The sequence below is a fragment of the Malus sylvestris genome, chromosome 3 (genome assembly GCF_916048215.2).
Source record: "Malus sylvestris chromosome 3, drMalSylv7.2, whole genome shotgun sequence".
Taxonomy (NCBI): Eukaryota; Viridiplantae; Streptophyta; class Magnoliopsida; order Rosales; family Rosaceae; genus Malus; species Malus sylvestris.
The window spans coordinates 35937706-36047203 of NC_062262.1; the positions used below are offsets into that span (position 1 = coordinate 35937706).

The 109498-nt window shown below is 39.5% G+C and overlaps 4 protein-coding genes, 4 long non-coding RNA genes and 4 pseudogenes across 19 annotated transcripts; 7 read left to right on the forward strand and 5 right to left on the reverse strand.

Annotated features, from left to right (window-relative positions):
- Nucleotides 1-8457: 8457 nt before the first annotated feature.
- LOC126617231 (uncharacterized) lies at nt 8458-12036 on the forward strand (annotated as a pseudogene).
- Nucleotides 12037-16442: 4406 nt separating this feature from the next.
- On the forward strand, nt 16443-18359 carry LOC126614811 (uncharacterized). 2 transcript variants are annotated; one of them, XR_007620534.1, is made up of 3 exons: nt 16461-17259; nt 17343-17802; nt 17978-18359. It is a non-coding gene; the product is annotated as an uncharacterized LOC126614811 (long non-coding RNA). The 2 variants fall into 2 exon arrangements; XR_007620533.1 differs by having other exon boundaries at nt 16443-17802.
- A 14093-nt stretch (nt 18360-32452) lies between these two features.
- LOC126614808 (uncharacterized) lies at nt 32453-46160 on the forward strand. 5 transcript variants are annotated; one of them, XR_007620528.1, is made up of 9 exons: nt 32453-32991; nt 33194-33330; nt 33564-33633; nt 33916-33966; nt 34489-34568; nt 34687-34780; nt 35733-35952; nt 36080-37431; nt 45974-46160. It is a non-coding gene; the product is annotated as an uncharacterized LOC126614808 (long non-coding RNA). The 5 variants fall into 5 exon arrangements; XR_007620527.1 differs by lacking the exon at nt 45974-46160 and having other exon boundaries at nt 32491-32786; nt 32893-32991; nt 36080-36484; XR_007620530.1 differs by lacking the exon at nt 45974-46160 and having other exon boundaries at nt 32486-32991; nt 34489-34581; nt 36080-36484.
- A 2402-nt stretch (nt 46161-48562) lies between these two features.
- LOC126617232 (uncharacterized) lies at nt 48563-49575 on the reverse strand (annotated as a pseudogene).
- Nucleotides 49576-58139: 8564 nt separating this feature from the next.
- Nucleotides 58140-61808, forward strand: LOC126614810 (uncharacterized). Its single transcript, XR_007620532.1, has 9 exons — nt 58140-58346; nt 58514-58576; nt 58742-58805; nt 58907-59067; nt 59376-59492; nt 59641-59744; nt 60493-60576; nt 60755-60872; nt 61701-61808. It is a non-coding gene; the product is annotated as an uncharacterized LOC126614810 (long non-coding RNA).
- A 2849-nt stretch (nt 61809-64657) lies between these two features.
- LOC126614798 (U1 small nuclear ribonucleoprotein A-like) lies at nt 64658-91490 on the reverse strand. Of its 2 annotated transcripts, XM_050282476.1 has the most exons (5): nt 91118-91490; nt 90478-90571; nt 90249-90337; nt 89300-89594; nt 64658-64790 (listed from the first exon to the last, which is right to left on the reverse strand). In XM_050282476.1, exons 1-4 carry the CDS (start codon nt 91400-91402, stop codon nt 89307-89309), a joined length of 756 nt encoding a protein of 251 aa, XP_050138433.1. In that variant the 5' UTR covers nt 91403-91490; the 3' UTR covers nt 64658-64790; nt 89300-89306. The 2 variants fall into 2 exon arrangements, with proteins under 2 accessions (XP_050138433.1, XP_050138432.1); XM_050282475.1 differs by lacking the exon at nt 64658-64790 and having other exon boundaries at nt 89168-89594.
- Nucleotides 64798-67496, reverse strand: LOC126617233 (U1 small nuclear ribonucleoprotein A-like; annotated as a pseudogene).
- On the reverse strand, nt 68079-87749 carry LOC126614789 (poly [ADP-ribose] polymerase 2-like). 6 transcript variants are annotated; one of them, XM_050282465.1, is made up of 18 exons: nt 87571-87749; nt 87181-87478; nt 86910-87028; nt 86727-86808; nt 86152-86384; nt 85872-85998; nt 85628-85683; nt 85138-85211; nt 84859-84905; nt 84728-84777; nt 84515-84577; nt 84331-84411; nt 70247-70357; nt 70036-70111; nt 69757-69899; nt 69403-69476; nt 69009-69114; nt 68079-68896 (listed from the first exon to the last, which is right to left on the reverse strand). In XM_050282465.1, exons 1-18 carry the CDS (start codon nt 87652-87654, stop codon nt 68801-68803), a joined length of 1920 nt encoding a protein of 639 aa, XP_050138422.1. In that variant the 5' UTR covers nt 87655-87749; the 3' UTR covers nt 68079-68800. The 6 variants fall into 6 exon arrangements, with proteins under 6 accessions (XP_050138422.1, XP_050138421.1, XP_050138419.1 ...); XM_050282464.1 differs by lacking the exons at nt 69757-69899; nt 70036-70111; nt 70247-70357 and adding exons at nt 83612-83754; nt 83893-83968; nt 84115-84225; XM_050282462.1 differs by lacking the exon at nt 70247-70357 and adding an exon at nt 84115-84225 and having other exon boundaries at nt 87571-87748.
- LOC126614814 (uncharacterized) lies at nt 78820-79773 on the forward strand. The gene is made up of 2 exons (XR_007620537.1): nt 78820-79160; nt 79273-79773. It is a non-coding gene; the product is annotated as an uncharacterized LOC126614814 (long non-coding RNA).
- Nucleotides 91491-91801: 311 nt separating the features above from the next.
- Nucleotides 91802-92595, forward strand: LOC126614805 (uncharacterized; annotated as a pseudogene).
- A 9927-nt stretch (nt 92596-102522) lies between these two features.
- On the forward strand, nt 102523-103631 carry LOC126614807 (protein SENESCENCE-ASSOCIATED GENE 21, mitochondrial-like). Its single transcript, XM_050282485.1, has 2 exons — nt 102523-102773; nt 103161-103631. Exons 1-2 carry the CDS (start codon nt 102700-102702, stop codon nt 103393-103395), a joined length of 309 nt encoding a protein of 102 aa, XP_050138442.1. The 5' UTR covers nt 102523-102699; the 3' UTR covers nt 103396-103631.
- A 4367-nt stretch (nt 103632-107998) lies between these two features.
- Nucleotides 107999-108770, reverse strand: LOC126614804 (uncharacterized protein At5g01610-like). Its single transcript, XM_050282483.1, has one exon. The coding sequence runs from the start codon at nt 108702-108704 to the stop codon at nt 108195-108197; it is 510 nt and encodes a 169-aa protein (XP_050138440.1). The 5' UTR covers nt 108705-108770; the 3' UTR covers nt 107999-108194.
- Nucleotides 108771-109498: the final 728 nt, after the last annotated feature.

A 109498-nucleotide genomic window follows, 5' to 3' on the forward strand; every position in this document is an offset into this window, starting at 1 on the left:
CTCACTTAATTCTTTGGGACTTATTCAACCTGAGATACCAATTTATTTTAGCTAAAAATAAAAAGCTTCTCTTCTTTTCTTTCATTTATGCAGCGGCTTTGCCATGGATGAGTTGATACGCTCAAAGTAGCTTCCCTTTCACCTTATTACAGAATAAATAAATCTTCTTTAAGAAGTATATATGTCATTGCAAATGACACAATGCTCTGATATTAATCTAGCCATGACTCTATTCAAACTACTTATAGTCACTCTATTGATCTTACTTTTTTATTTTTGTCTTTTTTGAATAGGTGGTGGTGTTCTGTTTTGTACATTTTCTCTTTGCCGCTACGCAAAGGTCAGTTTTCTTTTTTGCTATTGAAGTGAAATCTGTTGGTTCCTTATTTCTACAGTTATAGATATTGTTAGGGTGCATTTGTTGTGTTTGGTTGGGATATAGGTTTAGTTCAAATAGTATGATTTTTATTAGTGTTTTTTTTTTAAATTCTTATTTTATTTTAAATTTAATGACCTTTTGTTGTCTCATTATAGACAACATTAACTATGATGAAGATGGAAGATGCTAAGCCTGAAGTTTCAGCTTCCAACAATTCAAATTCCGAGAGCAGTGATTCTGGTCTTCTCCAAGATTGATTTACTGATTTGTGCAAGGTTCAACTTCCAACACTTTTTGCCCCCTTTGGACTGTGATCTGATAGGAGCATATTTATGCGACTTAATTGGCTTGTTCTTGTGCGTTTACGTTGTGTTTCTTTAGTTATTTTAGTGTTTAAAGCCATTTTCATTTGTTTGTAGGTCTTAATAACAACCTTGGCAAGAAAAGTGCATTTTGGTGCATGTTGGATCAATATTGGGCTCAAATGGATTGCATGCATGAGGATGGACGTTTTGGGCATATGTGTGTGCAAGTGTGTGTGTGTAATTGCAAGGATAAACAATGACAACTCATACACATGCAAAGAAGCCCACATGCAAAGTGAAAGACTCTAAGTACAAAGTATGCAAGAAGATGCATTTTGGAGGCCTTTGGAGCATGTTTCGGGCTTGGAATGGATAGCAAATGCATGGGCCAAAGTGGATGGACGAATTTGAGAACTAAAGAGGCTAAGAATGTGAAGAATTAATGTCCAAAAGATAAAGAATTCAGCCCAAAAATTTGTCACTCCAAGTTGCACACTCCTTGCCATGCAAAACACATAGAATTCCCTTTGGATTCCCATGCCATGCTTGATCACTCTTGTCCCCTACATAATTTCTGATTTCATGCTTTAATTCATTTAATTATTTCACTCAATTGCTTGATACCTCTTGTTCCCTTCACCCATTAGATTTTAGACAACCTTTACATCCATTACATGCACCAATTGATGCTCCATCATTCACATTTGGAATCCAAGGGCATGTGTCACACATGTTGTTGCACCTTTGACCCATTTGTTGACACATTTCACCTCCTTTTCCATCTCTATGCAATGTACACAATCATTCATGCTCCCTAGCTGCAACACCACTCCATTTTACCCTTCACACTTTGCATCATCACTTCATTTTCACCCTTGGACCATTGCACACCACACACACCAACTTGCCATGCATTTCATCCATAGCCTAACCTGATTTTCTAAGGTTTTTAGGGCCTATAAATACATGTTTACTCCCCTTGGCCAAAGAATAATCTCCCATATTCATCATTTTATCACAGAAATTCATCCATACACACCCTAGGAAGCAAAACACCCCAAAAACACCATTCTAGTGCCTCGAAAACATAACAGCCACTCCACCTTCTTCCACCCTCTTTGCCTAGTTCTCCACCACTTTCCAACCATCAAACACTCTTCCACACTCACCCTAAACCCCTCCATATCATTCCCCATCCATTATACACCATAAATCCACCAAAAAATCTGTCCACAAGCTTCATGCCGCAACAAGGAGGAAGGGAGATCCATTGATGCACTTGCTTTCCAAGTTGGAGCATTTTAGGTGTTTTCTTTCCTTTGATTTTAATGTCTAATTTTATGTATCTTTGTATTGCAAGAATGAGGAACTAAACCCCCTTAGTTGGGGGGTGATTCGAAACCATGTACATGCTTGCAATATGATTTGATTACATTCAGTTGTTATTTCATAAGTTGCGGATTCAATTCGTTCATCTACTTGATTGATAACTTATTTGTGTATGTTGATTGAGAGTGCACGCTTAGTTTTCATGCATGAATATGATGCTAGATTATGAGGGAGTTTCACCTAATAGTTACAATCTTATAATCACAAGTAGTGAATGTTGGTTGAAAACGATCGCGTTGAATGAATTCTTGGCACTAGTTTCATGCTCATCATAGTAACGAATGCCTCGTCAACACTTATAGTTCTCATTGTGCTTCATGATTCTTGATTGTATCTTTATTGTGCTCATCACGTAAGGAACCTTTGAGGAATGCTTTGAATTGTTGTATGCGCTTTTCCATCCAATTCATTAACTTAAGGAGAACTTGAAGGTTAATTTAAGCGTATCTAATTAACTTGGGGTGTTGAGTTTCATAATTTATTGAAAGAACAACTGAAAATCATTTTGTTTGCAAGTGTGTCATGTGTGGAGAAGAACCTCCTAACTAGCCTTTTATCCATCCTTTTCATCCAAAAACGTTTTACAATCTGTTTTGTTTTAAAGTTTCTGTTTTGTTTTCAATTTTCGTCCAAAACAAATCCCCCTTTATTTTGAAGTCTTAGATTAGTTAGAAAGTGTTTTGATTCAAGTTTTCATCCAACTTCGTCCAAGTTCTTGTTAGGTTCTCAAAACTGTCCAGAAAGTGGTTTTTAGGCAATTTTGAGTCATTAGGTTGCTGTTTTGAGTTTTATGTTTGTTTAAGTATTTTAAAGTATAGTTTTGCATTCTTTGAGTCTAGTTTAGTGTTTTAAATTTTGTTTTTATGTTTTTAAGTCAGTTTTCAAGTGTTTAGCAATCCCTCCTAATCCCCGGCCTAGAACGATCCCTACTTACATACTTTACTACATTTGATAAAAAGAGGGTTTAATTTTGTGTGTTAACTTATTTTTCACATCATGATCGAATTTTTCATTTTGTTCTTTCTTATTGTAATGTCATTTTGTTTGTTTTTTTCCCATTGATTTGATTTTGGTTATTGGTGTCTGCATCATGGCTTTTTATTAGTGGAAAGCCATATAAATGTGTAGGCCAAGTGATGGTTCAGAGTCTTAGGGAGGGATTTTAAACAAATTTGATTTGAGTTTCTGTTTGTGGTATTTTGTTGGGTTCAATGTGAGTGGCTCTCTTAGGGTTTAGTAACTTTAGTTTCTTAGGGTTTAGTAACTTTAGTTTGTTAATTCCCTGTGTTAGAAATTATACTCAGAAAGCTTGAATAAATGGAACTGTGCTAGGGCTCCTTTGATGTGGTTCTTGACTGGAGCTTGAATACAAAGACTTTTGGCCTCCTTTGATATCTAAAGTTTGATGCTTCACTGGTTTATTGAATTATGCTAGGGCTGTGAGAAATTGGATTTTAAGTTTAGCTTTCTTGATGTCTAATTTTAATTTTCTAGGACATTGATCTAAATTAAAGGCGATTTGGTTTAATTTGCTTTGCTTTTGATATGGTATCGTGTTAATTTGTGATTTAGGCATCAAAAATGGGTTTTTGTTTCCTAAAGAGAAAAGATGGAGGTGATGATTGTTTCCCAGATCAGAGCTGAAATAAATCAGCCAATTATATCTGTGTTAACAGGGACACCAAGCCACATCGATAGAAATACGTACAAATTATCAAGAATTAGTACTTATTCTAATTACAGTGAAAATATATGCAAATTATCTAGAATTAGTATAGGTTTAGACATTGATAGAAATACAACAAAAATGAAAGTAAAGAAAATTTTGAATGTAATGAATGATAGCTTAGTGTGTCTGTATGCATGATGCACATATTGTAAGGTAATGGCTTTTGTTGTTATTTGGTTGCATTTGTCTATGGTTGCTTTTACAGCTCCTTGCCGATTAATTTATATAGTTTTAGGTGACGATCACCTTTTATATTCATATTTAGTATTTCATGGTTTATAGATGTGGTTTGATTTTGATTGCTGGACGAGGAAATCAAGCTTGTTTGTGACTTAGTTTTGGTTGTTTTAAAATATATGATGGCATGCCTGTTTATGTGGTTATATGTTCGTTTCTTTTTAACAAAGTTATTTTCTTTGTCCATATTTGTTTCTCCTCACTCTGTCGCTGCATCTGTGTACTTTGTTTACGTGGCTTGCACTGTTTGTTTACCGATGGTTTTGGTTTGGTCACTGGCAAAAAAACCTCTACAGTCATCTATGTCTTGGCATTTGTTTAAAATGCATGGTTGGATTCATATGTGTGTATGAATGTGTGATTTTTTTTTCTTATCAAAGCGGTAGAAAAGGGAGGTCATTTTTTTTTGTGCCCTCGAAAAATTTGTTTTGAAGGACAACAAATTTATCCTCTTCTCTGTGTGTTCGTTCAGGAAGTCTAATTGTTTTAGAAGAGGACAAATTTACCCTCTTCTCTGTGTGTTTGTACAAGAAGATGATTTGTTTTAAAAGAAGACAAATTTTTCCTCTTCTCTGTGTTTGTGCAGAGGCTTAAATGACATGCGTTATTTCTTTGTGCATGATCAATGACCGGCTACGAAATATAATATCAGTGGCTCCCAAACTTACTTGAAAGAGATTGGCATTTTAATTAGCTTGGATCTAATTTGAAAATTACGTTTTATACACTAATATTCCAAATATTTTGCAATTTATTTCATTTCTGTTATTTATTTATTTTTGTTAGGCAAGCGAACACCGATGTACAGAGGTGATTACTCAAGTGCCAGAATATACCAGGCATTTTCTTAGGCAACTTGAAACTGTGCAGGTAAATGCAGAGTTCAATGCCTTTATAAAGCATATTCTTAGCTTTTAATGCATTTTCAATCTGGTCTTTAATTTGTTTCAATTAGGCTCATGAAGTTTGATTACACTCTTCATTTTCAATTGTACCATTTAGGCTCATAAAGTGGTTCAAAGACCTCCAAGAGCCTGATTCACCCATTTGATACTTTTCATGTAAAACTTCTTTAAAAAAGCTAAAACATCTTTCATTGTAAATAAATTTAACGGTTATGGTTAGCTTCCATACAGTATGTTGTATGTTTCGGGATATCTCTGCATCTTAATTTATGCTCTCAGGTTGCTGAAAGTTTGTAATTTTACTTGCTACTTGATTATAAAAATGTAAAACAAAATCTGTACGTGATTTACAAATTTGTATTTGATTTTAGACGTTTTTCCAGTGTAAGGCATATGTTGCACATGCATGTAAATGGTATAAATTGTTTTCGTTTTGGACAATAAGCTTTTGAGTTTTACAACCCTTGCAAGGGGATTGTGACTCCAACAAATTTAGTGTTGCGGTATACAGTTTGATTCTCCTTAATATATAATATAACAAAGGAAAAATGTGTGAACTGCATGTTGCTTCTGTTTCATATGGAAACAGGGCTTCTGCATATTTTTGGCTTTGAACATTTGTGCTTGGAAAATTATCTACTTGAACAAGTAGTGTTCAATGTTTTTTATCAATTGCTGAAATAGGTGCCTGCCCTGCAGGACACATATTTTGCCATCAGTTTCTTCTGTTTCTTATGGAAACATAACTTTTTTGGCAACCATGTCTTTGTGATCAAGAACGTCAGGTTTCTTCCTATTAATTGTGCAATGTCTTTACATGTTAGCTCAGTTGAATGTATATAAAAGTCAAGCTGCTTATGTTATTGACCTCATTCACTCATGTGTCCCTCTGTTCATTTATGATTGTGTTGAATTTATTCAGGTTAAATGTGTCTTATTCATGCCGTTACGCCTGAAACAGTGGTTCCCACCGCAACGCGCGGGCTTATTTTTTAGTATATACTAAAACTGGGTTTTGGATGGCACTGTTCATTAATAGTGTTGGGACGGAAATGCCCCTTGCTTGGTTTGTGTTTTGGCGTTGTTCTCCCTCTTTTCTACATTGAAATGTCGGCTTTGCCCTTGATTGGTGGGTGTTTTTTGACTGGCCAAATTGCCCTTCGGGGTTTTAATGGGTTCTTTTTTCGAGGGTTGGTGCAGGGAGAAGGTGGGAATTGCATCTGCCACGTGTTGATCATCGTTCATAGTTGGTTGGTGTTTTTCGATTGCCCGAATTGCCCTTTGGGTTTTTAATGGGTTCTCATTGTTTTCGAGGGATTGGTGCAGGGAGAAGGTGGGGATTGCATCTGCCACGTGTTGATCATCCTGTTATGCTCTTTTTGCTCTATTTTGTTTCGTTTTTGTTTCCCGCTTCTTATTTTCTTTGTTGCGTCGCTGTCTTTCGCTCTCGCCTTCTCTTTTGCTTTCTTCTCGCCTGTTTGCTTTGGTTTCGCGCGCTTTTGTGTTTGCTTCTTCTCGGTCGTCCTCTCCTTTGCTCTGTGCCTCTTTGCTACGTCGGAGAACCCTGTGGTACGTGGTTTTTTTTTAGATTTTTATGTTCGTTTTCATATTTTTATGTTAGTTTGGAAAATGAGTTTTCTTCTGTTGCGTTTAAATATGTCTGGGCTTCGTTCGTTTTTTGGGTTCATTGTTTAATTTTGGTGATGTTGTCCTTTTGAATCATGCGTTCAAATAGATTTTAAGGTTTTAGAATGCTGCAGCAGTCGACGCCTGTGTAGAAAGAGGTCTGGTTATGTGATTTGCTGAAGCAGAGGTTGGGAAAAGAGAGAGGGGTATAAGAAGTGTGGTTAGGCATGAGTGGTGGAGGTAGAGAGTTTGCGTTTTGCTGTTTGGTGGGTTTTCCTTTTGGCCATCTCATTGTTTTGATCCGTTAGTTATTTAAGCAAATTGTTATGGGTGTGTAGTTTTTTAGAGTCTCCCTTTCTTCGTATGAGGGTGATGCCATTGATTGATGATTAGTCACACTATTAATTGCACTGACAATTTAGTCTTAGTTATGGATTTGCAGTGGATAGAGTTCATTTTGCCAAATACAAAATTGCATTCACACTTTAGTCTTGGTGTAAAGCAATAATTGGCGTATTGATTTCAACTCATCGTTCTCAAGTATTCTTAATCTCGCAGGATGAAGGTTGTTTGTACCATACTTGATCAATCTTGAAACTACTGAGCACCGGCAACGTTATATCGTCAAGGATCCAGAAGAGTTTTCCTCCAACCAGGAGGCCAATCACAATGCAACACTTGTCGACATCAGAAACCAATCACAGCGCGACATGTGTCAACATCAGAAGCCAATCACAATACGACATGTGTCAATGTCAGAACAAAGCTAGAAACTCTTCTATAAAAGGAAATCATTCTCCCACAATATTTCCTAATGTCATTTGTACTAAATCATTCAACTAGTACTCATTAAAGGAGAGCTTGAACCTATGTACTTGTGTAAACCCTTCACAATTAATGAGAACTTCTCTACTCTGTGGACGTAGCCAATCTGGGTGAACCACTTACATCTTATGTTTGCTTCCCTGTCTCTATCTATTTACATACTTATCCATACTAGTGATTGGAGCAATCTAGCGAATGTCACAAACTTAACAGTTTTTATTGTACCAAAATCCTCGCTGATTTTGTGCATCAACACAGGTATAGTAGGAATATTTAGTACATTATAAAATGTAACTCTTTATTCATATAATCTTACTCATTGACTTAGTCAGAATTCAGTTTATCCCTCAGTAAGGTGTATAAAAAATGGTATACTTATTCTACGATTAACGAAAATAGCCGATTGCCATTTCTTAGATGTTCAGGAGGTGTGTGCAACATTAGTGCTGTAACTTTTTCCATGTTTACCATTTTTTCTTCAATCCAAAACACGAAAGCTGAGGATTGCCATTATATAGATTTGTGGTCAAATGAAAGAGGTTGGATTTGTACATGTGATTCATGGTGAAATGAAAGAGGATGGAATGATTTTTCATTTCGTCGGTGGAGAGCGAAAGCAAAAAATTATATTACGAGGTAGTTGGTTTGGAGATGTGGTTGTTTTAGTGTGATACTATATCTTTCATCGTGTGCTTTGTTTCTTTGAAGCCTTTGGGTTCAGCCTTGATTTGCAGAGGATGACATAAATTTGTATCTTTTTTTAGATGGAGGTTTGTTTTGTGTTATGTGACTGGATTCGTGGTGGTTCGTGAATGGGTTAGGCTTGGTGTTTCTGTACTTGAGTTTTTGTGCGGTCTTAGTGTCGGCTATTTTGTTGTTGCCATTTCTTTTTCGTGTGGTCATTAACTTTGTGATTTCTTTGTTGTAGTTGTTGCTATTAGTGATGGTGGCTGAGGTGTTCGTTTCTTGGTGTTAAAACTTGGGTATCCCGTTCTTTTGGTCAATATTATTTGTTCTTTGGAGGTGTCATTCACGGGATTTGCAGTCTGGGTCTCTGTTTTGCGTCCTTAGTTTTATTGGACAACATAAAATTTGTGCAATTGTTATACAGGGACAGGGTGGAAAAGATAGCGAAAGTACAAATGGTTGTTAAACTCTCCATGTCTTCCTTTCAGACCATGGGTGAATGAATTGTGGATCGTTTATAGTTTTTGTCTTTTTTTCTTTTTGTAGTTTTGTGGGAGTTTCTGATGTGTCATTGAAATTCCCTTTTGATAGGATAAATGGAAACTGTGCGCCCAACTCTTGTTAATCAGTTAAAAGCATACATAAAGGCGGACAAAATCAAAATTCGCATATGCAGGATTTGGAAATCGACGATTCCAGGAACTTTCCTGTTCAAAAGTATACAAACCTGCACTGTGTATTGGTCGATGAAACGGTGAGAAATAATTGTCTAATTATTTTACCCAAAGTTGGAGTCAATGAGCATTAACTCACTGGATAATATTTATGTTGCCATGATTTTTTACATGTTAGTTCGATATGTTGTCATCAGCGAAATGTGTGCATCACCTATGTTTTTCCTCTGTTTGTTCCCTCAGTTTTTGGCTTTCTTTCCTTGTATTTGCCATGCGGTATGTTCGGTTGTAAACTTTTTATGTGTTGATGGATTTTTTTTTTACATTTTGTTTGAAATAATTTAATTGCGTTCATTCGTTCTATTTGCTCATGGTAACAATTTGATTCATGTCCTGTTGTTTGTGTTGTCGAGTGTATGATTTGTGTTTTCATTTATTTGTTAATTGATTTTTTGGCTTTTTTTCCTCTTTTTTAATACGATGTGAAGCAACATGCGGTTGAGGCCTCTACATTGGATGTTGATTATGATGTCATGGCTTCAAAAATTGAAGCTGGTGCATGCTATGAAATCACCGAATTTCGAACTATTAGAATTAGGGGATAATACAAGGTGGTGCCGCATGAAACTCAGGTTTTGTTCACCTCGAAAACAGCTTTCCGAAAATTAGCAAGCGTGTTTCTGCCCATCCCTCGCCATCGATTTTTCCTACAAGACTGTAACACACTCTACCCTTGCTTAAACAAAGTTGACATCCTCTCAGGTACTATTAATGTCTATGTGCATGTGCGTGGCTCAAAGTGTTTGTTTACTTCCTAAAATGGATTTTAATAATGTGCCTGTGTTTGTTTTTTCAAATGGTAAGATGTCATTGGTCGTATAAGCGTTGTGCAACGGCTGGAACCTAAACAGATTAATCAAAGGGTTACGTTCAAGTGTGATGTGGTTATCCAAAATATTAGGTTATTTTTCACTTCTTATCCCTATTCTTACTTACTGTTTTCAATATTTGTTGCTTTGGTGGTATAAAAAGGTCAAAAATTTATTTGTTGTTTCTTTATCGACAAAAAAGAGGAACTAACGGTTACGTTGTGGGTAGACGTTGCTGAAGCTTTTTCTTCTTTGTCAGCAGAGGAATTTTCTTTGCCAGTCATTGTTGTTTTCACAAGTCTGAAAGTCAAGATCTACCTCGGTATTCCATTTTGTTAAAAACTTATTTTTAGTCTGTTTATTTTGATGTGTACACATGTTGTTTCTTTTACATTATTTGGATGTTTTGTCGTCCTAAACTTTTGTTATCTTTCTTTCGTCCAATTTCTGATTATATGTTTCCTTCCTTCTTGGCCAGTTAATTTACAAATGTCTCAATCTATAACTGGTTGGTCACTGTTATTAGTCGTTTTCTTACTTTATTTCTGTTTGTTTCGTCTCTTTTGTATTCCCTTTTGTTTTTTTAACTTTGTTAATGTCATTAATATTGTTCATTAATCTTGTTCTCTGTGGTGTGGTTGCAACACACAAAAAAAATTTATTTGAGTAGTACTGGTTTGTTTGTGTTTTTTATTGACCTAGACATCCCCGAAGTGAATACGTATAAGTCAGTGTGAGTAAAATTTTCATTTTTAAAACAAAATAACACTATTTTTTTTAATTGGAAAACAATTGTTATCTTTTTTTTCTTTTTTTTTATAATTGTTAAACTGATAAAATGTTTTGGATCCTGCAGGTTTTGTGATTGTAAAGAAGCTCTGGACATACTTTCTCCCTCTGCAATCCAAGGAAACAAAGCTCAAATTTTGCAGATTGCTAAAAAAGTTACACTTGATGAATTGGCTTTTTTTGGATCCAGATTTGCATAAGGTATAAAACATAACGTTTATGTTTTGTGTTTTCTTAAAATCTTACCATTGCATTTTAACCTTTTTAATGAAACTGAATTATGTTGTTCTTGCTGTTACGACTATGTGACAAAATATATAGCAGGATGATACATTTGTGTGTAGAGCATCTGTCAAGCGTTTTGACACGCGGTTCAACTATTGGTACAGTGTTTGCCCGAACTGCGTGAAACAAATGCACAAGGATCCAACCACTAGGCATCTCATTTGTCAAAAACATCCAAACCAAATTCCAACGCCGTGGTAATGTTAAATCAAATATTTGAAGCAAGGCTAACAAAAGTTTACTCTTTCTTGATACCATGTTGTTTGTTCTCATTAACCAATTGAGAAAAATAAATACAGATAGGGTTATTCACATTGTGTGCAAAATTTACAATTTTGGTATAATAATTTATGTCATCACACTTAATTTTTTTTTTAAAATTCCAGATTATGAAAGCATTTTTATAATAGATATACACAATGGTTGTGAAACATGGTGTCCCTTAAAAAAAAATGTTACCATTGTTCACTCTTTACTTTATGTTTTTGTTCAACTTCAGTTGTATAAACCTAAATGTTATTTTTTTTTCTATTCTGATAAAAATAATTTGTTCTTTGTTTCCTTTTCTTTTTTATGTTTTCTCATATTTGGTCGCACATGATCACCATATGATTATATAATATTACTCCACATTTGTAATTTATTTTGTTTCAGCTTTTTTACCTATTATGTTTGTGAAAACCTCTGATTCTCAAAAATCTCATTGGCTTGAGTTTCTAAATGTAGGTACAAAGTCAATCTCATTCTTGAAGATGAAATGAATGCTTTGATAATCGGTAAATGTGGTGAAAAGCTTTTTGGCATGCCTTGCAAAGACCTGGTATTAAATCAAAGATTGGTGGAGCAACAACAGTTGCCAAACGAATTTCTCAGGCTTATTGGACAGAAGAAAATTTTTCACTTGCGATTTGGCAACAGGAGGAATACTTTTAATTCAAATGATATCCTCATTCATAACGTGACTGAAGACACAATTATGTAGCCAGCAACTCCACAACCTTTGTCAAGAGAAATCATATTGTCTTCCACCACTGCTTCATCTTCGACCTCAATGGTTGAACCCAACGAGCAGTCGTTTAAACAAAAAAGGGAATCAATCAGGCAAGCTCTTTTCACTGGTGGTGAACAAAGGTTTGTCCCATACCTTTGTAACTATAAATTTCAAATTTGTGTGTAGTCATGTTGTTTAATATTGATACCTCATTTAAAACAGTGGAGTTGAGGAAATTTCAAACACGGATCCAAGAGAGTTGGATGAAGTCCCGATCAAATTGCTCAAAAAGAAGCCATCCCCAACTGCTGGAAAATTAGATGCTACCCCTCCAAAAAAAAGCTAGGTCGTTATATTTTACCTGTGCTTTTTTTTTTTATTTTGCTAAATTTTTTTTTACAACACGGATTTAACAGCCGTCTAACTCTCTTAATTTCTTTTTTTTGTCCCCTAGGTTGGTTTCTTGAAAGGGAACAATGCAGCAACAGAAGTTGACATCCACTGCTAAAAAATCATGATGGTTTTTTGTTAACATGTATGAAACAATATTTATGCTATTTCCCTGTCATGTTTCTGATCTAAACTTCATAACATTTTTTGCCTGTACATAAACCAGCATTTCCCAGTTTTTTGTATCCCAATGCTGGTTCTGGTTGAAAAGCAATTCCAGGTACTAAGATCCAACATATGCCTGGAATATTTTTTGTGTATGTAAACAACCAACTGTTAACCTTTTTTTATCTATATTGTACAAATTAAAGATTTCGTTTGTAAGCCTATTGCAACCTGTGTGTTTTCAATGGTGTTTACATTTCGTGATGTTTTTTTTACATCTTCTGGACATGGTGGTCAGTATACTTTGAGACCTACAATGTTTTTCAATTGGCATACAACCAAGTTCTGGTAAACCTTTTTTCTCCATATGGCACATTTCTTTATTTATTCTTTTTTTTATTTGAGTGTTTGATATATAGATAAAGTTTATGTTTAAATTTTCTTTTTATGACTCTGCAGATTTTGTCTCCACAATCAGATGCTAGATGTCATTGTCTCATCTCATTTTTCTTTGCTTTTAGGAACTGCTTAGGGATGGGCAAATACCTATTGATTATGGGTAACCGCGGTTACCCGCCCATTTAAATTAAACGGTTACGGTTATGGGTAACCGTTTAAATAAATAAACGGTTATGGGTATAACCGTTTACCCGCGAAATTTAAATGGGCGGTTATGGGTATTAACCACGGTTATAAATGAGTAACCGTTTACCCATTTATTTTATATATGTAAAACTAACACAAACCATGTTCTCGATCCAATAATACTTAGCACCCAATAAATTATCAAGGAATTCATCGGTTATTCTCTCAATAACACAACTACAGGAATGATGATTCCCATCATCAAGGAATTGGCCAAATTAATTTAAATTCCTTGCGGGTAACCGTGAAATTGACAGAAATGCTTTGACAGAAATGTCTTCTAAACAATTTTTGTAACCCAATAATACTTAGCAAATATTATATTTACCTTTGTTGATGCACAAAATCAGCGAAGACTTTGGTACAACAGAAAGTGTCAGGTTTTGTGACCTTCGCTTGGTTGCTTGGTTGCTTCAGTCACTAGTGAGGATAAGTACGTAAATGAATAGAGACAGAGAAGCAAACACAGGATGTACGTGGTTCACCCAGATTGGCTACGTCCACGGAGTAGAGGAGTTCTTATTAGTAGTGAAGGGCTTACACAAGTACAAAGGATCAAGCTCTCAATTTAGTGAGTTCTTGTGAATGATTTAACACAAAATGGCATTAGGCAATATTGTGGGGGAATGACCCCTATTTATAGAAAAACTTGTAGCTTTGTCACATTGACATGTGTCATGTTATGATTGGTTCTTGATGTCGACACGTGCTGCGCTCTGATTGGCTTTTAATCTTGACACGTGTCGAGTAGTGATTGGCCTCCTGGTCGGAGGGGAACTCTTCTGGGTCCTTGACAGTATAGCGTTGGCCGGTGCTCGGTAGTTTCGGGATTGGTCAAGTATGGTACAAACAGTGCTCCCCTAAGTTCCCGAGTGAGGGAAACTCCTCGGTTGGGGACTTGCAAGATCCAATCCCTTGAGTAATCACGAAACTTCTAAGTACCGAAGTGTGGTCTGATCTTCATCTGCCCTTATCTGGAAGTACCTTTCCTCCATCCGGGAATGGTGTACTTAGCTGATGTTGACGCACAAGGTAATGTATCAATTTCACTTGAAGCTTACTTGTAGTTTCGGGCTTGGTCAAGTGCGATACAAACCCTATAGTAGGAGTCCCCCAAGTCGCCGAGCTAGGAGATCTGCCGAAAGAGGTGACAGACAAGGTAAGCAGTCAAACTTCCAAGTAAGCAACCCAGGATCAGAGGTTTGACTTCGGCTTCCGGTTGATTGTTCTCCTTCTCCTTGTCTCTCATTCAACTGCCAGGATAAGGAGAAGCAAATGGATAAGAGATGATATGAGATACTTTTGCTTTTGAAGAAGTAACTTTCCACAGGCTTATTCTTGAACTGTGCTGGAGGGTTTTCTGGTGCCCTTCAGAGTATAAGGCCGACTCAAAAATTTGAGGGTCAAAACAAGTCCATCAAATCTAGAGTACGTTCGACCTTGATGATATGGGATACTTTTGCTGTTGACGGAATAATGAACGTGGTATGGAAAGGTGTCGTGCTGTAGTGATCTGTTTCAGCCCACCGTTGAACCTTCTGCTTCAATCTTTTGCATGGCAGAAGTGGTGTGCAAACTTTGCATTTAAATGGTCCTTCAGAACATTCCTTCATAGTGACTCATTCACGCTTGGCAGCTTCAGTGTAAAGAGCCAATATCTGATCAACTGTCATGAGGTATTTGCCGGTGGAATTCGTGACCTTGATAGCAGTTGAGGATGAGTACTCGAGAGCAATGCTAAGTAAGCGACCAGGCAAAGGCTCCAGGCAGTCAATTCCAAATTGGAGGTTTGATTTCAGGTTCCGACTGACTGCTCTCTTTCTCCTTGTCCTGCAGGTGTGGACAAGGACAAAGACAAAGACAGGGAGAAAGCATGATATGGGATACTCTTGCTTTCGACCCTGATGATATGAGATACTCTTGTTCTTGGTGTGGCTTATTTGCTGAGGTATTATCGGGGGGAAATAAAGCTGAGTATTTCGAGAGGTTATGTTGAGGGTGCCTTTTCGAATGCGAGAAAGGGTTGAGCATTTTTGCAGGTTTGCCTGTCCGTTGAGGAGGGAGGTCAATGTATATAGGGATTTCCCAATAACAAGTAGTAATGCTATTCCTTTACCCTTCTTGGTCACAGCAATGTAGTGGGAGCTGCCAGCTTCACGTGTTTTAATTTTGTCAGAGCACTTTGAAAAAGTGGTATGTGGTATCTGGAAAGCTGATATTACGTGTGAAGATTACAGACAAGCTTTATCTAAGGAAATCTGGCTCTCGAAGTTCTGAGAGTTGTGCCTCTTCGGTTTTTGAACAAGCAATCCCGTCGAGGATCTGACTCTCGAGATTCGGAAAGCGGTGCTACTCCGGTTTTTGAGAAAGTAATTATGTTGGGAGTCTTTTCTCGAATGTGAGTAAAGGTTGGACGTTCTTGCCAACCTGTCTTGCCGCAAAACACGGAGGTCGACACACATAGGGACTTTCCAGTTGTCAAGCAGTGGTGCTGTTCCTTTACCCTTATGGGTAATAGTAGGGTAGCTGGAACTTCGAAATTCTCGTGCCTAAACTTTGTCAGAGATCTTTGACAAAGTTATATGTGGTACCCGAGGAGTTGATGGTGCATATGGAGAGCGGTGATTGAACAGTAAGATTCACGTGCTTTCTACTTCACCAGAAATCTTCGACAGATTGCCCGTAATTTCCGCAAAGCTGAGTGTGCATGTGACAGGTGCTGACGAGGCTGAAAAAGCAGGTGCTTCTTCGATTTCTGAGATCGACCCTCGTGGTCTCTGAGCAGCCCAGCTTTTGAGAAAGCAAACGCCTCTTCGATTTCTGAAGCTCCGTCGAGTGCAGATTTTTATAGAGGCTGGCATTAAGTTCCACAGCACACTTGAATCTCTACCAGTAGAAGCTCATTTCTTGCACTTCTAAGATCTTGATTTGTCTGACCTCTTCCTTCTTCAACACATTTGAAAATGTCTGGACCCTCCGACTGTCGTTTTGACTTGAACCTTGGAGAAGAGACAGCCACGCCTTCTCCAGACAACATATGGCGCCCATCCTTCATATCCCCTACTGGTCCTCTTACCGTTGGGGATTCTGTGATGAAGAATGATATGACCGCTGCAGTGGTGGCCAGGAACCTTCTCACTCCCAAAGATAACAGACTACTTTCCAAACGGTCTGATGAGTTGGCTATTAAGGACTCTCTGGCTCTTAGTGTTCAGTGTGCAGGTTCTGTGTCTAATATGGCCCAACGCCTATTTGCTAGAACCCGCCAAGTTGAATCATTGGCTGCTGAAGTGATGAGTCTCAAACAGGAGATTAGAGGGCTCAAGCATGAGAATAAGCAGTTGCACCGGCTCGCCCATGACTATGCTACAAACATGAAGAGGAAGCTTGACCAGATGAAGGAATCTGATGGTAAGGTTTTACTTGATCATCAGCGGTTTGTGGGTTTGTTCCAAAGGCATTTATTGCCTTCGTCCTCTGGGGCTGTACCTGGTAATGAAGCTTCAAATGATGAACCTCCAATGCCTCCTCCTTCTGGGGTTTTGTCAAGTACTGAGGCTCCGGATAACCACCCTCCGGTGCTTTCTCTTTCTGGGGCTCTACCGACTGCTGAGACTTCCCCTAAGCAACCTTTGTGAAGGCTCCCTTTTGTTTGTTTATTTTGACTCATGTATATGTACATATTTGTGGCTTATCGAAAATATTAATAAATAAGCTTTGCTTCATTTCAACATATTGTGTTAAATACACCAAAGCCTTCTTCATAAAGTTCTTTGAATTTTTGCTTTTGTTGAAACCTGTATTGTTGAAGCTTTGTGAGTGAAGCATGTAGTTTGAGGTAGTGTTCCCTTAATTTCCCGAGTGAGGAAAACTTCTCGGTTGGAGACTTGAAAAATCCAAGTCACTGAGTAGTCACGAACTTTTGAGTACCAAGGCGTAGTAGCATATGGTGGGAGTCCCCCAAGTCTCTAGTCGAGGGAGTTGACGAATGAGGTGTCTTGCTAATAGCCCCGGACTTTTTCTTCATAGATTTTGTTGATGAAGGTTGCTAGGCCCGAATAAGTGGAATTGCAGAAGGTGTAACCGTTGGTGCATTAACATCATAATGGAAGCATCACAATGATGGAAGCATCACAATGATGAAAGCATCATAATGATGAAAACACCATAATGATGAAACATCATAATGATGTTTCTTTGGTGGAATTGTTTTTCATTTCCCCTAACAACCGGAATTGTTTTTCAACATAACACCATCATCTGTAGGTCGAATCACAAAGTTGTCTTCATGAAAGTTGTTCGTTAATTCCTTAACTACAACATATCCAAATTGGAGAGCCGTCGGAGCAGTACAACTCCAGAAATCCAGGTATGATGAGTGACTGTTTATCATTTGTCTGTCAACCCGTCAGATTTGTTGTGAGCTTTGAAACTCTATTTTCTCTTGCTCAGATCAGCATGCTTTCTTCATTGAAGTTGTTCCTCAGCTTGTGAACTACAACATATCCAAATTTGAGATCCCTCGGAGCTGTATAACTCAAGAAACTCAGGTATGATGAATGACTGGTTATTATTTTTCTGTCAACCCGTCAGATTTGTTGTGAGCTTCGAAACTCCATTTTTTCTTGTTCAGATCGGTATGCTTTCTTCATTGAAGTTGTTCCTCAGCTTGTGAACTACAACATATCCAAATTTGAGATCCCTCGGAGCTGTATAACTCAAGAAACTCAGGTATGATGAATGACTGGTTATTATTTTTCTGTCAACCCGTCAGATTTGTTGTGAGCTTCGAAACTCCATTTTTTCTTGTTCAGATCGGTATGCTTTCTTCATTGAAGTTGTTCCTCAGCTTGTGAACTACAACATATCCAAATTTGAGATCCCTCGGAGCTGTATAACTCAAGAAATTCAGGTATGATGAATGACTGGTTATTATTTGTCTGTCAACCCGTCAGATTTGTTGTGAGCTTCGAAACTCCATTTTCTATTGTTCAGATCAGCATGCTTTCTTCATTGAAGTTGTTCCTCATCGTCTCTTTCATAACATATCAAAAATTCAGAATGAACTAATGGTTAAATATTTCCAGATCTTCGAAACATCACAGCAGCTTCGAAATCTGCAAGAATCCGACTGTCATGCTTGGAGCTTCAACACTTTAATTTCCGTGGCTCAAACAGAAATGGTTCCTTCTTGAAAGTTGTTCATCTGCTCAAGAACTAGAGGGTGTCCAAAATTCAGCTCCATTGGAGAGAAGCAGCAGCTGCAAAAATTTGATAGAGAAAAGGAGGCGAAGCTTTGTTGGATTTCTAGGCTGGGGAAGATTCCAGTTTTTGTAGCAACTTCAGTACTGGTGAATTGCTTGTATTTTTGTCCATAACGAAATTTTGGACTTTGAATTATTATTTGATCTATCATAATATGTTTGGGAACATATATAAGTGAATAAATAAGAAGGAAGATTTTGGGCCCTTGAGGGTGTAAAACAAAAAATGTTTAGGTTTTGTGAACAAAATTTGTTTATTTGGAGCAAGGTTTTGTGTTGAAGCTTTGTAGGTGAAGCTTTGGTGTTGAAGCTTTCTAGGTGAAGCTTTGATGGTGAAGCTTTGTAGATGAAGCTTTGTAGATGAAGCTTTCTAGGTGAAGCTTTGATGGTGAAGCTTTGATGGTGAAAGTATGTAGATGAAGCTTTCTAGGTGAAGCTTTTTTAGGTGAAGCTTTGTAGGTGAAGGTATGTAGATGAAGCTTTCTAGGTGAAGCTTTTTTAGGTGAAGCTTTGTAGGTGAAGCTTTTCGGGTGAAGCTTTTTGGATGAAGCTTTTGGGCCCTTGTGAAGCTTTGGAGGTGAAGCTTTTCGGGTGAAGCTTTTTTGGGTGAAGCTTTTTTTGGGTGAAGCTTTGTGGGTGAAGCTTTTTAGGGTGAAGCTTTTTGGATGAAGCTTTTGGGCCCTTGTGAAGCTTTGGAGGTGAAGCTTTTCGGGTGAAGCTTTTTTGGGTGAAGCTTTTTTTGGGTGAAGCTTTGTGGGTGAAGCTTTTTAGGGGAAGCTTTGTGGGTGAAGCTTTGGAGGTGAAGCTTTTCGGGTGAAGCTTTTTGGATGAAGCTTTTTTTTTTTTTTTTTTTTTTTTTTTTTTTGGCGCTTGACACGGTCTTCATTTGCTTGTTTTGTAGTGACTGTGGAAGACGGATTGCTTTCTGATTGAGAAGGGTTCCGGCATCGCTTTGCACCATCTTCATGTGGGTAATATAGGAACTTCCTTATGTTTTGATCATGCATGTAGTGATAGAATTTGTTTCTTCTTATTGTAGATGTCAGAGCCTGGAAGTTCTAGTGATGAGGGCTCTTCTAGCTTTAGCTCTAAGTCTGAGTCTGCAATGTCGGAGTCTTCAGGGTCTTTGTTAGAGTCCGGTACTAGAGAAACATTGGATGATCTTCCCAACCGTCAAACTTTAGCTATTGCTAGTTCTTCCTCCATGGCGTTGGGTGAGGGGGTTGTTTTTGATGCCATACCCATAGTTCGCTCTGAGTGCACAGCAGACCATCTAAAGAATAACTTGTTAGATAATGAGAAGCAGGTTGAGGCGCTAAGGCAGTCATGTAATATCCCTCGTAGTGTAGGGATACGTTTGGTACATGATGAAGAATGGCCTTCTGAGCCTCCCCAGGGTCATGTTATGTTCTACACCCAGATATTACTGACTTTAGGGGTGAGACTACCTTTACATCCGTGGTTGCAAAAGATGTTATCTTTGATCGGATATGCACCTGGGCAACTCAATCCTGGTTTCTGGGATACTTTGATTGGATTTTATATCATTTGGATGGAGTGTGGGTTGTGTGAGCCTTCCTTCCATCAGTGGCGTTACTGTTACAAGATGCGCCCAGCAAAATCATGCACTGGTTATGCCGAGTGTGCATGTCGGAGTGAGAGAGAGCGTATTGTGTATGGTAAGAAAAAGGCATACTACACATGGAAAAGCCGTTGGTGCTTTCTGTATAATGATTGGGAGTATGATAAGGGTGTCACGCCTGAGCGACGTGTGCTTACTCACTTCCAGACTGTAGGTTGTAACGTATCAACCGTTCGTACTATTTGCTATTTGTTGTGGTCTTTTCTTGCTTCTAACACTTTGCTTCATGTAGTGACGCGGGGCACCATCCAACTGTTTGGGCAGGAGCTATCTGACATAGAGAAGGTGTTGAGGGTGCCCAAAGAGGATAGACACTTAAGCAAGCTACGACCCTTATTTCGTCGGTACGGTTTCCAACCCTTAGTTTCCGAGAGCCAGGGACGATCGAGTAAGTTGTATCCTTCATGTAAACTTAGCTCAATTCCTTACTTTATTTGGAAAGTTGTATTTCTTATTTTGATTTTCCTTATGCAGTGGAGAAGGTAAGCAAGAAAACAGGGACTAGCACCCATAAAAGGAAAGCACCAGTGTTAGTTCCTTCGGAAGACATCCTACCGCATAAGAAAATTCATAAGTTCCGAGGGGAACCATCCGTTAGACCTAAGTCCCAAGATGTGGTCCTTAAGGGGCCTGCCTTTAGGAAGACTGGAGTCAAGGCCGTTGATAATGCTGCTGCCGTAGTTGCAGGAGAAGGGAGCCGACTGTTGCCTCATCCTCTTACTATGGAGCACACTGTCCAGGAAAGTGATCCTGGTTCCCGCCATGAGGGGAAAGGCAAGGAAAGAGCTGGCAGTGTCTCGTGGAAGGACTTGAGGGTTGCCACGCGGCCAAAGGATTTTGGGGATATCAACAATTGCTTGGCAGGGCGTCGATTCGCCTTCGATGAGCTCGGAGAGCCCTTAGCTAAGGATGAATCGGATTGCGACCGGATGTTGAAGCTGTCTTCATATGTGAGTGTTACTTTGTCATTTCCTTACTTTTTCCTCTTTATTATCATTATTTAGGTAGTGATGATCGTCTTGCCATGCAGGTCATGGCCGAGTATCACGACAGACTGCAAGAGGTTGAGCGATACAAGGCAAAACTGAAGGAGAATAAGCAGCTTGTGGACGAGGCCCGGAGGAATAAGGGACTTTTGACTCAGGCCCTCCAACTGAAGGACGAAACCATGGAGAGCTTGAAAAGGCGAAATGGTGAGAACCTAAGGCTTAAGAAATTGTTTGAGGCAACTAAAAAACAGTTGGAGGTGGCTACCTTGGAAGTATCCAAGGTTAGGGGAGAATTGGATGGTGCCTTAGTTGAGATTTCTGAACTGGAGAAGAGCATTCCAACTGAAAGGGAGGCTGCTGTGCAAGAATACTTAAGTTCTTCGACCTTTCATCTTGCTATTAAACCCTACTGTGCTCAAGAAGCTCGCTTTGAAAAAAGGAAATGGATGGCCGTCCTTGATCGTTATGATGATGGGAGCATTCTTCGAAAATACCACGAAGATATAGATGAGCATCATCGAAAGGGCGAGACATTTGTCCTTGCTGTTGATCCTAGCAGCGAAGATGAGTCTGATAATGAAGGTAGTGCTGATGCACAGACTCAGCATGGTGAAGAGGATCTTGGGGATGCAGAGGATGATGGTAGGACGCGGAGTGATACTGCCAGGGGTTCGGCTTCAGATGAGAATGAATAGCAGTGTCTTTACTATCTGCATGTATTCTGGATGTAGTAGTCTGATGTGTGTATAACATGTGCCCATGTTATAAGCTTGAGAGTTTTGGATTTTAGGTGTTTATGAGTATTTGCACTATTATTAATGCATGTTTGGCTATGTATGAATAGATCTATTGTTTGGATATAAGCCATTGTTTGGTTGTTCCTTTCTTTGTATAGTCTTGTCGACACATACTTAGATTTTGCTTCGTGTTGGATATATCTGCTTTGAGGTTTCAACACTTGAGTGTTCCCTTGCTAGGAATGTAAAAGAGTGAGGGCTGAGTTGGCTAAATTACCTCTTTATTGAATTCATTGCCAAATGACCTTCATTACATAGGATGCCGAACGGCTATAGCTCAACACTTGTACATCGTGAGTCTATTTGTAGTAGTACTTCAAGTGATCAGCGTTCCATGGATGGCCAAGGGTCTTGCCATCGGAGCTTCTAAGTGTGTAAGAGCCAGGGCGACTGATGCCAATGACTTCATACGGTCCATCCCAGTTTGGACTAAGTGTGCCTTCACTCGGGACTCTGTCGCAGAGTAATCTTTTCTTTAAGACCCAGTCTCCTATTTTGAAAGAACGAAGCTTGACCCTAGAGTCATAATAGTTGGAGATGCGCTGCTTGTAGGCGACATTCCTCAAGTGAGCTTGGTTTCTGTGTTCCTCGACTAAATCCAAGTTGAGGGTGAGTTGTTTGTCATTTTCACTTTGAATGTAGTTCTGGACTCGGAATGTTGCTTGCTCGAGCTCAACAGGGACAACCGCCTCTGTGCCAAAGGCAAGTGAGAATGGAGTTTCTCCTGTTGAAGTCCGATATGAAGTGCGATATGACCAAAGAACTTGGGGTACAAATTCTGGCCAACAGCCTTTAGCTTTGTCCAAGCTGGTTTTCAAAGTGCGCTTGATTATTTTGTTGATGGCCTCAACTTGTCCATTAGACTGGGGATGAGCTGGAGAGGCAAAGCATAAGCTGATGTTGAACTTAGAGCAGAACAACCTGAACTTCTTGTTGTCAAACTGTCGCCCATTGTCAGTGACTATCGCATTGGGAATGCCGAATCTACAAAGGATGTTCTTCCACACGAAGTCTTCTATCTTTGCCTCAGTAATGGTTGCCAAGGGTTCTACTTCGGCCCACTTTGTGAAGTAGTCCACTGCAACGACTGCGTAACAGACTTTGCCCTTCCCTGCCGGCATTGGGCCGATCAAATCAAGTCCCCACTGGGCGAAGGGCCAAGGGCTGATCATAGGAGTAAGAGGCTCTGGAGGGGAATGAGGAATAGTTGCATATCGTTGACATTTGTCACATGAGCGGGATACTTTGATGGCATCCTGGTGGAGTGTTGGCCAGTAATATCCTTGGCGAAAAGTCTTGTGTGCTAGGGACCGAGATCCAGCATGATCTCCACAGACTCCCTCATGTATTTCCCGAAGGACGATTTCCGCCTCGGCAGGCGTAAGACACCTTAAGTATGGCAGGCTAAAACCTCGCTTATAGAGTTGATCATTGATGATCAGGTAGCGGGTAGACTTGTATCGAATTTGCTTAGCCTGGACTTTATCATTTGGGAGGGTGCCATGAGCAAGGAAATTATAGATCGGGGTGATCCAACTATCCCCCTGTTGTAAGTTGCATACTTCTGCGGCCATGGTGCTTGGTGTTGCCAACAGTTCGACATGAATTTTTCTTCCAATCTTGTCTTCCACAGCTGAGGCGAGGCGAGCCAGGGCGTCTGCATGACTGTTTGCCGCTCGAGGAACTTGGGTGATCTGGTAGTGGAAGTGCTTGAGCAAAAGTTGTGTTTGCGCAAGATATGCTGCCATGGAGCTGTCCTTAGCATCAAAGTTGTTGGTAACCTGGTTAACCACTAATTGGGAGTCACTGAAAATATCAATTTGTTTAACCCCGAGGTGTTTGGCCAAACGTAATCCTGCTAGAAGGGCTTCATACTCGGCCTCATTGTTTGATGCCTTGAATTTGAAACGAAGAGCATACTCCATTGCTACTTTGTCGGGCGTAGTCAAGACTAGTCCCGCTCCACAGCCCTGTTGGTTGGATGAGCCATCAACATACAGACTCCATGCTGAGGTCGTTGATTCTACCTTCTGAGCTTCCGGGGGTAATGAAGCCACTGCTTCAGGTGTAGAAGCAATGTCAACCGGATATGTGAAGTCGGCAATGAAATCTGCTACTGCTTGACCTTTTTCGGCTGGTTTTGGTTGGTAGGAGATGTCAAACTCACCCAATGCTATCGCCCATTTGATCATTCGCCCAGACGTGTCAGGACTCTGGAGTATCTGTCGAAGAGGGTGATTGGTAAGCACGATGATGGCGTGTGCTTGGAAATAAGGGCGAAGTTTCCGAGCAGACATGACCAATGCTAGAGCTAATTTCTCAATGTTGGAGTATCGTGTCTCCGCATCTTGTAGGGCTTTGCTAGCGTAGTAGACAGGTCGCTCAATATTCCCATCCTTTCGAATGAGAACGGAACTTACGGCTGAAGCTGATACCGATAGGTAGATAATGAGAATGTCTCCTACCTCGGGCTTGGAGAGTAGAGGGGCTTTACTCATGTACTCCTTGAGGTTTTTGAATGCCTCGGCACATTCATCAGTCCATGTAATGTACTTCCTACTTCCCTTAAGTGCTTTAAAAAAGGGAGCACATTTGTCTGTGGCCTTAGAAATGAACCTGGTTAAGGCTGCCACCTTGCCAGTAAGGCTCTGGATGTCCTTTGAAGTTATCGGTTCCTTCATGTCGAGGATTGCTTTGATCTTCTCGGGATTAGCTTCAATGCCTCGTTGGCTAATCATGAAACCTAAGAATTTGCCAGAGCCTACGCCGAAGGCACATTTGTTGGGGTTTAACCTCATTCGATACCTCTTCAAAATAGTGAAAGTTTCAGATAGGTTGGTGATGTGTTGGTCAGCATGTTTGCTCTTGACTAACATATCATCAACGTAAACTTCCATGCTCTTCCCAATCTGCTCGGCGAACATTGAGTTGACTAGTCTCTGATAAGTCGCTCCTGCATTCTTTAGGCCGAAAGGCATGACTTTATAGCAGTATAGTCCTCTGTCGGTAGTGAAGGCTGTGTGTTCTTGATCCGAAGGGTTCATGAGGATTTGGTTGTATCCTGAGTAAGCATCCATGAAGCTCAGGAGTTCACACCCGGCCGTAGAGTCTATAAGTCTGTCAATAAGAGGAAGAGGGAAGCTATCTTTCGGACACCCTTTGTTTAGGTCGGTGTAGTCAACACACATTCTCCACAAGACCTTTTGAAGCAAAAGACTTTCTTTGGTCGGATTTTTCTTAACAAGGACCACATTTGCTACCCATGTCGGGTAATTGACTTCGCGGACAAAGCCTATGCCTTTGAGTTTTTCAACTTCTGCTTTCATTGCCTCGTATCGTTCAGCGTCATAAGATCTTCGCTTCTGTCTCACCGGCTTGATCTTGGGGTCAATACTCAAACGATGACAGATGACATCGGGAGAGATGCCTGGCATGTCCTCGTATGACCAGGCGAAGACTTCAGTGTTCTCTTTCAAAAAAGATATCAATGCTAACCGAAGGGGTGGTGACAATGTGGTGCCAATCTTCACCATGCGATCTGGATAATCTCTTGAGATAGGTACCTTCTCCAACTCTTCAGCAGGTTGGGCTTGCTGGGTGAAAGAGTCATCTCGAGGATCATCGGGTTGATTGTTGCTATCAGGAAGATCCAAGTTCGCTTCATCTAAGCTGGTCTTTGTGACTTGGTCATGTACAGACAGGGTTTCCTTGGGTCCGGGCAAGTGTTGTTGCTTAACTGAAGTGTTGTAACATGATCGTGCACTAAGCTGATCTCCTCTGATGTAGCCGTTGCCATGGGGGCGTGGATACCATAGCCTTGAGGTCATTGATGCCTGTGCGCCCAAAGATGACATTGTATGCCGTTGGGCAGTCAACCACTAGGAAGTTAGTGGTAATGGTAGCCGTGTAAGGGCCTGTACCAATAGTAAAGGGTAAATGTATGCTCCCTAAGGGTTGCACGATATCACCGGAGAAGCTTATCAGAGGAGAAATCGAGCGATCGAGCAAGTGTTCAGCTACACTGAGCGCCCTGAAAGCTTCGGCAAACATGATATTGACCGAAGCCCCTGTGTCTACGAGGATTCGTCGAACATCAAAGTTGGCTATGTGAGCCTCCACGATCAATGGGTCGTTATGAGGGTAGATGATGCCTCTTTCTTCCTCAGGGTAGAAACATATCGGATCCCAGTTAGGTTTTTGATACTTCCCTCCCCTGATGTCTTCCACGTGAAACACTTGGTGACCAGGCCTCAGACTTCGTTCACTGTTTTTCATGGCCCTATTGGAAGATTCAGATATGGGTGTGCCGCCGCTTATGGAATATATGACATTCACCTGGCGTTGGTTACGGTTATCCCTTTGAGGGTGAAGAAGGAATTGATCAATTTTTCCTTCTCGTGCCAAAGCTTCAATACGATCACGGAGGATGATACATTTCTCGCTATCATGGCCGTTATGCTCATGGTAGCAACAAAACGTGCCCGCGTTATTCGGGGGCGTGTAATCTGGGTGCCTCGGCTTTGGTTTTGGTATCAGGTGAGCTATGCTGGGGTAAATGGCCGCGCATGTGGCGTTCAAGGGCGTGTATGTCTCATACCTTGGGGTAGGGGGTATCTTGACGCGGGTTTGACCCACTGCATTGACTGCCTGGGGGCGAGCGTTATTGTGGCGATACCCTTGGTTATCGGGATAGTGTCCCTTACTCTTTTTACTGAAAGGAGAGTGGTGAGGATGGAAATCCTTCCTCTTGCCTTGAAATTGATATGTCTGTTGATTCGGTGAAGCATTATGCAAGGCATGGGGAGGTGCCACTGCTGTTTGGGAAGTCGAGGTCTTCTCATTTAGGTGAGTCTGGCTTCCACCTCCCACTTGTTGATAAAGGATGGTTGTAGGGGGTTTCTCCTGATATGTCTTTGCCTCGGCGGAGGCATGGTTATAAGCCTGCGCCATCACCTCAGAGTAAGTCTTCCAAGTATTGGCATTGATCATGTATTTAAAGAAACAATCACGTAGGTCTGCCGTGAAGGCTTTGAGGGCAGTCTTGTCATCTGCTTCGGCACACCGGGAGTATTCATGGCTGAAGCGGCCAGCATACATACGTAATGACTCGTCTGGCTTCTGGCGGATAGTGTACAAGTCATCTGCAGAGTGCAAGCGATCGGTTTGGAAAATGTGTTGGGAAACAAATAGTTTCCTCAATTCCTCAAATGAGTCTACCGTCTCAGGTGTAAGACGACAATACCAATTTAGAGCTCCACCAGAGAGGGTGGAGGGGAAGAGAAGACATCGCTCTTCGTCGGTGTGCATCCGGTATGCCATGGTGGACTCAAAGAGGTTAAGGTGCTCAATCGGGTCCTCTTTTCCAGTATAAAGTTGCAAGCCAAGCTTTTGCTTTGTCTTTGCTTGAAGGGGGGTGTTGAGGATCCTCCTTGTAAGAGGGCCAGGCCTGGGTTGGTTCCAGTCAGGTATTTCAGCCTGACGTTCAGCCTTCAACTTGTTTACTTCCTCAAGAAGTTGTAGGACAAGGGGGTCCTGAGCGGAGTTATGTGTCACTGGAGCTTTCTTTCGTAAATCTCCATCTCCTCTTAGAATTAGGAAGGTTTGATCAAGGGCATGTGATTTTTCCCTGGACTCGCTGTACTGGCTTCCAGGGTATGTCTGTCGGAACACCTCTGAGTCCCCTGTACCCTCATGTCTCTCTGGGACTTGTTGCCCCTTCCCCAAATTGGTGGCCGGCTTGGGCCGTGGCAGGGGACCGAGTCTCTCAGAAATCCTTGGGTCATTAATCTTTGAGCTTATATGGATGGAATTCTCTCGACGTTGCTTCAGGAAATCCCGACAATCGCGAAAGACGGCTTTCGATCCTTCTGCCCCTTCAGTAAAGAGGTGTCTCCCTCCACTTCTCATGGTTCGGGTTGAAGCAACTGGGTTAAGAGAAGCCTCATGTTGATTATCAAGTCGAGGGGTAATCTGTTCCCTATCAGGGATATCTATGTCGAATGCATGTGACCCTCCATGTTGGAGGGCACCCAGTTGATGGTTGACTTCCACGGGGGCAACAAGCTCGCGTGTCTGAGCTTGCCTAGCTTCGTGGAGTGTCTCGAAGAGCTTCTCATATTGCTCCTGGAGGACCTCATTCCTTATTGCTATCTTGTTGTTCTGAGCTTCCAACTCATCGACTTTAGCTTGAAGAAGAACTCGTTTTCCTTCCTTCTTTCGTTGTTTCGCACTATGTGCAAGGGGGGTGTCATTCTGTGTGCTGTGGCTTCCTTCGCTTCCCATGTTGGAGAGGGATGCCTGGTCAAAAGAAAGTGTACGAATGATAGAAACCAGCTTGACACAGCTGAAGAGAGTAGGAATAAGTGTCGTTTCCCACAGACGGCGCCAAATGTTGATGCACAAAATCAGCGAAGACTTTGGTACAACAGAAAGTGTCAGGTTTTGTGACTTTCGCTTGGTTGCTTGGTTGCTTCAGTCACTAGTGAGGATAAGTACGTAAATGAATAGAGACAGAGAAGCAAACACAGGATGTACGTGGTTCACCCAGATTGGCTACGTCCACGGAGTAGAGGAGTTCTTATTAGTAGTGAAGGGCTTACACAAGTACAAAGGATCAAGCTCTCAATTTAGTGAGTTCTTGTGAATGATTTAACACAAAATGGCATTAGGCAATATTGTGGGGGAATGACCCCTATTTATAGAAAAACTTGTAGCTTTGTCACATTGACATGTGTCATGTTGTGATTGGTTCTTGATGTCGACACGTGCTGCGCTCTGATTGGCTTTTAATCTTGACACGTGTCGAGTAGTGATTGGCCTCCTGGTCGGAGGGGAACTCTTCTGGGTCCTTGACAGTATAGCGTTGGCCGGTGCTCGGTAGTTTCGGGATTGGTCAAGTATGGTACAAACAACCTTCATTGGTAATAGTTAAAAATATCGTTCGTAAACTATTATTGCAATTATTGGAATGATATAAGGACTTAAAAAATTAAAATATGGAAATGTATGATGAATGTATCTATAACGGTGTTTAATTGTGAAAAAAAAATAAATTATGACAATTTTTTTTTTAATTTTCAAGTTGTTAAAAAACATGTAGAAGGTTGAAAAAAAGGTATTGGTAAAAAAAAAGAAGATAAACGGGTTAAAAATGATAAATGAGTAAACGGGTATTAAACGGTTACGGTTAAATGGGTATGCGGTTATGGATATGGTTAACTGTTTATAAACGGTTATGAGTATGTGTATAACCGTTTAGGCAATTACCCAACGTGTAAACGGTTATGCGGATATGAGCATAAACGGTTATGGATAAATTAACCGCGGTTACCCGCTCGCATAACCATTGCCCATCCCTAGAACTGCCAATACTTCAATTTCGTCTTTTGTTCAAGGTATATAATCTATTGAAACATTTAGTTTTTAATATATTAACCATTGTGCAATATCCATATTCTGTTAGTTTTCTTACTCCCTGCCTTCTTCTTCCTATTTTTTGGCTTTTCAACCATTTCTATTTGACTTTTATCCAACCCATAATCCTCACTTTCTAATCTTTTATTGCATATATTTGATTACCCAATGTATACTCAACCGGTTTAATCGTTAAATTGTTTACTGTTAACTCCAACATTTTTATTTCCATTCTGCAATCATTTGGTTTTTACTTTTGACTTCCAATCTGCATTCATTCTCATTAACTTTTTTTAACAACTTTGTCTTAGGCCTCGTTTGGCAGCTCGGACTGTACTGACTATTTTTGTCGGATAGGATAAATAGCCACCGGATAGTTGTTTGGACCCGATTTTACACCATCGGCCTAAGCGGTCGATGCCGTTGAGTAAGCAGGGTTCTCAACCGTTGGATAAAAAGTTAAGATATTATTGTTAAGAGATATTATTATTATTTTTAATTATAATAATTATCTCTTAACAAGTTATCTCGGTTTTTATGCAAAATAAATGGGATAAGACGACATGGATAAATGGGAGATGTGATCAAGTTGAATATTTTTTGTGTGATTGCACGGTTTCAGCACGTGGAGGCCATTAAACGTTTGGATCAGGATTTACTTGCGTAAAATATTGAGATAATGGTGGGGATTTTTAATCAGGTTGGGTAATTGCATGCAGTTGGGTTTGATCCACGCCAGAATGCATGAAGGATTCTAAATGGGATATGCTTTTGGACGGCGCCCGACGAATTATGCTTGCATGAAGATGAAGATGTTAAATTGGAGATGGATAGCCACGTGTGGTTGGATTTGGCGGAGCCATGCATGCATATCATTATTTCAAGTCAAGATGCTTACTAGCACTAATTGGTATATGCTAATATACTATTAATTAGCACGAGATGGTGTCGTGTTGGTAAGTGATAACAATCTTTTAGGAGATTGTTATGAATGAGGACTTTGATGTTGGCAGCGGCTTTACAACGCGAGCCGTCGAGATGAGGATGATACCTATAAATACAAGGCTACAAACAATGGAAGAGGCCCCCTGCAAATCAACACAAAAATTGCCCTGCGCAAACTCTCACAACTTGAGATCTTTTTCTTTTCCTTTTTCGCTGACACATCTTCCGTTGGCATCAACAACACTGTGGAAGCAACCGGTGATATCTTAAGTCGGCATAGATAGCTCTGTCACCGTAGAGTCGGTCGGTCTCGCAGTATCTTCCGTTGGCATCAACAGCACTGCGGCGAGAACGGTCGATTGCCTATCCAAGTCTCGGTCGAGAAGGGTTTTCGAATCCTTGTTGGTCGAGGTCATCTCATTAGCCTTCTCGGCGAGGTGAGGTGTTACAGTTATTACATTCGGCACATTGCAAGCCGAATTCGGTTCGTGAACTTTGTAAGAAATAGCAGCCTTGTCTTCAGGCTCGAGAACCTAAGAGGCCGAGACGCGTTCCTTTCTCGGCCGCAATCGCAAGACGCAGAAGTCAGTAGCGCGACCCAACGCAGCATCATCAAATTTACTCCTCGGCCGAGCCTCGGCCGACGAGTTGGCACGCCCCGCAATCACCGAAGGACGTAGTTAGCTTAGAATATATTCGGCCTGCGCGCCACGTAGGCTTTGTAATTTCTAGGGTCAACAATAGTACTGACTAAATTAGTCGGGCGTTTGGTGCAATATCGGACTAATGACCGTATTATTTATACTGTGTTTGGTTTTATACCGGATAGGCTAAATCAAACTTAAAATTAAATTAAACTTATAAAAATAAAAATAAAATCTGAAACCATCCCTTCTTCTTCCCCGTTCTCTCCGCCGCACCCCTCAAACGCCCTCCCTCTCTCTCCCTTCTTCTTCCCCGCCTACCTGCACATCTGGTGAGCAACCATGAGTCATCAGATCCACATCAACCCAAATCAAGATGCAACAAACGAAACAAACTAACGATTTGTTGACAAGGTTACCTCCTGCACTGCAGCATCGCAAGTGGAATGGACTGGCGGCGGTTTGACAGAGAGAAGGAGAGTAGTTTGTTGGCGTTTTGAGAAGAGAGGTTTCCCAGACACCATGCCGGCCAAGAGAGTGCATGCTTCTTTGCAAGACCCAGTTGCAGGGGAGGATGACGACGTCGACGGGGAGGACGACGACGGCGACGGGGAGGACGCCGATGGTGAGAGAAGGTGACGGGGGGGGGGGGAGGACGACGACGCCTAGAGAGAGAGAGAGAGAGAGAGGGCCGAGAGAAGGCGAGAGAGAGAGAGAGGGCCGACTAATAATCCCGGCCTTTTGGTTGGTTTTATTAGTCCGGTGTATACCGTGCTAAATAAGCACACTGATTAATTTAATCCGGCGCTTATTTAGTACGAGTGAACGCCAAACACCCGCGTTCGTATAATTAGTCCTATCCGATCCTCTATCCGATCTGCCAAACAGGGCCTTAAGCACTTTCTTGAAGGGCTCCCTTTGGAGACATTAAATGCTAATTTTTCTCAAGTGAATGCATAAGGAGCAGAGTTAATTACTACTGAAACATATAGAACCTTTAACTATACCATAAGTATCATATTGGACGGTAAATAACCATAAAAGTAGCTTCGTTCTGGTCTATAATCATATCCAACATATCTCCATCATTTTTTTCAACTTTAAAATTCAAATTTGGGATCAAAATTTGCTTTAGTCCTTTATGTTTCAGGCTCAACCAGTAACGGTTTAAATTTTGTATTCATCAATGCTATTAATTTTCTCAACATGTCATCATCAAATCCCCAATATGTCCTCCATCGCTTTCACTGAGTTACTATATGCAAACAAATTTACACCAATTTTTATTCATTGTGAACAGTATTTTCATCTCTCTATATCCAATCTTTCCTTCAAAATGTTTACAGACCGAATCTGTTTTGGTTTCCTACAGTGAAGTTGGGATTGATACGAAAGAGCTACGTGTGATCGCTGTTGTCAAGGTACGGAATTGATCAACCTCGACTTTTAATTGCTTTTCTACTTATTAATTTCCGTTATCCATGTGGATTCAAAGTTCTTTTCCTTTGCAATTCTTTTCTTCATTTTTCTTACACTTAATTTCCTATTCATTTTTCTTACACTTAATTTCCTATTCATCCTTAGCATTCGATATAAACCATGATCTCAAATTGTTTTTCAAACTTCATTTCTTTTTCTTTACCTTATATTAATATATTATACCACTGCCACAACTTTGACCATTCACAATAAAATTAAATTCAACGGTATTCATTCTTACTTAGTGAACATAACATTTTGCAAAAATGAAATACAGCAACACATCACCTCAGCAATGCGCCGGCACACTAACTAGTATATACTAAAAAGAATAAAACAACTGAAACACTGTTTATAAGCACAGTGTATTTCCGAAAATGCCCTCACTTTAATGGTGTAATTTCAATGTTGTCTTGACCGTCCACTTTGAATCTGGGTCGTCCATTTTTTTAGACACTCTGCTCGGTCCGTCTATTAAAGAAGGACTGAAAAAGCCGGGCCTTTTCATTTGCTTCCAGTACGTTCTTCTTTCCCAACCGCTCCCAAGTCCCAACACGTTGCCTCTACGCACCCCTCCTGCTGCTGCTCTCTTCCTTTTGCTTCCAATACGTTCTTCCAACCCAGCCCCGATTCTCTCTCGACAGTTTTCCAGGAAGCACAACGTGAATCCCGTCTCGGTTCTCCCGATTCGAAGAAAAATCTTCAACTAGCTTTGATTTCAGGGTAACTCTTCTCTCTCTAGAATTTTGTTTGGGATAATCCTTTTCTCTCTTTTCCGCTGAATCTCTATGGCCTCTGATTGAATCTTTTTTGTTAATCATCTTCCAAGTTGCCACCGCTACTCCCATGCACGTGTTGACCATCGCAGAAAGGGTGTCCCATCGATCTAAATAAGAGTGGGTTGATGGCAGTTTGCAGAGTGACAGAGGTGTGTCTGGGGTTTCTCTCCCCTTCCTCTTCTTCTTCTTCATCAAAACCCTAATATTTCCATCATCACCGCCTACACCATCGACCCACCGACCCACCGACCCACCGTCCCTCCACCGCCTCTGCACTCAAACCCACGTCCAAATGCACTCTCTTGCTTTGTTTTTGGAATTCGTTTTTAAATTTGATATTTTTTTTTGCAGCTGCTGGACAGAGGTCGCATGAAAAGTTCTCTTCTGGGAGTTTTGGAGGAGTTGGGGAGGAAGAACAAAGTCTTCAGCAGCTGAGATTCAAAGCTGCTTCGCTTTCTCTCTCAAGTGTTTTATCAAGGAAAAAGATGGTCAGCGAGTTCTTGATTTAATCATCAACTATAGTATTGTGGTCTGAATTCTTTCTTATTAAATTCAGCTGGTATTTTATCCATATTAAGATCTGTATGTGCATCATTCGTTTTTGAGGTCTCTAATCCCAGTCTTTTTTGTCAAATCCCTTCAGTAAATTATCATGTCAAATCACGTTTGTTGATCTTTTTTCAAAAGCATATTCACTGAGTACACTACTTGCATAATACAGGCTTATATAATACAAGCTTAGGAAGATATCAGTATTTATGTTTGGGAATGAGCTTCCTGCCAAAACAGAGGTAATTGTCTTATATCTTCTTCTATCTTCTTCTCTCTTTGTGTTTATATTTATTTTTCCTGAGTTGTGTTCGAATATGACAAACAAGAACTACAAAGGCAGCTAAGAATATGCATCACCAATTCACCATTATCTTTTGATTTTGAGTGCCTTTATTGAAGAGAGGGCAACTACACAGTTTTATATCTTCGATATACAAATATCAGCGCTGATTTCTTTTGTTTACCAAATACATGCATAATCTGTCGTTTGTTTTTTGATTTATGTCAAACTTATAATACAGGTACTGGGATGTAGTTTGGAACAAAGTTGGAGGTGACGATGTGGTGGAAAAGTAAGTCCTCTTACCTTCCTCTCTACCTAGCATACTACATAATCTTTCCAACTTTGACTAGAATTATATCCACAACTCATTTACTAGCTACATGGACTGAATATAGAGTAATGGTTTAGTAATGGTTTAATAATGGTTTTACAATGGTAAATGGTTGCAGAAGCAACATGGAATTCAATAGTTGATATTTTGGCTGTAATTACTTTTTGACACTAATGTATTAAAAAAATAGCATCCTATTATATATATGTTACTATGAGTTTAATTTCTTTCAAATTCTTCCATAAAGTGTGAGGCCTTTGAGATAGGTTTTTTTTCTTTTTCTTTTTTATGTAATTTATCCTTCTAGATGATTTAGTTTATTGGGATAATTTATTAGGATACCAGCATATAGATCACTTAGTTTATTGGAATTTGCTTTGTGGTTTTGCTTTAAGCAAATTAAGTACAATGAAGTGCAATTGTGGCTTCTTCTTGCTCCGTGTTTTGTTTATTGGGTACCTATTTGTGGTTTTCCTATAGGTCCCTAATGTGAAATGGAAAGATGTTGGTGGTGTTGATGATGTGAAGAAATCGATTCTGGATACTATTAAGAACTTCAAGTATGTGCTCTTTGTAAGCGGAAGATCCTATTCAATTCCTTATCTCACTGTTGGATTTGCCATTCAATTCCTTATCTTACTGTTGTATTTTCCATGGGGTTTGGGTGCGCAATTACAGGGAGAGAGAATGTGGGTGCAGTCATTTTCTCTTTCTATATCCTTCCTTTCCCAATTTGCGTCTCTGGTTGTTGGCATTCGTCTTCCTCCTCAAGGTAAGGACTTTTCAATCAATTTCTGAAGATTAATTTTGGTTTTATTGTTTTAGTTCGAACATTCACGGATCTATGAGCGATAGTTCCATTTTTGCCCCTGCTTCTTTTTTGTTATTTCAACTTTGCCCCTACTGCTTTGCTGTCAAATGAGTTCCAGTTTTGTGACGCGTGGGATCCTCGACGAGAAGCTACGCTTTTTCCAGTTACTTCCATTCACTGAATAATCATTTGTTAAATATGCTTTTGCGTTTGAAGATTGACATTCATGTTGCAAGAATTAAGTTGTGCTAGATTATTCTGTAGTCTAACTGCGAATGTGTTGATGAAGAGCTCGAACATGTAACTTTGCAGTTTACGATTGGATAATTATTGGTTTCGAAATTCAAATTAACATTCATACATTTGAAAATTAGTTTGGGAATGCATAGTCTAATGTTCTTTTTCATTTTACGTGTTCCAAGCTCCAACTGTGTTTAATTCGAGGCAATTTGGCTCATTTGTCTTGATTTGATTAAATTCTTGAGTAGATTGAATGTAGTTCATTCTGAATTTTCAATTCAACACTAAAACTGGTTTGCAAAGAAATTGTGTGGTGTTCATGTGCATTCTTCATTGTTTGCACTTTCAATTTAAGAGGATGCAATAAATTTTCAACGGTACCATATCCTTTCAGATAATTAAGGGAGGATGTCCATGATGTGTTATTAGAGTAGTTCAAGTGCAACAATTTTGTGACAGATATTAGTTTGAAACATTGATATTTTTGAGTTATTTGACTGCCTTCACATATCTCTTCCATTTTAAATACTTGATTGAGAGCTTAATCTTCTTTTGGTATTTGTTAGATTTTCTTTTGTTGGCTGTGTTTTGTAGCTCATCAGAAACGGTAAGCAAGTGAAAGCTATAACCAAAGGCTTATTTATTTTTTCCAAATGGTTTTCATTTGTTGTAGGTAAACGGGAGCTACTGTGCTGCTTATGCAGTAAGGTTCATCATCATCTCTAGATACGAGCAACATGTCAAAGTTGAAGTATCGTAAATGGCAAGGGTTTTGGCCTCAACTGGAAGTTGTAACGAGTGTAACTATACTGGGACATGTAATGAGAAGAAACGTTTAAGTAGCTGTGGGGAGCTAATAAACATGTTTACTTCTGGCCTATGCTTACTCTAAGGTAATTGACAAACTGGTTAATTACACACGAAGCTAAAAGCTTTTGGCCAACTAACCTTATCTTAATGCTTTAATACACTACTTTGTTTCCAATCCTGCTTAAAATTGACGAATGACTATTCTTGCAGAGTTGTATTGGACAGAACAGCTATCCTCAAGGAAACTGTAGCACCTGAGAATTTTGAAGGTGATCCGATCAAAGGCCATTTGCAGCTAATGATTCTCAGTTTCTCGAGTACACCTGCAAAGATCCTCTATCTTTATTTCTCATTGACATTTTTTTTCTTTGATTACATAGTTCACAAGGCTTTTTACCTGTTATTATGATTATTGTTAATAATTATTCTTAGAGAGAGACGAATACACCAACCAGTGCATTTTCAAGGAGTACTAGAACATCATTTTTGGAATTAGATAACAATACTTGCTATAATTTTGGTAAGGAATCAGTTGACAGTGTGTTCATGGATTTTGGATTAGGCATTCTCTGAAATTAGCCAAGGAGTGGAAATTTTGATTGGTTTGATTGGTAATTTAGTATGTTCTTTAAATTCTATAATTATGAGAGAAACAAAGATCATCGTATTATATATTTTATCAGCATTCAACATTTATGAATGTGAGCTATCTTTGTATCTTTATCAATTTATTTTTTTATGGTTTTCAGTTTCCTAAATGAAGTATGACATGCATGAAATTTGACAATTTATCTTCCTTTGCATTCTTGCATTTGAACTGCAAGTTAGTTTATGCTAAATGCTGTTCAATAATTTAGAGAAAAGGTTTCAATTGATTGTCATACAATGCAACTGTAAATTTGATGATTTAGAATTAGCTTATCCATCTTCCATATGATTTCTAATTCCGTTGCAATGCGTGGGCAGCAATTTCTAGTTGTTTACTAATTCATTGGAATCAGAATTAAAATTAGCTTGATTATTAAATTGTTCTTATATAAATAAATTATTTTTATGCTAATTAATCAAACTGTTGCAGTCCTATTAGATTAGGAATGTGATTGTGTAAATCATAGTATATCTTGAAATATCTCTTATATTCCTATTAGGAGTAGATTACTTATTAAATGTTGTAATCCTAAAGGGTAAGGAATTAACCTTCCCAACCACTACCACTATAAATAAAGGCACAATGAGGTGGAATAGAACACACCCACAATTACACATCTCTCTTTCTCTCTACTATTGCCGCACCTTCCCTCTCTCTCTGGCCTCTATAATTGTTCAGTAAATTATGCATACAACACGTTATCAGCACGTTCTTGACGTTGCACTAAAGAGAGTATTCTTTAATCATTCTTTTTATGATTATTTTATTACTTTATTAAATTGATCTACATGCTATTGATCCAATTTAATTTTTCTTTGTTGAACGTGATACAATGCATTGGATATGCAATTCCGGCTTTTTGAGAATGATCTTTTACAAATTCAAAGGCCTTTGTTGTTTTTTTGCCAATCAGGTACGTTTAAAATAAAGTAAGATATTTGAAACGACCTTAAAGCATGAAAACATTCCTCATGATGCATGAACCCCTTATGTTTATATTTTCCTTATGATATATATTGTATATGTTTATATATTTGTCAATATATATATTTGTTTCATGCATTATGCAATTTTTTTTGCTATGTGGAATTTGTGAGTCAAAACATTGAAATAAATTATAAGCAAATAGGGTTTTCCAAACCCTAGATGTCGAAAAAGAAAAAAGAAAAAAAACTCAGGGTTTTGTTTTTGCGGCTTTGAGCCACGCTGAGCCACGTCACTAAGCCTGAAGCTTGGGTCTGCGACATGGCAGCCTTTTGGGTTGTGCTACAATTGGGTCCATGGGCTTCACGCCCCAGTTTGTTCTAAAAGCATGTATCTCGGCCTGCTTCTTAAATGCCAGCAATAGTTGGGCTTACATTGCGTCAACCAAGAAGCCAGCGCATACTGGGCCTCTTTTCGCGCTAATGCCCAATACCAACCAGCCTTGTACTGCTGGGCTCTGTCACCTTTCCCTGGCCCGCTGACTTGCAACCAATTTAGGCTAATGTGCAACCGTGTAATGCAACCCAAGGCCTACAACTTGCTGCAGGGCCGTGCCTCACGCTACCAGCCCACCCGTGTTGGACTGTGTCCTTTCAAGTTTTTTTTTTTTTCGACCCAATGACATTTTGGTATCCCCCTCTTCTTAACCATACCCAAATATTTTTGGACGTTTTTGGTTAAAGCCACACTAGGTTATATTTTCTTAATTATTTGGCCCAAAGCCATCAAAAGTGAATATGATCCGAAGTCATTATTTTGGTTCTACGATCGACCATGTTTGGTCCCGATTTATTGAATTAATTAAAAGTGACATGCAATCCATTAATCTGATAATGAATCCAAAATTATTGACTTGAAGATCACTTTTGGACATTAACGATTCAATAATTTATTTTTATATTATGAACCGTTAACTTACTTTTGTAGTCCTGAAGCACTCACACTTGAGTTCCCGAAGAATCTCAGATCCACTACACTTAGTTGTATATTGCATTATGTGTTCTTGCAGGAACCTCTATCTTTTATGAACTAAACGTTCATAAACTAAATTGAACCCGTAGTTTCAAATTTAATGCATTTGAAACCCGAAGATTTCATAAAACAATACACCCAGGAAAACCCGATGTTTTTCATGAAAACCATGTTCTAACTTTGATGCTTATGGATGGTTCATTCCCATAGCCTTGATCACACTCTTGTTCCCTCAAATTCTGTGGATTGTCGAACCGTCACAAGTTTAATTTTCCATGATTTGGATGTTTTTAATAAAAACCACTTTATGTGGGGTACAAGACGTGAATCTCCACTTGACTATTAAAGAAGCTGAGAAATCATTGACGCCAACAAATGGCATGGAAAAGCTGAATAAGCCTCCGCCATGATCTTCATTTGAAGACTTATGCCCAAAGCATTACAAATGGAAATACCTCCCGAACGAGGATTCCATGGCTCTTTGGCTCGCTTCTATGGACCGCTTAATCATGAAAAACATTGCCTGAAGCACACTGTGATTATGTCTATGCATGAGTACAATTCTGAAGTTTATAAATCCGATCAAATTTTGATTGGAGAATATTTTTCTCGTCCTTTCTTGTTTCTAACTCGCCCTTGAAGCAGTAGTGTAGATAGCGGAAGTTTACCAAATTCTCTGATCTGATTACTACCACAAACGTGAGAAAACAGTATGGACTCAGTTCGACTGGAGTCTACCAAATAGCTCGACCTAGTTCGGTCAAAGCCTACCGAATGGTGATGCACTGCTTTGGCAGGGATACACCGAATGACATATTCTCTCACAATCCAATTTCGAGTTTGTTTTTACAACATATGGTAGAATCAAGGCCTACCAAGGTGTGTTATCATGCCAGAAGCATGATCCTTGGTACCTAAGACCTAAAACTTCAAGAATAAGGGAAAATATTCCCGAACCTTAACCCTGTAGATCCTATTTCTATCTCGATGGAATAGACCATTGGTTATGCACCTGTTCGTGCCTCTACCAACATTGTTAAGGAGTACCATTCTAGTAGTCAATATGTGAGACTAATTTTGCTTCACCAAACATCGTTGGAAAATCAGAATTTTGTCATGGATGACCTTGTTGGCCAAATCCCCTTAGTAAACCATTTACTTTGTGAACATTTTTCAATGTTCTTGGATTCACATTTGGTGTATGTTTTACTTATGGATAATCTTATTAATATTGTCCTCGAATATGAGTTAATTGAGTCATGTTTCTTAATACATGTGACCTATTCAATTAAACACGTGATTAGGTAGGAATGTGGGAAAGTTAGTTGTCTGGAAGAATGCGTACTACGCACATAACTTTACACCTAAATCACATCTCTAACAATGACTTCAGGTTTATCCAACCTGATTAAGAGCATTGGCACGCTCCTTGTTGGATGAATGGTACTGAATTACCATTTAAGTGACCTTAAATTCTCCCTGACGTTGAGTTTTTAAGGATATTCGAGATGACAATGATCATAAATGAACCATTGAAGAAAATAGAGTGGAATATCTTTGCACCACCTCTAAAAATGAGCCTGAAGCTTTGATTTAAAGCCAATGGGTTGTCTCCTAACTGGTAACACACCACATGTGGCCGGCTTGGAGCTGGGTGATTCAATGTTCTTGGATTCACATTTGGTGTATGTTTTACTTATGGATAATCTTATTAATATTGTCCTCGAATATGAGTTAATTGAGTCATGTTTCTTAATACATGTGACCTATTCAATTAAACACGTGATTAGGTAGGAATGTGGGAAAGTTAGTTGTCTGGATGAATGCGTACTACGCACATAACTTTACACCTAAATCACATCTCTAACAACGACTTCAGGTTTATCCAACCTGATTAAGAGCATTGGCACGCTCCTTGTTGGATGAATGGTACTGAATTACCATTTAAGTGACCTTAAATTCTCCCTGACGTTGAGTTTTTAAGGATATTCGAGATGACAATGATCATAAATGAACCATTGAAGAAAATAGAGTGGAATATCTTTGCACCACCTCTAAAAATGAGCCTGAAGCTTTGATTTGAGGCCAATGGGTTGTCTCCCAACTGGTAACACACCACATGTGGTCGGCCTAGAGCTGGGTGATTGAGCAGTTTACTTGTTTTGGCACGACCTTTTGGGACACTTAGGTCGAACAATAATGCTACGACTCATCTCCTTATACGAAGTAAGGATCTTGTGCCTACAAGCACACTTTGCCAAAACCCACTCATTTTGGAAAATTTGATTTCTAAATCATCCCTAGCAAAGATACAAAACGACTCTCTTTTCACAGTAGATTCAAAGGAATATATGTGGACTAATCCAACTATAATGCGGACCATATAAATACTTATGGTTTTGATTGATGAATTGACAAATTGGTGACATGTTTGTCCACAAACATTACTGCTAAACCTCATGGCCGATTAAGGGTTCACCACCCTACTTATCCCTTAAGGTCCGGGAGACTTGATAATGTCGGAGAGTTTATATCGATGATTTTTGATAAAGTATTGCATGTATTTTGGGTTTATAATTGAACATTAATTCCCATGTTCACCCCAAAGAGCCTCGTTTAGTGATCATAAAGCGCAATTTAAATGATCGCTTGAATTTTAGTAAACGTACCAAGTTTTCAGTTTATGCCCAAGGCTATGCAATCCTTGTACGTAGTTATGTTGGTCCGCCTTGAGACCCATTGCCACCCAACCTATATGACGTTACAGTTGGTTATTGGGTACGAACTTAACGATTGCATTTGGGTGTGCATTCCATGTGCCAAGTTGTGCCGCCGCAACGTACCACCATGGGTTCTCAACGAATGATGTGTCTCTTTTTGTTGATAATGATTCTCCTTCACACTAGCTCTTTTAGAGCCCGTGCACGCAATCTCTTTACCGCTCATTTGCAGGTTGTCACTTTAATGAGACAGTCTTCCCGCCGTTAGGGGGAGATAAGAACGTTAACGTTCCTGGAGAACGGCGCGAATTTGCATGGACGTTGCCTACTATGTCTCTTCTCGATCTCCATACCGCACAAGTGTGATAAGCAAGTGCAATAAATTCTAGATTTCAGAATGTTGCTCCAAACGTATTCCTTTGATCTAGCTAAGGTGACGAGATCATATACCAGTTGCAAACATGTCTGCAAGGATAAATGTACTTAACAGACATCAAGTCAACATCCCTGGAGGGTGTGCTGCCCTTGTTGGACGGTTTGGACACCCCTGTTGGACGGTCTGGTACACTGGCGGATAATCAATCAATATGTCCTGGCCTGGAGCACGACAGGTCATTCGGTTCGTAGGATTCACTTCCCTAAAAGAGGAAGACACGACACAAAAATGAATCTAAACTCGATCGCTGTCTCAAATCATTTTCATCTCAGGAGATTAATTCGGATTTCTCCTGAGATTTAAAGTTCTTGGTCCAGTATACTAGTTTGGATGAGCTAAATGAAATTTAAATGAGATTATCATTCATGATGTTTTCACTTATATGGTAGCTACCGACATAAATGAAAAGCGACGATATCGAACAGTGTTCCGTTGATTAAGTGACAACGTAAAATTGATTGGACAACTAAAGTTACAATCCAGGTCAAATTCCTTACCAAAATGTGTATTGGACCTGTCGTTCCTACATTGCCCAAGGTAACTCTGTTGTGTTCCAAGTGGGAAAGGAAACGTTATGAGATGAATGAAATAGTGCGATATGATGCATGTCTTACGGCGCAAGGTTTCTCTTAAATGTCATGTGATTGATAGCAGCATTATGAAATGTGGTTAGTGTTTTCTCCATGAGGATATAGATACGGAGATTTACATGTAAGTTCCCAAAGAATTACATGGACTAGTTCAAATAGTTCCAAAACCACGAAACACCCTCTTAACTTGTTTTGAGGCGTTCACTTATGGATTGAAAAATCCGACGGATGTGGTATACTCGTCTACATGATTATTTAATTAGTCATGGATATGAATTATGCCCTTGCATGTTAAACTATGAAGTTTTATTCCAAATTGCTAAAGTTACAGTTTATGTCGTTAACATGAATCTCACTAAGACTATGGAAGAGCTTGAGAAAATTGCCTCGCATCTGAAGATGGAATTTGAGATGAAGGATCTTAGGAAAACTCGCTTATGCCTTGACCTGAAGTTCAAGCGTTGTTCTGACGGTATTTTGATCCACCAGTCGAACTACACCCCTAAAGTGTTACCTTTGAGTATACCTATGATCGTCCATACGTTATATGCAAATGAGACCCTTGAAGAGGTTATGGAATCCGAAATTCCATATCTAAAGTTCAACTTTGCGCTTCGTTGTACTTAGCTCATTGTATTTAGACAGAACATCTCTTTTGCTGTTGATCTTGGTAAAGATGCAGCACCGCGCCTACACGCAGCCACTGAATTGGTATTAAAAACGTACCCTGAAGGTACTAAGAGGGCAAATTTCAACACATCTCTAGCGGATCCAACGCCTTGATCCTCAGAATGATACTTGCCTTGTTTGTTATGCTGACATAGGTTACTTATCAAACTCGCACAAGGCAAAATCCCCAAATGGTTATGTCTTTACCATTAAGGATATCGCAATATCTTGGAGGTCCACAATATGACCTTAGTTGCGAAATCTTTGAATCGTTTCAAGACCCACCTCAATTCACTACGCCATAAGTGAGACATAGTTAGGAGTTCTTGTTGAGCATATTAAGAAGTACTTACTGTTTTTTCATCCATCGTTAAGTCCCAACGACGATCCAAGAAGATTATGCTGCATGTATCAACCCGACCAAGCCATGATACATTAACGAAGTCAACGCCAAGAAATATTGCGTCCACATCTACATAAGCAAAGCATCATGAGATTGAAGTTATGCAAGCCGATCCCAGACAACCTTGCCAACCTCTACACGACGTCATTGCCGAAGTCAACATTCCAGAAGCTTGTCCGAGGAATTGATATGCCTAACTATTCATATGCAATGCTTATAGTTCTCATTTGGAAGTTATATCAAACTTAGGGGGAGTATCCAGAAGTATACTCATTTGATCTTAATGTACTTTTTTTCCCTATGATTAGGAACATTTTTCCCACTGGTTTTTGCTACCTAACTAGGTTTTAACGAGGCACCCATCCTGGGCTGATCATACCATTGTGAGCTCTTCTACTTGCGTCTAAAAGACGTATAGTTTTGACTTAATGCAACTTCTCACATTTCTTCTTGGTCTATGAGTTTTTCTCCCACCTTGGGTTTTACCACAACGAGGTTTTATGAGTTTTACTTTTTTATGCATTCTTCCGTTGATTTGAGACTCGCATTTTCATCTTCTTTCTTGATGAATAGGCTAGTATCTGAAGAAGATTGAGATAGACCCAAGGAAAGAATAGTTCTATAAAAGGCTTCATACCAAGCTCTAGGAGCTTGTTTAAGACCATAGAGAGATTTCTTGAGCTTGCAAAATGGGTAGGCAAAAGCATCAACAAAACTAGGAGGTTACACCATATAAACATCACCTTTTAAAGGACCATGAAGAAATGCATTGCTAACATCTTTAACAACCCGTCCCGAATGATTCTACGGTTTTTAGAACAGATGGGTATTTTGTTATTTTTAGTGGAAATGGGTTATATATTTTGGGAAGTTGATTTTGGGCCTTAAATTGTGAGCCATGTGGGGCCCTTTTCCCTTTTGTTCCATCGACCTCTCTCATCTCTTTCTCTCCCTCATCCCGTGTACACTCACCTCTCTCTTCTCTCACAATTCTCTCTCTCCCAACTCACTTTCACTTATCTCTCTTTTCTTTGGGCAAGCACCGAGATGGTGCCATGGGAAGACCACCACAACATCGACGAGGTCCCAACTCACCACCACTTGGACCTTATCACCAAGAACCCAAGACAAGGAACCTGGGAACTCGATGTGGCAAATGCCATTGTTCACAAACTCCAGTGAGTTCTCCCTCACCTCCGATGTAGGTGAGCTTTGAAAACCATTTAAACCATTCCATTTGGTTCCCATGTTTCATTTCTGATCGTATGTGTGTTTTGGACGTGAAAACTACGAAGAAACACCTCGGGAAGGCTTTCCTCATATTCCGGCGAGAACCCAGCCTTTCCATGCCATTTTCCGACCAACTCCAGTCACCACACGCCTTGAAATTGGTACGAATCTCTTCCTTGTCCTTTAGGCTTTATTTTGGTTTTTTGTTTGACCTATTTTGGTTGAGTTTTAGGCTTGAACGGAGCTAGGATAACTCCGTTGTCCTTCATGGAAACCTGGCCGACTCGGCCTGAAACCGAGTCAAACCTAACCCGGGAGCACTAGTTCGACCCAAAGAATTAGGCCATAGAAGCCAGCCCAATTAACCCAACCCAATCCTAAGCTACCCAAACCCTTTTCGAAGCCCAAGCCCAAAACCAGTTAACCTAAACCTCAAACCCATTGGACCTAAGCCCTTAGGCCATACGAACTTAGGCCTTCGGCCCGATAGCCTTAAACCCAAAACCCTTCAGGCTCGGCCCAACCCAGTTGACCCGGCCTTTGACACAGCCCAGTTGACCCGAATGGAATATTTCGAAGAATATTCTAGGAATATCCTACAATATTCTCGTGTTGACTTTTTCGAAATTTACCTGATACCCTTCTTAGGGTAATTCGATGTCCTGAATCCGTTTCCGACTTCCATTTTTCCAAATTCAATCGTTTTATTAATGGGGCCATGTATGTGCTTAGGTGCATTTATTGTGGCGTTTCCGTATTCGTTAGTTTGCGTGGCTCTTCGACGACGAAGTATCTGTGAGTGGACTCCTTCTAAAATGCATGTTTTAATAGTAGAAATGCATACATGGAAATCATGATTTAATGGTTACATTTTATGAAACGTTTTATGAGTAAATTAGATTTATACTTTATGATTATCATGATTTACTGAGAATATTTTGGAATATCATACTTTATCGAATTTACACTTTTTGTAGTATATGTGATGAATGACTATGTTGGAAAGATTATATTCACTTACACTCTTTTTAGATATATGCACACTCTTTTTAGATATACGTACTTATGTTGGAAAGATTATATTCAATGTTTTTGTGCTTATCTAGTGGTCATTGTTCTGCCTACGGGCGATGATATTTATATTGGCATCGGTCGGGGTGATGTAGTGGCCTATAGGTCGGAAGATATTCATATATTTGGCCTACGGGTCAGGTGATGTAGTGGCTTCAGTCAATTATGATACCACTATTTAGCACATTATATATGATATATGTTTTATGAAAGGTCTTATGGCATGTTAGGGTTTTCGGGAAAAACCTATTACATATTATACTACTGAGTTTCCATAAAACTTTGGGGGTCAGTATGTTGTTGAATAACTGTTTCAGTATTTTATATCTATGTATATATATCAACTTGGTCCACTTATGTTTTGTTTTGCGCCCCTTCAGGACTTAGAATCGAGGCGTACAATCTCGGAGTCAAGGCACTCTTGCATCGGCATCTTCGAGTCTTCTCGGTGTAGGATCCACTCATTTGTTCATTCAATTTTATATTATTTCCTTTCTAATGTCTTGAATTAGTTGTATGCTCTGAACACGTTCCTCAATTGCATATTCATTCTATTTAAATTTATAATATTTCGTTTATATTTATCATTTCTCATGCATCCTAATATGGCTTCGTCATATTCGGGTGTTGGCTAGCACGTGCCTACCCTGATGTTCGGTGGATATCAGGGTCGGGCTTGTCAACATCTAGTTGATGTACAAACCAATCATAATGAACTGCAATGGAGAGAAGAATCCTTATGGGTGGTGGTTTAGCCACATGAATTAAGGTTTCTGTAAAATCCAAGCTTTCTTGTTAATGGAAGCCTTTAGCAACTAGACGTGCTTTATACCTTTCTATAGACCTATCAGCCTTGTGTTTCCCTTTGAAGACCTATTTACAACCTACAAGATTGTAAAAGGGATGATGAGGTACCAAATCCGATGTGTTAGTGGATTGAAGGGCCTGAAACTTAGCTTGCATTGCTATCATCCAAGGAGCATGTTTAGAAGCTTGGAGGTAAGTAATTGGTGCTGATGGTATCTTGGTGAGAGGATCAACTGAAGAAAGAAGATGATGCTTCGTGGCTGTGAAGACTTTGGGTTTATGAATACCAGATTTAGCTTTAGTGATCATGGGATGAGTGTTGTCAGGTGCCTCAACAATTGAATTAGTGACATGTAATGATGGTGCAGATGGGGAAGTAGTAGATGAAGTTTCAGACATTGATAGGGTATAAGAGATAATAGCACTAGTAGATTCATGAGCTTGAGAGACTGTAAGTGGAGAAGTAGATGGCACAAGTATAGTCACTGAAATAGAAAAAGCTACAGGAGTGAAGTTGGACATTGCAGGAGGTGTAGAAACTGAGAACCTGTGATGAAGATAAGGAAAGACACTCTCATCAAACACAATATGCCGTGAGATATAAAGCTTCTCTGTGATAGAATCATAACATCTATAACCACTGTGATTTAAGCAATATCCTAGAAAAATGCACAACTTACTCTTTGGTTCTAACTTGTGACTGGAGTAAGGCTTAAGCCATGGATAACAGGCACAACCAAAAGGCTTCAATGTGTGATACGTTGGGGAAGCTTGAAATAATATTTCCCATGGACTCAAGGATGAAGTATGTGAAGGCAACCTGTTAATAAGATAAACTGCTGTTTAAAAAGCTTCAACTCAAAATTTGGGAGGTAAACCACTATGAGAAAGTAAAGTCCGACCCATTTCAACAACATGACGCTATTTCCTCTCAGCACACTCATTTTGTTCAGGTGTGTGAGGACAACTCAACTGATGTGTAATGAGTTGATCATTGAAGAAACTCTGGAGTGCTTTGTTTAAAAACTCACCCCTTGAATCTGATCTCAGACATTGAACTTTGTATGCAAACAGTGTTTGAACTTTAAGAATGAAAGTTTAAAGTACTGAAGCAACATCAAATTTAAGATACAAAGGATATAACCAACTATATTTTATGAAATCATCCACTAGTATTAAGTAGTATTTGTAACTAGTACAAGAAGAGGTAGGAGAATGTCTCCATACATCGGCATGAACCAAATGAAATGGTTTGACTGAGTAATAAGGTAACACAGAGAATGGAAGCTTAGAGGCTTTGTCCATTTGACAAGCTACACAAACTGGCAATTTATTGACTGACCCAATTACAGGTAAATGGTGATTATGTAAAGCATAATGTAAAATTGCACTAGAAGGGTGTCCAATAAGACAATGTTATTCCAAATGATCCATTTGAAATTGTCCAGTAGAATGGATAAAGACCACCTTCATTAGGGCCCTAGAAGAGCAGTTTCACAGTTCTTAGATCCTTGATATAGAATCCAAAAGGGTCAAAAGTTAGAGAACACCAGTTATCATGGAAGCTTAGAGGCTTTGTCCATTTGACAAGCTACACAAACTGGCAATTTATTGACTGACCCAATTACAGGTAAATGGTGATTATGTAAAGCATAATGTAAAACTGCACTAGAAGGGTGTCCAATAAGACAATGTTATTCCAAATGATCCATTTGAAATTGTCCAGTAGAATGGATAAAGACCACCTTCATTAGGGCCCTAGAAGAGCATTTTCACAGTTCTTAGATCCTTGTTATAGAATCCAAAAGGGTCAAAAGTTAGAGAACACCAGTTATCATGGACAAATTTTTACACAGACAACAGATTATGAGAGGCTTGAGGTACAAGTAAGACATCTTTAAGTCTAAAAGTTGCATTAGATATGCGTATAAAAGCATGACCAATATGAGATATACACAGACCTTTACTATCACCCACAAATAGTTGCTCATTGCCAGTGTAGGGAATAACAGTGTTGAGAGAATAATGGTCTATAGTAATATGATAGGAATCACCACTATCTGTTATCCAATAATTTAGTGTGGGAGTAGTTGCTGCAGACATAGCCATAGGCGAATAACTGGAAAACTGATGGTTGCCAGAAAATCGATTGGTGCCCGAAGTCATTGAAGAGGCAAATTGAGAAAGACGTCCATAATAAGGAGCTTGATGACAATGTTGATTACAAAGCTAGCATGGAATTGATTTCCCAGAGAAGAAAAATGATTAACTAGACTGAAAACCACCAGATCGAGATGGATTAGCACCAAGAATTCTACCAGTTTGGTTAGTAGAACGATTTTCCCCAAAATTGCGATTTTGATTGAATCTAGAACGATTCTAGTTGCGACCTTGATAATTCCCTCGGAATCCAAAGTTTTGACCAGAATTATTGAATGATTGAGTAGCATAAGCATGAAAATGAGTATATACATTAGATGTAGTCAATCGAGTTTTACGTTTTTGAAGGGAAATTTCCTTGCTCAAAAGTAAACCATGAAGTTCATTAGAAGTAACAGATTCATTTCTGGTTTTAATGGAATCAATAAATGATTCATAATCATCAGGGAGACTAGACAAAATATAAGCTACCAAATCAGACTCAGAAATCCGCTCACGGGCAGAAACCAATTTTTCAGAAATTTCTTTAATTGAATTGAGGTAATCAATCATCGAAGAATCACCTTTTTGGATCGTCTGAATCTTAACACGAAGACTATGAATGTGTGTGCAAGAGGTTCCAGCAAAATGTTTTTCCAGAGAAAGCCACAGAGATCTGGAATCATCCATTCCAATAGTCAAATGAATGAGATCTTCAGAGATAGTTGAATTTATCCAAATCATCAAAATTGAGAGCTCGAAGGCCAGTGGAGTCACAAACAAATTGAAAGGGACATACGTCGATCGATAGGCTCTAAAAACTTAAATCGCTTCAGAATTGGAAGAAATAAATTGCACCATGTGATGTAATTGTAACGATTCAACTTAGTCGGAACCATACCGGCGATGTTCTGAACGGTAACATAGGCAATTGGAGCAATGAGAGGATTAGATACTTCAGCCGTTCAACGTGAGGAGCAAAAGTTGAAGAATGTGCAGAGGAAAAAGAATTGGAGGAGTTCATCGCTGCAGCCATAGCAGAATCTCACAGAGAATTGAAAGAGGAGGAGGAAAATACCTGTTTGGTAGGAGAGAAAGTGCAAGAAAATCAAGAAAACGGAAGCGGGAGATCAACATCGATGGACTCCAATGATGATACCATGTAGAAAATAGTATCTTAGTGAATAAGAAATCTGAGTTTTAGAGAGAGAGAGGAAAATGTAGAGAGAGAGAGAGAGAGAGAGAGAATTGTGAAACTATATTTCCATTCCATTAAGATTCTGTGTACAATTAGTATTTATACATAAATACCAGAGTTAACTAATTATGCTGACTCAGCACTCCCCTAACTGACATATAAACTAAGGTACTAATCTGGTGCTTCACACCCTTGATAAGACTGTGAACCTTCATTACTCCTAACACTTTAGGCGGGCTTTTTGCGGGCTTTACAAGTTATTTGACTTGTGTGCAAAGTCCCAATGTTATGGTCAGGCCCACTGGGTTTGTGTCGAATTAATTCGGGTCCTATATAAACCGAGTGAAACAAACACCAAAACGCCATTGAAATCAACTTCCCTTTCACTTTCATAATCTCTCTCTCTCACATTTCCCGCGCCCTGTTCTTCATCCGCTCCCTCGCAAATTCACAAGAGCTTCAGACCATGAACACCACAACATGAGATGCTAATGGCAGTGGAAGGTGGCAGTACAAGGACCTTAACAGATTCAGGATAAAAGGATAGACTTCAATCTCAACACGTCAATGCAGGTTTTCATAGACTGAAGAGGGTGATAGGTAAGAAAAAGGTTTCCCAGGAATCATGGTATCTGTATATCGAACAACGTATTGTACATCAAAGTCTGTAAATCTGTTCAAAGATGATGGTGTTTCTAGCTGTGAAAAATGCATCGGTGGAATAATCAGGTAGAACAAACTTGTAGTGTGTTCGAAGGCTGCATGTGTTGGAATAAAGGAAAAGTAATGAAAAGGGTTTGAAAACTTTGAGTTTTAACGCTTGGGACAAAATAAAGGGTAAAGTGAATAGTACTAGGATTGACGTTTTAGTGTAAAAATGTGGTTTTTCGTTAAAGTGAACAGTACCAGGAGCTTTTCGTTAAAGTTCCCTTGGAATAATTGGGTTTAATTGCTATATTAAATCACATAAAAATTTAAGAAATAATTCATGCAATTATATATCAAAATTAATTCATGCACATGAGTAACCAATGCTAAATGAACATGATATAATGGATTAGAAAAACCTAGAAAATACGGTCGATACAAGTGTTGGACACTTTATTCTTGAGACAAGTTTATGCCCCATTACGGTGGTCATGGTTGATCAGTGCATGTCTCTCAAGATACAACGACCACGTCCTTGTAATAGTAGCACTCCAAATTACAAGGCTCCATGAACCATGATTGTGTTGAAAACTCTCTCATATGGACTCAATGAGACTCTCTAGTATTTAGTGCACTATATGTATGTATGATTATGTAAAACAATGAAAAGTTTTTTTGTGATTATAGAGGGCTTCCCTATTTATAGAATGTGAGATACCTCTTTGGAAAGTATGTGACTATTCATGAAGAGTCAAAAGTTGCAACTCTTCATTTGAGTATATACATCTTTCTACCAAAATGCTCTAGTTCTAATTTCCATTCAATTAATAAATTTAATATAATAATAATATTATTAAATTTTCCAACAATCCCCCACATGAATGAAAATTGACTCAATACCATGCAAATGACAATGCAGACACTAGAGAGAGAATTCAGTAGGAAAAGTACCGCATCGGGATAGATAGTTTTTGGCTTTGAACCTTCCGTAGTGAATTACTATCGGATTTACTTGGCTAATCAGTGAACGCAATGTCTTGAACTGCTCAGCAGTTTGTGTAAATCAAGACAATAATAATCACACAATACCCTTCCAAACACCTCGTGGTTGCTCAGTTGTGTTCATTTTGACCTTGAACAATTCTTGGTTTCTCTTGAGTGCTTTTAGAGAACCAAGCCCTTCAAAAAAAATTCTCACAGGAACAGCCCCATTCTTCACTCAAGATAGGTGACTTCCCATTAAGAGTATCCTACAATTCCCCACTTGTTATTTCCAAGTATAGGAATCATTAAAAGCAAAGCTTACCCTAAATACGCTGCAGATAGCACTGTTTCATCATAGGACATGGGTATGAGATTATCTCGCAGTGCTCCCATTGAGTCATCCACAATTCGGTTGTCCCTTTGAACCTAGAGATCTCCAGTTAACTAGGTTGGGTTGCCATTATGGCGATTCTTAAGACGTAGGCTTTTAACCCATTCCCTTCGATGATACAACTTACTCTCTAGTCAAACCTTTAAAATTGGTACCACTAGGTTGACTACTCATTATATGGCCATCACAAAAATTATTTCCTTTGAGAGTAGTTGTTTTCCAATGTTAAGTCCTCCAAACATATATTAGGATTTACTGAATAATTTGCTAACATTTGGGTAAACTCCCCCAAATTTAAGGTATTTGGTAGAAGATCTTTAACCTTTCAATACCTTAAAACTTCAATTATAAGAGATAATCACTGTCTCTTTCTAGAAGCAAATTACTTTTACATTATTTTTAAGTATATTCTATTTCTCAAAATAGCTAAGCCACCCCCACATTTCACACATATTATGGTTGCTTTAATACGATTAGTAACTCACTCATCAAACTTAAGAAGTAGGAAACTATCAAGATGAAGGACAACATCACTCCTTATGATCATAATCCGGTATCAAATTTGTTGAACTAACCATGACTAACATAAACAAATAATGCAAGACTTTCACCGTGACTAATAGGGGTTAATTGCAAGACTCTATTATGATGTTCATAATACTTGACGTCTTTTACTATTATTACTATTATTTCTAGTCTCAAGATGTAGTTTGCACATTTTAGGCTAAATAGCCAAAATGTTCCCTGAGATTTGCATAACTCATCACTTTGGTTCCTAACATTTCAAATCAATAAAAGTGGTCCATGGGATTGTCCACCATCCATCATTTTGGTAATTCCGTTAAAAACTCCGTTAAGTGTCCTAGAGCTCTTGGCCGAAAGTTTGGGCAATTTTCAAAGCTTTGTAACTCAATCGTTTCTTAACCAAATTCGACCCATAATATATCAAAATGAGGATAAGAAAGTGTAGAATAAGATTATACATATTTGGAAGCCCAATTGTTGCCGGAGATGGCCGTAAAATAGACTCAAAGTTGACTGGTCCGAGGGAAAACTGGAAAACTCGTCGGAAACTAGGTAAAGAGAATGGGTAAGCTTTAAACATTCATAACTTCTTCAATACGCAACGAAATCAATTGATTTAAAAACAAAAATCATACTTCTCGATGAGACAAAGAGAATGGTATCATTTTTTGATGGCTAAATCACGGTGGATTTGCTGGAAAACGGCTTGAAAGTGGCTATCTTGATCTCGAAGACAACCACTTTCTAGCTGTTTTTCGGCTGAACAATGGCAAGTTAGCCGTCGAAAAAGGTACCATTCTCTTTGTCTCGTAGAGAAGTATGATTTTTGTTTTTGAATCACTTAATTTCGTCGAGTATTGAAGAAGTTATGAACGTTTAAAGTTTACCCAGTTTCCGGCGAGTTTTCCAGTTTTCCCTCGGACCAGTCAACTTTGAGGATATTTTCCAGCCATCTCTGGCAACCATTGGGCTTCCAAATAGGTATAATCTTATTCTACACTTTCCTATCTCATTTTGATATATTATGGGTCAAATTTGGTTAAGAAACGATTGAGTTACGAAGCTTTGAAAATTGCTCAAACATCCGGCCAAGAGCTCCAGGACACTTAACGGAGTTTTTAACGGAATGACCAAAATGATGGATGGTTGACAATCTTAGGGACCACTTTTATTGATTTGAAATGTTAGGGACCAAAGTGATGAGTTATGCAAATCTCAGGGACCATTTTGGCTATTTAGCCCCACATTTTATAATGCCACAAAGTTACGGTCTACAAATGTTCCTTCTAATGCCCTGCAACACCTTATGGCGAAAGGAGCATAGGCATTTTATGCTTCAATTTTAGTGACCATCATCACCTTATTGTGATAACTAGCAACAAATATACACGATACTTATATCATGCTCTGTCCTGAAAATGTTCAAACACCTTCTCTTTATCAACTATATAATTGTTGGGTGACTGCACAATCTGCAGATGCTTGATACATGACCGAACTCAAACAATCCTCATGCGGTTATCCAGACCGGATACCCCATTGCCGTAGTACATTTTCCAAGTGAAATGGTGCGTAGGAGACATGATTAATCTGATAATTAATTGTAACTCTAGACTGAAAAGGTGCATGGTTTAGAAATACCAAATGAGATTTAAGTGCAATTCACTATTATCTTAAACAATTGCAAGAGATTTCAGGAAATACATATATCCCAAAAAATCACATAGATATATGTTCTAATATGTAACAAACAAAACTCGGGTCCTTAGAATAATGTCAGGATATTTAATATAATAATAATAGAGTGAAGCCGTATCTTGATTAGTATACCCAACACCCTCACGGTTTGCAAAGCCAAAGCGTTTCACCATTTCATATATTATTCAAATTAATTGCTTTCACTTAATTTCTACTGCACGTATAAGATTATTTTTATTTCTTTTCACCAAAAGAAACCAATGCAAAATAGAGCAGAAAAGCATGAAAACACATAATTACATTCTGTATGTACAACGTACCCAATGTATTTATTCCAAAAGTAAAATTCATTAATAACTTAGTTGACATACAAAATCTGCCCCAGTCAAACAAACAGTTCATGCCAAGCATCGTAACCTTAACGCTCAGGCATCACAAAATTGACATTCAATGCAAGGCAAAGAGGTAACCAACTAACCAAGAATATAATAATTATTTTTGCAGTAAACAAAACAAAACCACCTCTTCATATGCAAGATTAGATACTAGACCATTCTCCCACAAATTAATCAGGAAGAAAATTCACGCCCATAGGACCAAGTATTATGTCACGGATAATTTAATTCTCAAACAAACATAACAATCAAACCATAAACTTGTCTTAAGATTGTTGGAATAATTGGGTCTAATTGCTATATTAAATCACATAAAAATTTAAGAAATAATTAATGCAATTATTTATCAAAATTAATGCATGCACATGAGTAACCAATGCTAAATGAACATGATATAATGGATTAGAAAAACCTAGAAAATACGATCGATGTCACATCCCGACCCAGGCCCCCACCACATCCTGGGCTCGACTCCGTCATAGCGCGATATTGTCCGCTTTGGACCTCGACCACGCCCTCACGGTTTTGTTTATGGGAACTCATATAAGAACTTCCCAGTGGGTCACCCATCCTGAGATTGTTCTCGCACGAACTCGATTAACTTTGGAGTTCCTACGGAACCCGAAACCAGTGAGCTCCAAAAAATTAAAGTATGCCATGTCATAACATTTCCGCACTAAAAGATGTAAGCCAGGTGAAATCAATATAAAATAATATGCTAGTCGGAGTCACCTAATATGACATGTACGACTGAACCCATAACTCATCAGTCAGGTGAAATCAACATAAAATAATATGTCAGTCGGAGTCACCTAATGTGACCTGTACAACTAAACCCATAGCTTATCAAGCATGCCTGCACACGAGTCGGAACCACCTGTTGTGGTCTGTACGACAGAGCTGGGTGTAATTATGTACACTCAAGTGTTACGATCACGTGAAGACTGTGCGAATAATCGCGGGTCACCTACGAGTCGGAACCACTTATTGTGGTCTATACGACAGGGTTGTGCACCAACTTGGATCCAAGGTGAGCGTGCAATGCGGGAGTGAACATCACGTGAAGGATTGTACGTTGGCCACGGGTGGGAGCACTAACACTGGGGTGCAGGATAATGAGCTTTACATGCCTCAATGTATAACCATGACCAATGTAACTACTAACATCATGCATTACTCACCTGAAACTTACATGGCCTCCGCAGCGTCATACAATAGTATGCATATACATATCAATGCATATAATGAAATGCAAGCATGACATGGCATTTAAAAACGTAAATCCATTTAAAACAATTTCTGGGAAAATAGAAAACATATATACGTATATATAGAAAACCAAAAGCCCACTCACTCTTATTTTTCGCCCCTCTAGGTTTTAGCTGCTGAAAGTTTGTATCAACGAGGATTCTTGGCGAATCTCAGTATAGGTGGCTACTTACGAGGGTATGATCCTTACCTACACTACTGTACTTTACTTATGCTCTGACGTCGCGTGTGAAATGGGTTCACTCTCGCTCACAACGCACTCTTGTAGTTAGGTATTTTTAGATTTAAATTTATTCACATTTTCCACATCACCATACTTTATGGCTTCGTCACCTTCAAAGTGTTGGCCAGCATAGCTCAATTCGGAGTCCTAATGGACATTCCGGGTTAGGGTGTGTCAGTCGAGGCAAGTGTTGGACACTTTGTCCTTAAGACAAGTTTACGCTCCACTACGGTGCTCATGGTTGATCGGTGCATGTCTCCCAAGATACAACGACCACATCCTTGTAATAGTAGCACTCCAAATGACAAGGCTTCATGAACCACGATTGTGTTGAAAACTCTCTTATATGGACTCAATGAGACTCTCTAATATTTAGTGCACTATATGTATGTATGATTATGTAAAACGATGAAAAGTTTTTTTTTTTTTGTGATTATAGGGGGCTCTCTATTTATAGAATGTGAGATACTTCTTTGGAAAGAATGTGACTATTCATGAAAAGTCAAAAGTTGCAACCCTTTATTTGAGTATACGCATCTTTCTACCAAAAGGCTCCACTTCTAATTTTAATTCAATTAATAAATTTAATATAATAATATTATTATTAAATTTTCCAACAGTATGAAAGGCAACAAATGCTTGCCAACACTGCCATGGATAAATGGTGACGAGACCATTAATAAGATTTTTGACATTAGACTTAGACGACGCCTTCTTAGGATTATGATGCAAAGTCCAAGAATTTTAAGAGGTACTTTCACTCTCATAAGTTATTAACCAGATTGAAAACCACCAGATCAAGATGGACCAGCACCAAGAATTCCACTAGTTTGGTTAGTAGAACGATTTTCCCCAAAATTGCGATTTTGATTGAATCTGGAACGATTCTAGTTGCGACCTTGATAATTCCTTCGGAATCCAAAGAAGTAAACCATGAAGTTCATTAGAGGTAACATATTCATTTCTGGTTTCAATGGAATCAACAAATGATTCATAATCATCAGGGAGACCAAACAGAATATAGGCTACCAAATCAGACTTAGAAATCGGCTCACCCGCAGTAGCCAATTTTTCAGAAATTTCTTTAATTGAATTGAGGTAATCAATCATCGAAGAATCACCTTTTTGGATTGTCTGATTCTTAGCACGAAGACTATGAATGTGTGTGCGAGAGGTTCCAGCAAAACGTTTTTTCCAAAGAAAGCCACAGAGATCTGGAATCATCCATTCCAATAGTCAAAGGAATGAGATCTTCAGAGATAGTTGAACTTATCCACATCATCAAGATTTGATCTCGCTCACACCAAATTTCATGCGCAGAATTGAGAACTCGAAGGCCAGTAGAGTCACAAACAAATTGAGAGGGACATACGTCGATGCCATCGATAAGCTCTAAAAGCTTAAATCGCTTCAGAATTGGAAGAAATAAACTGCACCACGTGATGTAATTGTGACGATTCAACTTAGTCGGAACCATACTGGTGATGTTCTAAACGATGACAGAGGCAATTGGAGCAATTAGAGTATTAGATACTTCAGTCGTTCAACGTGAGGAGCAGAAGCTGAAGAATGTGCAGAGGAAAAAGAATTGGAGGAGTTCATCGTTGCAGCCATAGCAAAATCTCACAAAGAATTAAAGGAGGAGGAGGAAAAGATCTGTTTGGCAGGAGAGAAAGTGCAAGAAAATCAAGAAAACGGAAGCGGGAGATCAACGTCGGTGGACTCCGACGATGATACCATGTAGAAAATAGTATCTTAGTGAATAAGAAATCAGAGTTTTAGAGAGGGAGGAAAATGTAGAGAGAAAGAGAGAGAATTGTGAAACTATATTTCCATTCCATTAAGATTCTATGTACAATCAGTATTTATACATAAATACCAAAGTTAACTAATTATGTTGACTCATCACTCCCCTAACTGACATTATACATATACTAAAACTCAAACTCGGCTGCACTGTTTTTCACTGTTCGTGAACAGTAAAAAGGCGGAAATGCCCCTGATTCTTTGTTTGCTTAGCTGTTTTGCTGCTGCTTCCCACAGCTAAAAGACGCATTTGCCCTTCTAACCCATGCGTCTGTCATCCGTGTGCTTTTTGGTTCCATCATCTTTTTGGTTCTATCCTCTTGTACACGTGTTGCTCACCGTTTCCCTTTTAAGGCTGCACGCGTCAATCATCGTTGAAGGCTCTGCTTCGATTTCTTCTTGACCTTTTCTTCCGTGTTTCTTTCTCTCTCCCATAGCATTTTGCTTCGTTTCGAACCTAGCTTTCTTCCTCTCTCGCACTGCCCCTTTTGTTGCTGTCTAATGTTTCCGTCTTTGTCTCGGCGCGATCATCCACCTCCGTTTTTGTTGCTGGAATGGTCTTCTGCTCCTGCGAATTTCTTTGGTTCGAAAGCCTTAGGTGGCTACAAGTTTTTGCCGTTTCGATTTCATCGAAATTCATTCTTTTCCTCGCGTGATCTAGCGTTTTCGGGTGAGTTTTAGGTCTTTTTCAGTGTGCCTAATTTAATTTCTTTTTTGTGGTTTTCGATTTGCAGGTGGAGGTTGTGTTTGGATTTTTTTTCCTGTGATTTCGGGGTTATCTCTGTGTGCTTTGATCTTGCGTGTGGTTGTCTAATTTGATTCGATTTTTTCTTTCAGGAAACACTGGTCATAAAATTTTAGAGCTTTTGTGTGCAGCGTTGGTAGCCCTTTGTGCTGAGTGTATACAATTTTTGTTTTTCCTTTTTGAGTCTTTTGTTTAAGAATTTTTTTTTTATTTTTTTGGGTGGCCTTTGGTCTGCAGATTCAACTTCTGTTTAAATTTTGGTTTTTTTTTTTCTTTTTCTATTTTTTTTCAAATTTTGGTTGTTTTGTTTATGTGTTCAGATGCCTGATTTTCCGACAAGGCGATTCCGGCCGATGACCAGAGAACTAGACCTCGCTACTATCGGTAAACGATGCCTCTTACTCCCATGACAAATATTTAGGTATTGCATATTGGATTTCAATTCAGTTTTTAGAAAACAGACAGGTAGTTCTTTGATTCTGCAGGTGAAGATAATACACATGGTAACAGAGTACTCTTGCACCTCTGAATAACGGGTCAACAACCCAACTCCAAACTAGCAAGCAACATACCATCCATAACCCTCATAAAGTCGCATGGGCCACCACCAGGAAGGCCCCTCCAAACCCTCAGCATCAGCATCTTGGTAAATCTCACTCATGCTCTACTTCACAAGTTCATTGTTATTTTTCGTAATATATTCTGATTTCTAGAACTGTAAATTTGGATGTGGAAATGAATTTTCTGTGCAAATTTGGATATTTGGATGTTGGTTAAAATTAGGGGAATGGCTCCGATTTTGTTAGTCAATTAATTTAATTTTTTGTTTATCTCAAGCTTCTAAATGATTTCCTGCATCATTGCTTAGTTTTACTTACTGAAATTTGAGGGGTGATTTTTTTTACCTTATGAGCTCATTTGTGATTATCAAGTGCATAATTTTCTTTTGATCAGATTTCCTTTGAAGTGAATGCCAAACTGCGGTGTGATGTTCAAACTTTGTGGCCTTTTGAAATAGTTGGGAGCATAATTCATTCTACTACATATTGTTCCCCTTTCCATTTCCATGAGGTAAAAGCTCAAATCTCTGTATTTTTGTGTTGGAGAAGTTGGTGGAACAAATTGTGCATTACTCTACATATGACCAATGTCTATGATTTTACCTATTTTGATAATGCTTGAATTATGCTTCTTGGTTTTTAATTGGGTTTTTGTGTAGTGAGTTGGATAGATAGTTCATAGCATAGGTTTGGTTGCATATCTATTGGAAAAAGAAAAACACGGAGAGGCACAACACACTGAGGATAAACTTTTTGTCTTCAGGTTAGCACTACTGCTTTTTCCTACCAGTCATAGGTGTGCTAATAGTGTTGAGAACAATGCCTAATTTAGTTTAACTTTTCTCATTTTGATAATTACCTTTTCCACTGCCTTCTTGAACTTGGAATTAGTTTGATAGCATTTTGGTTTTAAGCGTTTATAAAAGTATTTCATTCCAATGAACAAGTCATTGATCTATTAACTCTTATTTTGTTGAAGATTTAGTGCTAAAAGCTAGGAGTTACAAGTATTACATTCCATTCACCAAGTCATTGTTATATTAGCTCTTATTCGCTAGAGGATTGAGATTTTAACTCTTCTCATCTTTGTTGCAGCCAATAACAAGAATAAACATTCTCCATTGCTTCGCCTGCTTCTATCAACAAATTGAAACCTAAACATTAAAATTTCATCACTACGATTTCACCCATTTATCATAAAATTGGTAGACATAACTTCATACCTCAGAGCAGAAATAAAGGTTTTAATTTTCTTTTACTCTGTTATTGCTCACTCTCTGTTTACTTTTCCTCAATTTAAGTCTCCAAACAAGCTACCGTTTGTAAGTCCTATCAATCTTCAATTTTTATTTTTCTTGCTTTGATTTCAGTTTTTTACTACTAATTTTAATCATTTGTGTCCACTACTGATATCTTGGTATGTTAGTTTGAAAACGTGTCCCTTTGAATTGTAAAATCTGGCAAATTATTTAAAGCAATTCTGATTTCAGCTTTTTGGTCTTTACAAATAGGAAGATGAGGAGACAAAAAGAAGTACAAAGGGATGGATTTAGCTTCCACTTTTGAGGTTCCAGGCACCCAAAAACTGCCGATTGGTGAGCTCAAAAAAAATAAAAAATAAAATTCTCAATTTGATATAAAGTTTGGATTTTCAAGTCGGGATTGGATTTAATTGTACATTTAATTTGATGGGTTCAATTTATATGCAAGGACTTTGCTTTTATTAATGCATAAAATACTAATTAAATTTTAATTAAGATGCTAACTTTGTAGGTACCCTAGAATTAACAATGTAGCTGGAGTTCTCTACTGGCTTAAACACAGTAGAGAACTCAAGTACAGGTCTCTCTATCTGTTTCTCAATCCTGGAACCTCTGGCCTCCGCAAGAAGGTTCGTCTCTCTCTCTCTCTCACTTTTATTTTTTTAATTCGTAATCGAATTTCCTTTGCATAAATGCTAGATCTGTTACAATGGGGCCGCAAATCCTACCCTCTGTTTGTTACTTTGTTCCAATTCTTGCAATCAATTTTTCATCGTTTATTTGGTCAATTCTTGCATTGTTTTATTTGGTGAATTCTCGATTAACGACTGGTTCTTCTTGCTTGGTCTAATTGGGTAACTTAAGAATTTCATCTGTTGATTAAATTTCATGTGAGAATTTTTTTGTCCTGATGGATCCTTTTTTTTACCATTATTCTTTTTTTTTAATTATGTAGCCAAATGAGTTCGATATTCCTTTGGAGTCTCTGCAACTTTAAAGTAATCTATGTTGTTGTTTTGATTGTGCGTTTTGTGACTTACGCTATTTTAATAAGAATGTTTTCAATTTAGTGTAATCTCAATCTCAATGGGTTTTTATGATACGCCTTATCGGTGAATTTATTTACATTTTTCAATGTTGGTCTCGACGATTGTGATCACTGCACTGTGTGGATTTTGTTTGAATTCCCAAATTTTGTCGAACATTTGACAAATGCTTCTTGAATAAATTTCGAGTAAAGAACATCTAAATATGACAATTTCAGGGTTTCAAATTCATTGGAAAATATGAAATAATATTGCATAGTTTTTTATTAATGTGAAAAATTGGTACTTTTGTAGTGATATATGTTTTTGGAGAAAGTTGTAAAGTTTGATACTTTCCAGCTTTAATCTATTTTTTTTGTTGTCTTAAGGTATAGATCCCCGCATATAGTTTTTTTTTTTTTTCAGCAGCAGTTTGAAGGATTAAAATGTTGTCATTTGGAATAGATGATCTTGGTTTAGCAAATTGATAGTGAGATGGAACACCCCTAACTGCGTTGTAAGTTCGACTCACTCATCCTATAAGAGTTGCTTCATAATTGTAATATTCAAAACTAGATGACTTTTTCAGTTATGGTTCGATTATTATTTTCCTTCAGTTGTTATTCTTCATTTTTGATGTGGTTGCTGTTTGTGATTTCCATTCCATGTGATCCATACTCTCAGTTTTCTTTTCAAAACTCCTCTCTTTGCCTTTTCCCAATGTTAATATTTTTCTCCATGATAGAAATTTTAGGGTCTATGTTAATATTTTATTTTATTTTTTAAATTTAGATCCTACAAGTTCAAGGCATTGATGATTGAATTAAATTCAATGCTGCTCATTGTTCCTTATTGTAGATAAGGTTGTACAGGAGCAAGACGTAGCACCGCAGCATCGCGCGGGCAGTCTTGCTAGTATAAACTAAGGTACTAATCTGGTGCTTAACACCCTTCAGGCGGGCTTTCTGCGGGCTTTTACAAGTTATTTGACTTGTGTGCAAAGTCCCAATGTTATGGTCAGGCCCACCGGGTTTGTGCCGAATTCATTCGGGTCCTATATAAACCGAGTGAAACAAACACCAAAACGCCATTGAAATCAACTTCCCTCTCGCTTTCATAATCTCTCTCTCTCTCATATTTCTCGCGCCCTGTTCTTCGTCCGCTCCCTCGCAAATTCACAGGAGCTTCAGACCATGAACACGAAAAAATGAGATGTTAATGGCGGTGGAAGGTGGCGGTACAAGGACCTTAACGGATTCAGGATAAAGGGATGGACTTCAATCTCAACACGTCAATGCAGGTTTTCATGGACTGGAGAGGCTGATAGGTAAGAAAAAGGTTTCCCAGGAATCATGGTATCTGTATATCGGACAACGTATTGTACATCAAAGTCTGTAAATCTGTTCAAAGATGATGGTGCTTCTAGTTGTGAAAAACCATCGGTGGAATAATCAGGTAGAACAAACTTGTAGTGTGCTCGAAGGCTGTATGGAAGGCAAAAAATGCGTGCCAACACTGCCATGGATAAATGGTGACGAGAGCATAACAAGATTTTCGACACGGGACCCAGACGGCGCCTTCTTGGGATGATGATGGAAAGTCCAGGAATTTTAAGAGGTACTTTCACTCTTTGTTCATGGCTAAAAACATTTCTTTTGCTACTTCATGGTTCCTTTGCCTCCCATAACCTAAACTAACTAGCAATGTCATACAACCAAGAAATTATCGGTCTGACGATCATCGTGTCAAGAAAATAGATTTTACTGCCACGTGCCTATACAAATGTTGTAAGCATTTTCGCATATTTTGTCATTGTTTCTTATGTTATAGGATGAAATTATCCGGAAGATCGATGTACTGAATCCACAGGTATGCCTACACACAATTCCTTGCATGACAAGTTTATCTACCGATATATTACCCCAACTCTTCCTTCTGGTTCAGCAATATGTTAACATTCAAATTTGTTACGGGGTTGTAGAAAATTGTGGGAGTTGATGGTTCTGGACAGGCATGCAGTGGCGCCAATTCTAAGGACCCTCTTTGCAGACTCTATGAATACGTCCTTCCTGTAGGGATGTTTTAGGGCTCATTTGGATGTGCTTTTAAAATAACTGAAAGCGCTTTTGGTGAAAATGTTTTTGAACCAATCCTTAGCAAAAATGCAAATCCTGGAAAAGCATTAAAGTGCTTTCTGGAATAAGCACATAATTGGTGCTTTTGGAACCCAAAAACTTTTTTTTTCTCTAAAAGCGCTTTCAGCCATTTTAAAAGCACATCCAAACGAGCCCTTAGATTTTTCGGGAATGTAATTAGAAGTCTTGCAGAGTTGTACATGCTTACAGGGATACTGAAAATTCTAGTATGTTCCAGTGTATACCATACACCAGGGCTTTTAACCGTGATATGTTCCGATGTATACCATACTGCCACGTGCCTGTACATATGTTGTAAGTTTTTCGCTTATTTTGTCATCGTTCAAATGTTATAGGATGAAGTTATCCGGAAGATCGATGTACTGAATCCACAAGTATGCCTACCCACAATTCCTTGCATGACAAGTTTGTCTACCGATATAGTACGCCAACCCTTCCTTCTGGTTCAGCAATATGTTAACGTTCAAATTTGTGACGGGGTTGTAGAAAATTGTGGGAGTTGATGGTTCTGGACAAGCATCTTCATGTGTGGAAGTTGCGCCAATTCGAAGGACCCTCCTTGGAGGCAGCTTCACCCCGCGAAAAGAGGTGGTTCGTGAGCATTTCTTTGCAAATTCTTATGAATGCGTCCTTCCTGTAGGATGTTTTAGATTTTTCGGGAATGTAATTAGAAGTCTTGCGGAGTTGTACATAGATACTGAAAATTCTAGTATGTTCCGGTGTATACCAGGGGTTTTAGCCATAAGGTCGTACCCAGTGCACTAGGTTCCCGCTTTACGCAGGGTCTGGGAGAGGTGAATGTCGGCTAGCCTTACCCCCATTTATGGAGAGGCTGCTCCCAAATCTCGAACCCGAGACCTACCGCTCATGGGCGAAGGCATTGCATGACAAGTTTGTCTACCGATATAGTACGCCAACCCTTCCTTCTGGTTCAGCAATATGTTAACATTCAAATTTGTGACGGGGTTGTAGAAAATTGTGGGAGTTGATGGTTCTGGACAAGCATCTTCATGTGTGGAAGTTTAGCCATGATATAAAAAATATACACCAGAGCATATGCTAGATCGGAAAGTTTTGTATGTATAAGATCGTAAAAAATTAGTCTTGCAAAACCAAACCGAAATGTGTTTTCCACCAAAAGGAAAATATCAGATGCAATTAGCACTTACAAGTAGACAGAACATAATCCATGGTGAATCTTGGGATGTTCATATGAGCACACGAAAACGAAAATTTGGCTCCGTAATTTTTTTTCCCTATTCTAATATATCCCGGCAATAATAATACATCGAAGCATTGTATCTCAACGGATTAACAACATTCTAGTTAAGGATCCATGGCTGCAGCTTACACGAATAGCGAAGACCTAAATCCTACTTTTTGGCATAGGTAATCAACATCGAACTCTGTGGTGTCAACTTAAAAGCTTGGAGTTCCTGCGTTGCTACTGTTGATTGCATCTCGTCTCCATACTCCACAAAAGCAATACCAGGCTTCGCTTCGACCATTCTAACCTCCTTAAAACCAGCATACTGGCAGAAGAGCATTTGCAGCATCATGGGAGTTGTCTCCTGCGGAAGATTCTGAACAAAAAGTATGTTGTTTGGTGGAGCAGGAGCCTCAGGTAACTTCACACCACCAGGATACGGTATTTGGGAAAGCTGCACAAGTTTGTGAGAGAGAAGAGTGGTCAAGGATTGCACAAGAGCATATAATTGAGGAATAAGTTTCATCATTTTAAAATCAACCAAACGGGCTAAGCCGCAGATTATAAACTTATCCAAGGAGCATGCTTGAGCCTAGACTCCCACTTTAATGCGTAATACAATTTTCAAGCCAGATTTAGATAGCAAAGTGTAACTTGTAACAGTGAACTCCATGTTCGATAACCCAGCACAGTGCTTTCTACTAATTTCATGTCAAATACACCAGTTTCAATGAACCAATACAAACTTGGAATAGATAAACCATGAAGGGTACTATTTGAATGAAAAAAATTTCCAATCACCGAAATAAACCAAAAAAAACTACTTTATCCGTGTATTTTCATCAACAGTTTCCAGCGGTTATAAACCTATCTAATTTGTTTACGTTCCAAGTAACTTGTCAACTTCCCAACTTTTATGAGCCACATGCAGTTTTTCCACCAAATAAACTTCAGAATCAGTTAAGAGTTGTTTCAGTTCAAGCAACACCAATCACGACATGTGATAAATATGATCATAGATATCCAAATCAAAACATAAATAGTGTGTTTGTACTCAAAATATACCCATTTTTACTTATTTGGGCAATTTGGGTAAAATATGGCATTTAGAGGATTAATGAGCAAGAAGACTAACTTTGAAGATATTTAGCTATCAAGTGGAGGGGTTTGACACTATAATATTGTTTCTCCTATTTGTTTGAGTGGTGGAGGTTTGCCAAAAGAATTGATTAATCAAGACAAATGCATGATTTTTCATGCAAGTGGATGAGAATGCACCATGAGAGCTTTCGAACAAAGAACATGCGAAAGAAGCCAACTTGCTTCTTTTAAATGTTAGTTTATTACAAGTGGGAAAATATGTGATGAAAGCATGTGGTAGAAATGCAAGTTCCTCTTTTAATATTGTTTCTACATGCAAGTTGGCAAATGCAATGCAAGCTGCCCAAGCTTCTTTCGGGCAAGTACAAAGATCTCAGCAAGGGGGCTCTTCCAGACCTCTATATAAAGAAGCAGATGGAGAATGATTATACACACTCAAAACAACCAATCAAAACTCTACTCAAATTAGCTCATCAGCTTCCTTGTAGACATTTATTTTTAGCCAAGCATCCTTTGCTTTTCTTGTTTATTAGATCTGCTACTCACTTGTAGTATCGATCTGATTTGTAGCTTTTATGTACAACCCTCTTTCAGTCATTTAATCTACAAGCAATCTGCAATATATTAGTCACTTTCCTCTGTTATTTATATTTCCAAGCAACCTTGTCATTTACATATTGTTCTATCTCTCCATATAAGTAAAGTCCTTATTTTTAAGGCAAATAAAGAACCTTAATTTGAGTAACTCTCACTCAATGGCACAATCTCTTGGTTCGAAGTCAAACTCAGGCGCAACCTCAATCATTCAAATCCCGTCTACCAGCGGCATCTAGTAGTGGCACGCTCACACCCATCAATCTCGTATGTGAGCAAATCCCCAGTATGCCCGCAAGGCCCATGGCGGATTTAAGGAGCAAACATAGTGAAGGTATAAACAAAGCTGAAATTGGGAGTAAGTTATCCCTCGATGAAACAGAAAACTTGCTTACCGGAGGTGCTGAACCATAGGGACCGGCATAAGCAGGAACGCCACCCATTCCGGCTTGGCTCGCATCATGTTGCTCTTTTCGTTTTTTCCCTGCCGCATAAGGAACAGAAAAACAAATTTTAAGATCATAAAAAACAAATGCTTTTATAAACGGAGAGAATGTTTTACCCTTTTCCTCATGCCTCTTTCGTCTTTCGCGTGGAACAAAAGTACCATCAGCCTTTGCTATCCGATTGTGTGTTAGCATATTGTATTCTCTGTATTAATCACATATCAGTAAAATGATTCCAAAAAACAAAACAAATTAAAAAACAGGAAAGTCTTCCGGTAATCACTATTCATCTCCTTCTGTATCTCTCACCAACGCATATGTTACACTCGAGTCTTTCTTGTTCAAGTCCGACGTGGAGACTCGTTTAAGTAAAAATTGAAATTTGAGGTCGCCCTCTAAAACCACAAAATTGTGTTAGAAGAACATAGATTCTGGATGAGGTCATGATGAAATCTTAAGTGTAGGAACATAAATACTTGGCGTGTGTTTGCAGCCAGTGCTTGAAAAATGGGGTGTCGTAGTAAATGCTTTATTTGGTTACACACTCATGTATGTATGTAGGGGATTTGAATGTGAAACTCAATCATGCTTCCTTTCCTTCCTTCCCCAATCCCCATAAACTTCAATTTTTTCCACCATACTTGATTGATATATTTGACTTGGATTCAAGCACTAAAAAGAACAACACCACAAAAGGTACTTGTGGTGGTCTGGGTAGGTCCATCTTTATTGGGATTTCTTCATTTTCTTATCCATTTCTTTGCTTTAACACCGACTAGCTATTAATTTACTGATATTTCACTCAATTTTATTAGTATTACAAAACAAGGGTTGTGCTAGTATTTGGGGCTGAAGGACTCTTAAGGTGGAATTCATGTTTAGAAAGAGTAAAAATATGAGATAAATAGTTGTTTTTTTCTGTTGAAATTAGACGTTCCCATTCTGTCACTCAAAATACGATATTCGTGCACAATTTTTTCTATTTGTGTTTTCGATGAGTAATATATGCATGTGTTAAAATGTGATTTACAAGGAAAGAATGGAGGAGACAAGTTGAAAAACAAAGATAAATAAATGAAGGCAAAATGTACATGACTACAACACCGATCATATCTAGTTCCATATGGTAGTGTTTGGTACGCGGACCGGATGGGACGGAACATGTTGGTTGTTCCGTTCTGCGTTTGGTACGCGTTGAACGGAACACAAATGACTGCGGAGCCACAGCCAGAGGTGCAGAGACTGCCCGGGAACGAGTCACATGGAACTGATAAATCAACAAACCAGATAATGAAGCATAATAAACTTAATTGCAAAACCCAATTCAGATTGGATCTTCCTGCATCTGATTCAAGAATCTAAAAAGTGTCTGCATGTAAATTCAAGAACCCAATTCATAAATCCTCGAACATTTTCATCAAAAACGAAAACCCCCTAAAACCCACGAATCCACATGCCATTTCAACAAAAACCAACAGATCTTATCACAAATATTGATCAATAAACAAAACCCAGATCGCCGACTTCGACTTCTATTCCCTCCGATCGCAGCCCCTGATCGGCCACTGCTTCTCCGGAGACGGTCACGGCGACTCTTCCTCCCTCACTATCTCCGAGTCAACTCATCCAACGGCGGCTAGGGACGCCAGCACCACCAAGCCATTGCTCCGATCGCACGGCCTGAATGAGATTGGATCTTCTAATTCTTCTTCTTGTTCGTCGTCGTCGGCTGCTCTGGTTTGCCTTCTGGTGGTAGAGGAAGGCGTAGGTGCAGACGGAAAGGTTATAATTTCGACCCCATGCCCTCAGATGGAAGCGAGGAGGAAGGAGACAAAAATGTTATAATTTTGTGTTTCACAGATGTGGAACGAGTCGTTCCACAGGGGAGCGGAACGAAAAATCATCCAAAACTTGTTCCGTGGAACAGCGCATTCCACTCGTTTTAGGCACACCAAACGTGGGACGGAACGACTCGTCCCACTCCATTCCATCCCGTCCCGCGTAACAAACGCAACCTATATCCAGATGCTAATCATTCTTGAAATTGAAATTAACTTGAACAACGTAGCGCATCCTGATCTGTTCCACAGAGTAAACTACGTACTCATTGTACGTTAATGGACCCTGCAAGGTGCACGTAAACGAAGATTAATTTACAATGAAGCTGCCTGCCTGGTTCAACAGTTCCAAACCAAATTCACATCCAAAGTAGTTCGAAAAAATGATGTATTTCTACCTGGTGGCTTGTATTCTCTTTCGGCTTTCCTAGGGGAACCACGACACCATCATCTAGTAACTGAGCTTCTGAAAAATCTGGTTCAGTTCCCCCAACTCCTTTAGTGCTGCAATATTATGTTACATGCCAAATTAAGTCATGCAATACACGTCTTAGTTTCGAAAAAAATGGAGATAATGCAACAAGTTTTCGTCAAAAGTTACTTCTCTCACACAATGCAGATAAACTTCTCGGTCTAAAAAAACACAAAGATTATACAGAAGGGAAGATAAACTTCCAGTGCAAAATACCAAAAGCATACATGACCAGAAGAAGCTTCATCACTTAAAACAGTCTAGTTATTACTTATGAGCAATAGATGGGAGGGTCCAATAAAGAAAACAGAGACGCAAACCTTAGTTTTCCTACGGGTAACTTGTCAGCATCGTACTTTGCGGTTAAAAGCTCAGCCATGTCGCCCAGCGCAACCTAAATAAACCATAGTTTAAAAGTATTTAGAACATTTAATGAGAAAAAGTCCCTAGGTATTCAGTTGGGCTTTCAAGTGTAGCAGATCTGCGGTAGGGGAAATTCAAATTTTTAATCCAGAAATATTTTTCTCGTCTCTCGTATAAATCTTGATCTTAATGATATACAATGCATTGAAGGATATATTTGATAATCTGATGCCAAACCACTCTTAACACCAGGTATTTTTGTTTTTAGCATAAAATTTATGTTTTTTACTTGCTGAAACTTGAAAGACTACCTCACATAGAAGCAGCACCCCAGATGTACAGCCATTAGATGCATGGCAAAACTTTGCGCTTTTGGAGAACATGTCTGCAAAGTAAACTCCTTTCCCGAACATGTGACCAGTAACTGGGGCTTCAGGTGGAGCTATGAGCAAGCCTGGGTTGTCACGACACATGTTTAACTAAATTATTAAGCAGTAAAAAATTCATACTGTATCTGCACGAGTGTGCACACAGTGACACACACGCAAACACACCCACCCATGATTCGAAGCTAAACCATAAAGGATCACCTTGAGATAATATACCAACCCAGTTTGTAAGACGAGAACCATGCCACAAAAGCATTCTATTTTTTGTCCTAGAAAACTGCTCACAAGAGTAAAACACAATTAGAAATTGCTTAAAATAAAAATGTAGGATATTCATGACCAAGAAGGAAATTCCAAGTACTTGTAAAATTATCCAACATTTTATGAAAAGCCTCTCATAGATCAACCTAACCTTTCTGAAGCGTTCAACTTCACGCTCTTTAGATGTGCAGAATATTTGAACAATATCAACAGTGTAAGTTGAATGTGTTTTTGCATGAGTATTACGCATATATTTTGTAATCTGACAACAGCAATAAAATTCACAAGAATCAGCACCAACAGTGTAAGTTGAATTAGCTTAATTTTGTTTGTATTCGAATTTCCATTGCTTATAACTCATAGTTACCATATCAAATTCATGAGAATCAGCACCAACCGGTGTCAGCTCACAATGAAGGCTTCGATAACAGGAATACAAGGGATCTCCCTATAATGGTGGCAGAAACATACATTAGTAGGAAGGATAGATACTAGGACATAAGGGCAAGTCTGCAAGTGAAGCATGAGGAACAAGACTAAAAGAGATTTACCTGCATTCCTGTGTCATCCTTCAACAATTTCGTTGCAACCTCAATTTCACCTTGTGCTTCAACCTTCAAGTAGAGAAGAGTTAATGAACACACAAATAGCACATGCAGGTGGCACGATACTTATTCAAAGGAAAATAACCTTTGATTTAAGTTTGGAAGTTCTTAGCCGAACTATCCACACATATACATGAAACAAATTACAGAAAGAATTACCATTTCTAGCTTGTCTTTCAACTTCTGAGGAGTATCAATCACAAATTTATCTGCATTACTTTTCGTTACCTAGGATCTATCTTGCAAAAGAACGGAGAATTAGATGGAGATCTCAACCATAGAATACAAGCTGGATGGATGAAGTGGAAGAGTGCATCCGGCGTGTTATGTGACCGCCGTATGCCACTAAAGCTCAAGGGAAAATTTTATAGGACGGCAATAAGGCCGGCGATGCTGTATGGCACAGAATGTTGGGCGGTGAAACATCAACACGTACACAAAATGGGTGTAGCGGAGATGAGGATGCTTCGTTGGATGTGTGGGCACACGAGAAAGGATAAGATTAGGAATGAGGATATCCGGGATAAAGTAGGAGTAGCCGAAATTGAAGGAAAGATGAGAGAAAATCGGTTACGGTGGTTTGGACATGTGCAAAGAAGGCCTACTGACGCTCCGATTAGAAGATGCGACTATGGGACAGAGGTTCAGGGCCGAAGGGGTAGAGGAAGACCTAGGAAAACTTTGGAAGAGACTCTAAGAAAAGACTTAGAGTACTTGGATCTAACGAAGGACATGACACAGGATCGAGCACAATGGCGTTCTAAGATTCATATAGCCGATCCCACTCAGTGACTTGGATTTTCCAAGTCTCCAACCGAGAAGTTTTCCTCACTCGGAAAATTAAGGGAACACTACCCCAACCTACATGCTCCACTCAGAAAGCTTCAACATACAAGCTTCAACAAAAAAAAATTCAAAGAACTTAGCGAAGAAGGCTTTGGTGTATTTAACACAATACGTTGAAATGAAGGAAAGCTTATTTATTGATATCCCCGATAAGCTACAAATATGTACATATACATGAGTCAAAATAAACACACAAGAGGGAGCCTTCACAAAGGTTGCTTAGGAGAAGTCTCAGCAGTCGGTAGAGCCCCAGAAAGAGAAGGCACCGGAGGGGGATCATTTGGAGCCTCAGTACTGGACAGAACCCTAGAAGGATGAGGCATCAGAGGTTGATCATTTGGAGCTTCATTACGCGGTATAGCCCCAGAAGACGAAGGCAATAAATGCCTTTGGAACAAACCCACAAATCTCTGATGATCAAGTAAAACCTGACCATCAGTTTCCTTCATCTGGTCAAGCTTCCTCTTCATGTTTGTAGCATAGTCATGTGCGAGCCGGTGCAACTGTTTATTCTCATGCTTGAGCCCTCTAATCTCCTGTTTGAGACTCATCACTTCAGCCGCCAATGATTCAACTTGGCGGGTTCGAGCAAATAGGCGTTGGGCCATATTAGACACAGAACCTGCACACTGAACACTGAGAGCCAGCGAATCCTTAACAGCTAACTCATCAGACCGTTTGGAAAGTAGTCTGTTATCTTTGGGAGTGAGAAGGTTCCTGGCCACCACCGCAGCGGTCATATCATTCTTCATCACGGAATCCCCAACGGTAAGAGGACCAGTAGGGGAGACGAAGGATGGGCGCCATATGTTGTCTGGAGAAGGCGGGGCTGCCTCTTCAACAAGGTTCAAGTCAAAACGACGGTCGGAGGGGCCAGACATTTTCAAAGGTGTTGAAGAGAGAAGAGGTCGGACAAATCAAGATCTTAGAAGTGCAAAAATGAAGCTTCTACTGGTGGAGATTCAAGTGTGCTTTGGAACTTAATGACAGCCCTTATAAAAATCTGCACTCGACGGAGCTTCAGAAATCGAAGAGGCGTCTGCTCAGAAATCGAAGAGGCGTTTGCTTTCTCAAAAGCTGGGCTGCTTAGAGATCACGAGGGTTGATCTCAGAAATCGAAGAGGCGTTTGCTTTCTCAAAAGTTGGGCTGCTCAAAGACCACGAAGGCTGATCTCAGAAATCGAAGAGGCGCTCGCTTTCTCAAAAGCTGGGCTCCCCAGAGACCACGAGGGCCGATCTCAGAAATCGAAGAGGCACCTACTTTTCCAGCCTTGTCAGCACCTGTCACACGCACACTCAGCTTTGCGGAAATTATGGGCATTCTGTCGAAGACTTCTGGGGAAGTAGAAAACACATGAATCTTACTGTTCAATCACCCACTTCCCACACGCAACAATAGCTCATGGGTACCACAGAAAACTTTGCCAAAGTTCTCTGCCAAAGTTGAGCACGTGAAGCTTGCAGCTCCCATTACATCGCTCTGACCAAGAAGGGTAAAAGAATAGCAAAGAAACAGCACTAACAAAGTTTAGACCCATAAATTTTGAAGGTCTAGCTACCATATTATTACCCACAAGGGTAAAGGAACAGTACCACTGCTGGATAATTGGAAAGTCCCTGTGTGTCAACCTCTGTGCTTCGTGGCAAGGTAGACTAGCAAACATGCCCAACCTTTACTCATATTCGAGAAAACACTCCCAATAAGATTGCTTGCTCCAAAATCGAAGAGGCACCGTCCTCTGAATCTCGAGAGCCAGACTCCCAACATGACTACTTTCTTAAAAATCGAAGAGAGGGTAAAGGAACAGTACCATTGCTGGATAATTGGAAAGTCCCTGTGTGTCAACCTCTGTGCTTCGTGGCAAGGTAGACTAGCAAACATGCCCAACCTTTACTCACATTCGAGAAAACACTCCCAACAAGATTGCTTGCTCCAAAATCGAAGAGGCACCGCCCTCCGAATCTCGAGAGCCAGACTCCCAACATGATTACTTTCTCAAAAATCGAAGAGACACTGCTCCCCGAATCTTCGAGAGCCAGACCCCCAGCATGATTGCTTTCTCAAAAATCGATGAGGCATCGTTCTCCGAATCAATCGAAGAGGCGCGCTTTCTCAAAAGCTGGGCTGCTCAGAGACCACGAGGGCCGATCTCAGAAATCGAAGAGGCACCTACTTTTCTAGCCTTGTCAGCACCTGTCACACGCACACTCAGCTTTGCAGAAATTATGGGCATTCTGTCGAAGACTTCTGGTGAAGTAGAAAGCACATGAATCTTACTGTTCAATCACCCACTTCCCACACGCAACAATAGCTCATGGGTACCACAGATAACTTTGCCAAAGTTCTCTGCCAAAGTTGAGCACGTGAAGCTTGCAGCTCCCACTACATCGCTCTGACCAAGAAAGGTGAAAGAATAGCAAAGAAACAGCACTAACAAAGTTTAGACACATAAATTTTGAAGGTCTAGCTACCATATTATTACCCACAAGGGTAAAGGAACAATACCACTGTTGGATAATTGGAAAGTCCCTGTGTGTCAACCTCTGTGCTTCGTGGCAAGGTAGACTAGCAAACATGCCCAACCTTTACTCACATTCGAGAAAACACTCCCAACAAGATTGCTTGCTCCAAAATCGAAGAGGCACCGTCCTCCGAATCTCGAGAGCCAGACTCCCAACATGACTACTTTCTCAAAATCGAAGAGAGGGTAAAGGAACAGTACCATTGCTGGATAATTGGAAAGTCCCTGTGTGTCAACCTTTGTGCTTCGTGGCAAGGTAGACTAGCAAACATGCCCAACCTTTACTCACATTCGAGACAACACTCCCAACAAGATTGCTTGCTCCAAAATCGAAGAGGCACCGCCCTCCGAATCTCGAGAGCCAGACTCCCAACATGATTACTTCCTCAAAAATCGAAGAGACACTGCTCTCCGAATCTCGAGAGCCAGACCCCCAGCATGATTGCTTTCTCAAAAATCGAAGAGGCATCGTTCTCCGAATCTCGAGAGCCAGATACCACAGACCACTTTTTCAAAGTGCTCTGACAGAGTTAAAACATGTGAAACTGGCAGCTCCCACTACCGTGCTATGACCAAGCAGGGTAAAGGAATAGCATTACTACTTGTTAGGGAGACTCCTATATATGTCGACCCCCATCCCCAACGGACAGGCAGACCTGCAAAAATGCTCAACCCTTCATCATATCTGAGAGGGCACTCCCAACGAAGCCTTTCGAAATATTCAGCTTTCTTTCCCCCCGATAATACCTCTGCAAACAAGCTATACTAGAGCAAGAATATCTCATATCATCAGGGTTAAAAGCAAGAGTATCCCATATCATGCTTTTTCCCTGTCTTTTCCTTTGGCCTTGTTTTTACCTGCAAGACAAGGAGAAAGAGAGCAATCAGTCAGCACTTGGAATCAAGCTTCCAGCCAGGATCTGACTGCCTGGAACCCCTTACCTGATTACTTACCTGGCATTGCTCTCGAGTACTCATCTTCAACATCTTATGTTTCCAGGGAAGATTCCGCATTTGCTTGAGGAACAGATAGGGCAAGTGCGAAGGATACAAGGAAGCATGTGGAGACAAGCGTAACAGCACACGTGCCGATACATCCATTACTCTGTCAAAAGCAAAAGTATCCCATATCAGCAGGGTGGAACGTACTCTAGATTTGATGGACTTGTTTTGACCCTCAAATTCTTCAGTCGGCCTTATACTCTGGAGGAAACCAGAAAACCCTCCAGCTCAGTTCAAGAATAAGCCTGTGGAAAGTTACTTCTTCAAAAGCAAAAGTATCTCATATCATCTCTTCTCATTTTTCTTCTCTTTATCCTTCATGCTGCTGCAAGATGGGGAGAAGGTGAACAATCAGTCGGAGCTCTGATTGCTTACCTTGTCTGTCACCTCTTTCAGCAGACCCCCTAGCTCGGCGACTTGGGGACTCCTACTACATGGTTTGTATCGCGCTTGACCAAGCCTGAAACTACAAGTAAGCTTCAAGTGAAATTGATACATTACCTTGTGCATCTCCACCAGTTAAAGATACCACCCCTGGATGGAGGAAGAGTACTTCCAGAGAAGATGCCACATCTACCTATGAGACAGATAAGGCAAGTCAAGACGACTCCACACTCCGATACTTAGAAGTTTCGTGATTACGAGATCATTCTCCCACAATATTTCCTAATGTCATTTGTACTAAATCATTCACTTGTACTCACTAAAGGAGAGCTTGAACCTATGTACTTGTGTAAACCCTTCACAATTAATGAGAACTCTTCTATTCCGTGGACGTAGCCAATATGGGTGAACCACGCACATCTTGTGTTTGCTTTCCTATCTCTATCCATTTATATACTTATCCACACTAATGACCGGAGCAATCTAGCGAAAATCACAAAAAGCGACCGTTTTCGCTACCTAGGATCTATCTTGCAAGAGAACGGAGAATTAGATGGAGATCTCAACCATAGAATACGAGCTGGATGGATGAAGTGTAAGAATGCATCCGGCGTGTTGTGTGACCGTCGTAGGCCACTGAAGCTCAAGGGAAAATTTTATAGGACGGCAATAAGGCCAGCGATGTTGTATGGCACAGAATGTTGGACGGTGAAGCATCAACACGTACACAAAATGGGTGTAGCGGAGATGAGGATGCTTCGTGGGATGTGTGGGCACACGAGAAAGGATAAGATTGGGAATGAGGATATCCGAGGTAAAGTAGGAGTAGCCGAAATTGTAGGAAAGATGAGAGAAAATCGGCTCCGGTGATTTGGACATGTGCAAAGAAGGCCAAATGACGCTCCGGTTCGAAGATGTGACTACGGGACAGAGGTTCAGGGCCGAAGGGGTAGAGGAAGACCTAGGAAAACTTTGGAAGAGACTCTAAGAAAAGACTTAGAGTACTTGGATCTAACGGAGGACATGACACAAAACCGAGCGCAATGGCGTTCTAGGATTCATATAGCCGACCCCACTTAGTGGGAAAAGGCTTTGTTGTTGTTGTTGTTGTTGTACTCATATTTCCAAACCAATTAGATGCCTTCTTTTACAATCACACAGAGAGAGAGAGAGAGAGAGAGAGAGAGAGAGAGAGAGAGAGAGAGAGAGAGAGAGAGAGAGAGAGAGAGAGAAAGTACATCAGTTAACTAAACAGAATACACCAAAAGAAACGTTTGAGTCTCCAAATAAAATTATTATTCCGATTTAAGCAAGTGAACAGCTTTAGATTATTATGATCTGTAATTTGCAATATAATATCTTTTTGACAGTGAATCAGACTAACCTATTTCCATCACATGCGGCTTCATCATGTCGATGTTGAAAATAAGAGATATAAAATTTGCAATGCAGGGCTCAAGTTGTGTTTCCAAAGGTTGACGTCCAATAGCAGAGCCATTCTTTTCTTCGACCTGATAATCATTATCAAATAGTAAGGAGGAGCAAGCAAGATAATTTTCCTTTTCATTAGGTAAGACATGTCCTCAGTAATTTGCTACCAAAAACATCATTAGATAATTCCTAATTAGAAACAAATGGAATTGACACCAATTACTAAGCAAGAAATGAAATTGACTTATCAATATAGACTTGCCAGTTGCAAAACATGATAATCTGCCTTTATGTCATCCGGTAGCCACTGATCCAGTACCGCCGCACCCTTTTTGGTTGCGGTTACTATCTTCTCCTTGCTGCCATTTCCTTCCTCATTAGCTAGGACCACCACAGAGCATAACAAAATAAACACCGAGTTGTAATTCGAAAAACAAAAATCTTCACTCGGATAAAAATTGAGACATCTATTACTAGTCATTTCCTACAAAATATTTCTTGGCAGCCAAACACGGAATGTGAAAGCTCGCACCTTTACCTAGAGGAATGCCATCAGAATGTTCAGGAAGCCTCTCCAGTTTTTTCGACGCAGTTGCCGAAACTCCACAAAGAGCGGCTTCTTCGTGCAATTGCTTCACGCCACTAAACTTTTCGGTGGCCTTCATTTTCTCGGACACAGTAGACTCCCCACCTCCCTCCTCTTCAATTAACTTCCCTTCCCTCTTTCTACTAACCCGTGAAGCTTCTGCTGCTGAACCATCACTTGCACCTGTGGGTTGCTTCTTCTCCTCGCGAAGAGCAGAATCGGGCCTCTGAACCTGCAGAAAATCAAATCAATACCAGAGAATCTTGGAGAGAGAGAGAGAGGGGGGGGTGTTGTCATACCAGGGTGGCCTTCGCTCCGGTGGTGGGGAGACCACGCTGAGCCAATTGGTTTCCAAGCTCTTCTACATTGAGCTTGCTTGCCATTGGGGGAGAGATGTTTGAAAAAGGAAGAAGGAAGAAAAAGGAAGAAGGAAGAAGGAGAAGAAGGGGAAAAGGAAGAAGGAAGAAAAAGGAAGAAGGAGAAGAAGGGGAAGGAAGAAGGAGGAAGGAAGAAGGAGAAGGAGGAAGAAAAATAAAAAATAAAAAAAAGAAGTTGCAGTCGAAGGAAGAAGAAGAAGAAGAAAGAGGAAGAAGGAGGAAGAAGAAGAAAGAAAAAAAAAGAAAAAAAAATCCCCAATTCGGAGGAAGAAGAAGAAGAAGGAGAAGGAGAAGGAGAAGGAAGAAGAAAGAAGAAGGGGAAGAAGGGGAAGGAAGGAGGAACACGGAGGAAAAAAAAACGTTGCAAAAGAAGGAAGAAGAGGAAGAAGAAGAAAGAAGAAAAGAAAAAAAAAAAAAACGTGAATGACACGTGGCGATCAATCATGGTGCCACGTCACAATTAACGGTAAATTTAACAGTTTGACTAACAGATGTATGAGACTGTCCCAAAATTTACACTTTAGGTATGAATCTGAGACGAAAAAACTTGATGTACTAAATGTTGAAAACCACAAAACATGAGAGTAGTAAACAGTTTTTTACCCTTATTTTTATGTTAATTAATCAAACTGTTGCAGTCCTATTAGATTAGGAATGTGATTGTGTAAATCATAGTATATCTTGGAATATGTCTTAGGGTGCGTTTGTTGCATCGGACTGTCACGGACTGAACTAGCTGCAGGGACTAAACTGGATTGGCTTAGACTAGACTAAGCTGGACTAGTTTAGTGAAGCGTTTGGTGCAGTGTCAAGACTAAGAAATAGATTAATAACAAATTCTAATATTATATTATTTAATTCATATTTATTAATATTTTACATTATTTAATAAATATTTAGTAATATTTTATTATTAAATCTGCCTATTTTCTCATTCTAGAAGCCTCCTTCCATTCCCAATTCCATTCATCCCCTTTTTCTTCCTTTTTCTCCGCCCCTCTCCCTTTGTTTTCTTCCTAATTTTTCTTCGTCCCTCTCCCTTTTTTTCTTCGTCCCTCTTCCTCTTCATCTCCTTTTTTTTCTTCATTTTGTTCTTTATTCATCTCCCTCTTTTGATGAAAGAAATTAACATCAAAATTAAACCCAAAAGCTATTCATCTCCCAATTTCATAATCGACTGCAAATCTTCACAATCAAACCACAAAGCAAGAAAGAGATTGAAAATTTAGGAGTTGGGAGCGGGTTGCATGTGCGATTGGCTCGAAAGTGAGAGATGGAGAAGGTCTGCAATCAAGGAGTTTCATGTTTTCTGGTTCGGTTTGCCTTTAATCAATCCCATCGTTGATTTAAGCTTATAACCACTGCAGATTTTTTTTATTTTTTTTATTTTTTGTGTTTTATGGTTTCTGGGTTCTATTTTGCAGGTTGGATCTGAATTTGAAAAAAGGAACGACTACATTTTTTTTTTTTTTTGAATTTTGCGGGATATGGGTTTGAAAATGCTTGTGGAAGTGAGGAAGAAGATGGAGCAGGGTAAGGAGGGAGCGATGTGCGACAAGTAGGACGAGCGACGTTGGGTCTTGGACTACTAACTCTCTCGCGATTTTCTCTCTATCAGAAGAGGGCTTACGAATCCGGCCGAAATTGGGGATCCTCATTAAGAACTCGTAGCGAGGTGGTTAATCCGAGCGAGTCCGACCTAAGCTCATTAAACCTAATCCTGGTGCAGACCAAACAAAGGACTACAGTCTAGTCTAGTCCAGTCCAATCCTTCCTAATCCGGTCAAACAAACGGGCCCTTATATTCCTATTAGGAGTAGATTACCTATTAAATATTGTAATCCTAAAGGGTAAGGAATTAACCTTCCCTACCACTATAAATAAAGGCATAATGAGGTGGAATAGAACACACCCACAATTACACATCTCTCTTTCTCTCTATTGCCGCACATTCCCTCTCTCTGGCCTCCATAATTGTTTAGTAAATTATGCATACAACACGTTATCAAAACACTCTTGACGCTTCACTAAAGAGAGTTTATTCTTCAATCAGAGGAGTATTACGTTTTAATCATTCTTTTTATGATTACTTTATTACTTTATTAAATTGATCTACATGCTATTGATCCAATTTATTTTTTCTTTGTTGAACATGATACAACGCATTGGAGATGCAATTCCGGCTTTCTGAGAAGGATCTTCTACAAATTCAAAGGCCTTTGTTTTCTGCCAATTAGGTACGCTTAAAATAAAATAAGATATTTGAAACGATCTTGAAGCATGAAAACATTCCTCATGATGCTTGAACCCCCTATGTTTATATTTTCCTTCCGATATATATATTGTATATGTTTATATATTTGTCAATATATATATTTGTTTCATGCATTACACAAATTTTTTTGCTATGTGGAATTTGTGAGTCAAAACATCGAAATAAATTAGAAGTAAGAAGGGTTTTCCAAACCCTAGATGTCGAAAAAGAAAAAAGAAAGAAAACTTAGGGATTTGTTTTTGCGGCTTTTAGCCACGCCAAGCCACATCACCAAGCCTGAAGCTTGGGTCTGCGACATGGTAGCCTTTTGGGTTTTGTGCTACAATTGGGTCCATGGGCTTCACGCCCCAGTTTGTTCTAAAAGCCTGTATCTCAGCCTACTTCTTAAACGCCAGTAATAGCTGGGCTTACATTGCGTCAACCAAGAAGCCAGCGCATGCTGGGCCTCTTTTCACGCTAATGCCCAATACCAGCCAGCCTCGTACGGCTGGGCTATGTCACATTTCCCTGGCCTGCTGACTTGCAGCCAATTTAGGCTGCTATGCAGCCGTGGAATGTAACCCAAGGCCTACAGCTTGCTGCAGGGCCGTGCCTCACACTACCAGCCCACCCATGTTAGGCTGTGTCCTTTCAAGTTTTTTTTTTTTTCGACGCAATGACATATTTTGGTATCCCCTGCTTCTTAACCATACCCAAATATTTTTAGACGTTTTTGGTTAAAGCCACACTAGGTTATATTTTCTTAATTATTTGGCCCAAAGCCATCAAAAGTGAATATGATCCGAAGTCATTATTTTGCTTCTACGATCGACCATGTTTAGTCCCAATTATTAAAAGTGACCTGCAATCCATTAATCTGATAATGAATCCAAAATTATTGACTTGAAGATCACTTTTGGACATTAACGATTCAATCATTTATTTTTATACTTTGAACCATTAACTTACTTTCGTAGTCCTGAAGCACTCACACTTGAGTTCCCGAAGAACCTCAAATCCACTACACTTAGTTGTATATTGCATTATGTGTTCTTGCAGGAACCTCTCTCCTTTATGAACTAAACGTTCATAAACTAAATTGAACCTGTAGTTTCAAATTTAAAGCCTTTGAAACCCGAAGATTTCATAAAACAATACACCCAGGAAAACCCGATGTTTTTCATGAAAACCATGTTCTAACTTTGATGCTTATGGATGATTCATTCCCATAGTCCAGATCACACTTTTGTTCCCTCCAATTTTGTGGATTGTCGAACCGTCACAAGTTTGATTTTCCTTGATTTGGATGTTTTTAATAAAAACCACTTTATGTGGGGTACAAGACGTGAATCTTCACTTGACTATTAAAGAAACTGAGAAATCATTGACGCCAACAAATGGCATGGAAAAGTTGAATAAGCCTCCACCATGATCTTCATTTGAAGACTTATGCCCAAAGCATTACAAATGGAAATACCTCCCGAACGAAGATTCCATGGCTCTTTGGTTCGCTTCTATGGACCGCTTAATCATGAAAAACATTGCCTGAAACACACCGTGATTACGTCCATGCATGAGTACAATTCTGAAGTTTATAAATCCGATCGAATTTTGATTGGAGAATATTTTTCTCGTCCTTCCTTGTTTCTAACTCGCCCCTGAAGCAGCAGTGTAGATAGCGGAAGTTTACCAAATTCTCTAATCTGATTACTACCACAAACGTGAGAAAATAGTATGGACTCAGTTCGACTGGAGTCTACCGAATAGCTCAACCTAGTTCGGTCAAAGCCTACCGAATGGTGATGCACTGCTTTGGTAGGGATACACCGAATGGCATATTCTTTCACAATCCAATTTCGAGTTTGTTTTTACATATGGTAAAATCAGGGCCTGCCAAGGTGTGGCATAATGCTAGAAGCATGATCCTTGGTACCTAAGACCTAAAACTTCAAGAATAAGGGAAAATATTCCCAAACCTTAACCCTGCATATCCTATTTTCGTCTTGATGGAATAGACCATTGGTTATGCACCTGTTCGTGCCCCTACCAATGTTGTTAAGAAGTACCATTCTAGTTGTCAATATGTAAGACTAATTTTGTCTGGGTAGGTGCATCTTTATTGGGATTTCTTCATTTTCTTATCCATTTCTTTGCTTTAACACCGACTAGCTATTAATCTACTGATATTTCACTCAATTTTATTAGTATTACAAAACAAGGATTATGCTAATATTTGGGGCAGAAGTACTCTTAAAGTGGAATTCATGTTTAGAAAGAGTAAAAATATGAGATAAATAGTTGTTTCTTTCCATTGAAATTAGGCGTTCCCATTCTCTGTCAATCACAATACGACATACGTGCACAAATTTTTCTATTTGTGTTTTCCATGAGTCATATATGCATGTGTCAAAGTGTGATTTGCAAGGAAAGAACGGAGGAGACAAGTCGAAAAACAAAGATAAATAAATAAAGGCAAAATGTACATGACTACAACACTGATCATATCTAGTTCCATATATCCAGATGCTAATCATAACTTGAAATTGAAATTAACTTGAACAACGTAGCGCATCCTGATCTGTTCCACATTGTAAACTATGTACTCATTGTACAGTAATGAACCCTGCAAGGTGCACGTAAACAAAGATTAATTTACAATGAAGCTGCCTGCCTGGTTCAACAGTTCCAAATCAAATTCACATCCAAAGTAATTCGAAAAAAAATGATGTATTTCTACCTTCGGGCGGCTTGTATTCTCTTTCGGCTTTCCTAGGGGAACCACGACACCATCATCTAGTAACTGAGCTTCTGAAAAATCTGGTTCAGTTCCCCCAACTCCTTTAGTGCTGCAGTATTATGTTACATGCCAAATTAAGTCAAGCAATACACGTCTTAGTTTCGAAAAAATGGAGATAATGCAACAAGTTTTCGTCAAAAGTTAATTCTCTCACACAATGCAGATAAACTTATTTGTCTAACAAAACACAAAGATTATACGGAAGGGAAGATAAACTTCCAATGCAAAATACCAAAAGCATAAATGACCAGAAGAATCTTCATTACTTAAAACAGTTTAGTTATTACTTATGAGCAATAGATGGGAGGGTCAAATAAAGAAAACAGAGACGCAAACCTTAGTTTTCCTACAGGTAACTTGTCAGCATCGTACTTAGCGGTTAAAAGCTCAGCCATGTCGCCCAACGCAACCTAAATAAACCATAGTTTATAAGTATTTAGAACATTTAGTGCGAAAAAAGTCACATACAGTGCGAAAAACTCCCTAGGCATTCAGTTGGGCTTTCAAGGGTAGCAGATCTGCGGTAGGGGAAATTCAAATTTTTAATCCAGAAATATTTTTCTCGTCTCTCGTATAAATCTTGATCTTAATGATATACAATGCATTGAAGGATATATTTGATAATCTGATGCAAAACCACTCTTAACACAAGGTATTTTTGTTTTTAGTATAAATTTTATGTTTTTCTACTTGATGAAACTTGAAAGACTACCTCACATAGAAGAAGCACCCCAGATGTACAGCCATTAGATGCATAGCAATAATTTGCACTTTTGGAGAACATGTCTGCGAAGTAAACTCCTTTCCCGAACATGTAACCAGTCACTGGGGCTTCAGGTGGAGCTATGCGCAAGCCTGGGTTGTCACAACACATGTTTAACTAAATTATTAAGCAGTAAAACATTCATATTGTATCTGCATGAGTGTGCACACAGTGACACACACATGCAAACACACCCACCCATGATTCGAAGCTAAACCATAAAGGATCACCTTGAGATAATATGCCAGCCCAATTTGTAAGACGAGAACCATGCCACAAAAGCATTCTATTTTTCGTACTAGAAAACTGCTCGCAAGAGTAAAACACAATTAGAAATTGCTTAAACTAAAAATGTAGGATATTCAAGACCAACAAGGAAATTTCAAGTACTTGTAAAATTATCCAAGATGGATGAAACATTTTATGAAAAGCCTCTCATAGATCAACCCAACCTTTCTGAAGCGTTCAACTTCACCCTCTTTAGATGTGCGGAATATTTGAACAATATCAACAGTGTAAGTTGAATGTGTTTTTGCATGAGTATTATGCAAATATTTTGTAATCTGACAACAGCAATAAAATTCACGAGAATCAGCACCAACAGTGTAAGTTGAATTTGCTTAATTTTGTTTGTATTCGAATTTCCATTGCTTATAACTCATAGTTACCATATCAAATTCATGAGAATCAGCACCAACCGGTGTCAGCTCACAATGAAGGCGTTGATAACTGGAATACAAGGGATCTCCCTATAATGGTGGCAGAAACATACATTAGTAGGAAGGATAGATACTAGGACATAAGGGCAAGTCCACAAGTGAACCATGAGGAACAAGACTAAAAGAGATTTACCTGCATTCCTGTGTCATCCTTCAACAATTTCGTTGCAACCTCAATTTCACCTAGTGCTTCAACCTTCAAGTATAGAAGAGTTAATAAACACACAAATAGCACTTGTAGGTGGCACGATACTTATTCAAAGGAAAATAACCTTTGATTTAAGTTTGGAAGTTCTTAGCCGAACTATCCACACATATACATGAAACAAATTAAAGAAAGAATTACCATTTCTAGCTTGTGTTTCAACTTCTGAGGAGTATCAATCACAAAGTTATCTGCATTACTCATATTTCCAAACCAATTAGATGCCTTCTCTTACAATCACTTAGAGAGAGAGAGAGAGAGAGAGAACTCACGCATTTTTTTAAACCCGAAGTCATGAGGAATGACAGTGTAGAACTCTCTGCAAGAGGATGATGCCCATCAAAAATTGGAATTCCAAAATTATTTAAGGCTAAAGGTACCAAAGGAAGAGAAGAAAAGAGGTATATATTAATCAAGCATTTTGTTAACAGTATATTTTAAAGAATTAACAAATGAAATCACTCTTTTGTTGGGGTTTTGAAAGAGAGAGGGGGGGGGGGGGGGGGGGGGGGGTAGGGAGGGAGAGAGAGAGAGAGAGAGAGAAACCTTACCCGCTTAATTGTTCGATTAATTTCCTGTTAGATGAGCCAATCACATCAGAAATCCTCTGCAGGATGTTATAGCCCTATATGTTTTTAAAAAAAAAATATATTATTGGTTCGTTGAATCTTCATGGAGAAACGGATTGAAAGAGAAGACACTATACACGAAACTTCAATGTTTTGTACCAAAATTCATACTGAATTGTTTCAAGTTAATTTAGAGAAAGTCCTGACAGAAGTTTTAGCAAATATCCTTTTCAGTTGTTCAGCTTAACCAGTAACTGAAATACAATTATGGAAAATACACGCCCCCTTGCCATGGAAGCAGCCATTCCTACTTGCAAATCTCAGTTTGACATGCACACAAAACTTTTTCTTTTCTTGCATAGATGTCAAAATGTGATCTAAAGGAGCCAAGCAATTTCCTACAATTAACTTTCAACAACAAAATAACTAGCATGAACTGGAGGAGACTTCACTTCATAGGCCAAAAGCTTACCTTTAGAATTGTTGATTTGCTAAGTTTACCCAGAGGCAACTTATCAGCGTTGTATCCTACCAAAGAAGAAGAATGTGTCCAAATAAGGGAAAAAGTACATCAGTCAACTAAACAGAATACACTGAAAGAAACGTTTGAGTCTCCAAATAAAATTATTATTCCAATTTAAGCAACTGAACAGCCTTAGATTATTATGAGCTGTAATTTGCAATATAATGTCTTTTTGACAGTGAATCAGACTAACCTATTTCCATCATATGCTGCTTCATCATGCCGATGTTGCAAATAAGAGATATAAACTTTGCAATGCAGGGCTCAAGTTGTGTTTCCAAAGGTTGACGTCCTAAAGCAGAGCCATTCTTTTCTTCAACCTGATAATCATTATCAAATAATAAGAAGGAGCAAGCAAGATAATTTTCCTTTTCATTAGGAAAGACATGTCCTCAGTAATTTGCAGAATCGCTTCAGGGAATCCAGAATTTAGAAATTTATACAAACATAAACCAAGAGTTGTGGATACTGACAGCTGACTGCTCTTCCTTTTCATTGTAATCCATTTCTATCCACATATAGCAGGATGGGATAGGCTGGAACATTTTTCGATTGGACCAATCATTCCTGGTTTTGTCATAGAATTTCTGTTTAAACTCATTGATCGCGCTCTCACGGGATGCATGAGGAGCTAGCTTGTTCTGACCCTTGACACCTACTCTCCCCCATCTATAGTAAATCATGAAACTTCCACCAACATCTGATTCTGCATGTTACAAAGAAATAAAATGCGGATGAGTACACATGGCCTGAACTTGTGTAATGCGCCAATGCCATGAGGATCATAACTCAATGGAGCAGATGAAACTTTATATATGTGAAAAAAGCATAAATGATGTTTCTGTAATTTGTTAACCATTATAATCAGTATTAGTTACAAACTGAAATCGTTCTCAACTTCTCGGTGAAATTTTATATAACTTGATAAGTTTGATTGCTAGAATCACAAGTGTCACCCTAACTCCATCTGCATTGCTATGAATTCAAAATTACGACAATCCGAAGATCTAGTTGACTAATTATTTGTTGAAAGGAGGAAAGGGTTTACCAAGAACTTGAATCAGATAGAACTTGTTATTGTTATGACCGACATTGGTCTGGTTTAACATGGCATCGTATATATCATCCCCCTACACCAAAAACATCATTCGATAATTCCTAATTAGAAACAAATGGAATTGACACCAATTACTAAGCAAGAAATGAAATTGACTTATCAATATAGACTTGCCAGTTGCAAAACATGATAATGTGCCTTTATGTCATCCGGTAGCCACTGATCCAGTACCGCCGCACCCTTTTTGGTTGCGGTTATTATCTTCTCCTTGCCGCCATTTCCTTCCTCATTAGCTAGCATCACCACAGAGCATAACAAAATAAACACCCAGTTGTAATTCGAAAAACAAAAAATCTTCACTCGGATATAAATTGAGACATCTATTACTAGTCATTTCCAACAAAATATTTCTTGGCAGCCAAACACAGAATGTGAAAGCTCATACCTTTACCTAGAGGAATGCCATCGGAATGTTCAGAAAGCCTCTCCAGCAATTCTTTTTTCGACCCAGTTGCCGAAACTCCACAAAGAGCGGCTTCTTCGCGCAATTGCTTCACGCTCATGCCCCTAAACTTTTCGGTGGCCTTCATTTTCTCGGACACATTTGAATCCCCACCTCCCTCCTCTTCAATTAACTTCCTTTCCCTCTTTCTACTAACCAGTGAAGCTCCTGCTGCTGAACCATCACTTGCGCCTGTGGGTTGCTTCTTCTCCTCGCGAAGAGCAGAATCGAGCCTCCGAACCTGCAGAAAAACAAAATCAATATACCAGAGAATCTTGGAGAGAAAGAGAAAGAGAGAGAGAGAGAGAGTAGAGAGAGGGGGTGTTGTCCGACCAGGGTGGGCTTCGCTCCGGTGGTGGTGAGACCACGCTGAGCCAATTCGTTTCGGAGCTCTTCTACTTTGAGCTTGCTTGCCATTGGGGGGGAGATGGTTGAAACTGTGAAGCGGAGGAGGGATTTTGAAGCGGGAGTTACAGTGTGGAGGTCTTCTTACTCCCCAGCGTCCGCAGCAAGCTTCTTTTGGCGGGCTTTCTGCGGGCTTTTAGTTTTACTAGTTATTTGACTTGTGCGCGCAGTCCCAATGTTATGGTCAGGCCCACCGGGTTTATGCCGAATTAATTCGGGTCTTATATAAACCGAGTCAAACAAACACCAAAACGCCATTGAAATCAACTTCCATCTCGCTTTCATAATCTCTCTTACATTTCCCGCGCTCTGTTCTTTGTCCGCTCCCTCGAAAATTCAGAGGAGCTTCAGACCATGAACACGAAAACATGAGATGCTAATGGCGGTGGAAGGTGGCGGTACGAGGACCTTAACGGATTCAGGATAAAGGGATGGACTTCAATCTCAACACGCCAATGCAGGTTTTCATGGACTGGAGAGGCTGATAGGTAAGAAAAAGGTCCCAGGAATCATGGCAGGAATCATGGTAGAGCAAACTGGTAGTGTGCCTGAAGGGTGTATGGAAGGCAAAAACTGCGTGCCAGCACTGCCATGGATAAATGGTGACGAGACCATTAACAAGATTTTCGACATGGGACTCGGACGGCTCCTTCTTGGGATTGTGATGCAAAGTCCAGGAATTTTAAGAGCTACTTTCACTCTTTGTTCATGGCTAAAAAACATTCCTTTTGCTACTTCATGGTTCCTTTGCCTCCCATAACCTAAACTAACTAGCAATGTCATACAACCAAGAAATTATCGGTCTGACGATCATCGTGCTCAATAAAATAGATTTTACTGCTAAGTGCCTGTACATATGTTGTAAGTTTTTTCGCTTATTTTGTCATCGTTTCAAATGTTATAGGATGAAATTATCCGGAAGATCGATGTACTGAATCCACAAGTATGCCTACCCACAATTCCTTGCATGACAAGTTTGTCTACCGATATAGTACGCCAACTCTTCCTTCTGGTTCAGCAATATGTTAACATTCAAATTTGTCACGGGGTTGTAGAAAATTGTGGGAGTGGATGGTTCTGGACAAGCATCTTCATGTGTGGAAGTTGCGCCAATTCGAAGGACCCTCCTTGGAGGCAGCTCTCCACCCCGCGAAAGGAGGTGGTTCATGAGCATTTCTTTGCAAACTCCATCAATGCGTCCTTCCAGTAGGGATGTTTTAGATTTTTCGGGAATGTAATTAGACGTCTTGCAAAGTTGTACATGCTTACAAGGATATTGAAAATTCTAGTATGTTCCGGTGTATACCTGGGGTTTTAGCCGTGATATCAAAAATATACACCAAAGCATATGCTAGATCGGAAAGTTTTGTATGTATAAGATCGTAAAAAATTAGTGTTGCAAAACCAAACCGAAATGTGTTTTCCACCAAAAGGAAAATATCAGATGCAATTTGTACTTACAAGTAGACAGAACATAATCCATGGTGAATCTGGGGATGCTCATATGAGCACATGAAAACGAAAATTTGGCTCCGTAATTTTTTTCCCTTTTCTAATATATCCCGGCAATAATAATACATCGAAGCATTGTATCTCAACGGATTAACAACATTCTAGTTAAGGATCCATGGCTGCAGCTTACATGAATAGCGAAGACCTAAATCCTACTTTTTGGCATAGGTAATCAACATCGAACTCTGCGGTGTCAACTTAAAAGCTTGGAGTTCCTGCATTGCTACTGTTGATTGCATCTCGTCTCCATACTCCACAAAAGCAATACCAGGCTTCGCTTCGACCATTCTAACCTCCTTAAAACCAGCATACTGGCAGAAGAGCATTTGCAGCATCATGGGAGTTGTCTCCTGCGGAAGATTCTGAACAAATAGTATGTTGTTTGGTGGAGCAGGAGCCTCAGGTAACTTCACACCACCAGGATACGGTATTTGGGAAAGCTGCACAAGTTTGTGAGAGAGAAGAGTGGTCAAGGATTGCACAAGAGCATATAATTGAGGAATAAGTTTCATCATTTTAAAATCAACCAAACGGGCTAAGCCGCAGATTATAAACTTATCCAAGGAGCATGCTTGAGCCTAGACTCCCACTTTAATGCGTAATACAATTTTCGAGCCGGATTTAGATAGCAAAGTGTAACTAGTAACAGTTAACTCCATGATTCGATAACCCAGCACAGTGCTTTCTACTAATTTCATGTCAAATACACCAGTTTCAATGAACCAATACAAACTTGAAATAGATAAACCATGAAGGGCACTACTTGAATGAAATTTTTTTCCAATCACCGAAATAAACCAAAAAATTACTTTATCCGTGTATTTTTCATAACAGTTTCCAGTTGTTATACACCTATCTAATTTGTTTACGTTCCAAGTAACTTGTCAACTTCCCAACTTTTATGAGTCACGTGCAATTTTTCCACCAAATAAACTTCAGAATCAGTTAAGAGTTGTTTCAGTTCAAGCAACACCAATCACGACATGTAATAAATATGATCATAGATATCCAAATCAAAACATAAATAGTGAAGGTATAAACAAAGCTGAATTTGGGAGTAAGTTATCCCTCGATGAAACAGAAAACTTGCTTACCGGAGGTGCTGAACCATAGGGACCAGCATAAGCAGGAACGCCACCCATTCCGGCTTGGCTCGCATCAAGTTGCTCTTTTCGTTTTTTCCCTGCCGTATAAGGAACAGAAAAACAAATTTTAAGATCATAAAAAACAAATGCATCAAGCATACATCAAAACCGCAATTTTTTTTTCAAAAGATATATCTTATTGTCACATCGCTTTTATAAACGAGAGATCATGTTTTACCCTTTTCCTCATGCCTCTTTCGTCTTTCGCGTGGAACAAAAGTACCATCAGCTTTTGCTATCACATCTGATTTCGTCTTGGCATATTGTATTCTCTGTATTAATCACATATCAGTAAAATGATTCCAAAAAACAAAACAAATTAAACGGGAAAATCTTACGGTAATCACAATTCATTATATCCATCTAACTAGGATAAAGAATGGTTGTGTGAAACATAATCCATCCATCACTTGACATGCCAATGTGCTTATTCACCGATCAAAAGGCCAAATTCTAGACAATGCAAAAGAACAATCATATGAATGGCAGCGAAAACCTGCCCTAACCTAAACCCTCCCAATCTCCCCTCCCCACTCGCAGTCCCTATGACATTGACAGCATGTAGCCAGTAGAGTTTACGCGTTCGGGCATCATCGAGACTGACTAATAACAAGAGCTGGATCATGCCTAAATATTCCCAAATTTGATTTTACAACAAGTAAATTCCTTTTTTCTACCATTTCTATTCAACTAATTACATACTCTTTTTTCTGCACTATGCTAACAAAATAAATGGAATTTGAGGAACAAAATAAAATCAAACTAATATTAAATTTCTAAATTAAACAATTACATAAAATTAGGTTAGAATTGCATACCATGGGCTTGTCGTAAAAGGGGAAGCCCTGCATTTGGTGAAGGGCTTTGGTGGCGGAGGAGACGTCCTCGAAGACGAGCCAGGCTTGGCCTTTGTGCTTGAGCGTCTTGAAAGCCAAGACCTCCACAATCTTCCCGAACTGCGAGAACACCGCCAGAAGCGACTTTTTCAGTTCGTCCAGCTTTATTTTCTCGCTCAGGTTGTTGATGTAGATCGTCTGGTTCGCCGACACTTCTCCACCACCACCAACGCCACCGTCGCCGCCGCCGTTGTTGTTCTCGGCCATGTCTTCTTTCTCAGTTCCCAATTTCGGATTTTGTTTTGAAGCTGTGGTGGAGATGGAAGGGGTTTAAGCTGACTGACGAGCTCGACGGCTACGCGGGCACCCACTGCACCAAGCTAGGGGGTAGGCAAACGGGCCCTGGGCCCACGGGTAGGGGCGGGCATTAGTGGTTTGGGGCGGGTTCTAATTTTAAAAAATGTGTGCTATCCACACACCCCTTTTTACTTCTTCCACACCCCTTGTTAATTTCTGTCATTTGATCTTCTTTAATTCATCCGATCCGACGACCGAAAATTAAAAAAGATGTGAGAGAAGTAAAAAGGGGTGTGTGGATATCACACCCCTTTTAAAAAAGAGAAACGGGGCAGGGCGGGGTGGGCCTTTGAAATTTTAGGTTCGGAAATGTTCCAAAAGTATAGAGAAAGGGTACCCGGACCGGCCCGTTTGCAAGAATACCCCAGTGTTGGGTACTGTCTCCCAAGCCCACTTCCTATTGTTCCTCCTCGCGACAGTTCTCACTCTCGAGAACTCTCTCCACACACACACACCCCACTTCTCCGTGTTTCCCCCTCATCCAATCTCTCGAACCTTCTCCCCCCATCTCTGCAACTCTCCTCCCGGAGCACAGACACACCCCACCCACACCCACACTCCACTGAGAAATGATATGTTGCCGCCGCCCTCCTCCCCCACCAACTCCTCCGTCTCCTCCTCCGATCTCGATACCGAGGTAACTCATTTCCATCATTTCTTCCAATTTCATCAATTTCTTAATTTTGATTTACAAAATTTGTGAAATTTTACATCGTAGGTTTGGCTTCTGGCACTCATTGTCTGGGATGAAGATGGTCTTGGTTGGCGGGTACAGGTGCTCAAAGGACAGGTTGGGATATCTGCGTTTGAGTCGTCCAGCTGCAGGATCTCTACTCGGTTTGGGTACTACTCCAGGACACTTCAGTTCATGGCGTAGATGTGCCCCGCCACCAGCCCCGTGGCCACATCGCCGAAGCCTTTGTACTCCATCCACTCTCATATTTGTTTCTGGGTTTTGTGTTTTGAGTTGAATCTAGCTCTGTTTGATCTTTAATTACAATCACATTTATACATATATAGATATTAGATATATAGATATAGATAATGTAATTTTTTTTGTTAAATTGGTGTTGTGAGTGATTGATTTGAAGAAAAAAAAGATGGAAATTGAAAGTTCACCATACTTATGTCGAACTTGGTAGTTGATGGACTCGGCAAGCTCGTCTTTTTGCTCTTCCTTCGCAGCAGCAGCCATTGGAAGAGAACTCCGAGGAGTATGACCCCCGCGCCATCCCAATGAGCTCGTCGGGAGAGCTAAAGAAGAAGAGAACAAAACCGATGAGGGTCTTGATATCAGAGAAGATCTGGAGGATCAACGGAGGCGATCAAAACCAAGGAAAAAAAAAAGTAAGAGGACCCGTGGACCCGTCCCGAACCAGCCCGTTTGAAACAGGCCGAGTTAGGTCTGGTTCCAGTGATTAGATTTGCAATACCCGGCCCGACCCGTCCCGTTTCCTTTTTAAACAAGTCTGGTTCGGTCTCTTCAAATTTAGGCCCGGCCCGGCCCGGCCCGTGCCCACCCCTACAACAAGCCCTTAGCAAATATTTAGCTCGATTAATGGGCCCGAATTTAACTTTGGGTATAATAATGGGCCTTCACCTTTGCTACTAGATATTTAAGCCCCAATGATTGAGATGCTTTCGGCTCAATGACTATAGCCTCATTTGGTATAAAGATAAAAGAGAAATTTTATTTGAACCCGTATAACATCTTTCTACACCCAACTTAAACTTTAATTTTAATTAACAATAAAGCTAAAACTTATCAATAAACCCACTCTATAATTAAACTCAACCATCACGTCTTATTTCATCCAAATAATCCATGTAATGGTTTCATCCGGCCTTCTAGTGCATGCATGGTTCTTTCATTTGATTATATCACTGCAGATACAGTACCACATGTGAGACAGGATTCATTCAAGCCATGAAATTGGCTACCATTGAAACTTCATCTACTTCTGGTATGGATAGATTATGTGAAACTTCGCCTGAGAAGCCCTTTAAGAATTTATAAAGCCATTTCAGATGTGAAAGAGTAACAATATACCTTATTGACTGAACTAATAAACGAATGGGAGAGAGAAAGAGCTAGAGAATGAGAGAGATTTTAAACCATGGAGAAAAGGGCCATGCTTCAGTAGGTGGTTTGATTTCAACTTTGATGAGCTCTCTCAAAAAAAACCCAGTGCATGGTTTTTATAGTTTCACAATTTAGTTTAGTGAAACAGAAAAAGAAATATTATTGATTGGTAACCCTATTATAATATAATTGCAAGGACAATCATATTGCGTAGATTATGAATTTGTCTATTTTTTTCGTAGTCCTAACTTGAAATGGACTTATGTTTGCAAATTTAGGATTTGTATTTTCTAAATGGATGTAGAGAAAAATTTATAAATTGAATTAAGTTTGTGAGGATAGTTTGGGTAGTATATTTGGGTTCAAAGAGATATTGATAGTTTAATTAAAAGTAACATGGTAGAAAAGAGTAAGTTAGGTGTAGAAAGATGTTACATAAAATTTCCCAAGATAAAATCGAATGAGATGCTTCACTAGATTCAATATATATTTAACGAGAAATATGTGTTTGACAAAAAGAAAACGAGAAATATGTGTTAATTTGCAATTTGAAGATAAAAGACAAATTAGTTGTGAATAAGACGTATCCCTATTATAACATGTTTACTTACTTGAAAAGAATGTTCATGAACTAAGAAAAGGAAAAAGGAATGAGAACAGATCAACTAGTCCCTCAAATTAATCATTGGGTTTCAAGTATTTGATTAAGGATTTTAAGGTGTGACCCACAATTCTTTTCAATTTAATATGTGCTAGTAAACACAGGGGAAGTTAGTAATTAGAATGATTTATAATACCATGTTCTAGTAAAGACGTGGAAGTAAAAAACTGAAATGATTCCCTATCTCATTCCCTATAAGTAAATTTTCCATCAATTTCCACCCAAATGAAAGGATTGAGATGGATAAGTTTTTGTAATTAGTAGTCCATCTTCTTCCTTCATTTTGGACAAAATAAAGAATTTGACATTAATTCTTACTTCAACATGTTTAGTGAATTTTCCAATCTATTAGAATCCTAGACACCAAAAGAGGCATAAGAAACACAAAAATTTAGAGTCAGTTTGGTGACTAGCTAGGGCTAGATAAATTTGGAATTGAGTATGAGCCAGTATTATATAGTTCCATCCATCTAGACGAGATTTGTAAGGTACAATATGTTAAACCACTCATTAATTAATTTTGAACTCTTCGTACATCAGTTCAATTTATTTAAAATAGCTCAACAACAACAACAACAACAACAAAGCCTTTTCCCACTAAGTGGGGTCGGCTATATGAATCCTAGAACGCCATTGCGCTCGGTTTTGTGTCATGTCCTCCGTTAGATCCAAGTACTCTAAGCCTTTTCTTAGAGTCTCTTCCAAAGTTTTCCTAGGTCTTCCTCTACCCCTTCGGCCCTGAACCTCTGTCCCGTAGTCACATCTTCGAACCGGAGCGTCAGTCGGCCTTCTTTGCACATGTCCAAATCACCGGAACCGATTTTCTCTCATCTTTCCTTCAATTTCGGCTACTCCTACTTTACCTCGGATATCCTCATTCTCAATCTTATCCTTTCTCGTGTGCCCACACATCCCACGAAGCATCCTCATCTCCGTTACACCCATTTTGTGTACGTGTTGATGTTTCACCGCCCAACATTCTGTGTCATACAACATCGCTGGCCTTATTGCCGTCCTATAAAATTTTCCCTTGAGCTTCAGTGGCCTACGACGGTCACACAACACGCCGGATGCACTCTTACACTTCATCCATCTAGCTCGTATTCTATGGTTGAGATCTCCATCTAATTCTCCGTTCTCTTGCAAGATAGATCCTAGGTAGCGAAAACGGTCGCTTTTTGTGATCTTCGCTAGATTGCTCCGGTCTTTAGTGTGGATAAGTATATAAATGGATAGAGATAGGAAAGCAAACACAAGATGTACGTGGTTCACCCAGATTGGCTACGTCCACGGAATAGAAGAGTTCTCATTAATTGTGAAGGGTTTACACCAGTACATAGGTTCAAGCTCTCCTTTAGTGAGTACAAGTGAATGATTTAGTACAAATGACATTAGAGTACAAATGACATTAGGAAATATTGTGGGAGAATGATCTCGTAATCACGAAACTTCTAAGTATTGGAGTGTGGTATCATCTTGACTTGCCTTATCTGTCTCATAGGTAGATGTGGCAGCTTCTCTGGAAGTACTCTTCCTCCATCCAGGGGTGGTATCTTTAACTGGTGGAGATGCACAAGGTAATGTATCAATTTCACTTGAAGCTTACTTGTAGTTTCAGGCTTGGTCAAGCGCGATACAAACCATGTAGTAGGAGTCCCCCAAGTCGCCGAGCTAGGGGATCTGCTGAAAGAGGTGACAGACAAGGTAAGCAATCAGAGCTCCGGCTGATTGTTCACCTTCTCCCCATCTTGCAGCAGCATGAAGGATAAAGAGAAGAAAAATGAGAAGAGATGATATGGGATACTTTTGCTTTTGAAGAAGTAACTTTCCACAGGCTTATTCTTGAACTGAGCTGGAGGGTTTTCTGGTTTCCTCCAGAGTATAAGGCCGACTGAAGAATTTGAGGGTCAAAACAAGTCCATCAAATCTAGAGTACGTTCGACCCTGCTGATATGGGATACTTTTGCTTTTGACAGAGTAATGGATGTATCGGCACGTGTGCTGTTACGCTTGTCTCCACATGCTTCCTTGTATCCTTCGCACTTGCCCTATCTGTTCCTCAAGCAGATGCAGTATCTTACCTGGAAACATAAGATGTTGAAGATGAGTACTCGAGAGCAATGCCAGGTAAGTAATCAGGTAAGGGGTTCCAGGCAGTCAGTTCCTGGCTGGGAGCTTGATTTCAAATGCTGACTGATTGCTCTCTTTCTCATTGTCTTGCAGGTAAAAACAAGGCCAAAGGAAAAGACAGGGAAAAAGCATGATATGGGATACTCTTGCTTTTAACCCTGATGATATGAGATATTCTTGCTCTAGTATAACTTGTTTGCAGAGGTATTATCGGGGGGAAAGAAAGCTGAATATTTCGAAAGGCTTCGTTGGGAGTGCTCTCTCAGATATGAGGAAGGGTTGAGCATTTTTGCAGGTCTGCCTGTCCGTTGGGGATGGAGGTCGACATATATAGGAGTCTCCCTAACAAGTAGTAATGCTATTCCTTTACCCTGCTTGGTCATAGCACGGTAGTGGGAGCTGCTAGCTTCACATGTTTTAACTCTGTCAGAGCACTTTGAAAAAATGGTATGTGGTATCTGGCTCTCGAGATTCGGAGAACGATGCTTCTTCGATTTTTGAGAAAGCAATCATGCTGGGGGTCTGGCTCTCGAGATTCGGGAAGCAGTGTCTCTTCAATTTTTGAGAAAGTAATCATGTTGGGAGTCTGGCTCTCGAGATTCGGAGGGCGGTGCCTCTTCGATTTTGGAGTAAGCAATCTTGTTGGGAGTGTTTTCTCGGATGTGAGTAAAGGTTGGGCATGTTTGATAGTCTACCTTGCCACGAAGCACGGAGGTTGACACACAGGGACTTTCCAATTATCCAGCAGTGGTACTGTTCATTTACCCTTGTGGGTAATAATATGGTAGCTAGACCTTCAAAAATTATGTGTCTAAACTTTGTTAGTGCTGTTTCTTTGCTATTCTTTTACCTTTCTTGGTCAGAGCGATGTAGTGGGAGCTGCAAGCTTCACGTGCTCAACTTTGGCATAGACTTTGGCAAAGTTATCTGGTACCCATGAGCTATTGTTGCGTGTGGGAAGTGGGTGATTGAACAGTAAGATTCATGTGCTTTCGACTTCACCAGAAGTCTTCGACAGAATGCCCATATTTTCCGCAAAGCTGAGTGTGCGTGTGACAGGTGCTGACAAGACTAGAAAAGTAGGTGCCTCTTCGATTTCTGAGATCGGCCCTCGTGATCTCTGAGCAGCCCAGCTTTTGAGAAAGCGAGCGCCTCTTCGATTGATTCGGAGAACGATGCCTCTTCGATTTTTGAGAAAGCAATCATGCTGGGGGTCTGGCTCTCGAGATTCGGGGAGCAGTGTCTCTTCGATTTTTGAGAAAGTAATCATGTTGGGAGTCTGGCTCTCGAGATTCGGAGGGCGGTGCCTCTTCGATTTTGGAGCAAGCAATCTTGTTGGGAGTGTTTTCTCGAATGTGAGTAAAGGTTGGGCATGTTTGCTAGTCTACCTTGCCACGAAGCACATAGGTTGACACACAGGGACTTTCCAATTATCCAGTAATGGTACTGTTCCTTTACCCTCTCTTCGATTTTTGAGAAAGTAGTCATGTTGGGAGTCTGGCTCTCGAGATTCGGAGGACGGTGCCTCTTCGATTTTGGAGCAAGCAATCTTATTGGGAGTGTTTTCTCGAATGTGAGTAAAGGTTGGGCATGTTTGCTAGTCTACCTTGCCACGAGGCACAGAGGTTGACACACATGGACTTTCCAATTATCCAGCAATAGTACTGTTCCTTTACCCTTGTGGGTAATAATATGGTAGCTAGACCTTCAAAATTTATAGGTCTAAACTTTGTTAGTGCTGTTTCTTTGCTATTCTTTTACCCTTCTTGGTCAGAGCGATGTAGTGGGAGCTGCAAGCTTCACGTGCTCAACTGTGGTACCCATGAGCTATTGTTGCGTGTGGGAAGTGGGTGATTGGACAGTAAGATTCATGTGTTTTCTACTTCCCCAGAAGTCTTCGACAGAATACCCATAATTTCCGCAAAGCTGAGTGCGTGTGACAGGTGCTGACAAGGTTGGAAAAGTAGGTGCCTCTTCGATTTCTGAGATCGGCCCTCGTGGTCTCTAAGGAGCCCAGCTTTTGAGAAAGCGAACGCCTCTTCGATTTCTGAGATCGGCTTTCGTGGTCTTTGAGCAGCCCAACTTTTGAGAAAGCAAACACCTCTTCGATTTATGAGATCAACCCTCGTGGTCTCTAAGCAGCCCAGCTTTTGAGAAAGCAAACGCCTCTTCGATTTCTGAGCAGGCGCCTCTTCGATGTCTGAAGCTCCGTCGAGTGCAGCTTTTTATAGGGGCTGGCATTAAGTTCCAAAGCACACTTGAATCTCCACCAGTAGAAGCTCCATTCTTGCACTTCTAAGATCTTGATTTGTCCGACTTCTTCTCTCTTCAACACCTTTGAAAATGTCTGGCCCCTCCGACCGTCGTTTTGACTTGAACCTTGTTGAAGAGGCAGCCCCGCCTTCTCCAGACAACATATGGCGCCCATCCTTCGTCTCCCCTACTGGTCCTCTTACCGTTGGGGATTCCGTGATGAAGAATGATATGACCGCTGCGGTGGTGGCCAGGAACCTTCTCACTCCCAAAGATAACAGACTACTTTCCAAACGGTCTGATGAGTTAGCTGTTAAGGATTCGCTGGCTCTCAGTGTTCAGTGTGCAGGTTCTGTGTCTAATATGGCCCAACGCCTATTTGCTCGAACCCGCCAAGTTGAATCATTGGCGGCCGAAGTGATGAGTCTCAAACAGGAGATTAGAGGGCTCAAGCATGAGAATAAACAGTTGCACCGGCTCGCACATGACTATGCTACAAACATGAAGAGGAAGCTTGACCAGATGAAGGAAACTGATGGTCAGGTTTTACTTGATCATCAGAGATTTGTGGGTTTGTTCCAAAGGCATTTATTGTCTTCGTCTTCTGGGGCTGTACCGCGTAATGAAGCTCCAAATGATCAACCTCTGATGCCTCCTCCTTCTAGGGTTCTGTCCAGTACTGAGGCTCCGAATGATCCCCCTCCGATGCTTTCTCTTTCTGGGGCTCTACCGACTGCTGAGACTTCTCCTAAGCAACCTTTGTGAATGCTCCATCTTGTTTGTTTATTTTGACTCATGTATATGTACATATTTGTAGCTTATCGGGGATATCAATAAATAAGTTTTCCTTCATTTCAACGTATTGTGTTAAATACACCAAAGCCTTCTTCGCTAAGTTCTTTGAATTTTCTTTTGTTGAAGCTTGTATGTTGAAACTTTCTGAGTGGAGCATGTAGGTTGGGGTAGTGTTCCCTTAATTTTCCGAGTGAGGAAAACTTCTCGGTTGGAGACTTGGAAAATCCAAGTCACTGAGTGGGATCGGCTATATGAATCTTAGAACGCCATTGTGCTCGGTCTTGTGTCATGTCCTTCGTTAGATCCAAGTACTCTAAGTCTTTTCTTAAAGTCTTTTCCAAAGTTTTCCTAGGTCTTCCTCTACCCCTTCGGCCCTGAACCTCTGTCCCATAGTCGCATCTTCTAATCGGAGCGTCAGTAGGCCTTCTTTGCACATGTCCAAACCACCGTAACCGATTTTCTCTCATCTTTCCTTCAATTTCGGCTACTCCTACTTTACCCCGGATATCCTCATTCCTAATCTTATCCTTTCTCGTGTGCCCACACATCCAACGAAGCATCCTCATCTCCGCTACACCCATTTTGTGTACGTGTTGATGCTTCACCGCCTAACATTTTGTGCCATACAGCATCGCCGGCCTTATTGTCGTCCTATAAAATTTTCCCTTGAGCTTCAGTGGCATACGGCGATCACACAACACGCCAGATGCACTCTTCCACTTCATCCATCCAGCTTGTATTCTATGGTTGAGATCTCCATCTAATTCTCCGTTCTTTTGCAAGATAAACATCATAAGATGCACCAGCCGGGAATCGAACCCGGGTCTGTACCGTGGCAGGGTACTATTCTACCACTATGTGGTTAAGGTTGATTGTTATATGCGATCGACGGGCATCAGTGCTCTTTTGTGATGAACGGTCCCGTATCTCTGATCATATGCATACAACTCCAACCAATAAAACCCTGAAAATGGCACAACACAGAATGCATGTCAATGACAGAGATGCTATAACGAAAGTAACCACTTTCCTTGTCCTTCGCAGACAGAAGGGTACATGATTCGAATACACCGTCGACGTAGCTTTTTGTGGCAATAAAACTACACTATGTTGATGAAACTTAAATATACTTTTGTATTGATTACTAGCACGAGACATAACGATATCAGTACACCTGATCTATGAAAAGACGGGCCAAAGAAGTGATTGTTGTGGAGGGAGGGTCCTTGACCTCTCCCACTAGGGGCACTTGCCTGCTCTCATAATTTAACCCCAACCCTTGTGTTCGTTGTAGAGACACATTTCATCCACTTGGCTGGAAATGGATGTATTAAAATAATAGAAAAAGAGAGGATATACAAGTGAAAATTGTTGTTTATCCAGATTCTAATAACTTATTAAAAAAATATTAAATCGCGTGCCACACCATGTTAAATTGATGGACATGGTCCGTAGCTTTATGAAATGTTCTTGAAGTATCTAGAAAAAATAAATGGTCAAATAATCCCACCAACTAAATGGTACCTTCTTTTGTCTTTTGACCAATGCATATATATTTCCTAGAGTTTTCTAGAAGCACAGACTGCACGCACACGAGTGACTTGACACAACACACAATAACAAGAAAATATGTAAAAGAGCATGCATGGCACGGCGGCTGGTGACGCTTTTGCTGCTCTTGCTGGTGGCAGCTGCATTGATCTAATTCCTCAGCAGAGCAAGTTGTAACAAAACTGCTCATCAGAAAACCGACTAAATTGATCTGCTATTTGGGGAGGTTATGTGATTTGATTTCCTTTTAGTTTGCACAGCTGTTTAAAGGAAAGAAAAAAAATGAAAACGATAGATAACCACGAAGACCAACTTGATAAAAGTTGGAACTTTGTTCATGATCACATCACGAGAGTCATGACTTCTAACCCTAACAAGTAAGACCCTTGACTTGGACCTTTCCATAAATCACGAGGCCAAATTGCCTAAAACCTTCCAGAACATAGCAAGGAAACTCCGCCACCACTTCCCCTTTCTTTCTCCTGCTTACGACTCTCATTTCATAGTTATCCATCTGTTTAATATGGAACAACGACATGGTTTACTATATGTTTACTGTTTTAGTTTAAAAATAATAGTAATAAAATATGATGTGACGTGTTCCGAATAAATTTTTAATCAGTAATACAATGTTATATGGATAAAAGTGTCATACATGTATTTTTATTTTCACACATTATTATTAATTTTTTGTCATTAATCTTCTTCAACTTAATTGATTCGATGGTCGAAAAAAGAGGGGTGCGTCATATGTAAAAATAGATGTATGGACAATCTACAATTTTTGTATTATTTCCACAAATTATTTTTTTGAACCAATGATATTAACTACACTATGAGAGTGAATGAGTGGGCTAAATTAGGGACAATCGTAATAATATTGTTTAAATTTACATTTGACGATAATTGAACATACTTATTTACAAGTAAAGAAGAATACATGTAGCCACTCAGTACTATAATCTGATGGTTTTCTTCTTTACTTGAAAGTGAAAGATCTTATATTCGAATCTCGTAAATGACGAATTTGATACCAAATTACTCTTCCAATATTTTCTGTCATCGACGGCCAATATCCCTCACATTCTAGACTCCGCACTCACGCCGACATTTCCTCACCTTTTGACGTTGATTGAGGTGAAAGAAAAATGTCCTCCACTCAAATCCCCACTCCCTCTCAACCGTCCGATCTCAGTTCTAAAATCCAAAATGGATTTGGATCCATACGAATTCAAATTATGAGAATTCTAAGAATCCTCATATTTTAATTATTAATTATATATGGTATGGTCAGAAATTATTTGATATTTTTTTATTTAAAATTAAATATAAATAATATTTGACGAAACTGACTGCACCTGTTAGAATATAGAGATCCCCACAAAATGAGTCGGGGAGGATCCTCTTCCATTCGAAAGAGCAACGGCACTTCGCATTAATCCCACGTGGCAACAAACTACAGGTTAGTCAACTGGCCGCTCCATTTTAACAGCGTTTTCTTTTGTTTGGATCCCACGCGTCTCTTGTTTTCCTCCCCTATATAAACACCTTCCCCCCCTCTCTCTAAGCCCATCTTCGCAATTCCAGAGAGTTTTTAGAGAGAGAAAGAAAGAGCCGTAGCAAAAGAGCTTCTTGTTTCTTCTCGCTGCTGTAGAAGGCGAAGGTTTTCTCTGCTACTAAGCTTTCTGCAGCGGTGTTTAGATTCCGATCTCTTTCAATTACCAAAGAAAAACAATGGCTCGTTCTTTCTCCAACGCTAAGTTTCTCTCTGCTCTCGTCGTCGACGGTTTCTCTAGCTCCATCTCCAGGTACTAACCATTTCTAACAATCGAATCCAAGTTTTGTTGTTTTCGATCTCGGTTCATCTCTCGTAAGAGAGAAAAAAAACCGTATCTTTGTGACAGTATCTTAAGTTAATCATGCACGTCTAAGTTTTGTTGTTTTTCATTTCTCCCCGTGAGAGAAATCCCATGTTTATAATATGGTATCCTGTATTATTCATGCACAACCATTCTCCGGCGAAGAATTAGTAATTAATCGGCTGTTAATTTCGGTTTTCTTCTTAAAGCGGAACACTTTCGGCGCACGTTAGTCCACGTGACGTGAACCGGAAGCGATTAGTTGATAAACGTGATTAACGCTTTGAAATTTATATCAATTAAATGTTAATGATGTTTTTTTTCATGGAAATGCAGACGTGGATATGCGGCGGGTTCGCAAGGAGTTGCGTCGAGCGTGGTGAGAGGAGGAGGTGCTACGAATCCCAGAAGCGTGAACATGGCGAAGAAGAATTCCGGGGAAGAAAAGGTGGGCTCCACCTTCAAGGTCTCGTGGGTCCCCGACCCCAAAACCGGGGTTTATGGACCCGAGAACGGCACCGCGAAGATCGACGCCGCCGAGCTGCGCGCGGCGCTCTTGAAGAAGCACTAATAAGATTAAAGATCAAAACAAAAATTCTTGTAATTTTTCTGGTGGAAACATACGAGGAGATTTGTACGAGGAATGGGCTGTCGGCGTGTTTGTGTTTGAATTCTTCGGAGTTTAGACGTCGCCGGAAAATATGTATGATTTGTGGTAATAGCTGGTTCCTCCATCCTCTGATCCGATTAGGGACTTAAGCGTGTATTAATTTATATTTGCAATGAAAGGTTTATTCAATTCTCTAATCAATCGTTTTAATTTAATTAATATTTTAAGTCACTGCACATCCTTTTGTGTGGTTGTGATTTGTACTAGTTTTGGTTAAATAAAATGGTATATTATATTCTTAGTGGGGAATGTCTTAGAATGGCGGAGGATTTTGAGAGTGCTCGGAAAATATTCATTTTTATTCAATTTTTTTTTAAATTATGATGTACCGATTTGCGTTCTAGACTGAAAAAATACGTTAAATTTTAGGAAAACCCACAAGGATGAAGGATGGATGGGTGCACACATATTTTCCTTATTGATGTTCATCCAAAAAGCTCCATGATTTAGTTGGTTATTTAAGTTTGTGGACTTTTATATTTAATTAGGTATTTGATTAAGATGTATCATCCTGTAGAGTACTGGGACATGAGGGTACTAATTCAACGAAACAGCTATATTTAGTAAAAATTTATAATACGTGTAGAGAGGGTGTAATATCTTGGGACGGATGTAAAGCTAAGCAAATTGCCTCCCAAGAATATAGGGCTATGTCAGTTGCAAGAGATGTGAATTTGCCTGTCCTGCAAATTTGCTAAGAGAAATCAAAATTAGTTTTGAGTTGGAATTAGCAGACCAAGTAATCCTATAATGAATTTAATCTCTAATTTTTCAAGCATTTGATATCGATGTAAAACTCATATATTTTCGGTCTTATAGACGCATTAAAAATTAATAACCAAAATTTCAATGCTAATACTTTTAACAAGTCATGAATTAGAGTCAAGTGCATGTCAATAAGCATATGCAAGTTGGGTTGATGCGTACACGTAATATAAATTTGAAGGTATCTCGCACCACATAATTAAGGAGTTGATTACGTTGCACACTAAATGCTCTTAGTTAATTCTATATATTTTTGTCTATATAAAGCAATGATTGTGGTGGGAAATGATTGTTCGGGAGTGTCGGTCCATTAGCTACGCAACCACCGGCCAAACATCGGGCGGCACCGTCTACGGCAGCCATGTGTGTTATCGTGTGCCGGCAGCCGGTCCAACCAATTAAAAAAAAAATTAATGAAAATTAACTGAAAACTTTGAGTTTAAAAAGTAAAATGAATAATACCATAATTAAATTTTTTAGTATAAAAATATAATTTTTTATTAATATAAACCGTACCGAAAATTTTTCGTTCAAATTTCCTTAAAAAAATTTCAATGGCGCTGAAAAGTTGGCTAACTATCCAAAAGCAAGATCCACTAATAAAATTCTTAAAAATGGTTGGTAAGTGCGTAAAGAATAATGGAATGGATTGCTGCTGTTAAATTACGGCCGACAATTAGTGGCTTTTGCTTGTAGGGAGATTTTTAGTTCACATTATCTTTTTAATATAAGGTCTAAATGATCTTAGTTTTAATTTATTTTGTGTAAAGATGATCTTTATATTTAATTGATAATATGAACGGTTTTGATTATATGCACAAAGCTTAGTGATTCAAACACTAAAAAATTTTAGTAGGAGTTCATACTCATTTTTGAGTAGCCAAGTAATGTTCTTACTTAAATTATATCTACATTTTTTATATATCCGTAAGTATGAAATATTAAAATTTTCGTCTACTTCTATTTTAACACGTGAAGTGAAGTAATACATCACAAACGCTTTTGATACACATGAAAATAGTCCCATGAGCAGTGGTAGAGCCAATATAGAATCATTAAATGCTCATAACCCAAATAACTTTATAATCGCAATGTATATAATATATTACTCGCTACAAGCTGAAAGAATGAGTCAAAAACACGAACTTACAACATGTTACTTCTTTGTCTTTTTTTTTTTAATCTTATTTCTTGTATAACCTATGGTCTATAACAAGTATTTGATAAAATGCGTCACTGAATAGATATCGACAGAATTCAAAAGAACAGATAATAGCTACCCACTAAGGACTCCCACGAAATTATGACCACATTGTTATAAATACTGGCTCCGCCACCCTAAAGAATCTGATGATGACAATGGAGAATTATTAGGTTAGGTCCAAAACTATTATAGGCGCAGATAGAATGGGGAATCAATATCAAACTGTGTCACCTTGTTTGGCAATGCCAAAGATATTATAAACTTTAGGGTGGGGCCAAATTTGAAGCCTCATATATATATATATATATATACACACACACACACAATCTATATGTTGGCCAAAGCCAGCTACTGGTTCAGCTAGATGTGGTGAATTGTCGAGTCTCTGCTTTGTTTGAGTTAGTCAAAGGGAGATGACGGAAAAGAGATAAATACATGAATGTATACTCGGGTTCATTCAAGTTTAAAAGCAATACGACGCATGTAAGTTGTCCACTTGTTTGCTACGAAGAAGAGCCAAGCCAAGCAATATGCTTCGATATCGACGTTGACGTGACAGATTCATTTACTGCCACGTGCTGTTTTGGTTCAAAATTTAATGCATTGTGAAGAAAAACTTACACATATAAGATATTATTGGACCGAAAGAACTAGAGCACGTCTTCCATCAGAAAGCTTCCGCAACACTGTACCCTGCATAATAAAACTCGACACTATGCTTGTCCCACCTGTGTGAGAGTTGTTCTAGCTAGGCAAAATTTTCTCCCTTGCAGAATGTAGATAATCCTGCATTCGGGTGGGAGGAGTTTTCTTACAGAGTAGTGGGTGTGCTTGCCACACGACTAACAAACTAGAAAGACACCATCTAAATTCTAATCACAATTTTTTGCTCCTTGTTCATATGACTTGCAATCCTTGCCCAAATTTACAAGCATCCGTAGTGTGGAAAGAAAAAGAAACCAGGCACGTAGATATAATTGTTCAATGACACCAACCATAGCCAGAAATGATCACCGAAACCTACTAACAGACACCGAAAGAACGGTTTCAGGCAGCACGGCCACGCCGCTTATTATCTCTCGAGGATGTACCTATTTCACGCAAAAAAACAGGCAAATGCCCTAGACCGAGGGACACTGTACGGAAAACTTTGTCAGGCAAACCATAATCCCAATTGACAAGGCTCCAACACAGCTTGCAAACCGCTAGGGAAAACAAATGCTAAGCTAACAGTGGTAAGAGAGGAGGGATAAGGGTTAGCTCGGTATAGGAGGCAACTAAATACAAAGAAACTAAAGTCGGAACGAAAGACTTTTACTTAATGTATCGAACCTGAATTCCATGTTCTCCGAAACCAAACTACGAACTTCCTTAACCAAAATAACAATCTCCAAGGTATATCAACAGCCCTGAAGGTCCAGTGTCTACCTGCGCAGTTAACACCTAAACTCCAAAGAAGGCCATTTTCACTGATACATTAAAAAAAGGGAACTTTAACAAAAAACACTCAGTACTGTTCACTTTAACGGAAAACCACATTTTTACACTAAAAAGTCAATCCTGGTACTATTCACTTTACCCTTTATTTTGTCCTTATCATTAAAACTCAAAGTTTTCAAGCCCTTTTCATTAGTTTTCCTTTAAAAAAAAAGCATGAAACACAGAACATACTGTAATCTGCTCACTACATCCCACGGACTCTTAAGTCCGTAATGCAAACCCAAACCTAATATGAAACTCTCAAGCAGAGTACTATTCAACACGCCCTTCTCCATCACCACTGAACCCACATTTGCAAACTAGCCACAGAGTATACGACAATAAAGAAACATGAATTAAAATTCCCTACTAACATAAAACCTATGAACACGCATGCAAATCGGGTTACTAGACAACTTCCCTCCTGAACCAGAATAATAAGAAAGTATAAGACTTACAAGCGGAAAGAACAACACAAGCAATGTATCGCTTGTTTTGGCCTAAACCATATTGCATAAAGCTCTAACAATCAAGATACAAGCTTTTAACACTCTAAAAGCCACCATAACCAGCATATGTGCAACCGATACAACAGAATTACGCCCTAAATTAATCAAACATAAGATCTAACAATCAAAATACAAGCTTTTAACTCTCTAAAATCCACCATAACCGCCATATGCACACTCTATACAACGCTGTTACGCCGTAAATTAATCAAACATAAGCTCTAACAATCACGATACAGCTTTTAACTCTCTAAAATCCACCATAACCGCCATATGCGCAATCAATACAACGCTGTTATGCCCTAAATTAATCAAACATAAACACTAACAATCAAGATACAAGCTTTTAACTCTCTAAAATCCACCATAACGGCCACATGAGCAATTGATACAACACTGTTACACCGTTAACTAATCAAACATAAGATCTAACAATCAAGATACAAGCTTTTAACTCTCTAAAATCCACCATAACCCCCATATGCGCAATCGATACAACGCTGTTACGCCCTAAATTAATCAAACATAACTGCATTTTTTCCTTCACTTGAGCCGATTGAACATACATTATCATTAAATCATTAATTGTCCACAACAAAACATGTCACAAACGCATAAACGAAAATTATTGAAAAGCATAAAATTCATAATCTTCAAGAAATCAAGGTGTGAACCAACACTGAACACTACCCGTAATTCCAAATCCCTAAAATCCTCCCTCCTCTACAGCCCCAATTCCCATTTCAAACCGAAGAAACAAGAGGCATTTTAATCTTCCTTACTTGTCCGCCATTGAAGCAATCCAACCCGCACCCGCACTGCGGGCACTCGTAAAAATTGTCGATTGGAAACGCCGCCGACGCTATCCCCACCGAGAACTCGAGGTTGTCACCTCTCCGGGTGACCTCGACGATGTCGAGCCACAGGAACAGGACCTTGACGCTGACCCCGGTCAGCGAGGAGAGCTTGTTCGGGGAGATTGTGCCGGTAATGGTGGACTTGTACTTGAGCTGGTACGAGCCTTCCAGCGAGAAGCTGCAGGAGCCGTTCAAATACGCGAGGAATCGGCCGTTGCCATTGTCGAGCTCGTATCCGGTGACGCCCTTCGGGAGCAGACCCATCGGAAAGTTGAATTCTTGGATTGCATCGTACACAGACAGCGAGCCGTCGCCATCGCCGTTGGCGGAGGCGGTTGATGACGTGGACAACGGTGATAGGAGGACGAGGACGGCGAGAGTTGTTGCGAGAGACATGATTTTTTTTTCTCTCTCTCCGAAATTTTGTTTTGTTGTTTTGTTGTTCTGTTTTTCCGGGAAAGTAGTTTTGTTTGGCACAGAAAGTCGGCTAGGTGTGAGTTGACTGACAGCGGTGGACAAGATCAATTTGGTTGGTAGAAAGGAATATGAAATTTGTTAGTGGGCACGTGGTGCTGCCTTGGCCAAGCACGTGGTGACCATTGCGGTGATAAGAAAGACGCGCTAAGGAACGATGATACTGTCCAAATTCTCTTTATCTATTTATAGTATGTCGTTCAGTTAATTTTAGTTAAATATTGTTTATATTTAATTTTAAATAAAAATATTTAAAATAATTTTTAACACACGATATACAATAAATAGACATGATTTAAAAATCACTAGAACCCTCATAAAGAAATTCATTCTCTAACCTCGTTTTTTACCTCCCCACGTTTAATAATCAAGGAAAATAAACCGTGGACCAACCATCTGATTTTCAATTTTGGACACAAGATTTATAGATTCAAGAGAGAATTTTATGTTTTTTCGGATTTCATATGCGTGGTAAAAAATATTTTAAGTGAAATATAGTAATACTGGTATTTTAATAAACACATGAAACTTAAAAATCAAAATTATTTTCGATAGGTAATCTATTTTTCTTTCAAATATTACATAGTTCTTAATTTTTCTCTTCTTGATTATGTATGTTCTAAAAAACACGTAGGAATTAGGAATCCAAATAATTCAACATGAAGAATAATAAATACACATTCTTTTGTGCATCACGTACTTTCATGTCTAATTAT

Bases quoted from the DNA above. Each gene is read 5' to 3' on its own strand.
- LOC126614807 (XM_050282485.1), top strand. From the start codon at position 102,700: ATGGCTCGTTCTTTCTCCAACGCTAAGTTTCTCTCTGCTCTCGTCGTC. The intron at 102,774-103,160 runs GTACTAACCATT...ATGGAAATGCAG, and splicing joins TTCTCTAGCTCCATCTCCAG to ACGTGGATATGCGGCGGGTT.
- LOC126614804 (XM_050282483.1), bottom strand. From the start codon at position 108,704: ATGTCTCTCGCAACAACTCTCGCCGTCCTCGTCCTCCTATCACCGTTG.
- LOC126614789 (XM_050282465.1), bottom strand. From the start codon at position 87,654: ATGGCAAGCAAGCTCAAAGTAGAAGAGCTCCGAAACGAATTGGCTCAG. The intron at 87,479-87,570 runs GTCGGACAACAC...GTTTTTCTGCAG, and splicing joins CCGGAGCGAAGCCCACCCTG to GTTCGGAGGCTCGATTCTGC. The intron at 84,412-84,514 runs GTAAATCTCTTT...CCACCATTATAG, and splicing joins AGGATGACACAGGAATGCAG to GGAGATCCCTTGTATTCCAG.
- LOC126614798 (XM_050282476.1), bottom strand. From the start codon at position 91,402: ATGGCCGAGAACAACAACGGCGGCGGCGACGGTGGCGTTGGTGGTGGT. The intron at 90,338-90,477 runs GTAAAACATGAT...CTTATACGGCAG, and splicing joins AAAGAGGCATGAGGAAAAGG to GGAAAAAACGAAAAGAGCAA. The intron at 89,595-90,248 runs GTAAGCAAGTTT...AAACTTGTGCAG, and splicing joins CCTATGGTTCAGCACCTCCG to CTTTCCCAAATACCGTATCC.